Below are 128,321 nucleotides of genomic sequence, written 5' to 3' on the forward strand. Positions count from 1 at the left end.
TTCATATACTACATTTCTTCTCTAAAACATTGCCCTTAGTCTTACTTATTTCTGTGTGAAAACTGCTTGCGGTCTCCTAACAGCACCCCAAAATTTCCTACCCTAATTGAAAGTGTGCTCTGGAAAGAAGCACTGCCACAGCAAATGTGAAAAGGGTCAAGGCAGAGCTGAAAAGCAAAAGCGACATACCTAATCAAAAGGGAGACCTCTCTGGTCATAAGCTGTTTGTGGAGCCTCTGCCAAATCCAAGAGCAGTGTCTGATTTGACCTCTTATGTTAATAGCCTTAGCATTTCCAGCCTTTTTCTGACACTTGTCTCTGTTACATCTGCTGTAAGTGGTTATCTATTTAAATGAGCATTTTTTACTTGGAGTGGATTTGGTTTCGTTCTTATATTTAAAAAGTAGCTCTTTCAAAACAACCAGGAAAAAACTCGGGAAAAAAAACCTCTGTGTGGCAGGAGTCCCAAAATTCATCTCTGAAAACACACAGAGCTGCACTCTTTTGAAAGGGCCAGTTCTGTGAAATCCTTGGCAGCTCCTGCAGGGCACCAAGTGCCCTCAGTTCTCGGGATAGTACTTGCAATTTAAAGCTGCTCAGGAGGCTGCAGGATGAAGCTACTAGTGCTAAAAAATATGCCCCACTTCTTGCCCATACACATATCCAACATGTCAGTGCTGCAGTCATTAAAAAACTACAGGCTCCCACAGAAGGCATGATTTTATATCGTTGGGATTAAATCTGGTGCTTAGCCTTATTTTTGAAACAGAAAGATAAAACACAACCATAATAAAACAGATTAGTGGAGCAAATATGGGCTTTCTAAAATAAGTGACAATGTGAAAAAAACCAGCAATAAAGCAATGCAGAGCTCACTGGTGGTTTTTCTGCTTCTACAGTGACTCCAACGAAGAAATTACATCTGGTGATGACATCTTTGTATGTTCAGTCATTATTTATTCCACAGAAGAAAAATTAGCAATGTAGTCATTCTGAAAATACTTTCTTACTGAGCATGAAGATGTTGCCTTGCTTTCTAGGGATGAAGAACTCAATTTTGCAGGGGCTGAGTGACCTCCTTTCTCCACGAGTTTACCTGATGGCAGCTGAGGATGCTTAGCACATCACAGACATGCACTTCACTTCCAAGAAGAGAAATCCTGACTGTTCTGAAGTTGATGAGAGGTCTGCCATCAATCTGGCTAAGATTTTTCCATGATCTGTAAAACAGATCTGTCTGGATGTGTATTCTTAGACACTCTCCTGGCCTTGGCCACTGTTATGGTGTGTATGAAACCACAGGTCATCTCTTGAACATTACCATATTTTACAATGGTTAAAAAGAACTCTTTTTTTCCTAGGACCTCCAACAAAATACAAGCATCCAACAAGCCTAAGCTCGTCTTCCATTCACAATCCCCTATGAAGTGTGAAAAAGGAGGAGGAGAATGTTTGTGATGATTGAGGTATCTGCCGGCCAACTCTGAGGTGCCTTGCAGAAGGACTGGCCCAGTTGTAGAAAGGATTACATTCATCTGAATATGTATAAATATAAATAGTGCTTCAGAAGCTACTGCCCAGTTTCATATCCTGCCATCTCCCTTCCACATATTGAATTAGTGCATTTATAATGGCATCTCTGTTCATTTAATAAATTTAAATTTCAATTACAGACCACAAACAATTAGTCATACAGACTAGATATGACAGATGGGCCTCATCCATGGTTGATTACACTAAAAAATGTTATGTGAGTCTATTTTTAAAATACTATCATTCTAATATCCTTGCTGCATGCAAATAACTGGAAGTTTGTAATATATTAACGAGAAATTTGGCTTCCTGACAATACTGCAATTTGCACAGAATATGAAGTTTCTATTATAAAGGGGTCCATTATTGTTTCCTTTTATCTGGGGTTCTTTAGTAAAAATTGTGGAAATGTTTGTGCAAAGATATGTAGCACAGTGTGATAATTTGGTTAGTCTCATTTCTCTACATGGGCTTGATTTAAAACATCAAACCAGAAAATGTGTCCAAGATAGACAAATTCTTGTATGGAATATAGCAAGGGCGTGCCTGAATTGTGTGAGAGGTTTTATGTTTGCTTTTGACTTCCTTAGATATCTGATATTTTGAAATTCAGCCTTGAATGAACAGCTATTAAAAACATATATCTGGTGATGAAAACAAAGGCTCCTCCCTCCCTTCCTCCCTCCCAGCATGAAATGAGTAAGTTGTATTTGTTATTGCCTTTGAAATGCTCATGTAGACTCACGTAAACTAAATAAATGGGGGATTCCTTTAGAATGACTTGAACTAAGATTTAGATAGTCAATAATATTTGTTTGCTCTGTTTATATTTTTTAGCCTCTGAGACTTGCATCTAGTCAAACAGAGTGGGGGAAAGTGATCGCAAAAATGTTACATAGAGGAGCACGTTTAAGTGGCATTAGTCTTCCAATTTCTATTCACATGTCTTTTCAACCCTATTCACAAATGCTTCTTTTTGTAGATGGCTAACAAACCGAATTACAATGCCATGCTAGGAGGACTGATTCTCACAGAAAAAAAAAAAAATTCTCTGAAAAGAGAACCTTTTTGATAAAGAGATTTATTTTCTTTTCTTGAAACAACTTTAGAAAAAAAATTCCTGTATTAAAGACAAAAGGGTAGGAGAAAGTCCTATTGAAGAACAGCAATGAGAAAATCAGGAAAAAGCATATCAGATAACATAAAACTACCTGGGAACCACAGACCTTAAAAGATTTAAGTTACAATCAGAAAAATTAAGGAGAAAGGGCAATTTTAATCTGAAATGTAAAAATAAACGAATTCAATCGTACCCTGTGTTTCATATTTATGGCACAAACCTTTGTCCTTTTCATTTATTTGTACCAGTCACACTAAACTTTAGTATCTGGAGAGCCAGTTTGTCATTGATAGTCTCTGATGGCTACTAAAGATGAAATATAGATAGAATACAAATATCAGACCAGAACTTCAATCTTACAATATATAAAGCACTTCTGCAACTCCAGAGTAATAGAAAGGGCCATAAAGCAATTTAAATGATCTCCTGAGGAGGCTTTCCATCCCAGCAGAACCCTGGGTGACAGCTCCCACCACAGAGCAGCTGGGTGAGGAGGAGGCAGCACGGTGTAAATGTTACTCCAGGCCAGTGACCTCTTGCTGCTCAGCACCCCCCTTAGCTGTGACCACAGCTGAGGTTGTTCCAGGGGCCAGTATCTTGATGGCACCCCCTGGGAACCCAAAAGAAAAGAATCAAGAGACAGTGATAAGTCCCTCTCTCTGTTCTCTCGTGCATCTGGTACTGTGCCGAGTGCAGCTTAGCCACAGGGGTGGTGACAGGCCAGTGTGTGTAACCCTATTCAGAAAAAATCATGGTTGGTAATTCTGTTAAATCACTTTATCCCTGGGTAAAGCAAACATCAGAGCAGATTTTTGTATTCTTATTTTTACAGTTTTCTTGCTTGGCTGACAAAATAAATAGAATTTATATGCCTGTCTGTCCATCGGAGTCTATGTGGGTTTTCATGTTTAAGCTGGCTGCATTCCCTGGAGTAAATGCCATGCTGCCATTAATCACTGTGTGATGATGTGCACTAAAAACAGTGTCTGTGTATGTGGCAAGAGAGGAGCTGCATACCACTCTGGAATTATATGCTGAATTCACTCAATTGCATGGCTTGCAAAAACGTCTTTTTCAGGAGGGAAAAAAAGGCAGTGTATGAAGGGAGCTCCAGGAGTGTTCCCAGGGCAATGTTTAACCCATGATTTGCTCAAAATCCCTCAGAAGTCCTTCATTCCGCGTCAGCAGAAGGATCTGTGCTGTTGCACTACTGATTGCACATTTTAACAAGTTGGATCCAGGGCTCCATGGGCGAAGGTTAAGCCCTTGTAACTGCTGAGGCAGCTCCGGGCTGAGCCGGGGCTGACACGCTCCAGTTAGCTGGAGGTCCAGAGCTGTGCTGAGCTCCTGGTAAACAGCTCTCAGCCAGTTCACAGGGCAGAAATCATCACTCTCACTGCAAAGGGCACTAAACACCCAGCTAAAGCTCAGCTGCCCCTGGTTCCTCGGCACCTCTTGGCTAACCCAGGTTCTCAGAAGGGCTCCTTCTTGCAGTCTGAAATGCTGTATTCCATATCCAACCTCAAGAAATACCTGCTTGCTTGCACTCTACTTGATGACACACACATGGACCGGCTGTCCTTGCCTGGAGGGGGCCCTCATGTCCAGGAAGCCAGTAAGCATGGGATGTCCTGTGTGTTGTCATCCTGTCACCCCTGTGGGCACCTGGGCTTCTGTGACACTCTGCAGGTGATCTGAGGAAATCCCAGGGGCTCCACACCACAACTGTTTCTTTCATGTCTTAGTGCAGAAGTTGGAATGATTTCACATTATTCAAGATGTAAAAATTCCTGTTGTGATTCTCCACTGAACAGATTTGTATATGTTGAATTAGCCAATCTACAAAATACTGGTTTGCACCTGAAAAGTAAGATGATAAAATGACTGAGGAGAAAATCATTGTAATGTTCTTAAGCAGTGCTAAACTGGTTATAACAGATAAAATACTTGCTTCGGCTTGCAATTGTAAGAGGGACAGAAGGCTACATACATGTTTGAAGTCTGAAAAAGTGATGAAACACTAAGTTTATTTTCTAGTTTCAATCCAAATACACCAGCATGAAAGATGATACAGAACTCATGCTGCTTTTTGCTTCAGACCATTGTTATTCCTGTGGGCAAGATATGGGAGATATATGACATTTATATAATTTTAAACTATGGACTTTGCCTCAGCTTGTATCCTGTGGGGCTGCAGGATGGATTTTTTAAGGGATTCTCCTTTCACTCTTCTCCTCTGTCTTTCTAGTCTTCCTCACAGTGCAACCCTGTGGGGAGCACACAATCCAACTCAGTTTTTTTTTCTGTGGCAGCTCTGCAGAAGCAAAGAGGAGGCCCTGGGAGAGTTAATTCTGTGTCAAGCAGCATTAGCTGTAGCTCTGATTTGCAGTTGGAAATCCCTGGGGTTGGCTGAGGACAGTGCTACAGCCAAGAGTTGGTCTCCTGATCTCCCTCCCGCCTCACTGATTACCCCAGGCCCACTGAGATACCTTGGGGCATCTTCTTTTTTATCCAGATGATGGAGGGACAATGAAATGGAGGAATGATGGTCCCTGCCATTGCCCCAGATTATGTCAGGCTTCCACCCCTCCCATTCTAAGTCAGAGGGAGCAGTTTAATACTGAAGGCTTGTAGTACAGCATTTCTGGAAAAGAAATCACTTTTTTTTCTTCCACATACTTTTTCTAGCTGTCGTGGTTTAACCCAAGCTGGCAACTAAACATCACACAACCACTCACTCACTCCCCCTTCCCAGTGGGATGGGGCACAGACTCAAAAGAATAAACATGAGGAAACCCTTGGGTTGAGATACAGACAGTTTAATGGGACAGAGTGAAAAAGAATAATAATAATAATGATAATAATGATGATAATGATGATGATCATGATGGTAATTATAATAATAATGATGGTGATGATGATGATAGCAACAATAATAACAACAACATCAGAATAATTAGGCTGTACAAAACAAGTGATGCACAGGGCTATTGCTCACCACCCACAGTCCAATGCCCAGCTAGTTCCTGGGAGAGCAAGAACTGCTGGTCCCTGACCAGCTTTCCCCCACAGTTTGTATGCTGAGCATGTTGTCATATGGTATGGGAATATTCCTTTGGCCAGTTTGGGTTGGGTGTTCCAGCTGTGTCCCCTTCCAACCTCTTGTCACCTCTGAGTGATAGAGTATGAGAAGCTGAAAAGTCCTTGACTTAGTATAAACACCACTTAGCAACAACTGAAACCATCAGTGTGTCATCAACACATTATTTTCATACTAAATTCCAGACACTATACCAGCTACCAGGGAGAAAATTAACTCTATCCCAGCCAAAACCAGAACACTAATATTTCTTTGAGTTTTTTCAACATTATTAAATATATTGATATGTGAGACAAGTGGAACACAAATGTTCCCCTGTATGAAGCTTTGTATCTGATGCTGCATGAGTTGTAAGCTCCCTTCTCCCCCACGAAGATGCACAGCTGCATTAAGGTTTTTTCTCCTGTAGCTCTCTTCTGTTAAAATAGGCACTCCTAAAAGAACTATTCCAGCTGTAAAAAATGGAACAATGTTTGCCACAGAAGCAGACAGGAATACAGACATTTCTCTTCCGTCCACACTGGGGAAGCTGCAGGGCTTTGCAAGCCCTTTCTCTGACCCAGCCTCCGTGGGTTTTACCACTTCGAGAGCCCTGTAGCTCTTGAAGCTCTCACTCGCTGATGACAAAAGACATTTCATGGTCACCTGATAACCTTGTTTTTATATGTACATTGCTTTTTAAAGTGATTGACAGTTCAAGCTCAATCCAGCAGCCTCTTATGATTACTCTAACCACTCTGCTAAATCCTAGGCTTTTCTTAAATCCTGGGAATTGACAGCAATCTAAATACATGAATATTAACCTCGGGTCACTAGGGCTTAAGTTTTTGCAATGCACAAGTCTTCCATTAACACATTGTTAATTTTACTGATAAATGGCAGCAAAACATAATCTGATTCTGTTTCATTGTATTTATTATTCTTCTGGTTGGGTATGGAACTTACACAGTACAAAAACATACAATTTATAACATTAGTTTTGTTAATGCAAAGTGAGGCACCCCTATCTCCTAAAAATATGGTGTCTTGTGAATTTCTCTACAGAAATAATTAATTATTTTCTCAGAAAAGCTGGACACATTCTAGTTATTACACATTGTAATAACTCTGGTAGTGTCATATAGTGAGGAAACTAGTAACATTTTTTTCTTTAAGGTCATTATCCCTCCAGACCACAGAAAGGCAATTTCAGACACTCATTCCTTCTATTGTGCCAAGAATGGGCAATGGTTTTGAACCACAGTGATCACGAGATAAAATTTATGAAATACTCAGAACAGTCTTTAAAGCTCTGAAGTTCTCATTCTATCTGTTTAACAATAAATATTTCTATCTCTGAGGACAGGAATACAAAAAGATTGAAGTAAACATTGCAGTTTTGATTTTAATATCAAATTGATTGGGAAATTGCTATTTTTCATTCTCTCACAGTTATCTTGTTGTGTAGACATGGAAGTTTTCAATGTGATATTGAATTTTATTTCCTCCTATAGTAAAATCTGTTTCTGAGTTCTCAGCAATGACCAATTCTATGGGAAAGGATTGTGATCTACATTGGTGACACAGACAGAGCTCTGTAGTGTTCATTTCTTGCTATCAGCTAGAAATGAACAACTAAGTTGCCCTGACAATACCCAGTGGTTTTTTTTCAGGAGCAGAAGATTGTATTCTTCCCAGGAACTACTCAGTTTACCTTTCATCAAATGAGAAAGATTTTCACTTTCATTCTCTATTTTAAAATTCACATAGGATTTATCCTGCAAATGTCAGCTGCCTGATAACAAAAGCACATATTTACTCTGAAGCCAGAAGCAGCTCATATTTTACATAAGACTTGGAATTTCAAGAAAACTGTGATTCCTGTTTGACTGAACCGTAAGTCAACTGGTTAACAGTGTTTATATTTGTAAATGGTTTGGTATTTCCAGTAAGTTATTTTGATCCTGGCAGTGTGTACATGAGAAGTATCAATGGCAGAATTCAGAGATAATGTATTGAGGTTTTCAGATTTCTTTCTTCTGGGTGATGAGATGAGCATGGCTGGATGTGCCCTTTCGAGCAGCACTTTCAGTTGTGTAGCTTACTCCACTGGCATCATGCCCTACTAGCTGATCATCGGGTCACTTGCTAATGTGCTTATTTGATTTGGCAAATGTAAAAAAAAATCCTGAACAAACACTTAAAGCAAATATTGTCAAAAGCAGCCTCTGACCTTGGGGTTCACTGCAGGTGAATGCAGGTTTGGGAACATGAGTATCTGTCTGGAGAAACTGCTCTTTCGGTGCTGGAGCACAGGCAGCTGGAATCTCCCCACCAACTTCTTGCTAACTTCATAGGTGCAGCTTGAATTAAACAATCCCTCTGTGTACCACAACTGTTGATAAAAATATATTAGTGAGAGTCAAATCAGGACCCCACCACCATCCAGACTTGTTCAGCTGTGGATAGAGATCCCAGAGTCTCAGCCTCAAGCTGATGTTACTCATACGCATGCACTCACACGCTTTCTTATTAATGGAATCTGGGAAAGAATATTCTATATGATTATATATTCAATTGCATATAAGCTGCCATTCATCAGCTGGCTGACTCATTGTCTTTGTTTCAAAATCCTTGCTTGCACTCTGCTACTGCTATTGTCAACAAACTCAATTAAAACTTCAGATTTGGCATACTTACACTTTCATTTCCTCATTAGAATACTTGCCTTGATAGGAATGTAAACTTAAAGGAAATTTCAAAGAGATTTATGAAGTTCTAAGGTTTTATTTAACAGCTTAAACTAATAACTTGTTTATGAATCTCCATTTCTCTTTAGATAATTACAATTGCTTGAATAAAAATAATAAACAGCACACTAATCTACTAGCACCATAATCAATTCATTTGCATGTTTAGTATTTACTGGAAATTTTGGGTTCATTAACAATGAATTATAAAAATACCCTTGCTTGTTAGAGTTAGGTCCATGTTCTTTGAGGTGTTGATCACCTTTTTTGAAGTGCTGCGGGCTCTGACGTTCAGAAATTATTCAGCAGTAGAAGCACACCGCCCACAATGCAGTTAGACTTTTAGTTAAAAAAAATGCTTTTAAAATAAATGTAGAGCCACCCTCAACTTTCTATTTAGAATTTGACTTGGGGCTTTTAATGGGTTTGCACATTGCTGTGAATGTAGCCAAATGACTGTATTAATGAATTCAATTCTATTTATGATTTTTGTATATCTAAACTCTAAATTAAATTATTTACATCTTCATACACTTTTTAGTATAGAATTGTTTTTTGAGGTCCCTGAACTATCACTTCAGGAAATTAGACTACTTCTACCAGCTATACAGTGTGCAACACCAGTCTGATTCAACTGAGAAGCAGATCAGAGAAAGACATTTAGCAGCAAGCTGCGTTGTTCCTTTCTCTAGTGAATCGTGCAGTGAATTGGCATGTTTCTAGGCATGCACTGAAAGAGGCATTTTTTGCACATTGTGATCTGGAGTTGAGAGTGTTAAGGAGTGTGATACTACTTAAATCTATTTGTGATTAGAAAAAAAGTGAAATTTTGATAGGGGTCTCCTGGGTACCTTTTGTTCTGCAAACTTAAATTGTTGCATAAGAGTCCAGAGCTGTGAGCTCTTCTGTTTTACTCAAATCCTGCACAGTGATTTTAGCAGACTTTATACAGATCATCAAACCCCTTCACAAAGATTAATCTGCTCAAAAATGAGACAAATTACAGATATTTGCATGTTATACCCTCACTAGTTGAATAATTTTAAATATACTGCTTTTAATGATTAAATTATTAAATTGTTAAACTTAGTGGTTATCTGGTGTTAAACATTGGGTTATCTGGTGAAAGTCAGTGATGTCCACAAATGGCAAATACATGCAAATACCCATGTTTGGTATGAGAAATGGGGGAATGCTGCAGCAGTCAAATTGAAAGCAGATAACCTCCAGCTATATCACTGGTGAATCCTGATTCCACTGAAGTCAGTAGCAAAACTCCAATTTCTCTCACCAGAGACAGCACTTGAGTGACCCTGCTGTAATAGCAAATTCATGTAGCACAGGGATCAAGCATTTGAAAATAACACAGAGTGTTGGAGCAATCTTCTGCAACAGGCTGATTAAAATCAGGCAGATTCGTATATTTCCTGCCGCTTAAATCAGTCTGATTTTAATCAGCTGCTTTTGGGAGTTGTTCTGAGCATTTTTTTGTACACGTGTAAGTGCTTGCGGACTTCAGCTCCTATACCAAAGATGATGAAACACAGTGAGTTTTATGAAGAGGCAGAAGAATAATACTACTCCTCTGTTGACTTTGGGAGAAGGAGAAATGACAATTTATAGAAAAAAATGTAAGCATCCTTAATAGCCACATAGCATATCAGCTGAAAAATGAGACCCTGGCTGCACTGCATGTTTTTCAGCTTTATTTTACCGCTTATTTCCGTGTAAGAATTAAAACTAATGTGAGTCCATAAACTCCAGCAGCATAAAAATGTAATTTGAATAGAACAGTCTATACTAATAGGACATGTTTATTTGAACTAACAGAAGAGGTACAGGTAGTAGCACATTTACAGAAGCTAAGCCAGCTCCATTCCCCTTACTACTGAGTGGGCATGAATCTCTCAAAGATCAGTGGTAGAGCAAGCACAAACAAGAAAACAAATAGTTGGAAAGAAAACAGACTGAGCATCCAAAATAAAAGGAATGCTATTGTTCTCTATAGGAGTGTTTTTGCTCTTATCTGTGCTACATAACCAACCTAAAACTCTTCAGCTAGCAAATAGTCAGAGCTTTAGAGGGACTTGGATGGCTTAGGGGATTGCTTTTGGGATACAGAAGCTTTCATCTCTACGTCATTGCTTCTGGCTTTCATCCAAAGGGGGTAGTGATCAAAAGCTGCTGTATGATGATGAGCCCTTCCATACTCGGCATGAAACGGGCAGAGGGTGTCGTGCCTGCCAACCTGCACCCACAGTCCCCAGCTGAGATCCCCATCCGCCCTTGCTTGTGACACAGGCTTGGGGTCCCCAGGGACATGGGGTTCCTGTCCCCACCACCTCTCCACTAAGGATTTGCGCACCCCTCCTAAAGAGAGCTGCACCCACAGGGTTCGTGGCACAGGGGTACTAGAGCAGGGTGTGCACCACTACACTGCATCACCCAGACTGGAAAGGGCATGAGGAAAGACATCCAGAAACACACGTGCAGATGGATGGGGCTTCAGGCAGCAGCCTGAAGCTGCTGTAACAAGACTGTCCGTCCTCTCACAAGTGCAAGCAATAGCATCAGTTTTGCTTCTCATTAGGCAGAAATTGCAAAGAGGGAAGAGAAGAAGAGGGAACACAAACCATTCTGGTTAAAGCTGGCACTAGCTACAATTATGACTGAACTCCTGGCAGCCCTCAGTAACGGGTTTCTTGGATGAGATTGTAGGTTTCAGAAGCTATGCAACATTTTCTAAATCAGATACAATATTCTCAGTTTTTTTTTTGTTTTTTTTGGAAACTTTTTTTAAATCGATTAAAAATTTTCATTTTTTTTTTTTTTTTTTTTTTTTTTCCCCTGGTGTCAGAAAAGAGATTTGAAAGAGCAGACCTACCTGCTAGTTTGTTCAGGCTGTGTGGAAACAAAAGGTAGCTTGGGAAGGCAATGCAAAAATTTGAAGTACCAGGCTGGGCTGGACAAGGAAACTGAGTTACTGTAATCAAAAAAATGGTAAAACTCCTGGTGTGATCACCCATAAAACTTACTGCTGGCAACCGTGAAATTGCTGCTATATCAACAGACATCAAAGACACAAATACATGCTTTTAAAAGGGGTTACTATTTTAAGTACCAGACAGTCTTGGAACAAACAAATTAATCTGATTTACTCGGCTTTATATTATAGATTATTATTGGTTAGATTTTGAGAAAACTTAATTTTACAATGAACAGAGCCCTCTGCAAAAAGAAGAGGTGAACGTTTTAGTAATTTATCTTCAAAGCTGTAAATAATCATTGTTTACATGGGTTAAAAAATGGTTCTCAGAATTATGATCTTATGAAATGACAGAAATGTTTGGTATCATACCTCATGAAGCAGATGTAATTTATGCTAATGAAATCTACTAGGTACGAATGCATTTGTTACAGACTGTCACCCACTAATGCTGATGAACAAGAAGTGGAAGAGAAAAATCACCTGAATTTCTGCCACTAAATAGGTACAAGAATTCCATGCAGGCCAATGGTTTTTAAGTCTCACATGGAATTTATATGACTGATGAAATTGATGTATGGGAAGGAGACAGTTCCTTCTTCACTAGAAAAGTATGTGAGGACACACTGCCTCTGAGGATTATGAGACACAGAAAAACAGAGCAAGAGTTAGCCATAAGAGCTGGAAAGGAGTCATGCAAAATAGCAGGCAGTCATGCAAAATAGCAACTTTCAGGTGACAGATGCTTCCCTCTCCCAGTTGGAAAACATGGTGTTGAGGGATGTGCTTGCATCAGACATGGAACTAAAATTATAGCATCCCCAGGGGGTCAGGCAGCTGCACAAACCCAGCCCCTTCATTTGTGTCCTTGCTCCTGGTGTGTGTGCCTCAGAGCCCCAGAAATGTGCTTGCAGTGTGCACCTGGCTTGCAAGACCACATCATCTACTACATTTTACCTTTCAAATAGGGTGTATTGCTTCTCTTCCCATGACATTTTAGCTCTGCTGGAAAGGGCAGAGTGGTGGCAAGAACTTGGCTCTTCACCTTTACAAGCTGATGTGTGTACATAATCACTTGACTCAAGGAGCTGAGACTTTGGGAAAAGCACCAAATGTTTATGTGCCCTGAGATAAAACTGTGAGATTCAGCAGCAATGCTGCTTGGAGTGCCAGGAGCTGATGGGTTGGGCACAAGAAGGTTTCTATTGACGCAGATTAGTGTAATTAAGATGACAAGTCTGATACAACCCCAAATTTAAACTTCTAACCCGGAACTCCCTCAATCCCCTTGTGAAGTTATGCTGAGGAAAGGGGAGTATGGAGCCTCTGGGCTGGCTCCAAGAGGAGTTCTCCTGGGAGACAGATTTGTGGCAGAGCCAATGTACACACAGCAATGTACAGAAGTGAAATCAGCCTCATGGATTTTTTTTATTCGCTTGGTTATCCTCCTGACAGGATGAAAGTGCATCGCTTTTCAGACACCAGTGGCTTTTGGTGCTCCAGTTAAAAATTCTCATATGAAAACAGCAGATGGAAATGTCTGATTGTCATCAAATGGGTGGGAACTAGTCACAGCCTGCAGAGTGGCTTTGGGAAGTGGCTCTGCTCAAGACAAGGCTCTCAGCTGCAGGTCCTGTACAGGCAGCTCAAAGAGCTCTGCTTGAAGTGGAGCTGGATAGCTCTTGAATTATAAATGCATTAAAAATACCAAACATTTTTCAGAATCGTGTTTCAGAATTTTTCAATCTATCAGCAGAGTAGAAGAGGTGAAGAAAGATTTTGCAAGGTGTAGGGTAAAACAGAGCAGAGAGTGATAAAATACTACTTGTAAACGAGCCCAGTAGGAAAGAGAGGCTCTTTATGACAGCTTGCCGAGGCTGTAGTGTTTTGCAAAACTGTGTGATAAACTCCAAATAGCTTCTCTGCAAATCTCTGGAGGCAGAACTGAGCTAAGGCTGGCTGCTGTTGCTGCCACAGCTTTCAATGAATGAGCTCAAAATGGACCCTCTAGTGACAGCTCTGTCAAAGAATAACAATCAGATGCTCTCAAAAACAACAACTTCAACATATATATTTTTGTAAGTATAAATGAACCTTAATGTGCTGGCTTCAAACAAAATGAAATGCTCAAAGTTTTTAAGATGTGTGGTTGGACTGTGAACAAAATAAAAACGTACTGCATTTCCCCTCCCTATTTAGATTGCAAAGCACAATTCTCACTAGATTTGCGATGAGAACAGAATACAAAAATAGTTGGTGTTGGTGGGGAAAAAGACTGGAAAGGTAGCTCTGCCATTACCTTCAGGAGGAAAATGTCAGGGGAATCACCATCACCCGACAGTTCAGGTGAACTGACTCCAGAAGGGAGGGCCTGAATGATTTTGCAAGCTCACAGCTTTGACAAGCAGAACAAAAATCATGTTATCAGGGACACACTTCAAACCTCAAAAACTAATCACCTAGAAATGGGCTTCATCAGAGTCATATTAAGTCCAATTATTACTTCATGATATTATAGATGTCTCTACAAATACCTGATTTCACGGCACCAATAAATTCTGCATTTGGACAATGCATTGTGTCTCCTTTCCCAGCAGAATAAACCAGGAGTGTCTGCCTCTGGAAAGCACGAGAAGCCGTTCAGGAATGGCTTGTGGTGCAGGTGAGGTGAATCTCCTCACTGAGTCATGTTGAGTAGAATAAGGGTTGTACTGCAAGTGACAGCTCTGCCTGTGTGACTGTCCGGAGAACTGCCCCGCCACCAAAGCACTGGCAGCTCTCTCACAGCCACGATGCAGGAGTTAACATTGCTGTGGTGGAGCAAGGTGTCCTTTTTTGGATTCTGCTCAGGTGTAGCTGCTTGTGCTGTCTCAAGGAGCTACCGCTATTGCCAAAGGAAAATTAAAACAAATCTGGCTTGGCTAATAAAAGGCTATGAGTATTAATGGCTTTTTCTCAAATTGCCAGGAAGTTTCAATCTCTGATGTGATAAAGACAGATGATGTACAGACCGGTCTTATCATGCTATTTTTAAATTTTGGTATGCTAGAAATTGCAGTCATTTGCCGTGGTCTTCTGGCAGGGAGTGTAAGAGTCACAGTAAGAACGTGATTGTTATTTTCAAGAGAGGAAAGAACAATTTTTAGGCATTAAGGTTATTAGTTTGGACAGTAATAAAAACAACACCACTTTACAGACCCACGTCTTAGAAGTGCTGAACATTCACAGATCAGTAAAATCAATAGCCTCTACTCAGGATTACTTAAATCTATAACATACCAACATTCAGTGCAATTTAATACTGGTTACCTATTAGCTTTTAAAGATTGTATGTATTTTGACAGAACTGCCAAGATATGTTGTTACAAATAGGAAATTCCTAACAGTGCCACACAGTGAAAAATAATCCACCCATACAAGGAAAATTATATTAACAAATGCTGCTAAGAGCAAACATATTTACAAACTAAAGCTGAGCAACAAACACATATACCAGATGTTACTGAGATATAGATAGTCTGAATTACTCAGCTGAAGTAGCTGAAATTCTGCAGAAGACTTTTTTTAGAACATGTATTTCATGATGGATATCCTAGCTCTTGAGCAAGTTGTCATGGAAGTCGGAGCATGGCAGTTTTGAAGTTGTCTTTAAGATTCACTGGTAAATAAAAGTTCAACACTCCAGATAAATTTTCTCCTTCTTCTTCCACATTTGTAGGTAAGAAAGACTCTTCAGTCATACAGATAATAAAATGGAAATGTTGGAAGGCACTTCACGCTGTCAAATAACCACTTTCATCAAGAGGCAGGATTTTCTGTGAAGTGACAGAGGAAGGCACTTCTTCCCCTTTTTTCAGGCCCAGACTAACTGGCTGTTTCCCTTACCTAAACCCCCTTATCTTTCCCACAGATCCCATGTCTCACAGCAGTTGAGCTCGTTGGAAGGTGCACCCACACAGTCATTTTCATTTATCATTGCTGCACTTTTGCTCCCTGACATTCCCTGCTTACCTACAGCTGTCTGCAATTTTGTCTCATCCTCTGCCTCCAGCTTGGAGGAAGCATCCTGGTTTCCTGGCAGTGAAACCCAAGCACAGAAGCAAGCCCAAGCTTTGCTCTTACAGTTCATCCCCTTCCATCAAGCTCAAGGCATCTGGCTCTGGAGTCTCAGCTCTGAAGTGGCACAGACATTGCATTGTCTGTATCAGGCTTCTACAAATCCTCCTTGCTCAGCTTTTATGCTTAGGGGCTGTTTCTGGGACTGTCTCAATATTTCTTGTTGATGTTTCTTTCAATTCTTTGATAGCAAAAATGACAAATACAGTTTTTTATTAGAAACAGTCAAATCAGGGAAACTGAGTCCCCAGACAATTCCTGTAGCATGTGAAGTTTTTTCCTGAGACAGGAAGTGTTACTTCAGATCGGCATAAATGTCTCACATGGGCTCAGCAGCTGGGAGCCTGCTGATCTGTCCCCTGACATTGTACACCTCAGTGAACATGAGCAACTCTTCCAGGCTTTTCACTTAACCTGAAAACAACTGAAATTGTAACTTTCTATGATTGTGTTCCACATGAGCTGGCAATGAGTCAGCGTCACTTTGTCTAGATCAGCAACAAACCCAGAACCATTGTTTTTTTGTTCTCTGATAGTTTTTACCACACATCAAATGTTGTCTTGTTGTATTTAAAGGTCCTATCAAAGCAAGTAGTCATATTTCTCAGAGAAAAAACCTGGTTTTTATTTATGAGGGAAACATTTTTTATTAGAATGAGTTCACAACTATTTCTACTGTTCTCCTTTGGCAAATCAATGAAATTCAGTACATTTGCAGGATGCTCCTGGCATGAATCAAGCACCACTCCAGCAAGACAAGCATCCCTGGGGATGCCCCTTCCTTGCTGAGCAGAGATTGCCAGCAAAAAGTCACTGTCCCCTGATCACTGGGAGACCCAGCACAGAGATGGGGAAGGTGGAAGGTGAAGCAGGTACTGCAGAGCTGATACAACTTAATCACTGGAGTTACAACAACCTTCGAGAGTGGCCATGAAAAGCTGGATTTAAAAGAGGATCCCAGTAAAAACTGGGACATGGCTGACATGGGGGGACACTGGGACATGTTAACTAAGAACAGAGATGTCAAGGAAGTCAGCTGGCAGATTTCTTCTCTGACCCTCCTGCACAAATACAGAGGTGGTTTTGGATGACTTGCCAGCTAGGCAATAAAAACTGTCACTGTTAAAATACACAAATATTTCTGCTGTAACTTATCATAAGATGTTTCTTCAAGAATTCAGCAGGTGTCAGAACAGAAATGCACGAAAAGAGCAGAGGATCTCAGTGCTGGTGATTTGCCACCCTTGAGCTGCAGAGGTGTTAGGATGGAGAACCAAGGCAGTACCGACATCGTTACCAAATTCTGAAGAAGCTGGGTTGTTTCTTACCCACTTCCCATCTCTACTGCCTGCCAGCCTTAGCAGGGAGAGCAGCTCAGTGGGAGTGACTCAGCCATGCTGCTTGGAGCAGTGAGCACAGGCCCTCAAGTTCACCGTGCCAATTGGCTTCACACAGTTGTGTCCACGCTGCAGTGCCTCGTGGGCTCAGCTTTCTTCAGACCCACATCAGATGTGCAGCTCCCCATGCCCCTTTGCACTACCACAAAGGTATTTGAGATCATTTGTCTCCTGATTTATCTATACCATACACTACTTGTCAGCCTCCAATACGCTCAAGAGTTCTCTGCATTGCATTCACTTTGCAAACACGTTGCATGTTACTGGTAGCCACTGCTGCTGACAGGATATGTGATCCTACAGCCAGGACTCAGGATAGTTCACTCTCTGCCTGACAGTGCCACCAGCAGCTGTTAGAGTCCTGCTCTAAAGGAAAGGGGAGACTGTGGTGTGGAGTATGTCTCTATAGGTCAAGGTTAAAGGGCACTACATGCATACATTGTAGTCTCTCTGTTCTCAAGCTGTGCTCTTTTTCCAGATACCTCAGCCACCTCTTGCCCTGCCTGCTCCTAATTTCTCTTTCAGAGTCAACAATTCCCCTGAGACTGTATCACATGAAATCTGCCTCCTTAAGCAGCTGTCCTGCCTTCCATGCTCCCTTGCCCAGTACAATAAAAATCCTTTAAAATCCTCTATGTGTCCTGTCCTAAACCTTACATTGACATTTCCATGTCATGGAGAGCTACTGCAGTCTGGCAGTTTCCTTCTCCCTGTGCCCTACACCTGGCCAGGCTTTTCTTTCCACTCTGAGGTACCCCTGTAATGTAAGTGCAAGCTCCCTGGTATGGTCCCTGCATGTAGTCATCAGAAAACCAAGAGAAGCAGATTGCAAGACACCCCAGCTGGTGGCTGGGATAAATGATAGGAAAACCTTTAAGAATCCAGAGAGCGTTCAGTTTCAACAGGCCGAATATATTCATTCCCTTAGGAGCATTATAAAATATGGCCAGTCTTGGCTTGCAGTAAGAACACAAGTAATTAGGAAATCTAGTGCCTGTAGGTACATTACATGCCAGCAGAGAAAGTGGCAGCAGCAGCAAGATGTAACCAAGGCAGGCTAACTAGGCTCTCTCAGGAGTCCAGAGAATATAATGAATCACTGCGTGTTTGGAGCCGATATAGATCAGCCCCTGGAACTGGTACAGATCAGCCCTTTCCACCCAGGCATCCAGGAAACACATTTAATTTTTTTAGCTTAATTTAGCACAAAAATATATTCTGGTTTATAGCAGAACGACTTGATTAATAGAATGTAAGTAAGATCTCTTCCTCCTCCCCCCCAACACACCCATGCAGACAGCACTCCAAAATACATTCCTTGAGCTTTCTTATCTGCAAGCAGATGTCATTTTGAAGTGAACACGTCAGGCATCCTCATCCTTCTGAGCAAAGCAAGAGATGGCTGGCTGTCACATTCATATCTCCAGGAGCTCAGTTTACAATTCAAACACTCAAACACTCTCACTACATTACAGCAGCGTTGTTAGTAAGACTGGGAGGACCTATAAGCCCTGTCAAGCTGTACCCACCCCAGAATGGCTTCCCATATCACCACGTGTGCTCTTCCATGCAGTGCCTGACTGAAGAAAAGCTGGGCAAAAACAGATGGGGGGATGCTCTTGTGTTTCTGCACTTGCTGCTTTTACTCCTCAGGGAGGCAGCTGAGGCAGGAGAGCAACCAGCAGGTAAGTGCAGGAGAGAGACAAGGGAATACGGCTGTCAGACTGTGGCTACGGGTGCTCCTGGGAGGCTTCTCACCCAAATGCTAAACTGCCACCTCCATTCCCTGAGGTCTGATGAGCTCAAAACTCACAGCTGTATTCTCATCGCTGTTTTGTGCCTCAGGAAAGCAAGTTGTAATTCTGTGGAAGTATGAGTGATAAATCTGCCCCGTTGCTCCCATTTCCTCTGGTCCTCCTGATGCTTCCCAGCCGGTAGGGCTCAGAAACGTTGTCTCACCAGAGCTCTGCCAGCAGAAGCAGGGAAAGGGAGTGTGAGCACAAGCACCCAGTCTGGCAAAGAGCACGCTCTGTAACAGATGACTACGGGCTCTTTTACTCTGGCAATCATAATAATACATTTTATTTATATAGCACCTATTTGCATGGCAATAGGCGCAATATGTGTGTTTCAGTGAAATGAGACATGACAGCAAACAGATTAAAAACTACGATTCATCTCGAAATGAGGGAAAGCAATCAAATGAATCACAGAGCCAAGCAATGGTAAATCATTCTTAAAACAGCATAATAGCAAAACAAATGAAAAATATAGTGTACAACGCTTTTTCCTTGTCTGATGGCAAATACTGAGTGACATTGCGAAGCTTATTCAGAAACAGAGCCTGGTTTACCATTAAATTTCATGGAAACCCTTAAAGAGAGAATTATGTAAGTGCAACTTCAGTTTTGCATTAGCTATTTGCTAACCCCAGTATACACATGGGTTTGGACCCTTGCAAAAACCATTATCTTCTAATCCCAGCATTGTTCATCATGTCACAAGAATAAATGAAACGTGTTTTCCCAAACTTTAAGCCCCTTCAATTTTAATGGATTTAAAATTGGAAAATAATAGAGAAGAGCCTATTAATATTCAAACTCCATTTTTCTCATATGGAATTCTTCAGCTTCCTCAGCCCTAATTAGTTTTTCTGAGGCTGTCAGTTGCAGGCAATATCAACACTCTAGTCATCTCTTCTGCCTTCTCCTCCCATGTCTTCACCCATATTTGTTATTCCTATCCTCCTCTTGCCAGAGTGTCAAGCGTTCTCCATGTTCATTTCTCCCAATGACTCATCTTCCTGTAAGGAACCAAAAAAATGACACAAGAGTCTACGTACAAATGAAGAAATCTTAACCTCAGGACACGGAAGAATCTGAATTTTTTTCTAGTGGGAGGTTCATGCATCTAATGCCCTATAAGATGCTGGCTGGGTTGCAGGACCAGAGCAAGAGAAACTCTTCATTCATTCAAATTTCTAACAATTTGACTTCAACTGCTCTGTGCTGATCACTTCAGGAGAAAGCAAGACTTTTCCTTAGAATTTACATCTTTAGACTTGTATGTTCCTGTTTATTATGTTTCTCTACTGACAAAGCTCTTCCCAACTTATTATGAGACATAAATATTGCAAATAGGCAGTGGTGTATGGGACTAGAAATCCTTCTGGCATGTGACTGGATCTACCACTATCTATATTAAAGAGCAGTAGACAGAGAAGCATTTCTGTCAATTTAGAAAAGACATATTACAACCCAAATTAGCAAGGCTGTCCTTTCCTGGGCTTGTAAATGTATACATCTGGATGTCATAAAAATGCATTAACACATGGACAGCTTTTTACCCTGTTAGCAGCTGTCCAGCTATGGTTCAATCATGCCGCATAAAGCTGATGGAAAACTCTCCTTGACTTCATGTGTCAAAATGTTTAGTTATGATTTTAATGTATATTCTCCTGTGCCTTACAGAGATGAGAAAATATCAGCATGATTCAGGATATTTTAGGAAAAAAATGCAAGTGCCTTAAGCCCCTGTGTGCCCTCTGTTCCTTGCCACTCCACTACTGTTAAATTAGGTTCTGACATAACAATCAATGGAAAGATGTGGGAGCCAATAAATAATGTGTGTAATTAAGCTGCAGCATTGAAATGTCTGTCTTTCCTGAACTTGGCCCAGAGAGTGGGAGGCTGTGCTCTGTGATAAGCACTGTGCTCTGTGATAAACACCTGAGCTCCTAAAGTCAGTGTGGGGGCAGAGACGGCTTGCTAGGAGAGGATTTGCAGCAGTAAACAGAGAGCAAAAAGGGAAGGCACTGATGGGAACTGCTCGGGCCATGCACCAGTTCTTCTCACCACATGCTCTAATCCCTTGCCCAGGTGTCTCTGGCTGTTTTACAGGGACATGAGCAGCACCTGGTATTTTTCATTACAACAAGACAGAGGCACCAGGAAGAAAACAATTTGTGGAGAGGAAAGTCTCAGTTGAAAGAACCCAGCTAAAAAAGCTCACTGTGAGTTCTCAGACAGGATGGAGGAAGACTTCAATGGTCACTTTCAGCAAAGCTGAATGAAAGCCCAAGCTGGCTGAGCTCAGGGGTGCAATGGTAGAGCTGTCATCTGGTACCTACTCCCTCAGGGGCACAGAATGATGTACATGTCATCTGCAGATGTTTGCATGGATCAAGGACCTGCAAACTGTCGAATGCAAATAGAAGATGTCTGCGGTGCTGCTGCACAAACATGATTGCAGTGCTCCTCCCTCTCCAGCCCTACCAGCACTGTGCTGCTGCCATCTTATCTGAGAAGAATGCCCTGCTCTGGTGCAATCACATTTTTTTCCCAGCATTTTGCAAACCCAATAGACTCATTTCCTGACAATGTTCAGCAGACCCCCAATTTGGAAAATATTTTTGAAGACTCCCGTAAGAAATATGGTGTGACTAAGGTGTAATCTTAGTTTAAGCAGTCTGTTGTGAGATTGTTTTCAAGCATTTTTCAGCACAAAAGCATTCACCATCTGCCTGTAAGCTCCTGCTGAGTCTCAAAGGGTTGTGCTTTGAGATGTCCTTCAGTAAAGAGCTGCCGTGTTAAAGCAAGGGTTAACTGTTCAAAACATCAACTTAAGCAAAACATAATTCAAGCTAACCTAACGATCATGCCTGGGTCAAAACCATCAGATGTAGTAGGGCTGAAGAAGCAAAAGGAAGAGCAGAGTGTATGGAGATATTTATAACTCTTCTTTTTGACTGACATTAATTAACTTGCCAACTGGACTAACTCACAATGAATCAACATCCTGCAGAATTGCAATGTTCCACCCAAAGTGGGAATATACTTTGCTACTGAGCTGTCAAACACATATTTATAAAACACCATGATGCTGGAAAGTGGTTCTGCAGTGTGAAGCAGTGCAGATATGAGCTATACATCTCAGCTGCACTATCTTCTTTTTTTTTACTCATTTGGTTATTTTTACATAAGCCACTTTTGGCCTTTATATTTGTCTTTCAAAAAGTAGTAAGACACAAAAAAAACCACATATTAGAAAAAAATTGGTATATGTTTTTGTCACAGTAATGCTATTTGGTGCTACTGAAATCTATAGAGAATAAGTAATATCACTACTCAAATATGCTGGCTTAGGATACCATACTAGGGAATTAAAAGTTAATGTTTTGACCACAACACTCATTCTACATTTTCCTATTAAAACTACAGAAACATTTTGAAAAATTTTAACAGGCTAATTTGAAAATTAAACATAGGCATTGTTCATTCTGTACTTTGCCCATTTTTTATTACCTACCAGAATCTACATACATAGTTGTTTAATTGGAATGTCTGTCTTAACGACCAGTATTTTGATTCCTGGAAAAGCACAGTCAATTATGTTTTATTAAGATTCAGATTATTTTGGAAGGACCAAGATAATTACAAGTCAGTTCTGCCTTCAGTTCCCTATCATAATTTAAAACTGTTAATTCTGATTTCCACTGATGCAAAGCAGTTTAAAAAGTTTTGGAGAAAATACTTCTTAAATAGGAAAGATTCTTTTAGAGGCAATATATTTTACATAAAATATTTCTGGTGTAAATTAATTTCCTGATCCCGAAAAATGGATGGGGTTTGAATCTCCTACTGAATCTAATGAAAGCTGATGGAAATTTTGTGCCTCTGCGAGTCTGTGACTCCATGGATTAGGCCTCTAGCAGAATTAGAATGGGGAACAGAGGGTGTTGAACCTTTTGGATGCTGTTCATCTTATCTACCTTGAATATTGCCAGTTTTCAAGATTTCATAAGAGGTATGATAAAAACAGAAGGATTAGAACCATGTTTTGGCTGCAAAAGTTATTGGTGAAATTTGATAAAAGACATTTGAAACACAGTAAAAACTATTGCAGGTTATCAATAAAAAAGGCAAGAAACAGATAATGTCCATGTGTCATGTTCTTCATGTCTCAAAAGCTTCTAAGTGCTCTTCTCTCCTTCTTAGGGTAGCTTTCAGTTCTCTAGAGTATAAATGAAGCATTCTCTTGCTGAGAACAGTGTACTATTTTGTCAATTAATAACATCTGTAAACACCCACATTTCATGACAACTGCAATTCATTTTTAACTTCAAAACAGAATTTGTGACTTTCACTGTGAGAACAGTGATAAAAATGTGAAGACGATAAAAAATGCAATCTATTTTGCCCATACATTTTTAATAAATGAAGCACATATTACAGTGAGCTATTTTTAAAGCTTTTTCATCTGTGATGTTATAGTGTGTAGGTACAAAATCCATCAAGATAATACATTAATGTTTAACAGTTAGCACATCAAACTCTGTTCTGAATAAACAGAGATGCTCTTTTACTAACTTGATTCTATTCTCTCCTACATTTCTTTATACTGTCAGAACTTATTTACTTCACTCTATTTTTGAAGCACTAATGTAATCTTTTTTTAATGCACTAGAAAACTCAAAAACCTTGCCATAATTTTAAGTTATCACAGCATACAAGTTTGGGATAATTTATTGTTATATGCTCATTAAGATCTGATAAAGTACTAGACACAAATATAAACATCTAAAAATTCATCTACTAAACAGAAAAAAAAGTGTATTGAGACCAATAGAGTAGCGGGGACATTTAAAACATTTATAAATTAATATGTTCTGGCTTAATAGTTAGTTTTTCCCTTCTTTCCAGTAGCTGTGGAAGTTGTGGCAATGTAATTCTGAACCCTGCTAAGACTGACTGAATCATGACTGGATGAGGAAACCTCAATGCATTGGGTTGAAACTGCTGTCGTGGTTAGATATCCACTGACAGGACACTTGGATACTTGAGAAGATTTCTGAGGTGTTAGTAGGCAGTTCTTCTTAGTTCTGCCCCTTCTGAAGAAAAGCCGAAGAGCTGAGGGAGAAGGCCTTGCAGGAACTAATCTTTGAGGCTGCAGAAGATCCTGGTGAGAAGCTCCTGGCTCAGCTGACTCAACTGCTCTGTTACTTATTTCCTATCATCTGGGAAGAGCAAGAATACCTCAACAGCAAAGCTCCATGGAAAGTTTGGAGAGAGCTTACCTATCCAGCTGTCTATCCATATGTCTCTCTATCCCTAGCTCATGGCTGAAGTATTTATGTGCTAGCTTAACTGGTTTATTATGGGAGGTAGAGGTTGCAACGGCAGTCATTCAGATGCCAACAAGCAGGCATATGAAGTCCACCAGATGACACCAAGTATGTAAGACATCTGTGTAGAAATGACAGTGAAGATGAAGGAAGATCTAGAAGAGGCTGGCACCTTCTGGAGAGACAGCTGGACACCATGCAGGCTGCCTGCAGTGTCAAAAATGTCTTAGTCTAGGCAAGAATCCTACCTCATATGACTCACAACTTTCCATGAAGTTCTGTGTCATCAGGGAGAAATGCCACAATTTGCCAGTTCTCCCAACATGTATGGAACACAGTGTTCTCATCCATTTTTTACGCCAAAAGCAGTCAATATGTTCTCAGTGAAATGCAGCTTGTTTCTCTCCATAATATACTGCAGAAAGACACAAGATGCCATGTTTCAATGGCCTATTAAAATGCACCTACTGAGCTTCAAAAAGCTCCAGGCTGGGAAACTTCAGCTATCCAAAGCTGTACTAATGGTCAAGCAATACATGCCTTATTGTGTGCTATTCCTATAGTCATTTGGTTCTGTAATATTTATCAATAAACATCCATTTTAATTAAATCTATTTCAATGAGTTAATACTCCTATTTATGGAAAAAAATGGATTTCTATAAAAGGAGAGGGCTTCTAGTGCACTCTATAATGATATTTTAAAGCTATCATTTTAAAATAGTACCCTGGAAATGTAAGTGATAATCAGAAATCATATTTGCTGGGCTAAGATTTCTGTTAAATAGAAATCAGACTCAAGTGTTTAGTTTAGATGATTGCAAATTTGCACTTGGTGATTAATACAGCACTAAAAAGGTAGGATTTTCTCAACATTCCTTTTCCCTTATGCAGAGGTAAAAAGGTCATGCCACAGAAGATAAATGTACAAAACCATATGCTCCCTTCTGCTTCTCTGAGTGGAAGAGAGAAGACAGCTGCATATTGTGGCAACAGGGTGGACCCCCAATAGGCACTGACAGCTCTGTGCTGGCTTTTGGTTCCATATAGAAACACTCCTCTTACCCTGGAAGGGCTAATTCATGTCATGCTCCCTATGATGATTTGACGCTCCTTTCTTCCCAAAGTTTTCTTACTCCTGAGGCTGTTGAAGGGCACAGAAAAGAGCTGTGTTTGCTCGAAGTGGCAGAGGTCAGTCTTCACCATTGGGGAAAGAATGTGAACCATGGATGGACTCAAACTTCTAAGAATTTATTTCAATATTTTTTAAGAGCTGATACCTGCATTTGGAGATTGGCATTGTAAGCCTGATTTTGACATTGACTGCTTTGCCTTTAATTAAATGAAATTAATTTCCAGCTTGAGGAACAAGCATTTTAGCTGTCACACAACCTCAGGCACTGGCTTTACCAGTAGTAGTGTTTGTAAACATGAACTCGTGTAAGCAATGGTACTGGTGATTTGAGAATGGATGCATCTGTAGAATGGTTGTACCTGGCCCTGCTATAAGTCACTTTTGTCCTGCCTTTGGGCCTTGTATTGCATTCTTCAGACACAGATAGGAATCTAGATGAGATAAAAATTCAGAAACCTGAAATGACAATCAGATTGTGATTAGAAGAAATCACATGGCCTTGTGACCTGGCAAAATTCTGTGTACACCACCTTCAAAAATTCAGCGTAGAGCTGAATACTTTACTTCTTCTCTTTTTTTTTTCTGAAACAGCTGTGCCCTGTTGCATATCAATGGCATGTCCTCTTTCCTTCTCCCTTCCCCCCTCCAGATTCCAGTGTTTGACTAAGTGACAAATAGACAGTATGGCTGCAAAACACGTATGAGATTTTATAAAGTAATTTGGACCATAGAAGGTGGAAGTCCAATACACTATAAGGTTGCAGGCAGCTACCACTACTACTTACCTTTGTTTTCAATAATCTTATACCTGGGAAACTACTGCGGCCAACTTTCAATCTTGACCGAAGACTTATTTAATTTTTGTTTGCTTTGGGGTTTTTTTCTTTAATGAGTAACCAGATAGGAAAAAGTGCTATTAAAAATCTTAACCAGATTAGAAAAAAAGTGCTGTTAAAGATCTGTGGCAGTCTGTTAATAGAAAAAATAAGGGATTTTTACCCTTATCTGACAGGACTAACTCAGCTGTGTATTCCAGGCATTGCTGCTTCTAAATTTGGATTTAAAAGAGAGTCCTGAACTTCACACCATTAGATTCTTACTAAATTATTAAAGAAGTAGAGAAGAAGCCCCGTGATATGTACACAGCTTTTGAAATGCATAAAAATGCTCTAGAACACCTAGGAGAGGGTCTGCTAAAATCTAAAGTCAAACCAAAAATAGAACTCTGTAGACAACGAACAGAAAATCAACCCTGCCAACAGCCTTTGTCCGGTGAGAAGCATGAAGTAACCAGCCTGTACTTCCCCTTTGGCAGGTGCAGCCCCATCTTAGTCAGCTTGCTCTCATTTGCCTCCTCTGCCAGAAATTTGTCTGATGCAAAAGAAATGAGAGTTTTTTCTGTAGCTCCCACAGATTTGTATTCTACAACTCCATACATCTGTATTCTAACCATCCCCTTTCACCAAAATAAATTGCACAAAGAGATTCAGGAGGCCATATTTTCCCTTGGCTTTCCAAAATCCACTCCACAGCAAAAATGGTGTTTTGACTGGACATAAAACTCAGAACAAAAGGATCCATTAGTCCTACAAGCCAACTTTTCTCAAATGATGAGCAATTTTGTGAAAGAAATTAACTGCAGGAACAAAAAATACAAATTTGGGGTCTGTTTAGACTATGCAGTACAAGTAATTAGTCTTTAAATGGAGATATTGTGTTATATGTGCCTACAGTAAATTATTTTTTTAAAAGCCTGGTTTGCTGTAGTGCCCATAATTATATTTCTTTCAAATACTTTTAGGTCTTCTAGGATTGGCTCAATTCTTAAAATTACATATTATAGTCTTTCTTACAAGCATTTGAAAATTAAAGAGGAAATGGAAGTTATGTGAGATCAATATTGGCAGAACAATTCCTGAATTGCTTTTCCCATGGTATCATATTTGTCATAAGAATTTGATCTACAAATATGGTTCTAAGTAAAATGAGTCCTTTCTAAAAAGAAAATACCTAATCAGCAGTTATTTTCCTCTGTGTTCTCCTTTCCAATCCATGTACCTTTTAAAAGCACCTCATACTTTGTTCTTCAGTACTTGGTCTTTATTCTGTCATTCAGACAGCAAAGTGTCTTCTGATGCTGCTGTCATCTTTGCCAGACTGACCTGTGGGGTCCATGAAATGAATTTGCTATGGCAGATAGCAGGGGACAGGCAGCAGTGCTTCCTACTGACACTGTTTATCTTCTACTACACTTTCACTGAGACATAATCCACTGAGCCGGACACATGAACAGCAGTGTATTTTGTCTTGAGAAGTTTTGCAGCCAAAGAGTTTGGGGAAAGAGTTGTCTTTTGTAGCCAGAGCTACAGGTGCTTTTGTAGCTACAGAGCAACAACAATTTAAGGAAGAGGACCTTTTAGTAGAAGCTGCTAATTTAAAATTAATTTCTCTGTTGTAAGGAATGGTTCTTTCTGTACTCAGCTGACTATTAATTTGGCCTGGAAGCATGAGGATACAGAGCCTCTCTGGCAACACTTTGTGTAAGGAGAACACTGTTAGGAAATGAGCTGAGTCTACTCATGTAGGCTGCTGAGCTGTGGCTTTTCTGATATGGTTAGGTTCACAAATGATTTGATTCCCTGGAGTTTATTTGAAGTTTTTAATTAAAATCCTCTTCATTGGTACTCTGGTTTTATTGAATGTGACAAAAATTTCTTGGGACTTGATTTTTCTTTAAACTACAGTCCCTTTACAGCTATCACATAGTGTAAAAAAATTTTTAAGAGTGTGTAAAATGACATCATTTTAGCAATGTAAAGGAAACCTTTGGGAAAATGAGAATGTCTGTATTCTGTTTTTCTGGGATTTCATCTTTGTGTGCCTGGACTGAAGACAAGATGTTGAAGTGGGAGAATTTCTACATTTCCTTTCAAGAAATTATTTTCAGATATGCGTATCTTATCAAGACATCTCATAAGCATTATTTTCATAATCTTGTCATTTTTCTCTTTCACTTTAGGGGCCCCCTTTTCTGGGAATGAGGCTATGGAAAGGGAAAAAACTAAGACATTTCCTCATGGCCAAAAAAGGCTCCAAGTATGCAAGCTTTCTTCCTAAAGCAGAACAACCAAAAGTGCACAGTTGGTGAGGCCAGGAAGAGAGCAAACAGTAGGGAGTATGGAACTACAGCCAGCTTGTTACTGCACAGCTGGGCAGCTGTGGCTTGGATTCTGGTCCATGCTCCCAGTATAATTTAAGATTTATCACTGTATTGAATAACCCATACATACCAGAACTTTATTAGCTGTAGAACTAGTTTCTGTGAACTCATTGAGTCTTTGTATCATTGAGATGATAGGAAGGGAACCCAGGGGGTCTCCAGCTCAACCTGATGGTCCAAGAAAGCACAACTGTGAGAGCACACCATGTTACTCCAGGCTTTTATCCAGCTGAGTCTTTAAAACCTCCAAGGATGGAGAATGTATAACTTATTTTGGCAAACACTTCTACTGCTTCCTGTTGTGAAACAGGTTTTCTTTGTCTACAGACTGAATTTCCCTTGGTTTCATTTTATCTATTTTTTCTTATCCTTCAGTCATGTACCACTGAGAAGCCTGGCTCCATCTCCCCAGTAAGCTCCTTGCAGGCACTCCCAGACTAGTGTCATGTCCCTCTCAAAGCCATCCCTTCTCCACACTGAACAAGCCCAGTTCACTCAGCTTCTCCTCACTGGCCAAGTGCTCCAGCCTCCAACATCGTGGTAGCCCTCTGCTGAGCTTGATACACTTCATTCAATGTCTTTCCTGTAGTGGGGGCCCCAAAGCCCCCCAAGAAGGTGCAGTATTTAAATGTGGTCTAGCAAAGCTAATGGGGCAATAATATACTGACTTTCCTCCTATATTAATAAAGCCTTGGTTTCTGTTGATCTTTTTTGCTGCCAGAGGACACCGCTGGCTCATGTTCAACTTGTTGTCTACCAACACCCCCTGGGCCTTTTCAGAACAGCTGCTGTCCAACCACGCAGACACATGTTCCCCCAGCCTGAATCAGTGCAAAGAATTGGTCTACCTCTGATGCAGGACTCGGCTTTTGTCCTTGCTGAAGTTCATGAGGTTTGTGCTGGCCCATCCTTCAGCATGCAAAGGTCTTCCTGGAGGGCAGCCCTCCCACTCAGCATTTTAATTGTACCCCAACCTGCTCTCATGTGTAAATCCACTGAGCAACCATGACTGTGACATTTCCTCCAGGTCATTGTTAATGATGTGAAACAGGACATGTTCCAGAACAGAACCTTGTGGTGCTCTACTTGTTGTTCCTGTTACTGCCCTCATGGTCCACTAACCACTGCCCTCTTGGCCTGAGCATCCAATCCATCCGGTTGTCCACTCATCCAGACTGAAACCCCTGAACTTGGTGAAAGGACATTGTCAGAGTCAGTGTCAGAAATCTTGCTGTAGTCTATTAAGGTTTTTTCTACCTTGCTTAGGTCTTGACATCCACAAATCTGGTCATTTAACCATTGAAATTTTTCAGGCTGGTTAAACATAATTTATTCTTTGTAAATCCATGCTGTTTCTGGTCACCTTCTCCACGTGTTTAGAAACGTGTTCTGAGAGGACTTGCTCCAGGACTTTATCAGTTACCTAAATGAGTCCGGCCCTCCAGTAGTTTCCCAAACCTTCCTGTTGGACTTTTCTGAAGATGGGAGCAAATTTGTCTTTTCTTCAGTTGTCAAGGACCTTCTTTGATCTCTATTACTTTTCAAACATTGCAGAGAGCAGCCTTGTACAGACACCAGCCAGCCCACTCAGCTCTTTCAGGTTCAAACCATCTGGGTTGCATGAGCTGAGTTCTTGCAAATCATCCCTGCCATGATTTTCATCTACTGCTAGTACTTCTCTTTTTCCTTACACAGAAGCCTGGGAGACCTTGCTAGTGAGTGAAGGAAGAAAGTCATTGAGCACCTAGAACAGCTGTGTCTGCCACCATTAAATCATCCCAGTTATTCAGTAACAGAACATTGTCATGGTTCAGATTTATGGATTATTTGTGCCTAACTGTATTCAGGAGGATATTGTATACAATAGATCCTTTAGTGAACTTGTTACTGAGACTCAAGGAGGAAATAAATTTATTTTTGATTCAATTTCGTTTAGCTGAGCCTTCTACAGCTCATGGCCACACATTTTAGTGAAAGAAAGGGGTTGGATATTCTTTACATAAGAAAGATAAGCACTTTTGCACCTGTGGAGAAGTCTTGAAATGGTCTTTATGTAAGCTCTTCTTATGTTTTTAGATATTTTTCGTCATTTAGCCCAAATATCAAGATGGGGATGAGGTTGTGTTTTGGTGGATTTTTTCCCTGCTCTGAACAGTGTGTGGGCTGAGAGTTGAGAATGCGTATAGGTTGTGCACAGGGAAAAAGTATAGGTCACCTGAAAATAATTAGCACTTCTGAAATAACACTCTTTGTGTTTGAGGTATAGCTCATAAAAAGAGACTTGTTTTCATAATATGGGTTTTTAAAGAATGTTGTTCTGCTGTCATGCTTCCTCCAACTCGTGAGGAAAAACCCCACCAACTCATAAAGAGTATCACATAAAGAAATAATTTTGCAGAAAAAAAATAGCTAAATATTTGCAATTGCATCTAATATAATTTCTCGGATGCACACACTGATGGGAAATAAAATACAAGTATACACACAGAACACCTACAACAATATGTTCAGGCAATTAAAGATAATGAAGGGTACTTCCCAAACTAAATATTCAAAAAATATGTCATTTTAGCTCCTAGCTAAAAACCCATCATCATTTGGGACTACGTCTTTCTGCCTACACTTCTGCAAAGATGCAAATTCTGTAACGTTACTGACCTAATGAGAGGGAAATGTGCACTTGCAACCTCCAACAGTGTAATCAATGTGATTCTCGTGTCCAGTCAGTGACAACTATTTTTTAATTGGGCAAGCAGTCACAGGTAAAAGAGTTTTTGACAGATTTCAGACAGTAATGCACTTAGGTAATCATGTTCTAGGGATTTTTTTAAAAAAACTCCAAGAATTATAATTATAAAACTCTGTCAGTGTAGAGAAGCAGAAGTGGCACAAGAAAAATAATGTTTTTTTTTCTGTTGGGTCAAGTACAGCCTCTGTTCTCTGATAATGGCAAGAGCTTGTTGCTTTAGAAGGCTGTACCTCTGCTCCCCAATAATAACCTTGCTAATTGTATAGTGTTGTATACAGTGGAAAGATTTTTCCTGACCCCGCAGGGAGCAAGTGCTGTGAAGCATGAGATTTGATTAGCCTTATTATCTTAGCCTGCCCAGTTACCAATGTTGTAAGCTGCCATGAAATTATCCATCCCTTTTAAAAATAAAGCCATACTATTTGTCTTCATTATCTCCTTCTATGGAGTTGAATTCCACATGCATACAGACCTCAGTGATGAAAATAGCACAGGAATTACCCATGTAGCCTTTTAACTCTGTAGGTACTGCTTTCTTTTATTCTTTCATACCACCTTTCCATGTAAATCAACATTATCCTAAATATTGTGGGTTTGATCACCTGCTCCTGAAAGAAAACCGGTTTTATTTTACCATCAGTATTTGTAATTACCTATGTGATCTTTTAATGAGTTACTCTGGAGCAACTCATAGCTTGGAAAATGGTGTAATTTCTTAGAAATTTTGCTTTATTTGCTGGATATTTTTTTTAAATGTTCTATGATGTCTTCCATACAGAAATGAAAACAAACTACACACAAAAAATAAATGAAAATAATAATAATGATAATTTTAAAACCCCTAGCTCTTTTCTTTGGCACAAAAATACTTAGTAAAAAATACTTTGGATGGTGTGTAAATAGATGCATAAACAAGTTATCATCATAATATCTCCAAATAGTGATAAATACAGCAAAGAAACTGACACTTCATTTTCTTAATTTTTTCAGGTTATGAAGGCAGCATATTTTGGTGGTTATCAAATAAAGAAGTAGTCTAAAGTTAGGTCTGTCTTAAGACTGATCATAATAAATGATTATCCAAACTAGACACTGCTTAACGAAAGTGTGTGGAACACTGGACTTGCTGAGTCTGTCAACAATCTCCTTTAAAAAAAATACACCACCCCAAATTCCTTCTTCACTCAACACCAGTTTGCCACAATACGTAAGGAAAGGGGAATGAACTCTCAGAAGCACCTCCTCTGTGGGTACAACTGTTCATTTTGTCATTAAAATAGGCATCAGAACAGTGATAGAAAATTTGGAATTCAAACGCAGAGTTCTGCAGAGAATAAGACAAAATTTTGGCACAGTTGACACCAGCCGGCAGATAACCTCTCCACTATTGTGGCAGTGCTATGGTAATTGCAGGGTTTTGGTTTTGTGTACATCCAGAACTATAATGGGACTGAAAACCACATCCTCCTTTCCACATTCTGTATGCTGGAATGTCTGCTCCTCTAACTCCTCTAACATCAGGGTAAGAGCTCTAGCAAAACCAGAAGACCCTGGAGGAAGACCTCTACCCTGCTGCTTGTAGCATCTGCAGAGAGCAGTCACAATGTTAGCCACCCTAGTCCCTGCAGTTTTACAAAAAGGACCAGAAGATTTCACAGCAAAAGCGCTCAAGTGAGATCTGTATCATCAAAGGCTGAGTTCAAAGCTCTGAGGAGTCATAAACTCCAGCTCTAGTGAATGCAAATCAATCAGCCCAAAGTATCAGGGCTGGGGCTGCCCTACCATACAGTCCTTACGCCGCCTGAATCCTGTGGCTAGACAGAGACTGAGATAATCCCTGGCATAAAGAAACTCGGTTTTGGCACTTTTCTAACCTATGCCTGGCTGACCATGATCACTAGCCAGAAATTGCTGGGACATAAGTCAGCCCCGGCCAGGTCCTGCCTTCTCCGCCACAAACTGGGAACAGGGTGAGGCTTGGCTGAGGTGCAGTAATTGCCCATTAAATGGACAAAAGAGATTTACGGTCGTTTTTGCACTGCGGGAATGGTTCAAAGCTCCCAGATTGAACAGCACCGGAGGGGTCCTAAGGACCATCCTTGTACGAGGGATTTCTGCGATGAGCAGCATGCAAATGTAAGTAGCAAAAAGCCCAAAGGATATGATAATTCCTGACACAGGGTAAACATCAATTTCTAAGTTCTTCTCTAAAACAATACATCTCTATTTCTTCCTTGACCCTAATGGATCAAATGGATTAAATAGTGGGTAAAAAATGGTGTGTGAGCATTTGGGACACATTCCCTAGAGGGCATTAATAGCCAAATAGCAGCTGCAGAGGCCAAAATGGAAGACGCTCAAAAGACTGTGGAGCAGTCAGAGTACTTCGTGTTTAGATATTTCTGTTGCAGCCAAAAATGGGCTCTTGTATTTCACAGGTTTAGATTCAAGCTCTGAGCTGAACTGTAATAAGGAACCTCTAAGTTTTGCAGTGAAGCAATTTTCTTTCATTGGCCACGAAGGTAAAGCCAGAATATCATGAAAGATGTCAGCATAAATTGCTGCAACCCTTTCTCCTTAATAGAATAATGTTCAGTTTCCACAAATGCAGAAGCTGTGAGAGAAGAAGTCAACAAGATGTTGAGTTGTGAAATACAGGATGAGATGGCATTTATGCGTTTTGTGGCTCTGGTTCAATTAGAACATCACCAAAAAAATAAATTACAGGCAAAGGAGAGAAAATTACCTAACGTTATTTTTTGGGGAATGAGGATTTTTTATGCCTGTCAGTTTTTCCATTGTAGCTGCAGGGGTTCAAACACCAAAAGGGTGGTATAGGTCATTATGGTGCCTAGAATCCCTCATGCCATTTTAAGTTTCTTTCCATTTTAACAAGGAAAAGATAACTGTTTGTGAAGCAATTTACCAAAAATATGTTCAATTTGGACTTTTTACTGAGAAATTTCAGGAGGGTTGTAAGCTCTTTCGACCTGGGGATGTATAATTCCACATGCCTATGAAGCTCTCAGCACAGGGTAGCTACTGTAATCTGAAAAGTAAAAATAACTCCTAAAGGAATTTTACACACTGTTTTCCTAAGATGAGGTGCACAGGATCTCATTTACTTGATGCAACTTTATTGGACAATCTGAGAGAGGTTTTTCACCTGCTGGCTGCTATTCCACAGTTTCTGCAATTATGCCCATCATAAATATCAGCTGGGTTTTTTGATGTTGTTGGTGGCATAGAAATCAGTTCAGTCGTTATCTGGTAGGAAAGCAGAATCTGAACCCATTAAGATGAAAATGGGTAAGTAGTGGATTTTCTGTTAGAACTCTGCCCCCTCATAGCTCTGGCTTTCCCTTTTCTCCAATGGGTCCCAAAGAAAAAGGCAGCATGAATTGCAGGCAGCTTGTTATGAAGGTTTACCTTATGTCACACCAAGCTACCAGGTATTCATAAAACAGCATAATTATACAGATTGCAATTAAAGTGTATGCTTGGATTCAAAAATTTCCAGGAAAGTCGGTATGAGGAGGAATAAGTGAATGAAAAGAAGTTGAGGAATGACAGATCGTTTTGGATATGAGCATTTTGTTTCTGGAGCAAATTTTACCCTTAGGTGAAAACCAAAAAGGTCCAGCTTTAGTTAGCGAGAATTCTGCATGCAGGACTGACCATGTGCAACCCAAATTTTCCTAGGTCAGTGAGTATTCAAAGGTGAGAGCCTCCCGTGGAAAAAAAAAAAAAAATAATAAAGCGAGAGCTGCTCTGTAATCATTGCTCAAAACAAACGAAATGTTTAAACAGTGACCAGAAGTGCGGGGGAATCGCTTTCCCAGTGTTATTTCCATTTAAGTGGTCTCGCAGGTTATTGGCATCAGGGGAAACTCCCTACTTTCCCTTTCGCCTCTGAAACGTGTGACTTCTCTGCAAGCATTTCTCGCACTCGGCGACTGAGCAGGCAGCGCCACGTGTCCCCTCCCGGGACTCGGGACCCCGACTGAGGACCGGGTCCCGGACACGAACCGGGGGGAGCCCGAATCCCGTGCGGGAGCACCGGCGGGGACAAGGCGAGGGGACAGGGGTACGCTCGCACACTCGCTCGCTCCCTGCTCACTCGCTCCACACCCACGGCGGCCCTCACACGCGCGTGTCCCCACACGGCCCTGCGCCACCCCCACCGCCGCCTCGCGGGCACGCGCACACGCGCGCTTGCACACGCTGTGACACGCGCAGTCACGCGCACTCCCACACACTCGCGCTCGCCCCTCTCACTCACATTCACTCTCGCACAGACACTCACACGCACTCACGGAGAGGCGGGGGAGGGGGGGGGCGAGGCAAAAGCGCGCGCGCTCCCTCCCTCCGGGCGGGTGCGGGGGAGGCGCTCGCGCGCCACTGCCGCGGAGGCCGCGCGCGCGCGNGTGCTACAGCCACGCCGGCGGCGCGCGCCGAGGCGGGCGCAGAGCGGCGGCGGCACCTCCGGCTCGCGCCGTCCCTCCGGCAGCCCCGCGCGCCCGGGATCGTCCATGGGGCGGAACGGCGCCCGCTGAGGGAGGAGGGGACGGGGAGCAGCGGGAGTCGGTGCCGGCCGGTGAGTTCCCGTACCGGCGGGGAGGTCGCGTGCGCGCGGGGTGGGGGGGAGGGAGGGTCCTCCCGCCCGGCTACTCGCTTCTCCCGTCCCTCCCAGCCGGCGGGGAAATGGTGGTGGGAGGCGGGGTCCCGCAGCCATCCCGGCCGAGCCCCTCGACCCGGCGGCGGGAGCGGAGGCGCCGCGTGTGCGTGTGGCGTGAGGCGGGAAGAGCCGTCCGCAGGTAGCGGGGCCGGGCGGGCCTGCAGGGGAGCGAACATGGCAGCGCCGGAGTCCGGGAAGAGGGATTTTTGCCCCTAGAGCGGGGATTAACCCTCCTCCTCCCGCCTCCGGATACGTCCCCGGGAGACTCGCGCTTCATCTGCCGCTCCGGATTATCCACCCGCCCCCTTTCCCCCACCCCCTTTCCCGGTATTTTCTCTCCTCCTGGAGATTATCAGGTTTCCCGCCCCTCCCTCTCCGGGATCCTCCACCTCCCCCCTCCGAGGGGATTATCTCCCCCCTTCTCTGCCGGATTATCCCCCCAGTTCGCTGTCCCTCCCTCCGCGTTTATGCTCCTCCGCAGCCTCGCCTCTCGGGGATTATCTCCTCTCCCTTTGGGGTGATTCTTCCTCTCCTGATCTCTGCCCCGGCCTTTCCCTGCTTATTTTCTACCTGAGGAAGTCAACCCTCCCCTTCCGTCTGCCTCTGACTGGGGAAAGGGGCGAAAATGTGGTTGTGATCAGGTGGGCAGGAGTTTCCAGCAGTGCTGTCATCTCCTCGGTCGTTGTACGAGTACTACAGGCAAGTGGATGTAGGTGTAGGAGAGGAGGCAGCGGGGATGGACGTGCGGAGCTTGGACCAGAGTTTAGCCTGTGGCGTTGTGCTCCGTATGCAGGAAAATATCTGCACCCTTCCTGCGATGTTACATCTGGTGGAGATGAAGGAGAGCCGACCTGGATCAGTGCTTTAAAAAAACGTGCATGGGTGCTGGGTGGTAGAGGCTGCACGGAAAAAAAGCCAGCAGCCTCTGAGTTTCTTTGCGGAAGGTGCAATGTACAGTAGTAGCATTGTAGGTGGGAAGGTGCTTGGATGACATTGCTGCTGTCCGGGGGTCAAAGCTGGCTTGGATAGCTTCTGTCTTGGCTTGAAAGGCAGCTGGCTTAGGCTGTTGCGTGGTGTTGAGGAGGAAGCAGACTGGTATCTTTTGCTGAAGCTCTGATGCTGATGTGGTTCTTTACTGTCAACTTGCTGGCTGAGGAAAAATGTGTGCGTTTCTGAAACAGAGGGGGAAGGTTTATCCCATGTATTTGGCTCCTGCGTAGGTTTGACCAGTCTCCTCTCCTGACTGCACATGGGTCTCCCTCCACATGGGTTTGCTGGAGGAGAGTTGCAGATTTCCTGGCCATCTTGCGGCACAAGGCCCAGGATTATATCCATTAAACTTCTCTCACTTGATTTTGAGAGAAGAGGCTGCGAGAAATTGTACGGAGACTGGGCACCTATAAATAGATGTCGGACTAGAGGAGGCTTTGAAATCTTAGCATGCTGCTTCTGAACAGATAGTGTCTGTTAAACTGGCTGGGTTGACACTAGCATCATAATGTTTCCTTTTATTTCTGCTGAGGTGGTTGGCTTTTAACACTTTGACCGGACCATACAACATCTGCCAAAAAATTCTTCCTGAAAAGGACATAGAGAAAATTCTCATTTAAATAAAGTGCTGACAATTGGAGTCTAGTTTGAGCTCATTTCAATGGGATTTTTAAATGATGCTTCAGAGAAATCTTTAGTTTCCTCTTCCCTCCCTTGAAATGCTTGGAATTGATGGTCTTATGTCCTTAATTTCTTCTCAAAGTATTGCACTAGGTACATTACCTGAGATCTGTGTTGGTGTGAAAAATCTGCAGTACTGAGCTATGGTGTCACAATGCTGGTAGCACTGCTAGGTTTTTATTTTGTTGTTTAGGTTTTGGAGTTTTTTGTTTATTCATTTTTTTAAAATGGAATCTTTGACATGTAACCAAAAGGGTGTGTATTCAGCTTCCTTGAATTCAGGGTGCTTGCATTTATTTTAGATCTTATGGATCACTGCTCTTTCAGCTTGTCTTGTTGAGAACTAATTAGTATGGAAATTATTGACAAATATACTGTACCAGCTCTGTGGAATGGTATCTGTTCTGCTGCTCTGTTAGTGGGCAAACTGCATAGGCTAAGTCTCTAAAATGATTGAAAAGCTGTTGCAACATATGTGCAGTTGGACCTTTTTTGAACTACCTCTTTCTTGTGCCCTTTTTTCCTTAAAACAATTAGCAGAAGCTATTAAGTCATGATGGTTTATTTTTTCTTCTTTTTATTTTTAATAAAAGGAAAATAAGAAAGGAAGTAATGAAAATGTGCCTGAATAATACGAGTCTTAAATGGTAATAGGAGGAATATCTGCAAGAACCTGACTTTTAAGCCATTTCTTATTTAGAGCATACATTTTTAATCTGATCTTAGTTTTCCTTTTTTTTATTTTGTAAAAAAAAAAAAAGGAAAGGAATGGTTTTGTAAACCTCAGGGAGGCAGAAAGGAACAGAAATTTTGGCAGTATGACTTACTAGTTTTGGTATTTTTAGTTGATAATTAACCATAGTAAAAGCAGGAAAAACAAGCAATTGATCAAATAATTTGGCATTATTGTAAGTTGTTAAGGATGTGATCAGAACATTATCCTCAAACACTGGATATCTTTGGTGAGCATCAAGATCCAGCTTGCTGTTAAGTCCATGTGTTTGGTATTTCTTTGTGCAGAAACAGAGGTCAGTGATCTGCAGAAAACTTCATAATGCCAAAATGACGAGCAAAAGACCCTTTAGTATGAGTCTCTTTGTACAGTGACTTAGTCTCTGAATTCTTGTGTTATTCTAAATCAATTTGTTTGTAGAAATTGTATTTTGAATGCCATTTTCTAGAAGTTCAGTGTCCTGCTTTAAACCCATACTTTCTGCTGAGTGGTTTAAAGTTCTCACTGGGTGTGACTGTCCCAGGCTTAGGAGTGCCCTTTGATCCTCTGTGCAGGACACTGATCAGTGCATCTTTTCTCATGCTGAAGAAGAAGTGGGAGGAATTTCTCTGCTCAAGAGACAGGTATGCACTTGGGATTGTGACAGTCTCCATGCAGATATGGAAGGAATAATACTCTCAAGATCTGAAAAGATGAAAAGCTCACATATGTTAAAATAAAGTGTCCCGTCATGTTCTGTGCTTAAACTAAAATTGGATAAAACCTGGAAGGGTTGCACATGTGGTAAAAACCTGAATTTTTAGAAGCATCCTGCAACTAGAGGGGTACAGACACTATTGGACTTATTTGTGTGGAAATATGACATCGAATATGATGGCAGGATTAAGAGCAAGTCTGTGAGAGGGAAAAGTGGTTTTACTGTCCCCAACAAGAGAAGAAGCTCATAGAGGGTGCTGGAGAAGGAGAGTTTAATTTGGTGTGACATGCAAGAGACAGGCTGGAATACAGATGTGCTGGTCACACATACTGTTACAGGGCCTGTATGATTCCATGGTCACTATAAGCATCTGCAGCTGGATCTCAGGTTATACTACAGAATACTGTAGTGCAACAAAGCATGGTGATGGTAATGTGCTATCCTGTGGCTTAAAATTGCTTTTTTTCAGAATAAAGCATGCCTGAATTATGTAGTTACGGCTGATGTCACTCTTACAAGAATAATAGAGACCAAAAAAAAGATAGAACAAGAGGTTAGGATAGGGGTTCTTCCATATGTACACATTTGCATTCCTATTTTGGGTTAATTAGAGTCTTTGAAGTTACGATAATTTCACAACCTTTGTTAGATAATAACAATCAGAATTGAAAAATGGGATGTTGTCTACTCTTATCATCATGTTTTAATTATTTTTAATGTCTGTGGCTTAAAAGAAAAAGGTGTTTCATACAGTCTTTCGTAACATAACAGTGTTTCATATTAGCAACCATTCCATGGGTTTTGCACATCAGTTATTTAAAGAACTCATTCTAGTGTCCAGGTCTCATGAAACCATGGTGGGAATTAGAAAGATACTGAAATCAGATGACATTTCAGATTTACTAGGAACAAATGTTATTTAATAAATTACCTATACGTGTTTTTTAAGAGTATTGACTAGTTTTACATTCTGACAAGGAACTGTTTGAGAGTAGGCGCTCAGTGAAATCCATGCTTACTGCAGAGAAATTACTATGGTTTCTATAAATCAGTTTTTGGGGGAGAGGGACACAAAACATGATGGCACATACAAATTCTTTGTATCTTACACAAAAACATTGCTCCTCTTGCAGCTTCTGCTTACCCAGATCCCAAAGGATCAAATTACTGTTTCAGTTAAATTCACTTTTCCAGTAGGTGGAGACAATTGTTGATTTGAAATAAGCTTAAGCCTTTACATTTTGATTGCAGACATTTTATCAAGATACTATTGAAATAATGAAAATTAGGATGTAAGAAAAAGTTTAAATTTTTATTTTAAGATAGTTTACTTAAGCCTCTTACTGAAAGAGCTGTGGCATTCAAATATTGCTTCTGTAGCAAGAGCGGCTACTCAAATAGTTTGGGTTTAATTTTCTAATTATCTCCACCCACTGATCAAATATGCATTAATGAAAAGTTTAAGTGATACCTTTTAAAATATCGAAACACAGGATGGAGCAAAGCAGATTAAGGGTAAATAGACTGAGGGTAAAAAGATTGGATAAAGTTTTTTCTTAAGACTAGTTACACAAGGTAGGGGAGCCCTCAAGTAAATCAGCAGGAGAATAAAAGAAAGATGTATCAGCCATTCTGACTGTGCTATTCCATTCCACGCTAAATTTTAAAAAAAATATTTTATTCCATGTTCATTCATTAATTGTTCAGAGATCTGACTGCAGGGATGATGTCAGAGGTTTTGCATGTAAAATATGTCAACAACTTTTTATGTGATGTTGATTTATTTTTTAACAAGTCAGTAGGCCAGTTGGTAAGTCAGCCTTTACATATCTTATTAAAATTCCATCCCATTCCTTTCCTCATCCTCTGTTGAAGTTTACAGAAGTCTTTTTGGCAAGATGAAACTGCTTATGCAGCAGAAGTTCTCAAACTAGGAAGACAGACTATATTCTAGCAAATGAAGTGAGAGAAAAGTTAATTTCTCCTTTCCAAGCTATTCTGGCTTACTGTATTTTGTTGTTGTGCTGTAGCGAAGGACAGGGTTGCTGCACAGAAATTGCTTGAACGTTATTAATTTTGCTGTACTCATACTGCTGCTTACAGCTTCTCACGCATTCTTCAGATCATTAGAAAGAGCTGTAATTAACAACTGAAAGTTCATTTTACGCATTCTTTGGTCAAGAGCATGCAGGCAGGGAAAAGTTGGTAAGTTAAACTTAATGTTCATGGAGTGTGTGACAGTAGGGCATTCAGTCATCTGAATTCAAATCAGGCAGACAGTCTCTTCTCAGATCTACTGCCACAGCTCTGCTGCTTACACTATAGTTGGTACAGAACAGCAAAATGGGATGAGCAGTGCTTGATCAGTCACTTCTGACCAGTGACGCTCCTTTACACAGATTTAATCTTTGTAGTATTTTAACAACTTCCCAGCAACTTGTTGCAGTTGGCATTTGTCTTACATGATCTTCCCTGAGGACAAACTCTGGGTGTACAATGCAATGTGTGGTATTTAAAGCAGTGTTCAACTAAGGCTTATTTATCAAGTGAAACACTTGGTTTCAGTTCTGTGAATTTTGTTTTATTTTTTCGTAGCTTTATGTGGGATGGCCCACTTGCTGCATGGATAAAATTCAACCTTGTTGTAAGCCTGTTGTGTGAGAGGAGTTGTCTGTCCATCATTAGCTCTGCAATAATCTCACCGGTGTCTTGTCGCAAGAGGGATCAAATGGACACACTAGCTTTAAGTCATTGTGCTTTGGGAGGCAAGATAAACTGGTAACTTGTGTTGCTGGGTTTTAATCAGCACTTCTGTAACATTACCTGGTCACAGGGCAGTAATGACTGCTTGAATTGCTCCGACTGATGGTTGAGAGTCCTCACATGTGTTTCATGTTCCTCTTGCTGGAGGGGAGAAACGTTTGGGCAGTTTTGAGGACAGGCCACAAATACACAAAGAGAAGGGGGTATGGGAGCACTGAAGAGTTGAATTGTATCTTGAATTTGACACATAATTTGATAGGAAAAAAAATCCATCCATCCATCATCTGTCTTTGTGTCTGCCACACACGAACCACTGGCCTCCAACGGGTAAGTCTTAGGGATCCAGACATTGCTAGAAATCGTGCTATTGGAGTGGGAGGTTAACTGGGTGTGTGCACTGGTGAGAATGTCAGAGGCTTTGTTAAAAAGGGGCAGAAAAGGGTTTTGTATTTAATGATTTCCAAGTTGGAGTGCGGAGCCCGAGCGCGCCGGGTCGGCTCGCAAAGGTGGCTCAAGAGCGCTCTCCAGTGGCCACGCCGGGACAGCGCGCTGGGATGGGCTCGGGGCCGTCGGGGCCACCGCACCGGCTGAGTGACAGAAGCCAGCTCCTGTCGTGCGGATGGCTGCTTGCCTAGCTGAGAACAGGTTGCTGCTTCTTAACAAATAAGTGGCTAAATTCGTTTAAAAAAAAAAAAATCAATCTGCTGTTGCCAAAAATTTATTCAGTTAGGAATCTTGCTCTTGTAGTTGTGTCAAAAAAGGACTGTCCCATCCAGCAGTCTATTAGATGGGGAGATTGGTGCAGTCTCTGCTGAGACTTTTTGTGCTGTCGCCTGGAAGCAGGCAGGTTTACTGCTGAATGGAATTTATTAGCTATGAATTGAAGCGTGCACATTTAACTGTGTCAAATCTTGGCAAATAGCTCTGCAAACAGCACAGACTAACTAAACAGCAGCAGAAAGAAATGTGTAGTTCTTAACAAGTTTAGCACACAGTTCTTGGTCTTAGATCAGATTCCGTGCTCTTTAGGAAAGCAGCAGGGGCCTTCAGAAGGAAGAACTTCATTGGCACTAATGAATAGGAAATGGAAAAGATGGGTGGACTGTTCAGCAGGTGGACTCATCATAAAGTGGAGGGTCTCAAGGTGCATTGTGGTAATTTCAAATTTCTGAGATAACTGCTTCATAGAGGATTTCAAGTTTCTGGTATTGTTTTACTTTGTCTCTCTTTAACTGTTCAAACCGTGAACTTCTGGCTCCTGGGAGAGTTCTCTTTTGTAGACAAGACGTAAGTTAGACCTTGTTTGACCACACACCTTGTTTCTTCAAAAACCACAAGTGTTTTGAGAGTTTTATATGGCAGTGTGATTGTCAGAATGGTACTGTTATGTCTTGCTATTAACTGGAGTTGTTAAACTAAGACACTTGGAAGTAAGTTTGAGCTCGTAAGAATGTAGTGTTTGGTTGGGTTTTTCAAAGTAATTTTATTTGTTAAGGTACTTGCAAAAAAAACTACAACGAGGAACATTAAGAATCCTTTCTTTAGGATAGTAAGAATTAGTCTAATTACAAATTTGGTAAAAAATGCATGTGTAATAAGTTTCAGAACAGTCTGCTACTTAGCTTAGAATGTATGGGCCCTGTATGGAAAAGTGTGACTGTATGTCTGTATCACACTAGATGTCACATATGAACAGTTGTACCAGTTGTCTGTTTACCACTTCTGATGAGCCCCTTACGCAGAATGTGTACTTTTGTGCACAAAGCACATTTCTCACTATGGATGTCACTATAAAGCTTTTACACATTTCAAATAATAATAAAAAAAATAAAATCCCTTGGGCTTCCCTACCCCAGGCATAAATGATTTTACTTTACAAATATAATTACTGTACTTCCAGGAGGTAATCTCTCTGGACAGCCATAGACTAGTTTGAATTAGATTACTCTGTTTTTCCCTCCAGGGTGAGTTAATACATGGAGTTTTATTTTTCTGTAATTACTTTAAAATTTAGATCACTTTTAATGCTTACTAGTCTTCCTTATAACTAGGCTGGGAAAGTTAAGAATACTTGCATTTGAGAGGATGACATTAACTTTTTTCGCCTATAACTTAGTTTCCTCAGGTAGGTATCTGTTCTGCTCCTCAACTTCATACAGCTCAGGCTGTGTTCAGTTAGTCTCAGTTGTAGAGTTTCTTAATTTGGAAATACTGGAAATATTTACTTAATAAGCAGAGAGTAACCACACTAAATCTTTCAACTGTGACATTTAACCAAGTCTAGCTAGAGCAATGTTTTTGTTAAATCTGTATTTCCAGAGTTCTGGGTTTGAAATCTTTCCAGTAGTTTGGCAGTAAGCTTCATGAATAAATCAAGTTACTACTCTTACCTCTGTTACAAAATTTTTGGACAGAAAGCCAGTCAGTGTGAAATAAACAGAGGAGCAGAGTTAGTCAGGGAAGATAGGAGAATGTTTTTTCCTATTTTTTTCATGAACTTTAGCAGGAAGGGCAAATCTCTGGATAGATGATTGTGAGCCATGATTGGATGCAAATGCATTTATATAAATGACCTGTTTGTATTTGGATTTTACTTACTTTAAGAAGCAGCAGCACACTTAAGCAGTAGATGAGAGAAGACTACAGAGATTAATTTGCAAATTAACCTTCTAATAATACAGTGCTGTTTTGAAATAGAAGGAAATCTTTGGTGTTTTGAGGTCTCAGAATATGACTTCCTGTTTGTGTTGAATACAGGACTAGCCAGGACATCTGTAGAGGCAGTCATTTTAGTTCTGTAGTTGGCATCTGGTATCAAAGTGCAGGAGTATTATGTACTAATGCAAAAGTAATGCAATGTTAAAGGGTAAAACTTGTTACTTGTGTTGTCAGTGAAGTGCTGCAGCCTAGCTAAGTAACATGTAAGTCCATTGCAAACCTGAAAGTGCTTGGGTCCCATTGAATACAGTAGGTTTTCAAATAATAACAACTGTCATTGAGTCAGACTCAAGTTCCATCAAGCTCCTTTTTCTAACATGCAGTGCAGCATCTGAAACCATGCAGAATCTGTCAGGAGCTCCTATTAATGTTTTCTCTGAGCAGATTTTCAAGAAGACAGAAGACATGGATGTGTCTTGATGAGAAGATGCTGGGACCAGAAAAATTAGTGTCTGGATAGCCTTAAATTCAGCTTCCAGGTAGGCATAAAGAAGCATAGCATGGTCCCCAAGTGCCTAGACATCATTATCCAAAAACTGATGAAGAATTCATTGTGCTAATGCACAACAGCAGCGGATTCCAAAATGTAGTGCGTTGTTCATGACTAAAATAACATCTTATGTAATTGCCCTGGGCCTGCAAATTAGCAGCTTCCAAAAAGATCTTATAGCTTTGCAGAGGGGATTGAAATGTAAGACAGCAGAATGATTGATAATGCTAAAGGCGTAAGACTTCAAGGTCTCCAGGAAGTCCATCTCTGAGTAAAGAACAGATTATGCATTTGCCACTCTTTTTCTTTCTCTGCTCTTGTGCAAGTCATTAGGAAGCCAATATAAATGCAAGAGGATGACCTGAAATACCAGGCACACATTAGCAGCTGTGGGTGTGGCTACCTGTAAGAAGAAGATTCCTACTCTCTAATATTGTGCTGAAGAAAGACCCTGCATCAGGAACTTTCTCCTGTTTGATGTGCTCTTCCTCTGTGTTAGGATATTACCCATTTGAGCTGGACTGGGTTGATACCAGTAATGGATTGGAAGTTGCAGTCTGTCTTTTAAAAATATGTATGTTTTATTTTGTTTGTATGCGTGCATGCAACTGCATACATATATGGAAATAGACAGAAAAAGAAGGAATTTTTAATAAAATGTAGTATTTTATATACGTGTGTGGGTGTATATATATGCATACATATGTATCTTAAGAAAAAGAACGCTTGTCTGTAAACAGAAAACCCAACATCCATAAACTGTCTAGGAAAGCATAAATATAAACTAAGCATACATGACATTTTCTCTAGGTAGTCTCCCAGAATCTGGTTAACATTTAACCTAAAGATTTTTTAAATTAAATTAAGTTGTGGATTGTTTATGTAATTTGTGTTGGGTGCTTTTACCATTCAAGATGCTTCAATTTCAAAACTGGTCTCAGCTCCTTAATGGATCAGTATTCATACATAAATTGCTAGTGTGCACTAGAGATCTGTTTGATTAAACATGAGAAACTCTTATCCTTGGATTGGATTACTGTTTAGTTTCTTTAAATAATTAACAATGGATTTTCACTGAAGTGCTTGATAACTGAGATGTGATATGTGCTGCATTGTAGTCTTCTGTGAAGATTGAACCAGTACTAGTTCTTGTTTTGGTAACAGCTGGTGGCAAGTTTGCAGCAGATTAATGATTACCCGTCCTTTAGTTCAGGAAGCATGTCAGACTGACCAGGATACCCATAGGTTGGTCTTTGGTGGGCCATTGCTCCTTTCTGCGTAATGATGTGTCCAGGTGAAACAACAGAAATAGATGTTTAGCCTCCAAACACTGGAGCTTGTAAGACTGTTTCCATATTTACCTGCTCTCTAGAAATCTGACTGCTGCCATGTGATATGTTCCTTCTGATACTGGCTTCCACGCAGGCACCTTGCCTAGCCTTGGCAAATATCTTGGTGTGACTTTAAAGGTTTTCTGCCTTTAGTGTGGGGTTTTAATAAACACAGAAATATAAAGTGTGTTGGGATTAAAGGAAGAACATTCTGATCGTTTGAATTTTGGGTTGTTTGGTCACTGAGTCCTTCAAACTTACATGTGTGTGCTGATAAAAGGTGGTCGTCTGAAGCTAAAGGGAAGACTTCTCAATTAGCAATAGAAATGCTCTTTCAAGATAGTCTTGACAGTATGGTATCCTGTGCCTGGAAGCATGTTCAACTGATCTGTGGAAATGCATAGATGATAAGGAAACATCACTGTCTCAGTTGCTGTGATTAAAAAACTTCCTTCCTAATGTACCCCTTCACGTTGTCCTATATCATTTGGAAGAAGCTGAAGCAGCTGGCTCATCTTTCCCTCACTCACTTCAGTCATTCTACAGGTAGCTAGCAGTTTTTCAGAATTGGTATCACTTGGAAAACACTTCCAGTTTTACAGCAATAAGCAATGGCTTTAAAGCTTCTAGGTTCAGTCTTGTGACATAAGGAAGAGGAATGGAGTCAGGTGTTCTAGATCATCCTGTGTTAGCAGTGAACTGGATATGTGCTTTCAAGTGAAATCAGCTAGATACAAGATCTTAAAATCCAAGCATTGATTTCCATACAGACTAAAGGCTTAGTGTTATAAAAATTTTCTACTATGTGCTGGAAATGTGGTGTCAAGGATTCAGAGAGATGTAAAGAGCTCTTTCCCCTTTATTTTCCAATCTATCATCTCACTTATTGGTAAAAGTCTCAGTTCTCGTGTTTGATCCTTTTGTCATTTAAAGAGGCAATAACAAAGTAATGTCCCAATACAGTTCTCTAGAAAGGCTTTAAAAACACTTTTTCAGGGTGACTTTCTTATTACCTTTTAATAGGAAGTGTAATCATTGACAAACCTCTAGTTTGGTCTGAGTGGAATGTGGAAGCTCTCAGGTTTGACAGAAATTGGGAAGCGTATAAAAGTAAGAACAGTTCCATTACCAAAACTTGATCTAGGCTTTTATAGGTGCTCTTTTGTCTTTGGAGAAGAGATTTTGATAGTGGTAGGTAAAATAAATAATTATGTGAAGTTTTTTTTTATTTAGTTAGTTAAGTAATAATGCAGCAGAAATGGAAAAGATACTACACAACATACATGGAGTTCAGAAAAAATTGACCTTTTTTATCCTGAGTTGCACCAAGAGGGCAGGTCTTCCTCTAATTATTGGTGCATCTTGCTCAGAGAAGTGACAAAGGTTTATCTAACTTCTGCTCTCAAAACCAGCTATAACTTGATCATCTTGATATGTTGAAAGTGAGGCTTGACCAGACTTGTGTTTTCTCTTGCTGAAGAAATAGTTCCTTTGGAGAAAAAAAAAAAAAAAAAAGAGAAACTGCAGCATGAATATGCTTCTCTTATAGAAATAGGAGGAAGAAAGGAATAAAATTTACCAGCTGTACATTGAATATTGTCTTTCCAAGTGATGCCCAAAAATACTCTTGTGCATCTGAAGATGTTGAATGCATCATAAATCTCAGCTAATATTATCTAGAATTGCTCTACTTAGTTATCTGTGACCAAAATTAGAATCTTGCTAAAGCTTCTGTTACGTAGATTTTAGAGTTCATTGGCAGCTTCTGAATGAATTAAAAGGATGAAGAAAGGCTGAAGAAGTGAAGACTTATAAGGAGACTCTTGAGATCTTGGCCATCCTGTTTTAAATTGGAATTTAAAAATGTTAGAAAGATCTCTGAATGTCTTTAGCTCAGGTTGCTTTTATTCAAGCTACTAATTTCTTTTTTTTCAGCTAAGCTGCCATTTTGGTTTTAGTATCTGCTCTGATTCTTAAGTATTGGGTATACTTAGGAAACAGAAGGGGTACTTTCCTGTGTGAGCAGAAATAGGCAGTGAATAGAAAGATAGTGGAAAAATCTTGAGTCTGTATGAACCTAATGGATTAATCAAGAGTTGTGCTGTGTGACATTTCACAGTTTGTACTTAAGGAAATACATGCAAATACCTCTTGTCAGCCTGTTTTGAGGGGATCTGAGCATATAAACCTCTGCATGAGTCTTTCATTCAAGTAGGTCACTTCCTTTTTATTATTTTTTTGTGACATAATTCCCAAACCAACTTTAACTGATGCCTTAACTTGGAAGTCACTGGGGCTGGTTACCTGCTTGCAGCTAAACATACACTTAAATCCTTTTCAGTAATATTTGTGCAAATTCTACTTCTCTGGAATATTGTCTAACAAACTTTAAAAGGCAGCGTTGCTGAAAGAGGGGCACAGTGAGGGACTCAGCATTGGGAACCTCCCTCTCTTTTGCATCAATGAAGAAGCATCGTGTCATCTTCCAGGCAGAAGTGCCAATCTGTGTACATGAAGACAGGTAGAACAGGTGACAGTTCCATTTAAGCACTGCCCCTTCCAGCCTGGTGCAAGCACCATGTGGTAGTGCTAGATACAAAAATGACAGATTGAGGTATGGTTTCCTGGGCCATTAGCTGGAATATCTAAGACATTTCACATTTTTTTTGTTTTTCCTACTGAGCTACTCCTTTTGCTGTATCTAGTTTTTTAAGTTAATCATAATGTGTTGCCTGCTTTCCAGCCATTTTTTCCCTTTCATTAGATATAGTTTCAAATAATTCACTATTAAATAGGTGCTCAGGACTTGTAGCTCTCCAACAAATTTTTTCTTTTATGTCTGTGTTGGAGAGATAACCAGCTTCTCTGTGTATGGTAGGGTATTTGGCTGAATGATTTGAACTCTGATGTCGGGGTATGTGCACCGGCCTGTGCTCTGATGGTTGGTATGATGACTGCAAAAAGCCCATGAGAGATAATTGACACTAAGATGATCTTGAATTTGTGCATCATGGTGGTGATTAAACTCACTGAAATATATTTTCTACCCCTCCTGAAATATAATCCAACAAAAGTCTTCAAAGGATTAAAGTCAGCAAGTTTTTATAGAGAATTATTTGTGCATGATATTGGAAGTGCTGTGTCTGAGAATATGTTTGGGATGCTATTGTGTTATGTGTGTGTCTTTTATAGAATCTTGGAAGTCATAGAACACTGTATATTGTATGGCTTTGCTGTGCTGTTAGCACAGTAGATTTAAATAAAAATGTTTGGTGAAGCAAGAATGACTGGGATGCAGTTGCAGTGATATTTCCATGCTTCAAATTTATGGTGGAGTCTTGCAGCTCTGCTGCATGAAGCAGATTTGTGCTGTGCTATAAACTTCTCATTTCATCAATCTTTGCATTGTTTTTCTGTATCTTTCGTACAGAAAAATCTGTATCCACCTGTTCTTGGAAAGCCTCAGAACTGAAGAGTGAGACTGGTAGAATTACTATACTGATTTAATCATTTTATTAAGTCTTGAACTTAAGACAGTCTTCCTGATAATTTAAAATGAGAGATCTGATGTGTGCACATAAAGCACTGTGTAAGTGTTTCTTTCTCACAAAAAGGTACCTGTTCTCTGGAACAAGAACTGCCTGCAGAGTGATGGACTTTAAGTAAAGAATTAGGAAAACTGATGAACAGTGTAAGTCATTGGTAAAAATCCTTTAGGGGAAGGGTTCTGCAGTATCCTGCTGGTATTTAGCATGGATGAGAATGTTTTTCTGTTCATGTTTAAGTTTCTGGTTGGCACATGAGACCAGGGAAGTTGCAGGTCTTCTTGGAGTCTTCTGTTTTAACTTGTTTGACATGCTAACAATTCATTTATTAAGCAGAGGAAGATCACAGTTTTGAGCACATGTGAAATTTATGTAACTGTATAGTGAATTTCAAGTACTTAGAGTGTATATCAAAAAATTACCATGAGACTATTTAATTCTCTACCCTTTCAGCCATAATTTAATCCTATGTTGAGCCAACGTAATGCATGCCTGATTGAATCTTTATCCTTCATAGCTCTTGATGTCCATTGTTCTGGACAGAGGCATGGTAATTAATTTGTGAAAAGATTTTTTCAATATAGAGACTTGGCTTCTTTTTTGAACTACTGGCAGGAGCTCATTCAAACCAGTCTCTCTGGTATTAAAAAAACAAGTGTTGATTCCTTCTGCATGAAAGTTGGCTTGTCTGGGTCTGAAAACTTACGCTGAGAAGTGATGTGGTATTTAAATCCTGACACTGTCTTTGGAAAAACAGAATATCTGCCAGATTTTCTGCAGCTGAGAAAGCTTCTTTCATGTTTCAAATGCTTCAGTCATTGAACACAAATTCCTTCTTACAGGATCAAATGGGATTGCTGTAACTATGGCAAGTTACTGTAGAGGAATATTCGGTGCCATCAGTAAGCTTGATTTATGGAAATGATATTAATGAAGATAGAAAGGTCCATTTCCAAGTAATATGGTGTTAATACTGCTGAGGTTTGTTACAAACAGTATTCCAAAGGAAGTTTTGACATGATAATCTGATGTTTCTAAAGGATCTCTCAATGTACAAACTAATGCCAGTAGGCTGGATCAGCGATCCAGTAAGTGCTCACCAGGCTGCTGTGCTGGTGCCTTTTTTAGTGTGCCACTGGATCTGTCCAGGGACAGGTGTTTGGGAGTCTACCTGCATGTGGTTTACTTTATTAGATCTATTTCTTCAAGCTGTTTTCCCTTCCTGACTGGACCAAAAAGCAAGCTAAAGTCCAGCATGTGCCATTGCAGTCCAGCAGTCTTTGCAACTTTGCACACATGTGCAGCTGACTCTCAGGATGCATGTAGCTGAGGAATCAGGGTCTGTTGACTTAGGGAAGTGCAAGCCTGGGCTGCTTGAAATTATAAGCTGCTCTTTGAGTAGAGACAGTCAACCAGGTTCTGTCCTGAGTCTAGGACTTTTCTTCTACCACATGACAAGTGGAATGTGTGCAGGTCTTCTGGGGGCTATGTTCATAGACAGGGTTTCTGAGAAGTTGAAACAGAATCAAAGTTCCATTTGGTGTTGGTCATGTCTTCAAGAAAAGTATAGTGATAAGTGAAAGAAATAGAGATGATTATTTGAAAAACATAAGTAAAAAGTGTGATTTTCTTTCTGCAAATAGGAATTTATAATTCTGAAAATGCATTCCTAGACTGTGTTGTTTCAGACCTTTCAAAATCCTGAGGAGGAATGGGGCCATTTCACTTACATGTCAAGTTTGTAGGAGGCAATGACTACTCCATCTATTTCTTGTGTGCTGTATAACCTGTCTGCTGAGATAGGATATGTCAAGTTTGTAGGAGACAATGACTACTCCATCTATTTCTTGCTTCCTTGTGTGCTGTATAACCTGTCTGCTGAGATAGGACTTGTTTTGTTTTTTTTTAAATAACATTCATAAGTATTGGCAACAATGTGGTTTTGACCTTGTAAGACCCAGAAAGTTATGTAAAAAAGACATCTTAGGCCTTTCAAGGTTTCTTGGGATCTTGAAGGTAATTTCATGTTAAATTATTCCACAATCTTAAAACTAGTTGCATCCAAAGAACCAACTGATCCATAGGAGGTTACATTGCTCTCTTTTTATATTCTCAGGCTCAGTACTCTTCAGGGAAAGAGGAATTCAGTGGGGAGAGTAAGATAAGCAGAAACAGCCATGGATGGGACTGACTGCTCTCAGAACTCATTTGGTGTGGTGAGACAGTTCTCTCAGCTGCCACACTGAAGGTGGCTGGCAAAGCAATTACTTTTTTCCAGGTCAGGACCTGGACTTCATAAAACCTTCTTGGAGAAAAGCTGTAACATGGAATTATTATTTATCTATTGCAGTGAAAGTCCAAGGTTGGGGACAGAGATTCATGATCCCTAATCCATTTCTGATTGTACATGGACTTCAATAGGCTATTTTGGGAATCCTCTCCTTTTCTGTGGGTGGCATTAGAGGTGGTTCTGGCTGCAGGTGTCTGGGCCTTAAAATTTGTGCAGCTCTGAGAGATTTTATTGTCAAAACCCAACAAGGGTTGTACTAGTACTTGTTTGTACTAGTACCCTCCTCTCTTCCCCCAACCCCTTTCTCTAAGACCCCTAAGAAGTGTGGGAAACAACAGAATGAAGGACTTGAGTGAAAACTAAGATAATGTGGCTTTTATTGTTTCAGCATAAAGAGGTTTGAAGAGAGCTAGTGTATGAGGCTGTGTATGAACTGCTTTTAAGAAACAGCAATTGCAGCTTGAAGTCAAGAAAGACATTATCTTACAACTTTTTTTTCCCCCTCTCTGTAAGCTTTCTCATGGCTCAGATGCAGTCAAAAAGCCAAGTTCCATCATGATCTTCTTTTTACAAGAGAAGCCATTATAAAAAGGATGATGTCATACCAGTAAAAGTTGTCATTTCAAACCTTTCAGATTTACAGCAATTTGCCTGTCTCAGAAAATGATGAAAAGCCTTGACAGATATTATTCTTCACTGAGTTTTTCAGTGATGTGAGCTGTTCAAGAAGTAAAGTTCAGCTGTCTTTGCATTTGCTAGTGCTTCTTTTGAAAAAAAAACCAACAAAATAAAATCAATCAACCAACCCCCTCCCCCAAAAAAACCTCCAAAAACAAACAAACAAACAAAAAAAACCCCAAACAAAACATTTGAACTGAAAAATATGCAAAATTTACTTAAAAGCTCTCTGGTTTTGCTTCAGTCAGAGTGGTGGGCTATGTGACTGAACATTCCAAGTTCTTAGCAAAACTTAATGAAACCCATCTTGATATTCTGAGGAAATGGAGTAGAAAGTTTCAAACATGTCAGTATGCATCACATACAGTTTTGAAGACACCCTTTGCTGTTTCACTCCCTGTGCCCACCTTATACAACACAGAATACTGTCATTCAGGGTTTACAGCAGTAACTTGGAAATTGACTTTAAAGTGGAGGTGGCAAACATTCAAAGAGAGCATTCAAATTGGCAATTTCCTTAAAAACATGGCATTCTTAATCCAAGCTGCCCCAAGACCAGTAGAAATACATTTTTCCTGATGTTATTGTGCATAGATATTCTTAAATTGAAATTAGATTTCCTACTTTTCATTAAACATTTGCAATCATGAATAAATCCTGGTAACAAGTAGTCCAGGAGGTAAAACACATGACTAAGGGCAGTTTGACTTACTCTGTAAAGTTTTTCAGTTCCCTTCAAAATACAAGTGTCAAGCTGATCTTTTTATTCCTTTTCCAGGGTTCTTGAACATAGCCTGCAAAGGACTAAAGGAACATAACTGTTGAGGATAATGAATAGGCAGTTGTGTAAATCTTGACTGCATTGAATTGAAAGCAAGGTTTAGAATGGAGTGCCTTCACTAGGGGAGTGACAGAGATGAATTTTGATCATTCCTGAAGGTCAAGTAAGCCTTTAACATGCCATATTTTGCCATTTCTTTATTAAAACACAAAGGTTTTTTGTGGTATTTTTCACTATTTAGAAAGATAAGCTATGTTATTTGGCAAACAAATTTAAAAAAAGCAATTTTCTATCCACTACATCACTACTAACATTCCAGCTCTGTTTTGGAAATTTTCTTTGTAGGTAAAGCTTTAGCTGTGTCCTTAAAATAAGCAAGAACTGTGTCATATGACAAAGGTAGTCAAGTAAAAGTGGTTTTTTGTTCTTCCATTGCAAGTCACCCTGAACTAGAACATTATTAATTTAGTGAATTGCTTTTATTGCTTCCTAATAAGTTTGCTTGGGCAGAAATGGGGATGGGTGCATGACAGAGATTAATTTAGTGGAAGTGGGAGCTTTAGAGTTTAGGGATGGACTTGAGGTGAAATGTTTGGAAAATGTACTAGGCGATCATGTAAAATTGAAAACTGAGGTCCTGAGACAGAGATAATTTCATTTAAACGTTAAAAATTTTGCAGATTCACTCCTGTTTGCAGATTTACTCCTGTCCTAAATTTTTTGTCTTCAGTCCAGGATGCAGTAGAAAATTGAGTGAAATTAAGTGAACACTTCCCTATGGAAGCATTTCATGGTGGTTTTTTTCCCTTTCAAGAGAAAAATGGGCTAGATATAATAATAGTGTAATTAAATATCTTTTTTCCTTTTTAATTAAAGAATATGTTGACATAGTCTAAAGATTTTATAAAGTGCTTTAACTTATTTTGTGCTCCAAAAAGCTGTCTTGCATTTCTGTTTTCTGCATATAATTTTATTGAGCGATTTTCAAATGCTTGTGTAGCATCTATAGTGGAACCTCAAAAATATTTTTATACCTGCACTGGTACAGCTCTAATTTAAATACTCCAGTGTATTAGTTTGGAAGGGATGATTAAATAAATACTTCACAGTAGCAGAGGCCTGAAACAGTGCATGCCTGAAATGTTAACATAAGTGTGACTGGTAAAAGGGCAGAGGTATGTTTTTTTAAGTGGCTGCATCATAATGGAGCAATCAGATTTTGAAAGTGCTGGGTTTGGATGCTTTCATTTAAAAAAGCATTCTGCTGTTGTTATAAAATAACTCTGAGAATGTATTATGACACAGCATTATTTCGCTTGATACCAAAACTCTTCATTATAAAATTCTTATTTGTTAGAATTCCTCAGTGTCTGCTATGCTTGAAGCTGTAAAAGGAAGTAGTGTTAAAAGCAACAGTAGTATCTGGATGATATGTGGTTTCTGATGCATTTCCTTGTCTAAGCATTTTCACTAAAGCAAAAGTGGACCAAAAACAAAGTGGACCAAAAACTAACTTGAAACTTAGAGTAATAGCAGCGGGATGAAATATATATGTAGTATTTTCACTGAAGAAAGAGGACATTTTGTTCAGTTACAGTTTTTAATTTTGGAGGAGAGTGACGTTTAAAGTGTACCTTTGTACTGTTTTGTGACAGACCAGTAGATTGAGCTGACAGTATGACGTAACTGTAAGAAGGTCAAAATAGATCTCATTATCTCTCCCTGTCACTAGAGAGGGAAGTATTAATGGTGTCGTGCAGGGCACTCACGAGACTCTCGTCCGATATATTTTCCACACTTCTGACTGCCTATATGGAAAAAAAGGTGCAGACTGGAAGAGGTACAGGGCAGTTATGCCAGGTTTGCTTCTTTCCCAGTTGATATAGGAGAGAAGAAGCCTTCTGAAGGGCAGAAAATTGCCCTCTTTATGTTACAGTAATGAAAAGTGAGACATTTTTTCCTAGATGTAAAAAAAAAATTTGATTAAGAACAGGGAGCAGAAAGAATTGTTTAATCTAGATTTTCTATTAACCAAGATTAAGGAAATGCCAGATATCAGAAGTGTGGATTGTTTTTAACAATATTCTCCTGATACTCTGTTGAGTGATCAGGTTCCTTCAGACACAAGGATGCACACATTCCTGGGATGCAAACTGCAGTGAAACCATCATCTCTGGTAATAAGATCGCAGATCTCTGAAGGTGCAGTGTTGTTACTTTGCTACACAGTGGAGTACCTAATTTTGTTTATTAAAAGTACCTTGTCTTTTTTGTAGACGTGCACAAAGCATGCTACAGAACAGCTCTGTGACTTATGTTCTGAACCGTTTCATTTACACAGACAGTAGCGTACGTTACAAGCCTTGTGAATTTTAGCTTTCTTTGAAAAAATGCCTATCCAGTGTTCTAGATAAAAGTGCAAATGGTTGGAAAAAGATGCTAATGGCCAAGCTTGGGCCAGTTGCTCCTGATGCGCCGGGTCTCATAATGGGACACAACGTGCAGCTTGCCTTATCCACTATGACAGTGTTCATTGGAGACCAGCAACAAGATGAAAGCATGTTCTTGAGTGGAAGTCTGCTATCCCTTTGGAAGGGTGTTCTTTATTTCCTCTTCAGGTTCTAATTTTTTTACTTGTGTAAAGAAGAGATCTAATTGAGGAAGAAATCTTAATTGATTTCCAGCTGCCCTTAGGCTGAATTTGTGAATGGGATAAAACAGTAGATGGTTCTGCGTGGCTTTCCCTCATGTGTTTCACCAAGAAAAGTGGTACAGTAAACTGATTCTTACATTTGTTTGGTTTGTTTGTTTGTTTGTTACACATTACTTCTTCCTTGCTGTATAACTGTCATCTTTACTTATGTTAGCATTTTTTCAGTCCTGCTTTCTTCAGGCTCTGTTGTACTGCAGCAGATAAATAATACTGAGTACCGTGGCAGAAATGCAGATACAAAGCTTTTGATTCATTTGGACGAGTGCGCATTAGAGAAAGCAATACTTCAAAAGCTGTACTTAGGTTGTTGTATCTCTTTTGCTGGCGTTTTAGACTTCATAAAAAACTGTCATTAATTACCATAGGTACTGCAGAGAATGCAAGTTTCTTCATCCAGCCACTGTTGGCAAAATACCAGAGAGAATGATGGATGTGTGCAATAAGTTCAGCCTCTTGTATAACTTGAGTGGAGTGCAGGATACATTCTGAAACTTTGTTGAATTTCTCCTATAGCTTTTGATTGCAAAATAGTATCTTAGACTGCCTAGCCACTGAATGTTTTGCCTTCATTTAAAAATCTGTTCAAATATATTCTACAGTACCTGAAATACTAAGGTAGTTGAAGAGCTAAGGGTAGTACGGTCTTTCTTCACCAAAACTGAAAATTCTCCTGGGGCATGTCCTAGTAGTCATTTAACGTGCAGCAGTCTTTGCGTGACATAAGTGTATACTTTCTTAATATCAGTAGAGAAAAAGTAAAAATACACAAAAAAATTTTTAAATTCAGCCTTTTAAAAAACTTCTAGTTGACTTGCTTGTACATGCTCTGGTTTGTGCTGTATAGTGCTTGAAAATTTTTTTTTCTGTAATCTTGTCTGTTTGTGTGCATGTGTGTCCTTTCTCAGTTAATAATTTCTGTGCCTGAAGCTTACATCATTCTTCCTCTAATTAAAAAAGGTCAGAAAACTTGGTAATACCTAACACTTATATAGGCTTATCTTCAAAGCATCAAGCTTAGTTAGTGAGCATGAAGTTAATTGCTTTTGTACTTTATGATATATTTTTCTTGGTAATCCTTTAAGAAAGAGAAGTCTGACATAATTTCCTTAAAACTAGATTTTAGTATATCTGTCCTCAATATCTTGTTGTTGGTCATGATATATGTATTTAAATAAGACTTAAGCTTTTAATTCTGCTAGTTTTGGAGTTTTGATGTTTTGTTCCTTTTTTATCTTTGCTGAGATTACTTCTAAATAGTGCTTTTATTTTTTCCAAAAGATGCAGCTGTGAGGTCCATCTGTTCGTCAGAAAATTTGTGCTTCGTCTTTTTTTAGACAATCTTCGCAGCCTGAAAGAAGTATGTCTGCAGTGTTCAAGCTGGGAAAGGCTTGTTGGCTCTTCCCTATAGCTTTTGTGACCTTCACAGTCATGAAAAATGGGCATGAAAGATATAGTTGAGCCAGGTTTGATAAGGGTAGGGACTGCTTGAGCTTCTATTTATAGGTATGTTAAAATAGCTCCATCTTGGTTTGCCAGTAGACCTGTAGAAAATGAAGTTAAAAAAATTAAAAAACTTTTCTAAGCACTTATGTTATTTCTTTTCAATGTGCAGAAATTCAGTGGGCAGAATTTGAACATCCAGAGGAACATTAATTCTTATCAATTAGACTTTTCCTTCTTCCTTTAAAAATTCATTGCCATATGTGATTCTGCAGTCAGTAAAGTGTTCGTGCTGCAGACAACAGCTTTCTTCATTAATCATTCTTACTGTCTTTTTAGAGATCTGCTGTGTTTGCTGCCTGAGGAAGGGGTCCTGTTTAGAAGAGGTGCCTGTGTGATGTTACAATGGAATGCTGCCCAGGAATGTCTGAGTTAAGGCGGCTGTCCAGGGCAGCCTGCTTGCCAGTGTCTACCAGATAGGAGGTGCAAGGTGTGTGGGTGGGTGTTTGAAGGAGTGTCACTGCCCCCTGCTGCAGTCAGCAGCGTGTGTGGAGTAGGTGGCTGATTTGTAGAGAGCGCGGGATGGAACTGCAGAGCTCCACCGCTCCTGCAGGGCTCGCTGCTCTGGAGCTGCTGCTGGGAGTGATCCTGCTCCGTGCATGCAGCTGCTGGCTCTGAGAACACAAACATGATGTTGTATGTGCTCGCTGCATAGTGCTTCCCCAGAGACTTTTATCTGAAAATACGGCTTCTGAAACTTACTCTAGCAGTAGTAAGACAGCTTTGTCAGCCTTTCATATATTCTTGCTCAATAGCCTATTTGTGAATGAACTTGTGAAATATTCTCAGAATGTTAACCTCTTCATAGGTTCTAGACTGCTAAAAATGCTATAATTTGTGACTGGGGAGAGAAGTGGCCAAGAAAAAATAACTTTTTTTTTCTCCTTTGCCTTTTATTTAAGCATAATGATCATTATTTAAAAACCTTAAACACAAATGGAAAAAAGTTACAGAGTTGTCATTGGTTAAGGGCTGACAAAGTTAAAAATTATTCTTCTTTTGTCTGAGCTTATTGTGTGTCTTGTGAAACTTCAATATATCCCTCTTGAAAAGGTTTTAAATCACACAAGAAGCTATTTCTGAAGTTTATGTATGTGACAAGATTTTAATCTGACTTTCCAGACTTTGGAGTACCTGCCTCTCCAGTAGTCCTTGAGGTATTTATTATAACTTTCTATCCAGATGAGTAGGCCATGTGGAAATAAATCTGCATGTTTATTTAAATATATTTTACATAATTTTCTTTTCATTCCTGTTATTTTGTAAGCTTGGAGACTAATAAAATGAAGCTGAGCTAAAAAAACTGTGCAAGGTATTCACTCTGAAAAGCTTTAATTTTCCCCAGTGAGTGACACATTTGTCTTCTGTCTGCAAATCTGGAAAATTTATTTAAATGTATGCTTCCTCTTTCCTCTACATAGAATTAATGTAGACAAGAATTAGGCACTGAAAGAAAGATTAAAAATCAAATTTGGTAGAAGAATCACGGCTGCGAGCTTGGTGAAAACCTGTCTTTTTCTTACAATTGCAAGAAGAAAGGAGTTACCAGGGTATCTTTTACGTCTGTTTGATCTGAACTTACAATTGTAAGGTACGATGTGTAGATTAAACCTTTGAAACATCCTTTGGCGCTCTGAAGAACTCTGTGGGAATTAGGAGGATTTAATTCTGGTTAGTAAATTTTGCATTAGGAAGTGGGACTTCTGTATTCCCACACCTTGTTTGCCACAGAGATCAATTAACATCTCTTTGCCCCTTTTCACTTTTTGAAATGAGGTTCAAATGACAAACTAGTTTCCCTGAATGTGGGGTCATATATATAGCAGGAATAAATTGTTCAGTGCATGTACATGGCAGACCAGTATGTTCCTGCTGAGTCTTGCTTGAGGCTTTAAACTTGCTGCAGTTATGAAGATGTTCTTTGAAAACTGACTGTGGAAATTAATTCTATGTGTATTCCCTGTCACGAAAGCCGGGGGCTGGAGTTGTAATCTCATTTTCTCTTAAGAGTCCCAGCTCAGACTCAGTTCTGTTGTCACCTTTCCTAATAATCCCTGTATTTCAGCACCTTGCCTCAACTGAGAGTTTGTTTCTGCTACCTGGCTCCTCCTGTTGTGTCTGGAGTCTGTTATCAGTGGGTTTCTTGTAATATGTGTGTGTTCCTACGTGGTTGTGTTAACCATTGTAGTCAGCCATGCCTGTCTCATGGTGTCCTCATGAAAACAAATCCTTATGTGTTGCGATGAGAGTTTAAAGTTTTCCCCAGATGGGTCTTTGAATATAGAAACAGGCTTGTCTTCAGAGAGAGGGAGGTGAATGGTAGAGCTCTCAAAGTTAGTATATTCTTATTATTTTCCTGTAAAAGATGGGACAAGAGGGGGAAGAGAGACCCAATTAGTTTTCCACTGAAGGAAAAGCATGCATTTCCTCTTTATTGTACACCAAAGTACCCAATAATAAGAAGCACTTCTGACAACCTGGTTTATGCAGTTTGTTCATGTAGTCCTTAGTTCTTCAGTATGCCTGACTTGAATGTAAGTTCTACAGGGCTTTCTATCCCCCTGTGAGTAACTTCAGTCAACATTTCAAGGGCAGATTCACCACAAAAGAGACGTGCGGCTCAAAAGGCAATTCTTGATGGGATATTTAGATTTGGTAGTCTCAAATCTCCTCAGTTCCACCTGTTTCTTGCTTGGTAGGAGATGATCTTTTAAGTAAAACTTTCTTACCTAAGTACTTTCATCTTCAGCTTTCATTCCTGCTGTTCAGGAACAAGATGCGATGCTTTTTTTGAAAGTGCTAAGGTGGCTTTACCCCTGGAAAGAAGAAAGGGAAATTGTTTAAATGAGTGCTACTTGAAATTCTATGTGAATCTACATTATTCTGAAAGATCATTATAATTAAGCCTGGAAACAAAGTATCTCCTGTTGTTTGTTGTTTAATAGATCCTAGAAATGAGTAAACAAAAGCCTCTTGAATAGATACAGAAGAAATCGTTCCATGATACGTTTCCCAAAGTGTCTTCCCTTCCTCCCACCTCTGCCCTTAGTATTTAGATAAACCGAATTTTTTGAAAGTACATGTAGGAATATCTAAGGCATATGTAGTCAGTATATTGCTTAGACTTTCAAAGCTATTTTCACATGTGAACAAATACCAGCTTTTCACATTAAACAGGAACTATATTTGAAAGTGGCCCATGGCTTGTATAATACACGTAAAACACTGAGATTAAAATGCTTTGTCTAGTCCATCAAAAAAAGTATCCATATATTTGTGATCTATTCTTTTTAAATAAACCAGCAGGCATAATTTGTGTTGGAATATGCTCTTGATGGGTTTTTTTGGCAAATAACATTTGATCATGTTCTGAATATTTTACCAGGTGAGTGTAAAGCAGTGAAACTTGGTGAAGCATATAAATATTCCTCTGCCTACCATGTGCTAGGTAACAGGTGCAAAGACTGTTGAAGCTTAACCTTTCTCTCATGCTAAAATTTTTTTGCTTAACATTGTAACTGGTTAAAATAAAGGGGTACTTAAAGGTATTATTTTTTATTCAACTACTTGGAAAGATCTTCCCTTTGAGATGGGGAACTGCTGTCTGCACTGAGGCAATATTGAGCCTCATATTATGCTCAAACACAAACATTACAGCATGAGTAAAGGTGCCTTATCCTGCCTTTTTAGTTTGCTTTCTGTTTGGTTTGCTAATATTGAGACAACGCTATTTATAGCTGAGGAAACTCTTGCCATGATGGCTGTGCCATGAGGCAACCAACAGACAACTGTAGGAAGCTGTTTCTGAGAACAGCTGGTTTTGGTTTTGATGACCTGGAATGCAAGTCCGCCTTTGTGAATTTTTTGAACTCTTCATGTTGATAAAGCTGGTTGCTGTTTTCTAAGAATGATAAAATATACTTAAGTAGTTCTGATGCTAGATGTTTTTGAAACCTTTATTGAATAAAATATTAATTTGAAAATACCCTGAGTACTTGCATGAGGACATTCTTCTGAAGCTTAACATGGCTCTTCACATTTTCTTTTTGATGGTAAGGTTTTTATGTAGGGACTATATTTTTTAATTTGATCTAAGGCAGAATTCTGAAAGGCTTAAGTAAGAAACAGGATAATGTCATGGAGTTAATATGAAGAATGTGTTTATTATAGATGTCTTTGTCACCATCAAGTGCTGGAATTCCAGCTGGTAGTTGAGATGCATACTTTGACTTCAAGGAAGCTTTGCATTTTCTCTGATTATTTGTAGGAGAAAACGTGCTAACCTGAAATCCCTTGAAAAAGAATTTGCAAATTTGTTAAAAATGTAAAGAAAGCTTATTATTCTAACACTTGCATTATTATGCAGCACTTATGATGTAAATTGGCCAGAAACATCTGCCCACTTCTGCAGATAGTACAGCTTGTGTGACTACATTAAAAGTCACGAGTCTGAAATTGGGAATTGAGAAAATGTGAAGAAGGCAGTTTCACCTGCAGTTGAACAAGTCAGAATGTAGGATGTATCTAGTCTGGGGAAGTTGTGAACTGTTTGCATGGTAATTTTGTGACTTTATGTAATGTGGTTGCTGACAGGACTTTGTCTGTTACAAAATAGAAAGAATGCTGCTTCAAAATCTGAAAACATAAAGTGTTATTTTCCCTCCTACTCGTGGTTTCACAGAAAATTCACTTTTTTTGAAAGAAAAAGTGTGGTTAAAATTTTTAACATAATACAGGTCTTTTGACATGCACTGCTGTAGTTAAAATGTCGCACGTGAGTTGATTTGCTTGTTGAAAAGTCAGTTCCACTTAATAGAAAGAATGGTCAGAAAATTTTTTCTTCAGATGGAATTTTCTAGGAAGAATTGGAATCAGAAAGTAGGTGTTGAGAAATGCAGTTTGTTCTGTTACTGTGCAGTTTCATAATAGCTTTCATTATAAAGCAGTGAGGAAATTTAAGGGTAAATTCCTGTGTGGGAGAAGGGGCATATAGGCTTTTCTAATTCTCTTGTTATATACTACTCTGCAACATGCAGAGCATAGCAGAACACGTGGTTATTCCAAGGCTTCTGGGCTTGCTGGGGATCTCAACAGGAGATTTTGTTAGTACACCTGTGTGTGTGTCTATTTGGGCATGCATATATAGCTTGGTAGGAGTTTAAAAGAGTAAAGTTAAGAACAAGAACAAATTCTCTTAACTCACCTCGATGACTTCAGGCGACCAGACAGCTGGAATGGTGGCATTTTCTGACATTTCTTTGGGCAGCATTGTTGACTCTCAGCCAAGAGTGTTTCTCTCAGCAAGTCTGAGGGTACCGGGCAGGCACGATGCATTTCTCATTGCAGGGTGTACTTCCCATTGCAGTGTGTAGTGGGACCAGGCTGGTGTTAGCATCTGCATCGTGTGCACTTAGTGCCAGAGTGCAGTGGGTCAGACTGGCTGTAAAGGACTGCTGCAGTGGACACAAGTGTTCCCACAGTAAGAGCTGCCTTGGAAGCAAATTTTTGGTTTAAAAAAATTATTTGGAACTGCATGTTCATTTTTACAAGAGTGAATCTGCCTCTACAAGCATTGTAAAACTTGTGGGTTGCTCTGTGTATGAGGGCTAAAAACTTCTAAAAAATATGAAATAAAAAGAGTACTGAAGGAGTTGATTTTATTGTATTTGGAAAATTATGCATACCTTATACATAGTTTGTCCTTGTTTGTTTTTTCAATCCTTAGTAGCAAATCTTGGAAGGAATGTGCTGGGCCTGGATTCAATTGGATGCAATCTTTATTTCATTTTTCAGACACACACACACACAAAAAAAGTTCTTTTTCTCTTCTGTCCCCTTGTTCTCAGTAGATGTACTTGACTGCTTAACATCTTTAAAGTTAATGTTGTGGTGTTTTCCAGAGCTTTTGCTCCTTATGGAAGCCTGTTTTGGTCAGTATTTACTTTTTGTTTTTGTTTTGTCAGCAGCCATGCAGCAGGTCTTAGACAACCTTACCGATCTGCCGACATCGACAGGCGCTGAAGAAATAGACCTGATTTTTCTTAAAGGAATTATGGAAAACCCTATCGTAAGATCACTTGCTAAGGTATTTAAATTTGCTGCTTTGAGTAGAATCTGGAAATGTTTTAACTCTTACATTATTGTGTGAACACTGATTGTGGATTGAGGTGTCCACAACATGTTGTTGGTTCATCTTATTAAAAGACTTGAAGGCCAGCTTGAAGGTGAAGAGTTGGTGCAATTTCTGTGCATGCTGGTTAATAGTTATATAGAAAAATCTAGAGGAAGATGAAAACTTTAGAGACTACAGAAATAATGTGGTTACATTATTTATGAAGAAAAAAAATCACAATATTTGAAATTAGAAGCAGTTGATTTTAATGTAGTCTTGTAACCACTGTTGTGTGCACAACCCATATGCCTTCTGACTTTCAGTGGTTTTGCCAGAGATGAAAAGTGAGAGCAGTCACCTTCATTATCCCATGGCATAAAAATGTTCTTTTCAACTTTAGCTCAAAACTACATTCTGATATGCCAGGAAAATATTTTCTCCATGCCCTTTCCTGGATCTCAGACTAATAATTTTATCTTTAATTGTCAGCTCTCTAAAACATGGATTATCCTAAGTTTTTGTTCTTGGATTACAAAAATCTTTTATGTATAGATGGTAGCAATCAATTATAAATATGTAAGGTGATATTTGCAAAAAAAATCGTTGGACTCTTTAATTAAAATGTAGCTGGTCTTACCAGTAGGAAATGCAGTCAAATACTGTACATCACTTATATACATTCTTAATCTTACTTCATAAAAATAAGTGCCTTTCATGAGAAAAACCCAGTTAAATTAAATACAGCTGTCTCTTTAATAGGACTAGACATCTGAAAGCAGTGCCCTCAGGCCAGGTATGAAATCCTCTGTAAAGCTAAAGGATTGTTGTCCAGGGATTTTATTCAGTATAAAAATCTGGAAAGGAAAACTTCTCATGAGAACTCATATAAGAATTTACTTCTGTTTAGCTGTTAAAAAAATTTGTTTTAAGATGAAGACATGGCACAGTAATAAACTTAGAAGTAATGGAAATGTCTTATCTGGTGGTGAGATGACTGCAGAGAGAAAGATTTGTGTATTAAATTTACTAGAGTAAGTAAAAGCATTTTTTTACTGATGATAGGAACAACTTTAAGTACCTGCTGCATAAGTCATGTTTAATATTTATCATGAAGAAAATGATCACTGCAATACCTTTTTTTCTTATAAAGAATTTGTGCTTTAATGGCCAGTAACAATTAGGTGGAATTTAATGACTAGCAGATGTAAAAAAAAGTGCTTGTAATGGAAACAGATTCTTAACTGTACACATGCTTTATCTAGAATGCTTAAAGGTTTTAATTGTGTTCACATGGTGTGACTGCACTCATATTTTCTTTGTAATTATTTTGGAAAAATCCTCAGTCTTAACAAGCAGTGCTAAATAAGGATAAGATCAAAACACATTTGGTGAAGCGTATGTAATTCACATATTTGTCCCTAAAAATACATAAACTTGCTTTTCTATTAGAAGAGCTGTTCTCAGTTCTCAGTCATCTCAGTTCTCTGAGATGGTTACATTATTTAAACATAATGATTTCAAAGCAGGCCAGAAATGCAAAAGCTTTTTCATTTTCCTTTATTAGCCAGTTATTAAGACTAATCATTATGTAAAGTATACAAAAAAGGACAATAAGAAACTTGGGGAAATGTGTCACAAGCTATACAAACTTATTTTCTCCTTTTGGTCCTTAAATAAATGAAGGCGAACAATAAGTATAGTAGTTAGTTTATAGTATTCTGCAGTGCAGTTTGGCTGATCTTTTAAAACTGGGTTACATTCATTTCACACTTTTCCTGTATAGAATAAAAGCAATAAGGTAGAAATTAAAGATTTTTTTTTGGGATAGGGCTCTTTCACTGAATCTTTCCACAAAGGAGAACAGTTATGATTGTAAAATGTTTTTTTCCTGTCACTGATGTTTATAGAATCATAGAGTAGTTTTGGTTGGAAGTGGCCTTTAAAGGTCACCTTGTCTAACCCCCCTTGCAATGAGCAGGGACGTCTTCAACTAGATCAGGTTGTTCAGGGCCCTGTCCAGCCTGACCTTGATTGTTTCCAGGGATGGAGCATTTACAACCTTTCTGGGCAACCTATTGTGTTTAATCACACCCATCCTAAAACTTCTCTTCCTTACATCTAATTTGAATCTGCCCTCTTTTAGTTTAAAATCATTATGCCCTGTCCTGTTGCCAAAGGCCCTACTAAAAGTTTGTTCTCATCTTTCTTGTGAGTCCCCTTTAAGTATTGAAAGACTGCTATAACGTCTTCCCAGAGTCTTTTCTTTTCCAGACTTAACAACCCCAACTCCATGTCATTCTTATGCTGATGTTTGTGTTCAATCCTAACTAGTCTTTAGAATTAATACGCTTTTTGGAAAATAACTGTTGAACTTGGAGCAAGCATTAATTCTCCTCAGTTTTGCTACTGAACTATGGTATCAAAATTCTCTTCTCCCGGATGGTTAACTGTTCTTTCAAATCTCAAAACTTTATCTTCTTTCTGCTGTTACACTACTGCTTTTACCATTGTAGCAAAGCCTACAGGAGACCAGGTGAATGCCCAGCCCAGGCCAAAGAAACATCTTGGGAGTAATCTATAAGCGTTGAGTCCAGTATTTAAAATGTCAGATTGTTGGAGGTAAAAGCTTTACTGTTTGAACATTTGGCAGGTATGATATATACTGTGCACAGAAAGGCTCAATTCACTATCAATATTTCTGAAATGTTCTATTGAAATGAAAAAAAAATTGCAATATCCAAGTTAGGTATTCCTATTTGTTTGTTTGTTTTTTAACTTATTCATACCATTCCATATCCTGTTACTCCTCAACATATTACAGGATCAGAGATTGTTCACTGATAAAACTTTATGTTCATCAGTATATACATGGCCTTGATTTTGGAGTGAAGGGTGAGAATATTTGTATTTAGATTATATCACCCACTGTTAGTGGTTATTTTTTGAAAACAATGAGTGAGAAAAAAGGTAACCCATATTCTGTAATCTTACAAAGGTTTTGCAGTTGGGTTGTGTTTAAAAATCACTAGATTTGTGTTTTTACTTGCTGCAAAAGAACTAAATTTTTAAAAGAAGGATATTGTTTACTGTATGTGTTCTGTACAAAATGGCATTCCTTTATAAAGGAGAATGTGTGTAGGTGCCGAGCTTCCTATAACTTTGTAATCAGAGTCGTTTAGTTTGTGTGTGTTGGTGTTGGAGAATGTTTGAAATGCCTTTCTGTTAAGTTAACCTTTCCAGAGTTTGGCCATCAGGCCAACAGAAATAGCATTTTATAGATATGAAGCACTGAATTTAAGACTCAGATGATTTCAGGAAGCAAAGTTCTCTGCTTTTAGCAAAATTTTATTTTATTGTCTGTTTTAAAGCAGTAATAAGAGGGCAGAAGTGCTCACATACCTTCAAATTATATCTGTGGGAAGTATGTATAGATGACTGAATTATATCTATTATGTATTTGTTTTTTATGTGCCAAAGTAATTGCTCCTTTGTAAATTTCTTGTTGCTATAGTGTTGAAAATAACTTTTAATTGAGAATTTGAGTTATTTTTGGCCTCCTCTTATTTCCTAATTCTATGATAGAGCACTGTCTGTAATAAATAAATTAAGCATTCAGAGATGCTTCTCTTCCTGCTCCAAGCTCCTACCTTTCAATGAATTTCAGTATCTGCAGAGTTCAGGAAATGATTATGTCTGCAGCAATAGCTCTAGAAATACATGAAATGTTATCAAAGAATCACTGGATGGTTGAGGCTGCCAGGGACCTCTGGAGGGGATTTGGTCCAACTTTCCCTACTCAAGCAGGGCTGCCTGGATATGGTTGTCCAGGACCACATCCAGACAGCTTTGGAGTATCTCCAAGGAGGGAAACTCCCATCATCTCTGGGCAACCTGTGCCAGTGCTCAGTCACCCTCACACTGGAAAAAGTGTTTCCTGATGTTCAGACAGAGCTTCCTGATTTTTGTTTTATGCCTGCTGTCTGGTCACCAGTCACCACTGGAAACAGGCTGTCCCTGTCCTCTTTGCATAGTATACCTTTTATACACATTGATGAGATTTCCCTGAGCCTTCTCTTTTCCAGCTTCAAGTCCCAGCTTGATCAGCCTTTCCTCAAATGTGAGGTGCTCCAGACCCTTCATTATATTTGTGGCCCTTCACTGAGCTCTTTCCAGAATGTCCACAGTGTTCCAGATGTGGCCTCACTAGTGCTGAGTAACACTCACTTTTCTAGTAACACTTTTAATGCAGCCCAGGATACTGCTAGCTGCCTTTGACTTCAACTTTTCTTTAGCATTTCCTTCAGTTAGGCAGATTTTAGCAGGTGGAATGTGCTATTCAGGAGGTGTTTGAATGGGAGGAGTCTGAGGTAAATGTTTTTCTTGCAGACTCTGAAAAGATCCCATAGTTCCTTTTCTGCCCTTCTTCTAGAAGGTGTACTTGTCTAGGATTCCAAAGCAGGAAAGGTCCTGAGGTGCTGTTCTGTTGACAGGGCAGTGCTTGGTGTGTGTAGCATAGAGGAGATAAGCACTTACAAGCCTCTCTGGTATGTGCTGCTTATAAAGTTTATTGGGTACTGTAGTTGAGCATGCAAAATCCTTCAGCAGTTTAATCAGGTTATCCTGTATATATTTTTTCTGGCTTTTCTGCTGAAGATTGCACTGAGAAATTACTTGAAAACTTTATAGATTTGAACCACTCAAAACTTACTTACATTATAGTCTCATGTATTTAATCTTACAGGCTCACGAGCGACTGGAAGATTCTAAACTTGAGGCTGTCAGTGACAACAACCTGGAGCTGGTGAATGAAATTCTTGAAGACATCAGTCCCTTAGTAAATAAGGATGAAAATGTTGCAGAATTGGTTGGAATACTCAAGGAGCCTCATTTTCAGGTGCCACCTTTTTACTGTATGTTACCAAGTTACTGTATCAGTGTCCACATACAGATCTAGGAATAATAATGAAACAAAACCTGAACTATAGCAAACTGTAATATGTAGGATTTTAATCTAAAAAAAAAAAAAAGGCTTTATTTTTTTAACCAGAAGCCATGTTAAAAATAAGCATGGTTTTATTTTTTTATATAATTTCAAGAACACCTTTACTCACTGTATTAAATTGTACTGGAGTTTCTGTTATAAATCTTGGACAAGATTTTACTTCCTGTATGACTGGAGTTTCCATAAAAATTCCCCGAAGGCTTGCTTGATCTGTAACATTTCCAGGTGATCATCGTTCCTGATCACGAGCATTGTGCATTTCAGTTCAGCTGTTTGCACTCACACTCGTGTGTTAGATGTATGGTTTGCAGAGTGAATGAGCGTGATTCTTCTGTGATCCGATCTGCACTGCAGCTGAAGCTGAGACTCTGCAGCCCTCTCACTGTTGCTCTGCTTAAGTGAAGTGTTGACATATGCTTGTCAAAAGCAGATGTTTTTCCATTTTGCTGTTTCTATGACCAGCTTCTGTATTGAGCCTCAAAGATCAAGGTTTGAAAATCCTTTTTAGATTCTGGCCTTTCTAGGTAGGGTTCAGTGGACTTTGCTGCTTCAGTGGACTGCTACTAAGCTAAAGGTATTCTGTAGAAGAACATAAACAACTTTTTGCCATAGTATAAGTGGGTTTCTTTTGGTAGACAGGTATGAAGTCATAGGCATTTTTGGGATAGATGAGTTTAAACACACTTTTTCCCCAGGTTTTTCATTACATGTTTTACAAACATAGCAGTGAGATACATTACTGTTTAACATGGATAAACACTGGTAATGCTTTTAGTTGTATTGTGTCCTATTGGAAAAGGAATCACTTCAAGAACTCAGCTTTTGGGGCAGTAGCTTTTCTGAGTACTCACAATTCCTCTGCCTCTCCTGTGTTGGCCTCCCATGTGCTCTTACTTGTCCAGAAAGGCATCATAGCTGAGTGATGAAAAACTATGATTTGGAGACTTACTGGTGCATAAACCTGCAAATCAGTCTTTGATCCCGTAGAAGAAATTGGTACTTGAAGGACTGCATGAATTTGGAAGAATTGATAGTTAAAATGCACAAGCATTAGAACTGAGGGCCAACTGTGCACTGACAGATCTGACAATGATCCATTGTGTTAGACAGAGAAAATAAAGCTGAAAGTCAAAGAGGATGGTGAATCAAAAGATGAAAAGGGCATAACAATTGAAGTGCTGCACTTTGAAAGGCTCAATAGCAATGATCTCTGGAGAGAGATGGCAGACAGAGACAAGCTTGGGAAAAGGATCTTTGGGGTGGAAACTGGAGATGGCCTGTAGAAGACAGATCAAATAAGAATTTTTGGGTGACTAAGAATCAAATAAGAATTACTGGGTGAATAGCCAACACTAAGGCAAACCCAGCATTTATTCGAATTCAGTGGTCAGATCTGCAGAGAGGCAGAATGTGATGTTGGTGTCAGATACTTCATTAGTTCAGGCTTTATCAACTTAAACATGTAATGTAAAAGTTCCAAAATAGCTGGTGAATTGGAATGTCAGTATTTATGCTCTTGTACCTTTTTGTTGCTTGGTATATAAGGAGCAGACGTGAAACTGCATATATGCTATTTTAACTTTACAGTTTTGCTCAGTTTTTTTTAATGCTTCCTAATTGTATGTTAAAGGTCCATTTAGCAAACATTTCTTCTTTTTTCTTTCCCTGTCACAGCAGTAGGTGTCTAGTGAAGACTGTAAGGCTAGAACAAGTCAACAATGATACCTTCCAAAATGTGTTGTGAAGATTTAGTGATTTGTTGATAAGACTTCTGAGTGAGAAGTAGTGTCGTCCACCTGTGGTTCTCTTCCATGAGCTTATTCAGTTGTTTTTTTCAACCCATGTGAAAATCTGTTATTCATGCATCCCCCATCTGAATGGAGACTGTACTCTTTTGGTTTAGAGACTGTCTCCTGTCAATTTCACTTAATATTCTCATCCTCTCGTGTAGGAAGAAAGTGAACAGTTTTTTCTTAATCAGCTTTTTCATGTTACTTGTAGTTTGAGAGACCCCATTGTGTTTCTCTGTGTCAAATAAATAAAATTAAGCAAAGCTGTATACAGCATGAATTTCTAAAGTTGTCTCATAACTTCCATTGCATTTTTCTACTCATGGCGTAAAAGTTACTAGTATTTGGTTTGCCTATTTAACAGCTGATGAATAGAGCAGAAAAGTTCAGTTAGAAAGGACGTACAGTCATCATCTACTCCAGCTGCCTTACCAATTCAGAGCTGACTGAAAATTAAAACCTGTTGTTAAGGGTGTTGTCCAAATGCCTGTTAAACACTGGCAGACATGGGGCATCAACCACCTCTTTAGGAGTCTATTGCAGTGTTTTGACCACCCTGTCAGTAAAGAGGTACCTCTAGGCTCAGGGAAAGTGGAGGTGCATTGCTTGTTAGGCTCAGTTTGGTTTTGTATTGTTTACATTTTTGAGATACCATTTCTGAGTCTGTCACTTAATATGTTAAGCTAGGATTGTGTTTTCCCTTGCAGTCTGTGTTGAATTTAATTTGCCTTGTTCTCAGTCTATTGCTCATGAGGTGCCGGCGGAGGCAGTTACAGTCAGTTGTTTAAGTCCTTGAGTAGTTCATCAGCATCAGGAAACTGTCATTTCACTTCTCATCCCCATTTCCTAGGTCATTTATCTGACATGTCAGTATATTGGCAGGTGTAGAACTGGGCCCAGATGCCTGTGGAAATCACCTGATGACATGAATTCTGAAAACTAAAAGTACTATATTCCTGGCACCAATTTTTCTGTCTTCTAACCAATGTTTTCTTCCATTTGAAAGCCTTACTGCTTATCCTGTTACAGTTTTGTTGTTTTGAAAGACTTCTGCCAAAGGGCTATGGAAATTGTTCTACATTAACAACTCTAACTGCCTTGTTGCCATGCTTGGTGACTCTTCCAAGGACTAGATTTGAGAAGCATAACTTCCTTTATTAAGCAGGTTGATGCTTTCCCGTGATCCATTTTGTCCAGTCATTCTGGGTTTTATGGAAACTTCTGATTTGTTTAGTATCAGTGTCACACTTACTGTTTTGCAGTTTGTTGACTCTTCCTTGGAATCTAGTTTAAATATTCATGTCATGATTATTGCTTATATGCTGCTTCTTTCCTTATAGTGTTGGGTGAGTCATGGGCATGTAAGAAAAATACAGTGCAACTTTGTTTGCTGCAAAACCTGGATTGTACAAAAAGGACAAAAAAGTGTGAAAGGAAGAGAAAATAGATGGCTAAGGTATTTAAATGCTGCCCTGGAGAACTGGCCTATTCATCACTCTGTCAGAATTGCAATTCATTAAAAAAAAAGTCTGAAGAAGTTTTAATTTGTATTTTTAAAATTTATTTTCTGTGTGCCTGTTGAGGCATTCAGTCTCATTTGCAGAAACAATGAGCAGTTTTGGCTGTGTATGGGCAAAAGCACCTATCTGTTTACTTCTTCAAAGTATATCTGCTGTGATTCAATTTGGAAGCCGAAAATTGGGGAGAATTTTCAACCCTTAATTTTGTACTTCCATTACCCATGTGAAGGCAAGCAACAAAATCAGCTGAGGTCAAAGTACAATTTTTTATTTAACTGATATCATAGTTAAGACCACTCTAGAAGAACTTCTAGGACAAATTGCAGACCAAAATGTGGTTATAGTATCTTTTTTAAGGCTTGGGAAAGCTATGTGTCTCCTGCAAAAAGGAAACAGAAAATTACCTAAATACTCAATAAATAAGTGCTATCATTTCTGCTGCATTTAGTGCAAGTAGGCATATTCCAAATTCTGCACAAAGGGAAAGAGGAAAAATACAATGTCAATTGCATTTGTAGAAAAAGTCATTTGCATCTCTTCTCCAGTTCAGTAAAAGTACAAACAACCCAACCGGACTCTTTAAAAGTTCCATGGGCACTACTGTGTAATTGATTTAGAGGCTGACTGTATTTTACAAATGATACAGTTGTAACCTGCCTTGGTATGCAAGTATAAAATGTGATATACAAGGCATCAGTGCAGTAATTTGCTTGGATGTATCATTTAGTGCTAGAAATACCAAATTACAGGACTTCATTTTTTCTACACATTTTTGTAGAAGAGCATTTGGGAAAAACTACCTCTGGAGTACAGGTGCATGCCTGGCTCTATTGTTATTTCCCCTCTTTTCCCCTTTCTCCTTTAATTTCCTTTTTTTTTCATCTCTTCTGCTTTTTACCCTTTTTAGTTTTAACTGAACTTTTCAGAAGTCAAAGTGTGAAAGTTCTAATAAGTTTCACAGATTGACAGCTGGGCAGTAGGTCAGTATGTGTTGGAAAGCCAGCTGGCACATGCTGCACATGGAAAGGCTGTAGCAAATCTCACCAGACAGTAGCTGGAGAGCAGAAGACAGGAGTGATAAGAGAGGTTGCCTTGACGAAAGAAGCAGCAGTTAAAAATTTTTGCACTATTGGAGTGGTTAAACATGCAGAAGAATCACTTCTACTTCCTCTTGGAAGAGCTTGTTCTGTTACTTTCACCCTTGAAGAATTAGCTAAACCATTCATCCTAAGTAGATTTTGCTGGCAATAAAATACTTAATCTGAAAAGCAGCCAGTATTGTCTTCTACTAGTTAGGTTTGTAAGGGCTGATCATACCTTTGAAACGTTTCATGTAGAGTGATCTTAAATTACCTCCTAGACAGATATTAATATATAGGGTTATTTTCCCTACAGATTCCTGTGTTCTTACCAGCCCTTCTGATTTTTCTAAGGTCATAAATGATTGCCTCACTTTTCCAGGAGAGCCTTTAAAATGTTCTCTTTTCACATGAACATTAGGAGTCTCTAGTCTATTTATTAAGTTCTTATATTTAAACAAGGTTATCAGGGAAGACTAGCACATATTTAGTGCATAAAAGAGGAAAGGAAATATTTTAGATACTTTTAATCCTAAAGTGTTGGGAAAGGAGTCCTGAATTCAAGACTGTAAAGTCATTCTACTCTTGTCTTCTCTCCCACCACAGCCCCCAGTTCGTAACTTAATTGTTCTTTTGGATCAGAATTGGAGAAATCATTACTATATTATTTAGGGCAGTGCTTCATAATATGTTTAGATTGTGTAGAAATTTTTTTAAATGAAAAAAAAATGTTGAGTTTAAACTTGGCTTCAGCACTGTAGAGAGCCATGCATGTTTAATGGTTCTCTGTTTACTGAATTTTTAATTGCTTTTTAAAATACTTTTTACCTGTCAAATATGTGCAGCCACAGAAAACTACTGTAAAGAGATCAATATCTTCTAAATTTATGGATTGTTTTTTGACAGCGTCTTGCATAAATAGACCATACTGTCTGTCACAGGACTGTGTATCCACAGGACTGTGTGTTACTTCTTGTGGTTTGTAGCAGTTCTTCTAAATGCCTTTTTCTGACAATATTGGCATTTTTTCATGAGAACCTTTCTACAGGTATCCACTCTTGGATAATCAGCTGATCTTGTTTAGAGGAGGAAATTTTGTATGGAGGAAACTTTGAACCGTTTTATGGTTGCTGATCATCCATGTTGTTTTGCAACTTTGGCAGTGGTTTTATAAGTGTTCCAGCACCAGTATGGAAAGGTCAGATTCCAGTGGAGCTCTGGAGATGTAGGAGCGCAGGATATCATTTTTTCAGGTATCACAAGAAAGAAACCAGAGAAGTTCATGTATTTCTCAGTTCCCTCAGCCATGTTCCCAAAATAAGAAAGTAACTTGGCGACATAAAATGTTGGCAAATAGTCCGGCAGTGGTACAGACTCAAGGCCCCCATTGCCAGGTGCCTGTACTAAAGTGTTCTTCAGGACTGTAGGTCATGACCTGGCTGGCTGGAAACATTGAACTCATTGAACTGGTACAGATTCTTGAGTTTCAGAACTGAGAGTTGGGTGTGGGACAGTAATAAGTTAACTGTGCCTTCAGGAAACCAATGAACTACTTATCTTAAAGAAACCACTTTAGAGTTGTGAGCAGTCCCTGACAGTCATTCTGTGACTCAGGCATTGTGTAAATAATAGGAGAAAGATCCTTTGACTGAGAGATGGTTAAGTAGCAGTTGCATTCAGGCATGCTTATCCATAAAACTGAATGGTTAAAAAGAATCAGAATGTGAATTCTGGGATCAGATTTAAGAACTGAAGAATTTTATGGAGCATGTTAATTTGAAAAGGGTGACACAGACTGTTATTTTAGTAGGCTTCTTGGACTGTGGATCAGATTATAATCTATAAATGGCATTACCGTTAAAGAGCAGAGACCTGTCCAGGCAGCTGTGTGAGGCTTTATGAGAAGTATAGTGGGTTATGGTCAGAAACTTCAGGGATAATTTGTTCTAGCATGTGACCAGAAGAAAACTGGAAGTTTCATACCACTGTATCTACCTGGTTTTATGAGTGCTAGTCTGTAAAAATGTGTAGCTGATGCAAATTAGTTTCATTTTGGAAATGTTGAAATATCCAAAAATATGTTGCTTGCAAACATTGGCAGAGAGATCTGTTCTCCTGGTTTCTGGATTGGATGTGTCTTGGATAGTGAAGAATTAAAAATTGCTACCATCTGACAGCTGCTTCATTTAAATAAATGATTGTTTTTCCTATTTAATTTGATTTGGTTTGTGTCCACAGTATCAGAGCAGCCACAATAAGCAGCTGTCTTTACAGTCTTAATGGAAGGGGCAAAATCGGTGAACTAATACTTCCTTCTAACCTCAAGTTGAAATATCAGCAGGTTCATCGTGTAATGGGCAGATTAAAATGACTGTTCAGGTTTGTGACACTTTGAGGGCTTGCATGCTGAGCTTAGCACTAACCTAATGTGGTTGCACAGCCTTTAGCTTAGAGGTGGCTTACAGAAGGATGGAGCAGACTGCATAGCAAATCATTACTCTTACCTGCTCACCTGCTCTGCTTTCTGGTAGTTTGCTGTCTTCCTCTGGCATGTGCATGCCAGTATCAGTGATAGTCCCATGGTGTCTTCTTTTTTTAGCTACTCCTGTGACACAGTCAGTAACCTGCCTTAAGATCATATCTGACCAGTCACTGTAGGAAACAAAGCTGTGTAGTTGGAGGCCCAGTAGGCATCTCTTCTGCTTGCTGCTTCTCTCTGTGTATCTGTCAGTGTGACCTCCCTGTGCTGTAGGATGCTTTACCTTGGACTACTGTGTATGATGCCTTTGGGTTGGAAGGGTCCTTAAAGATCATCTTGTTCCAGATCCCCCACCACGGGCAGGGTCACCTTGGTCACCTTACACTAGAAGGTGACAGAAAGTCTGAAAGTCTCCACTGTCTTAATGCACAAGTTTGATCTTGGTTTACCTGTATGTATTGTCTTATGCATTTTTCTTTATCCTAAGATATCTTGTATGAAAAAATCATGCTTAAATTACATTGTCTTCCAAACATGATTATATTCATTTGGATCTCCTCCTTCTACCTTGTATTTATGTGTGTGGACTGGAGAAAACACCGTTAACTCTTAAGGTCTGAGCTCCTGTCTTCCAGAAAGTAAACTCTGTAAGCTTGGATTCATTTGTTATTAGAATTCTGCCTTGGCTTTATGCAAGTAGGAAGCACTCATTCTGCAGACAGCTAGAAATCCTTGCATACTTGTCATTATCCAAATTATGTGGAGGAAAATTTCATTGCATTAAAGTTATCTTCATTTTTTTTGTAGTGGGTTGTTCATTTACTGTAACCATTTGCTCAGATACTGTCTCATTGGGTGGAAGACTATTTTAGGTACTCTTTTTTCTGTCTTCTTCCCTTGTAACATCACACATTCCTCCCCAGTTTAGTTACATTTCCCCTGTATTTCCTTAAGAAGCAGCATTTTTATGTACAAGATAGGATATTTGCCAAGGCAATAGGCTTATCAGTTCATGTGAGCACTTATTGTGCCTGTTTTTGCTTTATTTCATGTGAAGTAAGAGTATTATGACCTGATCCCAAAAGGACAGATTCAGTGGTTATTTAGCGCTAAGTCCTTTCACAAACAGTTATTTCATGACTTTAAAAAATACTTTTTTTCTGTTCCTTTGCAGTCACTCTTGGAAGCACACGATATTGTGGCTTCAAAATGTTATGATTCCCCTCCTTCTAGCCCAGAAGTCAATAATTCTTCTGTGAACAACCAGGTTGTTCCAGTAGATGCTATTCGTATCCTTGGAATTCACAAAAGAGCAGGAGAGCCACTGGTAAGTAATTGAGGGTGAGTGTGTCTTTAAAGTGGTAGTGAAAATGTTTGCACGTACCTGGTTTCTTGCATTATGTTTTAATTATTTTCATTATGTTGTGTAATTTAATTGGTGATAAGCTCAGTATTGAGAGGTTGAAATAGGAAGATACTTTACTGTACTCCATCCCATTCTCTCCAAGAGGAAATGGGATAGTGATTAGGCAGTCACTGGGCTGAATGTCTGCTGGCATAACTAACACAACATCTCGATATGAGATGACAGGATTGCATGCAATCAAGAACAGCAGTAATTTTTCAATCATTACTTCTGTGTCACCTGATGCTTCTCTGTATCAGGAGCTCTAACACTGTAATAGCTGTAACTGTTTTCATTGGAGTGGGTGGAATATCCCACAGCTGTGTATTTGTGCTTGAGGTAATGGTAAAATGAAACTGAAATTTAAACAGTGGTAAACTGGGTGTCATGTGTCTCTTTCAGGGAGTCACGTTCAGAGTGGAGAACAATGATCTGGTAATAGCCCGAATTCTTCATGGAGGAATGATAGATCGGCAAGGTCTTCTGCATGTAGGGGACATTATTAAAGAGGTGAATGGCCACGAGGTTGGAAACAATCCAAAAGAATTGCAAGAGCTGCTGAAAAACATCAGTGGAAGTGTCACTTTGAAAATTCTCCCCAGCTACAGAGACACTGTCATTCCTCAACAGGTCAGTAGCACATTTCTGATGATTCTGTGAAAAGAACTTCTGCTCAGTACTTTATTGTGTAAGATTCTGGATTAGACATATTTTGATTATTTTGTGAATATAATGCTAGGAGGAAGAGTAAAATGTAGATACCTGTATTTACCTTTAATTACATTTTAGAAATGAGTTTATTCACCTAATATGCCTGCCTAAAAAACTGGAATTAGTGTCTAAAATTGTTAGGCATTTGTATGCTACATATAAAGCATGTTTCCTTGACCTTAAGTGACCACTGATGACCTGACCATGATCACACTTCATGCAGTGAAGTGTGTGTGTGATTATAATGTGGTTAGTGCCAAGATAATCAGTTTAACAGAATTCAAAAACATATTTAATTCAACAGACAAGCTTGAACTCACTGACTTCAGTGGGTACTTGGATGGTAGCTGTTCTTTATCTTTTTGTTGTTGCTGAAGGCAGTCAATTTCTCCATGGCAGAAGTGACTTCCTGAGCTAAATCAGTGTCTTTGAAACACCCTATGAGATGCTACTTCAAGTAGTGGGTCTTAATGCCTATGACTATAAGAGGCTGTGCTTCCACTGAATAGAGGCTGAGGGAATGTGCTCTGTTGAGGCAGGTGCAGGGCTTCCTTTGCTCCCCAGCCTGGTACAAAGACAGTCAAAGATGTTTTCAGTTCAGTCATGCAACCTACTGTTTCTTCCCCTGCATCAGATTTGAGTCTTAAGCAGCTGCATCTCCTGTTATTTTTGCCATGAACTCAGAGTTTTAAAAGTAATTCTTAAGATTCTACAAGCCTTAAATACAGTGCTCACAATCCAATAATTTGTTTGTGTTTTTAAGTAATTAAAGTCAGAATTCTAATTGACTTGTATACTCTGAAATGCATAAATGAGCATTTTGTAATACCATGTCCAAATGGAACAGATTTTTTTATTTTCATCATGAAGCTACTTCAGCCAAGGTTTGCACCATTGATTATTCTGTCCCAGTTGGTGAATAACTTTTTCCCCCTAGATTGTATTTTGCATGCCAAATGCAGCTTGGATCATGTCAAGGTTTTTATGCTGTAGGTAAAGACATTACTTCAGTGTGACAGATAGATTAGTCAGAATGTATTTTATATTGCTTAAGCTTTGTTACTTTTTACACATTTCAGGTTTTTGTGAAGTGTCATTTTGATTATAATCCATATAATGACAACCTGATCCCATGCAAAGAAGCAGGTTTGAAATTTTCTAAAGGAGAAATTCTTCAGATTGTAAACCGGGAAGATCCAAATTGGTGGCAGGTTGGTAAAAAGATTAAAATAAGTAAAATAAAAACCTGAAAAGCATCAGTAGTTGCCTTAATAATAAATTCTTTAAATTATTATCAATTTCCATTTAACAGTAGATACGTGAAAAAAATATTTACACTGCAATCCAATTTCAAGCTAATATAAAGATAATAAGTTGAAACCCTAAAGGAAAAGGAATGCTTTAAATTGTATATGTAATACCCATTTTACTGTTAGTTGTGTTTATTTGTCTTTGTTCTGGTATCATAAGCCTGGACATTCCCAAATCAATCCAAGGTGGACAATTTCTAGGAAAAAAGTTTTAGTTTGATTATAATTGTGGTAAGCCTTCCCTGACAGCAACTGTGGAAGACATGGACCCCTTTCTGAGTGCTCAGAGATGCGGAGAGAGAAATTAATCTTGTGGATTTGAAGGGGGTGAGAATAGCTGTTTGGAGAGGCTGTATGTTTTATTTCTCCAGTGGTGATCAGTGTCTGTGAGCTGTGTATCATGCATGCTCATAGTCACAGTGTTTGGCACTATTTCAAGTATTAACAGTTCATCCTGGTTTAAGGTGGTATTTCTACATTCAGTCCTTCAGTAATGTAATCCAGTGCTTATGCTATGTTTATTTTTCCAAGACACTGTGCACAGAACTAAACATTATCAGTGCCTCTGAAAATGGGGCAAGTGAACTTTAAGACCCTTTTCTCAACTGAGATCTCAAAACTGGCAAAGAGTATGGCATTATTAATTTCCCTTTTGACCCCTACATTGCTCACCCTTCAAGGCAACAAGCAGAAGAGAGCCAGACTCTACCTGAGAACAAGATATATGACTTCTGTAAAAGCAACAGAAATATTCCAATATACCTAAGCAGCTACTGAATTTTGTTGCTTCTCAGTGACAGTAATAACAGAAAGAAAGACAATAAAAAGTGTGAGGAAAGGCTGAAAATTTATTGCTGCCAACTTAATTAGTTTCAGAAGTAGGCAGTCCAAAACTCTGGAAGAGTTTGATGTTTAGCACTCATGCTGACTTCTGTATTGCCTTTCAAACTCTGCAGTTGTAACTTGTGGGAGTCCAGGAGAAATAAATCTTCAACACTCAATCTGGCAAAATTGAAATGTGTTAAATCAGCATAGTGTATTGCTATGCAGATCATGCTTCAGGAAAAAGAAGTTTAGTTTTTCCTCATGCTTTCTAGAAATGCTAGACTGTTAATGAAAACTTCATACTGTAAAAAATCAGTTAGTCTTAGATAAAAGCTTTCAAGTTGAAAAACAAACATCTCATCTTAGCAAAAGAAGGATTTATTGCTTGCAGAAGATTTATAAAGAATTAAACACTTCATAACTGTGTTTGTGTGTGTTAAGCTTGCTGAGAATTGAGCTTGCCATGAAATTATTTTATAGAGATTTTTAGCCAATTCATTACTGGGAATACTTAAGTTACTGAGATTTTAAATCTGTAGTTGCTTAGTGCAAAAAGCTTGAAGGCGTGATTAGGGATGTGTTACTGGCATTCACTGGGAAATGACAGTTAATAGCTGCACTGAAACCTGTTTGGAGAAGCTTAAAAATATAAAATAAGTATACTGTATACTAGAAAATCTTGAGTTTTGTCACCTGAGACACCCGAGTGTCTGGAGCCAGAGAATTCTACTTGGGAATTTTATGCCAAAGTTTTATGGCTGGAGGAGCTTACTAACGTAATGGGAACCAGTAATGAAACTTGCATCTATTTTATTAAAGCTTTCTGAATTTTAGTACTCAATAGCAAGACACTATTCCTGTAAAGGAGAATTTTAATATTTACATCTGACTCTGAATTTTTAAGTCTCAGAAGTAAACGTATCAACACTCACCTCTGAGAAACTGGCAGTGAGGAAGTCAGTCAACACCATGTTGATGAGAAAAATGCTTCTTGCAAGTTAAATATAATAATTTGTTTGGTTTTTCTTTTTTGTTGTTTTTTTTTCCCCAGGCTAGTCATGTCAAAGAAGGAGGAAGTGCAGGTCTAATTCCTAGCCAGTTCCTGGAAGAGAAGAGAAAGGCTTTTGTTAGGAGGGATTGGGACAACTCAGGTGAGATTTAGTAAATTTCAGGAGTAGATTCTGCTCTGACTCCATTTGTTTTGCTTTTCCTGCCTTTATAAATAATAGAAAAACTGCTGTGTGAGATTACACAGATTATTGTGAAATGCTGAATTTTATATTTTGGCTTTTGCTGAAGGACAAAGGGTGAAGTCTCTGTTTAGTGGTCAAAGATACATGTATCAGTTTTGCCACCTGGTGATGAAAAGCTGAATGAGGTGGGACAGGCAGTGTGCACTTTTAAAAATTTTTTTGTATGGTATGCACTGGAAGTTGATAAGCTAAACATGAATTTTTCAGCTGCTTTCTTTCCTAGAAAAATCATTTTTTCCATGTTCAGTTCTTCCTGTACCATTTGATGGGTTTGTAAATAGATGTAATTTCTTGCCCTAGGATATGTACAATTCTAGAATAGTCCTTATAAATGTATTAATCTAAAATTTCATATTTTCATGTAAATAAGCTTTGGAAATTAACATGAATTGTGAGTTCATATAGTTTTTTTTTTTTATTTTTAGGGCCTTTCTGTGGAACAATAAGCAGCAAAAAAAAGAAAAAGATGATGTATCTCACTACAAGAAATGCAGGTATCTCTTAATACTACATGAAATTCAAAGTTCTTTAGGCATCAAAACTTGCAGAATGTAGTGTATCCATAGCTAAAGATTTGCAGTAAAATATTTGATTATTAGTTTGATAGATCAGATAGTTTTTATGGTTTAAAAGCAATAGTGACCAGTGCAGACATGGCTGTGCTGAGTACATCATTTGATGGGTGGAAATCAGAGAAAAACTGGGTGTTAAGAAAAAAATGTGAAATGTTTGTTGCCAGTGGGCTGAGGGGATGTGATTTTTTGCTTCTGTTCAGCATTGGTGAGGCCACACCTAAAAGTACTGGGCACCTCCCCAGTGCAAGAGAGATGTGGACATACAGAGATGTTCAAGGGACTGGAGCATCTCACCCATGAGAAAAAGTTGTGACAGCATGGAGTGTTCAGTCTGGAAAAGAGGAGGCTCAGGGCAGGTCTCACCAATGCCTACAAATCCCTGAAGGGAGGGTGCAAAGAGGATGGAGCTGGGTGGGCTTTTTGCAGAGTAGCCCAGTGACAGGGCAAGAGCCAACAAGCAACACAGGCTCTGAACATCAGAAAACACCTTTTCCACTGTGAGGGAAAGTCACTGTGTGACTGAGCATGGGCACAGGTTGTCCACAGAGGTTGTGGAGTTGTCCTCCTTGGAGACACTCAACAAGTGTCTGGCTGTGGTCCTGGGCATTAAGGTGGACCAGGTGCCTTCCAGAGGTACCTTCCAGCCTCAACCGTCCCACGATTGCACGGAAGTTCACTAATTGTTAGTCACAGTTTTCCCCTTCTGATCAAACACAGACTTTTCTCTTGGAAGTAAAAGAGAGAACCTGACCTTATGCTGTCCATGGAGGAATAACTATTTTATTCCCAAACCAATTTAAAGCTAGAAGTCTTGTATCAAACTTACTGCCCTCTGAGTACTGTTTATATTCACATGGGGTCTTTTGATAAATAGCAGGACTACTTTATTTTTTTTTTTCTTACAGCCCTGAGTGTGTATTAAAGCTTTTTGTACATTTCTCAATGTAGAATTTGATCGTCATGAAATCCAGATATATGAGGAAGTGGCCAAAATGCCTCCTTTTCAGAGGAAAACCCTGGTCTTGATTGGGGCCCAGGGAGTGGGGCGAAGGAGTTTGAAGAACAGGTTTATTGTGCTGAATCCTACTAGATTTGGAACTACAGTGCCATGTAAGTTGTCAGCATTCCCAAATACCATACTTTGATTAAGTATGATAGTATGATACTTGAAAGTGTGTGATGTTTATCCTAGTGATTCAATGTGACGATGATTTTGTCAGAGCATAAAAATTGTATAGAGTGGGAAAACAAAAGGCTCTTCCTGTTTTCAGAAAACTGAACTAACATGACCATGAAAACATTTGTAACTAGCACTTAAATGTTACTGATGCTGCAGAAAACCAGTGTTTGTCTATGCAGTATTTCAGTCTGGGTTTCCTCAGTGTCAGTCGCCATCCATTACTGAGGTCATTCCGTAATTTCCCAGTAGCCTTCTGTAATGAACGGCCAGTGGAGTTTCTCAGGTCTGCCTTTTAGTTTTCCACCTGTGGACTAGGCATTATAAATGATTGCTTTAGTTTAGAAATGTAAGGAAAAGCAGCAAACTTCCAATAAACTGAAGTAAGTGTTTGTGATCTCCAAGATTTGTATAACTGTCCAATATTTTAATATATCTAGCCTTAAGTACATGATCTTTCATTTTCCCCCCTATAAATAGCAGAAAAAACCCTTATTTTACCTGAAGCATGTTTTCTTGCCTTTCTTTCAGATACTCTGCTCATCAACCTTTTTTTTTTAACTCCTCCCTCCTGTTTGACTGCTGACCAGAGAAGCCTACTCCAGCTACATTATTATTCTCCTGCCATTTGCTTTTCAGAATTTCAAAAACAATCTGTTCCCTTCTGTTTCCAGTGGGCAAGAAATAGATCTGATAATACTAGGAGGAGGGACAGGTCTGAAAGATGAATTGTGCAAGATGAGAGAACCAGTCTCTCTCATTTGCTGAATCTCTAGAATCAAAACTGGCCAGGGCACTTAGAATTGGTTTGTGGACCTGATAACAAGGTTTACTTCTTTTTTTAAAACAAATCTTCTCTTGGGAATTCAATTATTTTATATTGGCAAAAGAGTAAGAGGCTTTTTTATTGCTTCTAAAATTCTTATTCTATTTCAAAAAAGCCTTCAGAATTACTTATTTCTCTAAAATGCTATATAGATGCTTGAATATATGTAAGTAATGCAGCACAGTTGTTGAATGTTCTTCAAAGGCATAAAAGTAAACTTTCCCCAATCTGATAGTCTAATCAATGCACATGCAATACCCAGTTTATTGTATATAGAACCTTTTCTCTACTTCAGATTTTAAGTGTGATAATCACTAAACTTAGTAGGTCTTCGATTAGAAGAAAATTCTCCAGGTTATTCGTAAACATATTTGTGTCAAATGTGTTTTGGGAGGTGGGAAATGGGTGAAATTGATCCACTGCTCTACGGGGAGAGGCATGTTCTTGGTGTTGAGTTCTAATCCAGCACGTGGTGCTGTGGTTTTTCTTCAGTGTGGATAACTGGTCTGTTATATCATCTCCTAGCTGTAAGATGTTAAAGCTTACTCTCCAAAATTAATTGCAAACTGATATATGATTCTTTGTAATGTATTGTGTTAACCACTATAGTTTTAATCTTTCCATAGAATCTTGACTAAAACTAGATGTCTAGTAATATATTTATTCTTAACAGCTTCAGATGATCATTTTTCCTGGCACTTGTGTTTTCTACAAAATTGAAGTGGATAGGAATTACTGGAAGGGAAAGATTGCTTTCCACTTGTCACAACAAGTTGCACCAAGTGATGATAGAAGTATTACCAAAGGAATGCACTGACTGTTAGGTTTAATATGTTCTAGAGTTAAAATCTAATTGAATATAAGTAGCAGGTACTTAATGTGGCGATAGGGCAGCAAAGTCAATAATAATATGTTATATTTTATTTTACTTTTTTAAAATTTTATTTTTACTTTTTTGCTTAAGTAATGTCTGTACTGCACAGTGTAGCCAATACCCAAGACAGCTGATAATGATTTACTCAAATACTGGCTTTAATCTTTCTACAGGCAATTTAACTTGCTTTAAAAGGGAAGCTGTCCTGGAAAGCAGCATTAGCTGGCCTCCTCTAAGATTCTGCTACGGTAGCTGGGCTGCTTCTGATATTTAAGCTAACTTTCTTTATTGATAGCTCAGATAATTCTACCCTGAAAAACAGGGCAAATAGAGAGAGCAAAGGTTTTGAGGGTAGGATGGGGCAGATCTTGTTGTGCTCAGCTATTTTCAGAAGGACATTTGGCATTTGAGAGTTAAACTTCCATTTGATTTCCAAGTCACTTAAAGAAATATTGTATTAAGTGAATACTTAAAAATATGAATGAGTATTGTATAGGGTGTGAAGGAGTAAGACAAAGGAAACAGGCAAATGGGTGGGTAAGCAACATATAGAAAGCAATATAAATAAAGGGAACAGGAGGGGCTGTCCTCAGTTTTGAAATTTATCTAGAATGATGAATAAACCTGTACATGGAGCAATTACAACTGTATAACTATGTATGTTATAGTCTCTCTAACTTAATAAGCAATCCAGTCTCATATTTATATTCCAAATATAAAATGAAAGCATTCAATTTATATTTTAAATTTTTTGTTTAGTTACTTCACGAAAGCCAAGGGATGATGAAAAAGATGGGCAAGCATATAGATTTGTGTCACGAGCTGAAATGGAGACGGATATTAAAGCTGGCAGATACTTAGAGCATGGAGAATATGAAGGAAATCTTTATGGCACTAAAATTGATTCCATCCTTGAAGTTGTTCAGACAGGAAGGACCTGCATTTTGGACGTAAATCCACAGGTATATGATTTATAATGTTATTACTATAACAAGTGTGGGATTATAATGTTGAAGAGGTGGAGAGAGATGCCTTCAAATTTGGAGGCTTCTTATCTGGTTTCAAGGTTACAATTATCAACTGGATTCTTGTGTTTGTGGCACTTACTTGGAATGGGTTAGAAAGATGGAAAAAACCCAACTTAAATTCTGCATGAAAGAGGAGTCTTGCAGAGTAATAAATAATCTTTTTAGCCAAGGCAGAAATGATGCCGAGCGTTTCAAAAGGCAGTGTAGGAATTTCCAAAATAGAAATAAGAATCTTCATTTATGTATTGCTGCCCATTGTAACAGATGAGTTTTGTGGTGTCGTTAAAGTAATGGGGAGACGTGGTGAGTCACTCTCAAACTTTGATGTTTTGTTTTTTTTCTCTTTTTCTTTGCTTCTAGGCTCTAAAAATACTGAGGACTTCAGAATTTATGCCCTATGTGGTGTTCATTGCTGCTCCAGAGCTGGAGACTTTGCGAGCTATGCACAAGGCTGTGGTAGATGCTGGAATTACAACCAAACTTCTCACTGTAAGCAGATCATTTCCTATTTAGTTTTCTTTGAACAAGGTGTTCTTAGATTTTTAAAAGATTCTTTACCATTCATTTTAGGTGGAATTTGTTCTGAAACAAATGTCTCTAAGAAAAGTTAGGCAGGACTTTTGCTGATTACTTAGTAGAAGTTAATCAAATACTATGTATAAGGAAGATTGCTCCTTTCTTAAAAATAGACCTCTTATGGAGAAGTGTTAATTACAAAATTTACTTGTGTACTTTGGGAACTGTCACCTTTGATTATTTGCAACATGATTATTTGCAACAAATGGTAGATATTTCATGGTGGCAATTGTTCTTTTATGCAGATGTCTTTCCTTGACTTTCCCATCTCCCTCCCCACCCAAATTTTTGTTCCTGCTTGTCTTAATATGTATGTGCTTTTAAAAATGGAATCCATAATGCTTGGCAAAGATATTGCAGCTTGTGTCAAAAAAGGAAAAAGCAAAAAACCTCACTAACCAACAAACCGTCAAAAAACCTCCCAAAAAATACAAAGAAACCCCAAGAATGCAGGTTGTCCTTGTTTCCACTGCTGCAGCAGCATGTGCTGCACTGAGAGTGGCTGACAGCTGCCAGAATAAGAAGTGTTGAACAACTTCCCCTGAAGTTCCTTGGATTTGTCATATAAAGCGAAGTGGCATGTTTTGTTCATTAGATCTTCCCTCCTTTTCTGAGACACTGTGTGTAGCAGAGGGAAATAAGATGATTCCTCTGGTGCAGCAAAGTATAAATACTCTGTGTGGGCATGAACTTTCCCAACTTCAGGAGCAAAGGAAAAAAAAAGCCAGATTGAGCAGTTCAACTTCCCCAACAGAAAAGCTATGTTTTGCTGATGGCTCATAATGATAGTGCTGCAGCTTCATAGGAATATCTTGAATAAATGCTGACAGGGCATTCAAAGCTATAAAATGGGGGGGAGGGATGGGTTAGTATTTTCACTAAATGAGCGTATAATTTTTAGTCATGGGTTCTGGTTATTATGCATTCTAGTATGTCTGTGGATGCTCAGTCATCCCTCTTTCCTGACCCAAATGCACCCTGAATTTTATGGTGCATATATGAGAAGGCAATGTTAAAACTGTCCAGACAAGTATAAAAATAATTTCCTGTACTTCCTAATATTTGATTCCCTGAGGGGCATCTTTGCCTCTGTATTACTTCTTACGAATAATAAAGAGGGTTGTTAAATTTCAAATATGCATTTATGTGTCTTTACGGATTCTACATTGCATCCCTGCACATGTATATGGAGTATGATTTGCTATTTCATATTCTTGTGCTTCCTGAACAAATGAAAAACAAATGTCATTTAAAGTATTACAGTTTGCTTGTTAGTGGACCTGGCTGTATTATTGGTAGCATCCTAACCCATTCCATTACAAAAAGTCTGGCTCTTGGGGTCATACATTTTACTTGTTTCCTTCATTCACTGTGAAGGCAAGGCTATTGACAAACTTAGTTTTTCATTTTGGCTTTATATTGACAGCTGTATCAGGACTTGAATATATTGAAATAATTACTGTAAAGGGGGACAAATTTCATAACTACTTCAAAAAAAATTGCTGTTGTGCAAAAATTGAGAGGAATTTTTAAAGAATGTAGCACAAGCAAAATACGAAAATGTGCTCAGATGCACTTTATAAAGGCTTCCTAATGTAGGAATACAAATTTCCTGCATATTTTGCAGCTCATGTCAGGACTACAATAATGTAGCAGTAGTTTACAAATGAGGGACTGATGTCAGGTGAGCTAGGCTGAAATGTTGTGTCTAAGAGCCATAAGGTATTCTGGAGCTTTATTCTGCTAGAAATTGCTTTCGTTTCATACTAATTTAAAATCTTGGATTTTTGGTGTCTTCTGTGGAAATAAAAGGGACACAAATGTTTTTACAAAACTGATTGACTCGGTCATTCCTAAAGCATTAATTTTATTCTGGTTGGATCATCAGTTGCCCATACAAAGTGATTAACTGCTCTGTGCACACCAGCCCAAGTTCACGTGCTTCTGTTGATTCTCTTCAAAATTGCAAGATGGACAAACATTTGCTTGCCATATTTAACATTACTGACACCGCTCAGAACTTTTTCAGCCCTTTCAATGTATTTTAGCTCAATTTCTGTGTGAATGTATTATAAATGAAAACTTCCCTTATTTGTAAAATGTATGTGGTATCTAGCTTTAAATAGTCAGTTGCAGTATGTACTTCTGCATCTGTAAGGATTTGCCAAGTCTTATCTTTAAATCTTTAGTAAGATTTAGATTCACTAATCCTTAAAAATCTCTCACATAGGACACTGATCTGAAGAAAACAGTGGATGAGAGCGCCCGGATCCAGCGAGCCTACAACCACTACTTTGACCTGACCATTGTAAATGACAACCTGGACAAAGCCTTCGAGAAGCTGCAGACGGCCATCGAGAGACTGAGGCTGGAGCCCCAGTGGGTGCCCATCAGCTGGGTCTATTGAGCTGTTCCAGCTGGAGCTTAAGTAACAAATAAAGTCAGCAGCAGCAGCAGTGATGTGTAGATACTGATGATAACCTACAGCACCTGTGCATTTTTACTCTGTGTATATTCAAAAGTACACTGTTCTGAATTTTTATAAAAATGTTGAAGAGAAAGTGTACTTAAATATGTAATTTATTTTAATTTTTCTAACTTTTTACAGATAACCTTTCTATTCATATCACATGAAGGAAATGCGTTTAAGCATTTTTCTATGTTTTGATTTAGTATCTTTGCCTTTTTCATCTAAGAAACTTTCATTCACTTCAACATTTACATCTTGGTCTTACATTTTCACTGTGATTAAAAAAGGATACTTGAAACAATTTTTGTAAAATTTGTTAATGTCAGTGTTTAACTGATCAAAAGTCTATAGCTCTTATTAGGAAAGAACACTAATTTCTTTGAGGTTTTTTTCTTCTTCAAAAAATAATAATTTCATGGGAGCAGAATTTTAAATATTAAAAGCAGTAGCAAAAAAAAAGATCCATTGCTCCAGCTGCTTTCAGCTTAATGTTGGTGCATTCCTGATGTTTCAAAAGTTCTTTATATCTCTTGATTTAGATAATTTTTGTGTAGATTCCCTTATATCTGTCTCCTAAAATAACATAGAGCAATACCTTGCAAGCTGCTTATTACGCTTTCTTGGGAGCCAACCTGTTAGCCCATTACAGTTGAAGTACTGACATTAGAAAGTCATACGCAAGGTAATTCAGTGCAATTTGAATAATGGTGAAGTAGCTTGAGAGAGAACCTGATAATGTGGAGCCTTGTAGGTGACACTTAATTTGTAGGACTATTTATTCACACTTGTGAAAACACATTGCTTAAAAAAAAAAGAAAAAAAAGGCATTTTCTTTTCTTAGGACATTGTTCTGTATTTGTGTAGTGATCTGTGGCTTCATTTCCTGTGATGTCTAGCTGGGTTCTAAATTATCTTTTAAATATTTGTGTGTGATCAACTGCTGTATTTTGAGTGTTGTATAATGGCATTTCTGTGCTTTTTCTTACATTGTTTTTAATTCCATTTTTCATTAGATAGTTTGTGAATTGGAAGCTTACTGCTGAAAAGCAATGTTGTTTATAGGTTTTTCGTTTACAGTGTATTTCCTTTTTAGTGACAATTCTCCCCTCGGTACGCTCATTGGTATGATTTGTATTAGGTTCAGGTTCATTGATCAAAACTTAAGCTGATGTAAATTTCTGCTTAATGAGAACAGAAGGAAAATACAGCTTGTTGCTCTGATGAGCTCTTTTTGTGACCATGTTTTATATGACACTGTCAGCTGTTGTATATAGTCACATTCACCATCACATACTGAGTTAGGTGTCTAAACTGAAGTCATCTGTTTAATTCCTCTTCCATCTGGTGACAGGCACCTGGCTTCTGGATTCCTTTTCAACACCAAAGTGTGACCCGGAATGCTATCAAAAGGCATCTTCCTCAGAACTATTTCTGGAGGAAGACAGGCTTAGACACTGTAAAACAGCATTGCTTCCAGTGGCTCTCAAAAGACTTATGTGCACAAAGAAAAGAAAAAATTGAGTGGATGCAGTAGAGGAAAACTGTTTGAAAAAACCTCAAAACATCCATATGCAACAGATGGTTTTTACACAGCCTGTGAAGTTGGTTGTTGTGGGGGAAGAGGGACAGAGGAGACTTGAAATCCCAGTGTGTGTGTGGAAAATGTTAGTTAACTTGTGTGTATCACAGGAGATCTTCTTGGCTCTTAATACTGAGATTTCAAAATGTCTTTCAGAGGGAATATGAAATTCTCTAAGAAAAATTTGTACCACTGCTTTTTTATTGTTATGCTTTTCAGGATGTGTTTTCTCTGGTTTGTTTTTTTTTTTTTAAGTTTGGAAGAGCTCTCAGTTGTGGCACCAGCATGGGACTTGTAGTTGTCTTTCCCAGGAGACATATTCTGTGATCCTATTGCTCAGAGGCTGCTTTGAGAAGTGAATGGGGTGTTGTGTGTAGCAGCAAATGATAGCAGGGCTGTTGCTTGGCTGTTTCAGTGGTTTGCTTTTGGCACTCTGTGCTGAACATGACTGAACTGTGTTTGTGTACTGTGTCATGAGAGACCTCCATATGTTGTAAATAAGATATGCTGTCGGGACAGGTAAGATGCCTTTTCATTATGAGTTAGAAATATACCCTTATTTCTGATGCCAGAAGTGGGCTGAGTTCACTCTTCCCCAATGAATGGAATGAGAAGATTCTTCAGTTTACATACCGCAGTACTTCATATTGCAAACATCACTTATTTTCATCTTTTTTTCTGTAAATTTACTGATCCAAACACATGAAACAGCCACCAAGGTGTAGTCAGGAAAGCTTCTCTCTGCTCATTCTGTTTCCATCCCAGGGAGAATACTGTCCAGAGAGTCTCCCTAGTTAGGAGAACAGTCACGTATAGTCTCCAGAATAGTCACATATTTGCTACAGCCTAAAGCTTTAATGTTTGCTACAGGTTCACACTGCGGGTTTAAATCAGGAGGTGGAGTGTTGTGGCTGAGCTTTGGGTGGTGGTGGTGTAGATGGCAGTGAGCAATTCTGCAGTGCAGTTCTGAAGCAGTTAGAGAAGGTGACTTGCTTGGATTGGCACAAAGATCGTGTGGAACTATCTGCAGGTGTGATTTGGTTGTCTGTGTGCCAGGTTGGCGGGGGGAAACAGCCCAAACTCAAACACCACACCCCTTGCATCTGTTTGTTAAATCTTAAGTGTTCACACTGGATTGTTTAATGGTGAGAGGGGGAGAGATATTGCTTTGTTTCTTCGTGGTAGTTTTGGGTTTTGGCACAGTCACATTTTCATCAGATACTTTGCTTAGTTTGTCCTCACCTGGTAGAATGACTGGAATGAGAATAACAGTTACTACTTTTTAAAAAGAATGTTCTTGGAGGTTCTTGAAATGCTGGTGTTGTTTCAGTCACATCCACAGCAGTGACAGTCCCTACCTGCCAGGGTGTGCTGCATCAGCTGTTGGACAGGGGCAATTGTGCCCCTGTACATTGTGCAATTAGGAGAGAAGACACTATGAGAGGCTCATTTTGAGCAAGTCAAAACATTTCATAAAACACTTGTTTGGTGTATTTTGGAGGAGTTAACTGGGATTTCATGTTATCTCGTTCTGTACTAAACATTCATTTTCCAGATACTAACAAGAATACTTTACATTGACTGTTAAAAGAGTACAATAGGTGTGTCTGAGCGAGGTGAAGATGCTGCTAAATGTTTAAGATATGTGGTATGTATCACAAGATAAATATTTAAGTAGTTTAGAAAAGTAAATTATCAAATAGTTGTCTGTGTATATGTATGTGGATGGTAAAACAAAAAATGCTCATGTTGGTTATCACATTACTAAGCTACCACGACTTAATCCAGAAATGTTACCTGCATGTGAGACTTTAGAACTGGTACACTTCTCTACCTGGTTTATTGTGTTTACTAATGTATATTTTTCTAAATATACAGATATTTCAATCTAAAAAAAAAAAAATCTATATTTATCTGTAATTTCTATCTGTTTTGGACAGTGCATGAGGTGCTGTAAAATTCTGTACATATAGAGACTTATAGAAGAAACACTGTAGTTGCCCCGTGAATGAAAAGTTATACATAGAAGTATAGTCAGTATGCCAAGACCTGTAAGTTATTTCCCTGAATTCACCAAAAATTCACTTAAGCTTGCACCAGTCTCAGCTCTCCTGTAAATACTGTGGTGCATTGTGTACCTAGGTGATGACCTTGCTGTCTCTAAGTGTTATAGCAGGTCTGCTTTAGGTTCTGCATCATGTGACAAGATGCAGTCCAAGTTTAGTGGGATAATTATAATGGAATACATCATCTTGCATAGATTTATAAAGGTCTTTCAAAATGTTCTGCAAACCTTTGCAACGAAGGTAAACATGGAGCAGAATCACAGATCTTTGTAGGCAAGGAAAATCAAGCTCATAACCAACACAGTATCTGTGACTTGTGCCGTGTTCTCGGCTCAGGGCAGCTCTGTGTACTTAGTTGTACAAAAGCTTTGTGGAGCAGGATGGCAGATCAGCTCATTGCTTTTGAATTTCTGTTTATATAAACTGTCACATCTTGGCTGAGCTCAAATTGTGATATTTTTTCCTTCATCCTCTCTAGTCACTGCATCTTCTAAAATCATACCTAAGTGACTTGCTTACAAATTGCCTGCAGCTCAGTGCTCAGGAAGTCACCTGGGTTTGGTTTTGTTTTTTGAAGAGGGTGATTCAGCTAAGAAATAGGAAACTTCTTTTTCTTTCAAACACAGAAAATCCCTGGCTAGGTACCCCCTTGAGCCCAGTGGGTCTCTGCTGTGCCCAAGGACCAGTGAAGAGCGATCAAGCAGAGCACTCCAGAGATCAGGAACTGGGTTCTTACCTGCCCTTACACGAGCCAGTCTTGTGAACATCGACTCCCTTCACCTATCCCATCCCATGGTTTCCCATCCAGGCTTCCTGTAGCTTGCTTCTCTGCTCACACTGAACCTGGAGGCCGTGTCCCAGTGCATGGACAGTGCCTCCTGCAGCAGCTGCCCCATTGCCCATTGTGCCTGTGGGCGCAGCTCTGGGATAGCCAACAGCTGGGCACTGTCATGTCCTGCACATCTGCATGGGCTGTTTGCTTCATGCGGGGTTCCCTGCCTCACCCAAATTCCAAAGAGTTCAAGTACCACATGGTTATTGCCAAACTTCATGATGCTACTTTGCAGAAGTGGTGAGATCATTTTATTGGTGTCTGTGTGGTGGGTACTGGATCAAAGACTCGTAGTCTGCTGGGCCTCTTGCCTTAAATATTCCTCAGCTCCCAGCACCCTCTTCTCCCTGCAATAAAATCCTCTCCTGGGCCACTGAAAGGGTTTCTATCCTTAAGGGCACTTTAATTTCCTTTCTCTGGTGGACTGTTGTGACTGACAGTGCTGAAGTGAAGTCTGGCCCTTCCTTTTTTTTCCCTTGCATTTCTTCTTTTTTGGCCTGTACTTTAGTTTTCACATCTGTTTAACAGGCTTGCTGATGGGAATTGTCTGGGATTTTCCACTTGTGTCTTATAGAGGAAATAGTTAACAAGAACATCAGTATTCAGGACTTGTGTAACTTACTGGTTTTAGGCCCAAGACAGATCCTAAAAATAAAAACACTTGTAAAATAATCGGTTTTGGTTATTTTTACAGGCAGCTTTTCCTTCTAATCATATTAAAAGTGTGCTTGTGCCCACACACACTAACACCCATATATATAAATAAAACTTCGGGGTAAACGCTGCAAATATTTCAGGCAGTGTCTGCTAAATTACCTGAATTCTCTGCAGTGGGATACGATTCCAGAGTTACATTGTCAACTGCTGAATCCTCAGTTCATTTGCTGTACTGCAGCTGGGATTTACTGGTACAGGCCTAAAAACAAACCCCAGCTTGGTGAAGGCTGTTACGTAGCTTCATCTACAAATGGAATTTATTCAGCAGGGGTTCAGCAATATTTGTATTTTATAGAATAAATGACACTTGAAGTAAATTAATTTTTTTCTTGGTATTTGGAACTGTTTGTTATGCTCATTGGGTATGGAGTTCCTTTTGCTGCTAGGACAGTGGTCAGGTAACAGATTTAAGTAGTCCTGGAAACACTTTCTCCCATTTAGCCTTTTCCTTTTTATGTCACCAGCTCCATGCTAATGCTTTTCCATGCAATTTTGGTTGTTCCCCTGGCTGAGCCAACTGTTGGTTATTCCACAAGCAGCCAACATTTAACTGAATTCATTAGAGCCTCTTCCAAAAACCTAGTCTCTCTGTTCCCTGACCTCTCACATGATCCATAGCATAAAGCAAAATGAACAGTGCTGCTTTGTACAGGTAAAAAAAGGTTTTTTTGTTGGCTTAGGTCTTGTACACAATTATGTGTGGAGATAACTGTTGATATATATTGTTCCCCCCTAGGACAATGAATGTTGAGCATCCCTTGCCCACCCTCCATGTGTTGCCCATGTGTAACATTTGTGCACTGTGGTGTAGGGAGGGGAACTGCTTCTGTGGGGTTTAAAACACAAGAAAGTTGCTGCTCTCCGCCCCCACACCAGGCTAAGAACTGTAGGATCTTGGTTGTGTTTGGGTTTAAATGTGCATTAGAACTCTGTCACCAGACATTTCCTTACCTTGCTTTTTCTCACAACTGGTTTTGCCAGTTGGAAGCTCTCATGGTTTTCTGTTTTGTAGGTTTTTTTATTTCTACAGTATATTAAATTAACCTGGATTTGAATTTGTAAAACTTTCAAAACTGCTCTCCTGTAAAAAATAGTTTCTTTAGCTGAAAACTTCCTACAAGAAAAATCTTAACCATTAGCTGAATTTTTTTAATATAAACCTGGAAATTATTTAGTACCTAATTGTTTGAATACAGTACTGTAGAGCAGGCCTAGGATATGGGACTTGTTAGCATTGTGACTTAATACTGATAAAGTCAGCTACTATGTGGGATGTTTTTAAATTGTGACTTGTTTTCTAAGACCCCCCCGCCTTGTCTTTTTCACAGCTAATATTTTCACAATAAACACAGCCAAACATAAAATGTTGATGTACAAATGATGAAATTCTGTTAATTCCCAACAAAATATTTTTGTATATAATAAAGATTTAATATTGAAAAAATGTAATTGGGATTTTTTCTAATTTTTTTTTGGTCATAGTCTGCATTTGAGCCACATAATGTATCAAGGACCAGTCTTTGAATCTGCCTTTTATCTTTTATCTGGATTCTCCAACCTTCCTCCTGGGCAAGGCAAAGGGAAGCAGTATTTTGGGGAGGTAAAGTCAGGGTGTGAAATCAAACCTTTAATGAGAAAAGCTTCAGCCTCCTCTGAAGCACCCTATGGGTCTTTTACCACCTCCTTTGCTAGGGAAAAAGCATTGAAAAAGCATTTTCCATGTCAGGCCAGCCTGGAGTCGCTTGTTGTCAAAGATGTAGTCCCCAAAAGAAAAACAATGGAAATTACATGTGTAAGTTATTCTATTGTTTTGACACAGCATTTAATGGGCAGTTTTTGTAAATTCATTACAGAGGCAACTTTAGTAGTGGATAGGCAAAAGACAACTGTCCCACTTACACACTGCTCCCAGAAGCAGAGTTCCATGCTTCCAGCTCCTAAAGGATCTTTCTTTCTACACCAGCACAAAGTTCAGGCAACACCATTGGCTTCACTGAACAGATGAGATGCAGAAACGCCCACGTCCCAGCGTGCAGAGCTATCCTGAGCTCTCACGGACTGGAAAGGCACCGTGGTGCTTTTCTGCAAAGTCCATGTCCTCAAGGAAAGCTGAACTGAAGTGACTTTTTAAAAGCTTCTTAGACAATCTGCTCAAGGGCATGTGGGAATAGAGCAGGAAATGGAGCAGAACTCCTACCCACCAGCTACGCTGCAGGGCCTGGTTACTGATCACCCCCACACAGGTGCCTGCTTGTTTGTCTCTCAGCCATCTCACGATCTCATCTGTAAGCACTGATACTCATCTACTTGGAACATCTTCCCAAGCCCACATTTACAGTGATCTATGCTGCATTTCTGTTCCATCCATGATTATAAAAAATTATGATGAAAAAACAGGCAAAATAGTTCAAGCACACAGTGCTTTACTAATACTTTCCTGTTAGTCAAAGAAACAAGCAAAATATGTGCACTGAAAATGTCATATGGGTAAAATGATCATTTCTGTGGTGTGCAGCAGGGACCCTTCATGTGCACACACCAGAAGGCATTGCCATGCCAAAGTTCAGAATGCAGTTTAAACAGCTGAAACTTGCTAACATGAGTAAAAACATACCAGAAAACAGAAATGCTGTACAGAGGTATAAATCCCTGAAGTGGGTCTGGGTGGTTGAAAAAGAGACTTTGCTATTTCCTGCAGTGTGCAGCTCATATCCATAAAAGTCAAACAATAATTAATAAGAGAATCTAATCGAGTACCTTTTTGAGAGCCCTCCATTGCACTTGCTCCAGAGTGAAGGCATTCTGCACACCCAGGCTTAAGTAGAAAAACAGTTGCTGCATTGCAGAACCCTGGGTTTCCAGGGCCTGCCTGTTTGCTTGCTTACAAAAAGCAGTTTGTACTTTGCTGCCTTCTCCCATGCATATTAATGCAAGCAATCTGGCTTTCACTGCCCTGCAGATCTGACACCTACCAGAGCAGCTATGTTCAGTTTCTCTCCCATGGCTCTCTTTTTTAATTTCTCCCCTTCATCCCTTATTTATGTATTTTCCACTGAAACTGCAGAGTCCCCTGGTCGCCCTAATTCCTGCCTGTGCTGCCCTAAGTACCAACAGAACAGCTCTACTGCTGATCCCAAACACACCAAAATTACAGACAGCTACAAAAGAAGCAACAGGCTACAGCAAAAACTGGATACTCAGTATAGCTCCTATACATTCCCACCTAAAGCATGAAATCCATACAGTGCAACATAAAGAACAAGTGGGAAGAATCTCGGTTCTTTCATAGTTACAGCCTTTACAGAAGACTCTGTCATTTCCAGATTAATGTTTGATGAAGCAAACAGCCTTTGCACGACCTCAAATCTTCCTCTGTCGGTGAGAGTGGCCACCAAAGGACTGCTCAGCGCCACAGTGCCATCGGCTGAAGCGACGTTAGGCTGTATTCATGAGACAGAGCAAAAGACAGAGACATTAAAACATTTTCCAGGCACTGCTGTTCCTGCCATTGCACAGCTCAGTTTCATATAAAACCACCAGAGAGCTGACAAGACAGCAGCAAAAGGTCACGATTCCCTTTACTATTAGCACTGACAAGTACAAGGTACTGATCCAGAACCAAAGCTCCATGGCACGCTCTAAGGGGAAACATCTCTCCTACTGTGTCATTCCCTGAGTTCAGCTTCTCTCACTGCACATCACACTTACCTATCACTCTGAGCAAACAGAAGAACTCCCCTTGCTCCTACATATTTAAAGGATTTTACTATTGTTTTTTAAGTGACTTAAAAAAGCTTAGAAAAATCACAGAATCATAGGTTGTTTGGGGTGGAAGGGACCTTAAAAGATCATTCAGTTCCAATCCCCCTGCTACAGGTAAGGACACTTTTCACTAGACCAGGTTATTCAAAGCCCCATCCAGCCTGGCCTTGAACACTTCCAGCCTGGAGCATCCACAACTTCTCTGGGCAACCTGTTACAGTGCCTCACTATTTTCATAGTAAAGAGTTTCTTCCCATCTAAACCTACCCTCCTTCTACAATTAGGTCACCCTGAAGCATTCTCTTCTCCAGGCTAAACAAATCCAATTCTCTTGTTCTTTCCTCACAGGAGAGGTGCTCCATTACTCTAATGCCCTGCACCATTCCTTCAGCAGTTTCAATAAATGGCCTCAGAGTTTTGAGACTTCAGGGTTTGCCAAGGCTCAAGCACTGTTGCTGTCAAAGCGAAATTTGTTTCCCAAGGAGAGGTGATTACTGTTACTGAGACTTTAAAACAGTGAGACTATTAGAAAAATAAAACCAGAGCTTAAGTCACAATTTTCTTTTGCTCCCAAGCTGTGAAATCTCCCAAATACAGCAATGTTCAGAAGTTAGGTATCCATGCGCAGTAAATTACATGCTGCATTTGCCATGTCAGATTCTGAACTTGGCTAAGCACTGCCTACAGCTGAAATTCCCACTGGAGCTAGACATCTCCTCCTTTATTGGGGAGAAATATGGCTGAGGACACAGCCACTGCTGCTGCTGTGCCCACAAGCACATCTCATCTCCATTACTCACCAAAAAACACAAGGCTGGAACAACGTGAAGATCACAGCAGGCACGCAGCAGGACAAGGGTGTCATCAGGCAGCTCTGTGGAAGACACAGTCACAGGCAAAGGTCATTTCCAGTGAACCCTGCACCAGGCTGACTGCTGGAACAGGAGCTTTATCAGGAAGCTAACAAGGTCCTCCTCAGCTGGATGTTTGGAAGAGGCTGATCCAGCCCCTTCCTGCGTGCAGAATAGAGTGGGATGGGCAGAGGGTCTGACTATTCTCTATCCATGAGAAAAGGCATTTGTAGAAAAGGGGTTTTCCTCCCCTTCGCCTTGCCTCGTCCCTAACTATCTCCTCAGTGTTTAACTTCGAGTCTGGAGGCTGGATGAAGGACTTAGGCCTTGAATCAACCAAGAACCTGTGCTCCCAAAATCCATACATGATGCTAACTTCTGCAAAGCACAGTTTGAGAGGAATGGTCTAGCTGAGATTGCCTCAATGCTGGGAGATGGACTAAATGATCCCTGTGGTGCCCTTCAACTCTAACAAAAATACTGTAATTCCTACCACAAGCAACAAGCATAAAACAGCTTTTGAATCTAGATCCAGCTACACTCATGTCTGGACTTTAGCAGCAGACATTATGTCCAAAGTCAGGTAATAACGCAACACACTCAATTAACTGCCCTGCTGCTAATGACATCTGACAATTGATACCACATCAGCAGGTTTCTGTTTTCTATTTCTCTTCTCTCTCCACAAATGAGTTAAGCTCTCCCACCTGGGTCCTGTGCATATATGGATGCACACTGACATTCTGCTGCATGGTGCCACAATTTATACTGGACTTCCCTTCATTATCTTAATGTCAGGGAATTCTTGATATACAAGAGAGAAGAGAAAAATCCAGGGAAGTCTGTCTTGGACTTTGCAGGTAGCTTTTAATTAACACTGTGGTGCCAACTAGATTGTGAGGATGGCATCTGTTTGACATTTATGTTTAATCTCCTGTTTCAGCAGCTGCAACACAGCCCTCTAATTGCAGCGTCTCTGTGTTAAACTCATTTTTCCTAAATTTAGTTTGCACTTGAACAATATACACTGCTACACAGGAGACAACACCTAATTTGTAATTCTCGGCATTTAGGCGGGAAGGACTCTGGCATGCAGCAAGTACAGAAATTAGCTTGCCAAACTGCAAATGCTCACACTCAGCAGAAGCAAAGTTGAGCAGTCTTGAGGGAATGTGTAATTTACACACAAGATCTGTCAGTGATTGAGGGCTGAATTTAATTCACAGCCAGGAATACTAAGCATAGTATACCAAACTCATAAAAAGGGAACAGAAAAATTTATGTTCATGCAGCTCACCAACTGCTCAAAGAAAGCCATAAAAGCTTTAACATGGAGGGAGCTTCTAAAAGGAAAATAAAAATTTTAAAAGGGCTTTTCACAACATACCAGATATAGCACTGATAAGAAGGTGAGCAGCTGAGAAAAGTTCTTCATCCTGAGGCTGGTATTTCTGCAACAATAGCTCACTCTTCAAACTGCACCCTAAGAGCTGCAAGAAGTCAAGGAGGTCTCTTTGTTGTTCAGGTTTTAACTCCTCCAGATCTGGCTTGTCTCCTGTGCAGATATCATCGAACTGAAAGCAAAAGAAATAAGCAAAAAAAGAAAAGAGAAAAATTCAAGCAAAAGAGAATGCTAGTACTACTCTGAAATTACTTTTAGGAAGCAATTCAAAGGTTCTTCATCTTACCATGTCCCCCAGGGCAGTCACCATTTCTTCATGGAGCAAGAGCTCACACAGGGTTTTATATAAAGCTCTCTGCTTGTCTTCAGCAAGCTTCATAAACGGCTGGAACTGGGTCTTCAACCAGGACAGACCTTTCCCAAGAAAGCAGTGGAAAATAAAACTAAGTATTCCTATAGAAATGCCAGTAAAAACAGATAACATTTTGCTGTGTGTTTCTCAAGCTCATTTATCACCACACCTTGACATCCTTGACATTCTGATTTCCACCAGCACAAGTTATTATGCAAGGTTTGAACAGATCTGATTTTATTTCCTAAGAAGCCAATGAAACCTCAATGCAAACATTAAGAAAGAAGAACAGCTACCAGGAATCAACATTTTGGTGTATTTTTAATACTTTGAAATTCAATACTTTAATGTTAACAAGCTAACTACATGAAGAGTACTCATTAAATACAAGGGAGTGCTCTGCATTCATTTTCTCACAATTCAACTATGATACTGAAATGAAATCTTCTGTGACATAAAATTACCATGTTGCTAAAAAAAAAAAAAAATCAAGCTTTCAAATCAATAATGCCAACTGGAAGGTTGGAAGGGGTTTTTTTTCCACATTCCAAAAATGTGGGCATACAAGTGTTCTCAAATTTGTTTAAAATAAATTTTCCTTCATGTCACTCCAGTCAAGAAACATGCTCTGTTTAAAGACATCCTTTATAACTAAAAAATTACTTCACTGGGGGAAAAAAAAGCCCAGCCACAGGCAGGTATTTTGTTTATCTGGTGCAATGGTATGAATTTGTCTATACAAATAACAGAAAATGAACTGTGCTTCCAAATTCTTTAGTAAAAACAATTTTTTTTTAGCTTTTTAATTTTCCAAGAGACAGTGGAGGTTAAATTATTTAAAGAAATCTCTGAACCTTTTAAGCAAGAAAAACAAATAGGCATGTCAAACTAAAACAAAAATAGAACAGCGGCATACCATTCTTTCACAAGTGTTTTTTACATACTGTTTATTAATCAAGGGGGAAACTTAGAGCCAAGAGGGTGATATTCATCAGGAGAACCAGCTGTAAGAACTCCACCAAGAACTGAGGAAAAGCACAGTGTGTTCTGAGACCTTGACTGGTTTTCCCTTTTTTCATTCCACCAGTAAAATTCCCGCCTCTTCTTCCCACATTCCTACAATAAGAACTTGTACCTGGGCCATTATACCAATTTGCAAATCTCCATTTAAACCACATTTTGATTTTCTCAGTTACAAAGCTTCTCAGAAAATAATGAGGCTAAGTGAAGGCAAGGCAGATGTCTATTTCTGAGACTTAACCTGTAACTGAGAAGCTTAACTGAGACTATTTTTCAAATAATGAGAAACTATTTTCTATTTTTTTAGTGACCCTTTCTGAATGAAAGCATGTATCATCACTACTCTTGCAGAGGTTATCTGGAATGTAAAAGAGCCATCTGACTTTGTAAGATGGTATTTATGACAGATGGATTCAGAATTTTCACAGAAAGAGTCCACTGCATACACTTACTGCAAACTGATTTCTTATATTCTTCCAGTGCATTTCCCCAAGAGTTCTTGATAAGAGCTATTAAAATGAACTAACAAGATTTCTTACTTACTATTGTACCACATTATTTCTGCCTATCAGGTTATTTAATGCACTGTAATATAATCATGCAAAGCATTTCTGGTAATACCTTGTTTCAATATACTTATAGAAGCATCACTGGGAACGAGGTTTTTAGTCCCAGAGTACATCTCATTATCAACAGCATCTGGCTGATAGAGGAACGAAGCATCTCTGAATTGAACTGAATGGGGATAAGCTGAGCCTTCTGTACTTTCTTTTTCAAAACCTCCTTGCTGTTCATCTAGCAGACAGAACTCTGTAATTAGAAATTCAATCAAAAACAATAATTAATAAAATACACGAGCAATTACTGAATGAGATGATAGCTTGTATTTCCCAGTGCTCTCGCATGTCATTTCTCCATGTCTTGTCTCTTCCAGATGGAGAGAATGCCAGCGGTTGCTGTGCATGTGAATTATTGAGCATTCCTGCAGCCCTGATGTTTGGTACAGTGTGTACAGACAAGATCTGTGGTGCAGCTGCCTCCTACAGAACATGACACCAGCTCCTGTGAACTAAATTAATGTAGACAGAAAATAACATGAAAACTTCCCACTGACACTGTAAACCAGAATGCTGCAGACAGGAGATGCAGGTAGTAATTCTTGATGTTTTCACAGAATCACAGAATCAGCTGAGTTGGAAGGGGCCCTCAAGGATCATCACGTCCAACTCCTGGCCCCCCACAGCATCATCCCCAAGAATCATCATGTGCCTGAGAGTGTTGTCCAAATGCTTCTCAAACTCTGTCAGGTTTGTGCTGTGACCACTTCCCTGGGGAGCCCATTCCAGTGCCCAAACACCCTCTGGGTGAAGAACCTTTCCCTGATATCCAACCTAAACCTCCCCTGACACAACTTTGGCCCATTCCTTGTTGCTGGTCATCACAGAGAAGAGATCAGCATCTGCCCCCCTCTTCCCTCACAAGGAAGTTTAACGTTGTAACTGCACTGAGGTCTCCCCTCAGTCTCCTCTTCTCCAGGCTGATCAAGTGCCCTCAGCTGCTCCTCATACGGCTTCCCCACAAGGCCCTGCATCATCTTCACTGCCCTCCTTTGGGTACTCTCTGAGAGTTTTCTTACATTGTGGCACCCAAAACTGCCCCCAGCACTCGAGGTGAGCCTGCCCCAGCTCAGAGCAGGACAATCCTCTCCATTGCCCGGCTGGTGATGCTGTGCCTGATGTATCCAGGACAGGCTTGGCCCTCCTGGCTGCCAGGGCACTGCTGAGTCAGATTCACCTTGACATTGCCCAGGACCCCCAGGTCCCTTTCCACGGCACTGCTCTCCAGCCTCTCATTCCCCAGTCTGTATTTTTTCTACCCTCTAGGAGATGTGCTGTAATGCAGGCAACGGGATCCACTCATGAAGGAGACACATGAAAGTACTCTCTGAGATTTGTAAGAACTCTTGAGAGTCCTTCACAGAGCTTCTGTTGGTCACGGCACTGACAGACTCCACTTTCTCAGCCAAGCCACAGGTCCACTCTCAAGTCCTCCAGGTAAGTGGACAACAGACTTCTGAGAGTTTCTAAAGGACATCACCCAGGAATGTTTCCTAACAGAATCACTCTGCAATACCTGTCTCTCTTCAGTAACATCACAGAGGAAATAACATGCCCTGGCTGGATTACCCTTTCTGCCTCATCTTTGTGACAAGCACTGGCCAAACTCACCCAAACAGGACTGTTCTTGTCCTGCCATCCCAGTGCCACAGCCTGATGAAGTTAAGGCTTCCTGGAAGGTACAGGGAGCCTTTTTAAGAGTTATGCTGAGAAATCTGGAGTATCAAATTCTGTGCTTATCTGTCCAACACTGTGCTCTAAAGATGCAGAATACAGTCAAAGCCCAATGAAGATTCTGATAATCTTTTATTGGCTCAAATGCAAGATTTGAATGTGTACCCATGGCACTCCGCAGTGGGTCTGAGGAGAACACAGGCAGGCTAGCAAGAGAAACTCAATTTTAAAAGTAATACCTGAGAGCGAAGGGGAAAAAAGGTAACTAATCAAGCACAGTGCTCAGATGTACCAGGAACAAAGCCTAAATATAACCTTTCTGCAGTTGTAAGAGTCTGTCTTACTAAATTAAGGACATTCAAAGCAGATGAGAAAGCATGGAGAGCACTCCATCAGCAAAAAGCTTTTTCAAAGGGAAAGCAGACAAAGAAATCCCTGCCATAGAGAAATAAAGATGACAGACCTTTATGCTTGCATAACTCTTCATGGAGAAGAAGGAGCTACAGAGGAGCAGAAAGCGATTAACACAAGCTAAGAACTTCTCAAAGCAACGAGGCTTTGGACAGCAGCTGAGGCACCACAAAGGCCAACACACTCATGTTACTGTCATTGAAAGTAACAAGGCTTTCACATGAACCCTGAGGAGGAAAACTGTGCTAATACACTGCCTCCCCTCCTGAGGCAAAAGGATGCTAATAAGGGCAATAGAACTTTTCAGATGATGTTGTTTAATCTTGTAATAGGACTCAATTCACAGGAAAACACAGGACTCAAAATTCTATACTATGAGGACTGTTAATAAATTCTGTATTGAATTCTATTACATTCATCAATGACAAACTTCCAACAGTGCAGTTACAGCTTGTTAGTTACTCAGAAATGTCAACAAAAATGCAAGAAAACTAGAGATGATCAATGAAAACAATCAAAGAGACTCCTTTATGTGGAAAAGTGGATATATTGGGACTGCTTAAATTAAGAAAAGGCAAACCACACACATATAGCCATGAACAGAACAAAACAAATCAGCTGTGTGCTTTTATAGTTCCTGATTTGTAAAGCAAGAACAAGAGGCATTTCAGTGCAACTTTAGAGACACAAAACTGCAAAGCCTTAAGCAGAAACAGCTTTTACACGGAGCGAAAAACTGGCCTGTAGAAATCAAACAGAATGATTACAGGAAAGCACAACACTAAATGGATCAGAAAAGCTTTAGATCCTTCTTCTTTTCTTAAAAAAATTATTTTATTTATTTATACAAATATCCAAATATGTCCGGTCGCATTAATCAGAACATTTAAAAGAAATATATACCATTCTTCCTAACAGAATAACTTGGGTACTGGCAGTGGAAAAGAAAAAGAAACAATAAAAAGCTTACATGCATCTTACTCATAATTATCTGTGAAGAGAATCCCATTAGGTTACACCTGCTATTGGCCACTTTCAGTCTCACGAGAAAGGACTATATTAGTCCTTGGATTTAACTTCAAAGGCTATTTCTACTTCCATAAACAGACACTGATCCCGGCTGCCCAGACATTAACAAGTTGAAGTTTAGGCTCCACCATACTTACTCGTGCTGGCAAAGCCCTAGTTTTGTTGTCAGTTCCTCCCCTTTACCTTCTCAAAGACAGGAAAGGGAAAATAGCACACATTAAAAAAGAAAAGAGGCAGGACATAGATTGTTTAAGACAAAACACGAAACAAACTGTGCTGGTTTTGAAGCTTAAAAGACAATAATATTAAATATGAAAAAAGTGGAAAAAGAAGCAGAAGTGGAAAAAAAGCAGAGAAATACAGATCATTAACAAGACCCATGTATTCTTAGCTAGCAGGACATCGTAATTTCATGTAGAAATCTCTAAGTAGGCTATCAGTTATATACCTATGTAGTCAGACAGCCTTAATTGCATCTCATTACTCTGAATAACAGTTCTATTATAACCATGACGTCAACATCCTCCTCTACTATCTCTGTGTTCAGTCTACATCAGAGCAATTCCACTTTTCAGAAACTTTTTACAGGTTACATAATATTTATTTATATTCCTGAGCCTACAGACTTTCTTAATATCACAAGTATGATGGAGAGTTAATTTTCTGCATTTCTCCTCCAAGTGAAGTACATCCTGGATTCAAATCTCAACTGTACTCCAATTATTTCTTCTATGTATCTCCTGTTTCTCTCCACATCAGTCCTTCCCAACTTCCAGCTCTACTATCTGATTTAATTCCTACTTGCATAACATCCTCTGAAACCTCCTTTAGGTTCATGAGTTTAAATGAGGATAGGCAAGAAAGAAAAACCCAAGTGATTGTGCAGAGCAGAGATACAACTCCCCCCAAAGCCAATTTCAACATTTTTTTAACCTGAAAAATATTCGACTTGACATAAGTAAAGCATGACCAGACAACACGACAAGGGCATTTCTGCAACCACTCTGAGGGCAATCTTTAAATGAAAGAGTAAGCTAGAAAAGTTTAAATTCCAGTCCTGAATGTACCATTCTGTTCTCAACATGACTGTTGTCTAAAGACTCCTGGTTGATAGCTGATTTACATTCAGGTCACTCTCTGCAACAGGCAAAGGGAATAGCCCAGGCCAAGGGCCAGCTGGATGGAAGCAAAATTGCAGAGAAAGACATGGACGACAAATCCGAGAGGATCAGTAGCTTGCCCTTGCAGTTATTGAAGTTTGCTCCCAAATTTGCTCTAAACCAGAATGGCTGCATACTGGGCTGTACTGACAAGACTGTAGCTGGTGGATTGATGGAACTGAATTTTCAATTTGGGAAAGTGCATTCAGAGTGTGATGTCCAGTTTTGGACTCTTGAGTGCAAGCCCCACATTCACAGGCTGGAGCTATCTAGCAAACAGCAGATATTGAGGAGAATAATTTCACTACCTCAGTGATCAAACATGGTAACAGGCTGCCCAGAGTGATGGAATCTCTGTCTCTGAAGATAAATCAAAACTTTTTAACAGACAAGGATATGAGCAATCTGATCTAACTGAACTTAGATCCAAGTTCAAAAGTTGGCCGTGCCTCAAGCAGAGGCTCAGCTACATGGTCTCCTGTGGTTCCCTGAAACCGAAGTCATTCTGAGTTTACAGTGCATTCAAGCCAGTGAAAAAGCATTACTACATCAAAGTTTTAAAATTACTCAATCTGCATTTCTAGCACAAATAACTATCACGGCAAAGGACACCATACAACATAATCACCTTCATGCACAGGGAAACACAAAAATCATTGTCTGACAAACAGCTTTGTCCACAATTAAACTGTGTGCCACAAAAAAAAGATTTTTACTTACCAAACTGGCCATTGTGCTTTATAAACAGTTCAATTACACCGTACGCAATAGTAGTTGCAGGAGGAATTTCAAGGATCACGCTAGAATCCTTCATCAGACTTCCATTCTCACTTACTGAAACCTACAAGACAGATTTATTCACCATTTATCTGATTAAGCTGCTGCATAGCTTAAACACATAATTAAGGTGAAAAATACAGAGGGAGATTATGCTTTATTCTTCATGATGTCTCATCAAAGTGTTACACCTTACATCTGGCATCTAAGAAAGGAACTAGATGAAGAATGAGGTAGAAACAGTGCCAAGAGCAGCTCTCACGCTCCTAGCTACCCTGTCCTAGCACAAAGCTGAGCTCCAGGTGTAGCTTTTGCCACACATGAAGCCCCATGTCACTAGGAAACGGGAACCCACTTTAGTGTTCTGCCTTGCCCAATTCTACTGTGACATTTCTTTTGCACAGCTGGAGGCTGGTACCAGGAAGGTGGCACTTGCAAAGGGGGTTATTACACTGCAATTCCCAGATTCCTGCAACTGGAGACACACTGCACACAGAAGTGATTACCAGCTTTAAAAAAAAAAAACCCAAACAACTTGCAATGAATGAGCTTGTTTTGACTTTGGTAATTCCTTCTCAATTCACAGGCAATTTTTCAGATAGCTTCATAATGCAGTTAATCTCTACTCCCATGATCGAAAACAAATAGTTTCCCAATAAATATGAAAACTCAGTAGACACTGAAACCATTTGTGATGAAGGATTACTTGGCGTTTCAAATAAATGTGATTCAGCAATGCGTTTTGCTACTCAATTGCAATGAATTGTTTTAGTTTTGCTTCATGTTCTGCTGTAGGCAGGAATATAGAGAGAAATGGAATCACAATTTGATAGTATTGATGGAAACTACATTCCAGGCTCATACAAAAATATGGCACCTTTTGCCAGAAAGGCAATGGAAAAAACATTTTACCACACAGGATTTTCACAAACAAGCACTGCAGTTTGTTCAGCACATTAGGAAAGCATGAAAAATACTCGTAAGTCCATTTGGAGAAATAATTTCTTCTCAGATAATGTGCAAACATTCTATTCCTTCCAGATTTTTAGTAACTTTTACCTTTATTGTTTTTGCAGTGCATCCCATCACACCACTGACTTTTTCTTCTGTCTGGATATGTTCGGATATTGTACATCTCTGAGTTGTGATTATCTTTTCTCTCAAGATGCACAGCACTTCACGTTTTCTTTCTATTACTTGTTGCAGTAAACTACTGTTTAGATCTATTGTTCTGGAAAAGAAAAATCCTCCATCAACAATACTATAATTGTGAAAAAAACCCAAAAAACCAAAACCAACCACATTTTCTTAATTGCTTGAAGAATCTTTTATTGCAAAAATGATAATGGTTTCTGTATGTGCAGCTTCCTCTAAATTATGATGTCCTCTTTTGTTATTTTGCAGCAGTAAATATCTGTTTTCCACAGTAAATCCTCACACATATATTGAATTCTTGATTCCCTACTCTGAGCAAAAATGGAAGTTGTCTGGATACTTTCTAAGCAAATTAAAAAGCAAGAGGGAACCAACTTTAAGTTTCCTGGATAATACAAAACCAACCAGTCCAGCTCTTGGACATTGGACTGAATCCTCCGACTGTGAGCTTGCACTGACATTGCCATGGCCATGGCAGGGGGTGCTGGCTGGGGGACACAATGACAGCAATGCCCCAGTGCCAACCCCCACTGCTTGCTATGGATCTGCTGCAGTGCTCTCCTAAACCCCAAACAGGCTGAGTGGGATCAGCACTGACTGAGCATTTCAAAGGGCTGAATGAGAAAACAGGAGATTTCATTGATTTTGAGACTGGGGATTACTGAAAAACCCCACCTGCTTCAAAGTCCTGTGTTATTCATTGGTATAGACTCAAAATTTAAAATTGATGACCAGGACAGTCACAGTCAAAAGAAAAACTAACTGTGGGGGGGAGCTCAAAACTCTAGCCCAGGTACCAACTTAATAAACCATCCCTACTCCACAGCACAATTCAGCATCTGTTTAAATGCTACTGGAAATAATTCTAGCATTAGGTTCTTCTTAAAATGAGCAGAAGACAGAAAGTGAACTCCCAGAAACAATACAGGAGGTTTATTTTCTAAGAAGTTACAAAATCCACTACCTTGTCTTTTAGGGTGTTAACAGACTTTCTGGTAATAGTTAAAGCAATTTCTTGATTGTATTTAATTGATTAAAATGTGTCAGTTATATTATACTTTTGCAAAATATTCACTGGAGGTCCTCAGATGAGATGTTATATTTTTTATGAACAGGTAATCTAGCAGAACTCTTGGAGGATTAAAGGATTGCTATCCCTGACTCAAATTATTCAGTCTTTTCTCCTCCCTTTGTAAATGGCTATTCATGGAGCTAAATGGCAATTTCCCAAAAATGTGACAGAAAGACATGTCTGACTCCAATTCATTTAAATCTAGATATCTCCACTTTTAATTAAAAAGTTTTAGATTTATTAGATTCTGCAGTTCTGAATTTATGCAGTCTGTTTAAGTCTGAAGTCAGATGGGGTTTTTATTGAATTAAAAATATCCTCAGGCAATTTTTGATCTTTGGAGAGTTACATGCTTATATGAAAGTTCAATCAGTTGGAATGAACTGTCTGAAAACCTTAAAGTTGATTGTTTAGACAAGGGAAAGAAAATACCTCTGAAGCAATGCAGCAGCCCCAAACATTCCTGAGATTATTAATATAACCTTTTTTCATTTGCTGCAAAGTCATGCTTTATGCTTGGAATGCAATGAGCCTTTGGATTAAGCAAAAATTCGAGAAACGTCAAGCAACCACAAACCTCACCATTCTCAGAAGTGTCTGCCAAACCAGAGCCATTAGTTACAGTCTATCAAGCCTATCATATACTTCACAATAATTATTTATGTTTCTAAAGTAGTGTGCTAAGCATCCTGAAAATACAAACGAATGCACTAAGAACTTGCAGTTTTAACATTTGACCTAGGGAGCCACAGGGGAAAAATTACAATGAAGAAGCACAAAAGCAACCTGTCATTTGCTTTTATGTGTATCTTTTGACTGTTTAAGAGGATGACAAACTTGCTGACTATCTCCAACAATTACAGGGAAAAAAACCCTCAAACAAAGGTAGAAAAACACCTATTAAATAAAGATTTGCTATTTCTGAGTAAGTGTTAATTGAAGAAGTGTACAGAATATGACCTAACCCGATGCAAATGAATTACCAAACAAATTCAAGAGACTTTTTCTTCCACCCACTTCCACAGTATTCTGCCTGAGGCAGGACTGGCTCAGACCCTGTCACACTCCTGGCTTTGAGGTCCAGATGCAGAAGAAGCAGCAGAGTGGCAGAGCAGAAGACGTTAACTTGCAGGGAGGGGCAGTGAATAAATCCTGGAGGCAATGCTGCAGGAGCCGCTGCAGCACTGAGGGCAATGGAGTGACAGTGACACACAGGGACACAGAGCTACCTGCTGCAGCAGCACACCCCAGGCAGTGCCCAGAGGTGACCTGGGATCCCCTGCACAGAGCTGAATGTGTGCCAGAGACAGCCACTGTCACAGCCCCAAGGTTCAAATGACTTCAGTGGGATGTGTCCCATTGTAAAGCCATCAGAAATGTTCTCGTCTGCCCAGTAAGTTTAGTGAGTTCCAAATTCAGAGCTTTCAAACACATCATCTAGCTCACAGCTACAGAAACCTTTTCTTTGAGGACAGCACAGTTAAGTGCTCTCCTCTAGACTTCTGGCACTGAACTTTCTATCATAAAACAGAACTCTGGGGTTGCATGTAGGCACATCATGAGTTATTAGTGGAGCACAGCCTGTTGAAGGCAAAATATTCTGCCCTCCTCAGCAACTCAAAAAGGAGATGACACGAGGTAAGCAAGTATCCAGCTTATCTAAATTATCACTGAAAACAGTCATCAAGAGCAATCTACAACAGGGTTAAAGTTTGATAATCAAAGCAGGGCTTTAAGTATTGCAGGGCAATGGCCACTGAGTCTATGACTGTATTTTTGCAAGAACTGAACTTACTCGCCAGCATAACACTGAATATAAGAAAATATCTGAGTAACACAAGATGGCCAAGTTGAGAATACATGCATGCAAGGCACATAAACTGTATTGCATTTTTTTTTTATTTTACAGGTCATGTTTCAGAGCTTTAACTTCTGTTCTACAACCATGGCTCTTACCATCTCTTTCACCCTGTACTGTACAAGAGCCCCCACCAATCCTGTGCCATTTGTACTACATCACCATTACCCATCCCACCCCAAGGAGCTCAGCTGAAGCACTCAAAAATAACACTATTGAAAATATAATGAGGTGTTGGTTTGCCAAGTCCCATTATCAACACAGAGAGTACAAGCCTGTATAAATAAAAATTATTTTAAAGATACAAATTATGGGGTTTTGCTTGATTGCTTGTTCTGCTTCAACAACCTTCCTGAGGTCAATGATTTACTATGCTGGAAGCTTTACAGGTCAAACACGTAAATAAAAGAATTTCTTTGAGTTTTGGTCTCACTCCATATTTAACTAGATTAAACACTTCTATTCTCCTATAACGCAAAGACTTCTTTCACCTCCATTCGGTATTTTTCTTCTCGCATTAGGAAAGCAGTATAGAGGCACAAAGGCAATTTGCTGCAGACTGGAGTCAGAAAAGAAAAGAGAAAGGTAGAAACCAAATAAAGACAAGAAAAACCAGACAGCACCTGGCAACATAGCAGGCTCTCACAGTTAATGAAGAGAGTAGGAGCCTGCTCTAAACCCCAGTGCTGAGACTGAGGGTCTTTCCTTTAGGCACAGAACTTCACCTAATTTCCCACAAAGGAGAGGCTGTAGGACCATTTTTCCATCAAATCCTGTCTAACCATCTCAGTAACCCACCCACAAATCCTCAAACCAAGGTACTTGTCAATTTCCTATGAATACCAAGAAGAATGGGTATTGTTGTGAGTACTCTCTATCCCCACATTGAAATCAGCAGTGTTGCCTGTCTGCAAAAATATTCACTGGCCCAAACTACTTACAAGTAAAAAACCTTTTCAGTCCTGTACTGGGCAATGTCACCTCAATACACCTCCTCTCCCAGCTGCAGAGACACAGGCAGCTCATGCTCACAGCTTCTTCTCCACTTCCTTTATCACATGCAATAGTTTGATGCCTTCCATACAAATACTGCTTGTTGCAACGAGAGCCTACACCCAGCTTTGTTCCTGCTCTAACACACATGAGTGTCAGAGAGTAAAATCTCACTCTGCCATTTTCCACCGAGTACAGATGCGTATTTCTTTTGTTAATCCACTTCAAATATAACCTCTCTGACCTACTTCTTACAGAACACAGCATCTGCAATAGTCAGCTTATTGATAGCATTTCACTATTTTCCCTACAGAATAACCTGACACGTACTTCACAGAACATCTTCCCTAAGAATACCAGAGACTTCTCAGACTGCAAGTGACAGTAGTTTCTCTATTTTCTATTTGACATGCTCCTTATTTTTTAAATCACAGGCACACACAATTGATTTTATTCAATCCTGTCTCACAACACTTTGTGACTTCATATTACCTCATGTAGCAGCTTAGGTAGAAAACTGAACGGTTTTCTCATCATGCTCATAAATGCTCAAGGAGTTTTAAACAGTAAATCACAAAATGGTCTGAATTTCCACTGGACTCAGATTAAGAACAGACATTTATTTTTGTCTCAGTATGGACAATACCATACAGTTTCACTAATAAAACTGACGTATGAAAGTATCTTTGAGCCTGGCCAGAGCATGCTGTGAAAAACACAACTCTTTTCCTAATATGCTAATCACAGAGTTAGGAATCATTCACACAAAATGATGGAAGTATGACAGACAATTTTTTCTGCAGCTTATGTGAAATGACTGACTGCTATCACTGTCCTCACAGAACTTCTCATTCAATCACCTTCCATGACTTTTAGTGAAATGGTAAAAAACAAACAAGCAAATTGATTACTATATGAAAAGTACAGAGATTATAATATCCTCATAATCCTTTTTACTGGAGGGAAGAAGACAGAATGGTTGAGGTTGGACAGTTATCTGGTCTAACCTCCCTGCTTTAGCAGGGACACCTAGAGCAGTCTGCCTAGGATTGTGTCTCCAAGGTGCAGAACTCCACAGCCTCCTCAGGCAACCCGGGCTCAGTGTCACCCTCAGAGAGAAAAAGAGTGTCCTGATGTTCAGACAGAGCCTCTGTGTCTCAGATTGTGTCTACTCCTTTCTGCTCTGTCTCTGGACACCATTGGACACCACTGGAAGTGGCTCATCCAGCCTATACTTACCAACTTCTCTAAGAGGACCTTATGGCAGACAGTACTGAAAGATTTAAAATAGAAGATGGAATATAGTATCTTAAATCCATAGCAAACCAAGCGAGCTAAAGGCACAGGACTCTGCCTCAAATCATGTACGTATCAGTATGTTACAGTGCTCTGTGAACTAGCAAGCACCATGCAATACAAAATCAAAAGTAATGTAAAGGCAAATATGCCAAATTTGTGTACCTAAAACTATTGTTCAACTTTATTTTAGGTATCGCCTATGATGCTAATTATTGTGCTCTGCATTTACAATGTCACTGCTTCTGCAAACCAGGAAGCATCTCATCCCACATCCTTCAGCTGTCACCCTTTTTCAGAAAAAGGAGCTAATGAAGCATTTGGAATCTAATTAAAAGATCAGTAGGATTCTCCTTCAGCAGGTTCACCTAAGAATTGACAGGAAACTAATTTCCTGCCACTGAGGACTTTCAGCTTGCTCAACTCTGAAGACTCACATAACTTATTTTAAAAGGCACATCAGCTTTGACTTTTTAGAGTTTCCTGCTACTAATCTGCAACTTTGACTTAATCGGCCTAATACACGAACATTTTAAAAATACAACTTAATTAGGTTATATATGTAGAAATAATAAATGTAGCAATGATTGATCAAACAAGTAAAAGGACCACACGTTGTTAAATGACATGAAGAACAGTTTGCTGACTCACATTTCACAAGGCCTGAAAGGATAAACATGCTCTTTTAAGTACTGTAATGTTTTGCATTCAAAATCACTAACTTGTAGGTATCAGCACTCCTGAATTCCACACAATACTCATGAACGAGATGAAAGGCTGAAGCTTGGACACAATCAATCATAAATCATAGAATATTTATGAACCAGTAAGTAGAATTTCATCTATAAGGCATTGCCAACAACTTTCAGTGAGCCTCTGCATTACACTAGAGAAAAAAAAAATCTGCTATCTTCATCATTTTCAGAGACCTGGCAGAAGGCAGACTGACTCAGTTTCAATTATACACTGTGCATCATAAGCTTTAATAAGCTCTGAGCATCTTTTTTATGAACTAAGACCTACTGCCTTGCATAAAGTGGCACACACAACAACTCCAGTTAACAGTCAAACATAGATCAGTGTAGAGCTACTGATTTTCAACACTCAAAAGAAGATAATATGTTTTTGAGTATTTGGTTACATAAAGGATTGTAACTCCAAGATGTGCTGATTTGCTGTGGGAGGATTCTTTCTGTGAGCAGAGTAGGTAACTTCAAGTAAAAGCTTACTGATCCTAAATCAAAGTTACTGTAGTTTGTTTCTCCATAGGACTCTACCTAGTGCTAGAAACAAGACTCTAAATCTTGACTGACACTATTTTCTTCATACTAGATGCAGATTAATTTTACAGGCTTGGTACACACATTACCCCAGTATTTTCTGCTTTTAATAAGGCATTTAGTACAAAGAGAGCAAGGTGCCTTATTAGAATAAATTTGTTGACTTGTGAACGCTCACAATAAAAGGAACACCAGCCATTTGTTCCCATGAAAATGGAGAATTGATTATTTCTGGAACATCAGGGTATCTAAAGCAAATTTACATTGCTTCTGACAACTTCTGCACTGATAGCAAAAACCTATCATCTTTACCTTCAGAGCATCAGCAAAAGCTATTTAAATTCATTACAGCCCCTGCCACAGATCTAGAGTACAACGCTGTCACGAACGAAGCACTCTCATCTCCCATTGAGCCTCGACCTGCAATTGAGAGAGCAGACCCCTGACTTGTCAGCTGGCTGCCAAATAGGCTTTGGTCCATGACACCCACATTGCAACATTAAATAGATCCCATTTCAGAGTAGGACAGGAAGTGAGAAAGCGTTGCATATATTGGAAAATAAAGAATATGGCTCCCCTCAGTTAACAGAGTGTATAGCAGGAAGCAACAGATCTATATTTTGTTCAGCTAGTAGAATATGCCCTGACTATGCTTGCTCACCTTTGCTATTCCTTTAACTTTGGATAATCCCACTTTCTAGCATGGTCACTCACACACACAAAATTACAAAGCCTGCTTACAAGAACATTAGCAGTTCTGAATTCAATTTCCACATTCAATGCCCCACTAACACAGAGAACTAATTCTTTTTTTTTTTTCCAGATTGTTACCTCAGTACAGTCCCCCAAAGAAGGGAGGATTTGGCTCTTGTCCCAGGTGGTAATTCATGCAAAAATGTAAAATGAAATAACAGAGAGATGTTTTTAAAACAAGAAAGGGAAAAGTCTGACTAACAAGATTTCAAAATATGGAGAATTCCATTTTTGTATATATGATTTGTCATGAATATGAAAGCTTGCAATAAAAATAATTTTCAAACTGTGGCAACACTACAAAATCAATTGGTTGGTGATCACAGCTGGCCCAAGCCTTTTCAGCTCAGTAATCTCTCCTGGCCACTACAACACCCACAGTAGAAACATACCTGTCCTTGACATCTTTCATAAGCTGCTGCAAGTCAACCTCCTGCTTCCTCAGGTTTCCAAATGAGGATTGGTTTTCCACGTAACCCTTCCCTCCAGCTCCCAGGCTGAACTTCACAAATGATGTTTCAATACTTCCTTGAACAAAATCTTCAAACTTCCCCATATATTTTGCAAAGTCAGACTCCACAATCACTAGGAAAGCAATAACAATAATTTCTGTGAAGCGAAGTGCTGAAACTGTCCTGAAGTGATTGGAGGAACAGATACTTACAGAAAATATGACAAGTTAGCAAAGGCAAGGAACAGTATGAAGAGGTAAATAATGAAATTTACATCTCTGCAACTCTTGCATCTGCTCTCTTCATGTTTTCATCATCTTTTCTCTACTATCTTTAGTATTCTGCCATTTTAGGAAAACATAAGGTGACTGTAGTGCTGAACTCAGACACTATGAAATATTTATAAAGAATGATTGAAAGTTATTTCAGCTACAAAGAAAACTACAAAGCAGACATGCTTGTACAGTAGTGCTAGTATTTTGGCATTATTTTGACACATCACAGGGCTGTCACAAAGCTCACTGAAAACCAGTGGAAAAATCTAACTGGTTTAAAACAATTCTGAATTTTATATATCTAAAAAACAGAGAGCTGACTCAGAATCAGCTATATTTCCAAGCCAGCTATAAATTAACATATTAGGTTAGGGAGTTATCTATTTTCCTGTGTGGAATTATGACATGTCCAGAAACATGGGATTCCATCTCATTAATCTTAAAACATGGGTGGGACTACTATAGTTGGATGAAGAAAAAAGTACAAGGGTCAACCTTCTTTAACAGTCTATGCAAGACAAACAATGGGTGGTAAAACTCACTTGGCCCGGCCTGGAAACGCTCCCTGGGCTACTAACACCAACAAGACACTGTTTATTCACTGCTTTTGACCTGAAGCACAGTACAGTCTCACACTACTATCACTTACAACCCCCTATAATATTCTAGGGATATTCCCATAGCTGCAAGACAGCTACTGTTATTGAACAGTAGGACTACACAGCCTGACAACGTTCAGCACTTAATTTAACACTCTACTCGGGCAAAATTTTCTTCTTATTTTAACCAACACTTATTACTACCAGTTTTAGTTACATAAATGGTCAAGTGAGAAAAGATCCATTAGTCTCCTTCCCATGGATGGAGGATTCCTTCAGAGCATTCCTCTGAAAGGAGCCCTGTAATAACATTAATTGAGAATAATAACAAAACAGATTGGGGATTGTACTGTTTTTATCTGCACTGACAGTGCTGCCCAAGTATGGCTTTACCTGGTTTTATTGGTTTGTCTTCAGTAAGCACATCACTCAGGGTCACTGTCAAGAAGTGATACTTGGGCTTCTGCCAGCACCAGAATTTCCTCCTCTTCGTAACTAAGCTCAAAAGCTGCAGCTTGTCTGAGGCGTTCAAGTGGGAGACAGGGATCAAGTCACCTCCACTGTCAGTTTCTCTCACAAAATTCTTCGTTGCTTTTGCAAACATCGTGGGGAATCAGTTAAAGCCTGAAAGAATGCATGTGTTTTCAGACAACTGCAGTTGGAAAGTATAAATATTTACACTGTCCTTTTAAGAAGTCCTTCACAGAACTGGTATTAACAAAGGAACACCCATGGTGTTTTCACCCCATCTTCTCCACTCCGAGCTGGGAAGGAGTTCAAATCACTTGTCCCAGTGTAAGTTTTCTCAGTAACTAATAAAAGAATTCTAGTTAAGAGGAACATTCACAGGTTGCTAATCTGTTAGGGAGGAAAAACTTGCACAGCTTACCTGAAATTCTATGAAAAAGCATCTACTACTAATGAGCACCCCGTAGAGACCAGCTGTGATGAGGAGAGCACTGGGGCAATGGCAGAGGATTTCTGCCTCCCCACAGGATCCTTCTTTTATTACCTAACATAAAACTTACTCCACATAAGGCAATTAGGTATTACTCACACAAATTATCTTGATCTTTTTAATGGGGAGTGAACACATGGATAGATAATAACAGCTGTTCTATAAAAAGCACCAAATACATGAGCTGGCATCTTTGTTACTAAATTTTGTTTCTGAACTACAACCCTGGAAAGTTCCAATTAATTTTTTTATTTATGAACTCTTTTTTACCTTCAATGTTTTTCTATTTTTTTATTTGCATAACTACAGCTAAATTGAACATACATTATTTGCAACTGTTATTTACAACTGTTATTCATATCCCCTACACAACTACATACTGTTGCTTTGCAATGATTTTAATTAAAAATTACCAGCATCTCTTATAACACGAGGCTTTCCTTATCCCTGGGAATGTATTTTACTGTATTTACAAGGAATGTCTTCCAGTAAGGCAGACTGACTGAATTCACAGAAGAAATGGTAAAAATGACCATTCAAAGGTGCTAAACAAATAATTCTAATAAATTAATATTTGATCTTTTTAAAGAATCTTTCTAGTTTTTCAACTCTGTGTTATCTGAGCTAATGATAGCTCCAGAATTAAATCAGGGTTTTTTTTAAATCCATCAGCATTCCTTTAAGTCCCCCAGCTGACACTGACTGGAAAGTTCAACTAAGATCGTAAGACGTCTCAGCTGGGTATTCACACTTCCATGATTAATTACCTGTCTTGCTCCACACAGATCTTAGATTTCTCATTTACAAACACAGACCACAGTAAAACAGGACAAACAGGACTTCAACCAAAAACTGATACTGCAGTGAGCACTCAGGATGATTGACAATGGAAGATGGAAACCTGAATAAGATTATTAGTGCTTGGACCACAGGCTCTGTATTTTATTATTAGTGAAAAAAGCCTTTTTGCAGACACAAGCTTACCTGTCATTAGTTTTTCCCAAATCCCATTTCAGATATTCCACACAGTATTTAGCAATTTATGAAGAGGTATTTACTTCCTCATCAATCCTCTATGGATTAGCCTGCGTAACAAATAAAGGGTGTTTTCCAACAACACCTGCATCAAAAGGATTTGAGCAATGTCTAAGTCGCATAACATCTTACTGAAGAGTCTTCTGGGGCTTTCACTGCAACTGCAGCAAACCCTGCAGCACAACCTCAGCTGTGGGCACTGGGAGTATTTCCAGTGACTTCCTGCTCTCTGACCTTCTCTTAAACTCAACCCAGATTGATTTTTTGCATTCTTATGTGTCCCCTCCTTAATCTCTCTGGCTTTAATCTCAGTGAGAACATTTTTAACAGAATAAAGCAGTGCAGATCCACTGCAGCAAAAAAGGAAAAAACCCAAATAAAACTACAAACCAAAACTAGTTTCCTTTATCCACAGGACTTCTTTTGCAGGAGTCTGTATTTTGCAAACAGCCAGATGACTGATTTGTTATCAGGAAGATAACGAAGGGGACAAACAAGAAAATTCTCACTGCCTGCATTAGTTGCCTTTGCCCAGCATAACCTTACACAAACATTTTTGTACTTTAGATGACAGCTCACCCACCCTGATCCCCTAACTGCACAGCCAGCTCACACAGGCATGGTCTCTGGGAAAAAATGTTAAAAAGGCCACCAATTTCTGAGTTTATCATAAAACTAATTGCAAAACCAGGTCCTAATATTTAGCATTCTTACAAATTCACTAAATCTCCGGTCTGTGAAACTTCCAATTCACAGTGTTTTGCCTTCATTCCCCAGCACCACTCTTGACTAGCAAAAGGAACATCCAGGGAAGAGGACAGAGTTCTTCTGAGGACTAGCAAGACTCACCACGCAGGAGAGATGGGGCAGTTTTCTGCCTCAAAATGATGGCAGTGTCTCCCACACTTTGTTGTGCTGGTAATGTCTTTGCAGGGAGCATATTTTGCCGGTGTAGAAGTACCTGCAAATCAAGAATATTCTATCCCAATTCCTGCTTATTTATCTTTGGATATAGCACCCTTAACACAAATTTTACAATGCACCCAAATACCTTGCTTCGCTACTTCCCAGAACAAAGACACAGAGCAATTATGCCCCTAGCAAAGATCAGGGGGTTAATACAGCCACAAGGCTCGGCAGCATCCTGAATCAGTGGACAGGGAGTGGTTACAGACCCAGCTTTAAGAAAGCTTTGCCTTGGGAGCTTCTTCCTCTGCAAATTTTAATAGACCTGTGCTTGGTTTGACAGAAATAAAAAGGTATCAAGCAGGTAGGAAATGCCCATCAGAGTGAATTCACTCTTGCAGATTGACAGCTATGCATGGAAGAGAAAAGGAAGGAGGAGTACCTTCCTTGCCTATCAAGAAATCTAAAATTAGCCTGAAACCGGACTACAGGAAGATTATTTAATGGCAAGGATGAGAACAAAAGAAGACAATGAAACTAATTTCACTGTTTACCTAAACAAACAAATCTCATCCCTGCTTCTTTACTTGGTAGCTCCCTAACTCAGTATAGTGGGACATTAAATCCAAAGTGACATTTTATGAGCAACTGGTGTTTGCCTGTGACACTATAAAAGAAACCAAACAGTTGCCTGATATTTCTTACATTCTGTATCTTTCACATAAAATACAATTTTATTTTTTTTAAATTCAGCCTAAGATCCAAGTTGTAAGGAAATACAACGCCTGAAAGCCAAAGAGAAAGCCTTTTAAAGACTAAAGCCTTAGCGCTGGAAGAGCTGTTAGGCATTAACCACAGTGTAGGAGTGGTAATGGCCTTGGAATCCTAAAGGAGTATGAGTCTGTATCCGAAGGGAACTGGAACATGGAAGTGACGACATGCACATTACATGTTTTATTCAAGAACATTACACTTACTTTCACCTCTTCCCTAGATAATTAACATTAAAAACAAAAAAGCACCCATAAGAGCTAATACACAAAGCCCAGCCGGGCTGCCCACACAATGCATTACAGGTTTTGAATGCAGTAGTCCCCAAAGCCACCTCTGAAAGATTTCAGCCCTGGCTGAGCTCTCCGTTTGCGCCTCGAGGACTCTGCAGCACGTGCCTCCACACACCGGTGCCGCAGCCTCGGGCACCCCGGCGAGATGCGGCGCCTTTCCCCGGCCGTGGGCGCCGTCCCGCGGGCTGCGAGGGCGGAGGGAAGGCCCCGCGCTGCCCCGGCGCTGGGTGCGCGGTCCCGCCCGCCTCTCCGGGAGCGGCTCGGGCAGGGGAGCATCGCCCCGCCGCGCCCCCGCTCAGAGCCCCGCACCGCGGCCATTCGCTCCCCGCGGGGCGGGCAGGACAGCGGGGCGCGGAGGCCGCAGCCGCTGATGGTGCGCCGCGGCAGGGCGGAGTGGCAGCGGCGGGGGAGGTGGGCAGGGCCGGGCCGCACCGCCGCCCCGGGCCCGCTCCCGTACTCACGGCATTCCCGGCGCTCCCCGCCGCCTCTACCGGGGATGCGGCGCACTCCGCCCGCGGGGCGTGACGAGTCCGCCGCGCCCCAGGCGAGGGCCCGCGGGCGAAGCTCAGCGAGCAGGTCCCGCAGCAGCGGGGGCTCCGTGCCGGGAGCGGCGCGGCGGGGGCAGCGCAGGCCCCGCCCGGGTGCCCGGGCCTTGCGGGCGGGCGGGATCCGCGCCCGGGGCGCCTCCGCCATGTTGAGGCGCGGGGCCGCCGCCCAGCACAGGGCAGCGGGCGGGGGCCGGGGCGCTGCCCGCCGCCCTGCGAACCCTCGGGGCGGCTTCTCCCTCCCTCGGAATCCCGCCCGTCTGCCCGAGCTCCCTCGGGCGCTGAGCGTCCTGCCGTGAGGGTTGGAACGAAGGGCTGCAAGTGTCCGTGTGCGTGGGGCGGTGGCCCGGCACAAGCCCCCCACGGCAGGTCTGGGTGTGGGGCAGCCCTGTGAGTGGGCTGCTGGAGGATTCCCACTGGGATGGGACAGACGGTTTTGTATGGCTGCACCTTGGCAGATAACACTGGCAGCTGTCTTTCTTTCCATGTAATTGCGTGACAGCGATGTTCTATGACACTTGTGATAAGGACATCTTTGTGACAGGCTCTCAAGCCCGGCTCGGGTCGCCCGTGCTCAGAAGTGCACGGGGCCGGTGCGAAGTCCGCTGAAAACAGCAGCACTGCCACGGTTTTGGCTGCGAGTTTGCAGCTCTGGGTTGGCACTGCGGGCCTTGTGAAGCCGCTGTGGACCGAACGGGAACTCCCAAGTCAGGGTCCCCAGTCCAGGACCTTGAACGGCAGCACTGTGGAAAATGAGAAGTGTGGTCAGCGGGGCCTGGGGCAGGTTGGTGAACCGCAGTGTGAAATACTGAGCGCTGTCACAGTATCTCAGCCGTCTGAAAACACCACAATGAAAAAACTTGGTTGTTTATGATGCCAAAGGAGTGATCCGGTAAGAAACAGATGAGTCTGAAAAACCCCAAAGAGTGTTTTTTTCATGATAATAAATATCAAATAAAACTTTTTCAAGTGAACCATGCCTCAGGCTGGGTACTTCCCTTTTGTTTCGAACATCACCAGACCTTAATAGGCTAACACCCTGACTTCGGAACAAAGGGAAGGGGAAAGCTTAATGTCTTTAAATGAACAGTCCTGGGTGAAAGGTATCAGTAGATGCACATAGGTAGAGTAGACCAATTTCTTCTGTTTAGCTATGTGCAGCATCGAAACCTTCCAATGAATTTCAGCTGATTTTAGTCCATCACTTCTTTCTGATTTCCCCAGGTGACATCCTTATTGATTGAATGATAAAACATCTTCATTCTGGGGTTGCACCTGCTTACAGAAATTTGAACAAATAGTCAGAATTGAACTAAGTACCTGTATTTGTGATAGTTTAAATTTTCTGAACTAATGAAATTTATAAAGCTCCATTCTTACAGCCCCTGCCTGAGAAAAAGTACCCACACATCTTTGGGAGATCTCTTTTTAGGATCAGCACTGAGCTGCAGAATTGCTAGCTCCAGTAGTAATCTGGCCAGTAATAGCACACGTTTCATAAGCCATCATGTGTTTTTCCAGGGAGTGGCAATGTGTGATGTGTTTCAAATGCAAGAGTCTGCTAAAGCATATTTTGAGAAATCAGGGAGGAAGTTGCACTGAACCACATTGCTATGGAAATATCCACTGGGGAGGTAGGACTTAAATAAAACTAGTGAAACTTGCTGGTAATTTTAAGGACACTACTAGCAGTTACATGTACACCAAATAGAGGGTATCCACACCAGGAATATTTAAATGTTTTTTAAGAAAAAGTCTTCAACAGAAATCTTCTATCCATCTGAATAGCACCAGCTGACATAGGGTAATTTTCAGATGCATCTAAATGACTAGAAGAAACAGAAACACAGGTTGTTAGCAAACAGTTTTGGGGCTATGCAGCAATTAACTTTGAGGCTTCAAAGTCTGTCACAGAAACTGGCTTGCAGCTGAGAGACATTTAGGACTGAACACCACCTTGAGCATTCAGTCTTGGTGGAAATGCTCTTCAGCAGGCCCGCAGTGCCAACCCAGAGCTGCAAACTTGCAGCCAAAACCTGTCCATCTTTGCACTGGACAGTCAAAATTCCCAGCCCGTGGTTACTCCATGTTCAGCTGGAATGCCAGCAGGGAGGATGTTGAGTCAGAGAACTACTCAAAGGATGCATGGTCTGTCAGCCACAGACTCCATCTCCTGAGCTGAAGCATGAACTGCATCACTTTGGTGTTAGAAGATCCTTCTACATTGCTCCTGTGTGAGAAGATCATCTTGCAGAAGGAGCAGAGGGAGAAAACCAGAAACTTTTGCCTCTGGACCAAACTGCTCTTAGTATGGGATGAGTTCTGGCTACCTTTTAAATAAGTAAAGTGAGGCAAATGGCTTCACAGCCACAAATAAAAAATGAGTAATGCACATAATAAGTGAGTAATAACACAAAATACAGTAATCTGAAAGGGAAAAAAAGACCCCGGCAAAATAGTTGCAAGCTTTTTGAGTATGGCTGTGTGAAATTCCTTGGGTAAGACATTAAAAAAAATTACTGAGCATGCCACCACAAGATGTCAGCATTGCAGAATGGTTATTCCTGCCAGAAACAGAAAAGGTTTTTGCATCCTATATGCATTTGGTATTAGATTTAATTGTTTTTGTATGATGGCATAATCTGGCCTTATTTTTTTAAAACCATTGACATTATGATGTCAGTCCAAATTTAATTGCAAGGGAGAATTTCTTAAACTGCTTTTTAAAAATTAACTCTATCTTAAAAACTTCTAAAAATGCTTTCACAGCATGAACAGCAGTACTAATGGCAAATAATACCTTGTAGCCATCAATGTGTTGTTTCAGGCTGCATCCAGCCTGGCTAGAAAGCGCTCACTAAAATTGTGCCTGTTTTTGAGGTGTCCAGAGGTCATCCAAAGGTTGCTGCTGCTCCATGCTAGCCCTTTATAAAACCCTCATGCTGGCTGGGGAAGGCTCTGCTGGCCTTAGTTCTGTGGACGAACTAGGAAGAAAATGTGAAGATATTTTGGGTTTCTATTTAGAAGAGAATGGATATTTGGGGTAGCAAGTCTTTTAAAAGGTGTCCAGCAACACAAGCCAAATCACCAGCAAAAGAATTCTTGTTTTTTTCTACACTCCTTTTTGTAAGAATAAAAGATCTGAGCAACAGTTTTTGTTTGTTTCTGCATTTCTTTCAAATCAACTAACCAGCCTCATTTTTCTTCCACATTGAAATTCATGTCCTGTTTTGCTGGGATGCTCTGTACTTTTTGCCTCTTCCATTCTGTCCTCTGAAACATTTCCTGTTGCACACAACAGCTTTCTCCCTCTCCTGCTGTTATGGCTGTCACCAGCCCTGCCACCGTGCCAGCAGCAAGTGACAGGCTTAGCAAGGGACCGTGTCCTGAGAAGGGGAGATGAGTGGGAGGGTGCAGTGAGCCAGGAGGGGCTGTGTGAGTTCAAAACAGCCAAAGAACCCTTCTGCTGTGCTTCCCTACCTGTTCATGCTAGCTTCTGTGCTTCTGCTCTTGACGATGGGAAGGTGACATCTTTAACCATCTGAAGATTTTGCTGTAAGATGAGTTCGGCCACTCTTTAGAGGCTATCTTGTATTGCAAGGTTCAACTCTGCTACCTTTACAGACCAATATGAGGAAAACAGAGTTCACTTCTGGATCTTCTAGTCCCAGGGAAGGACCACTGCAGAGTGCCATGGTGAGATGCAGAAGGAGACCAACGTGTTCAGCACAACCTGTTTGCTGTAACTCAGTCAGAGCTCTGCCTTCAGCACAGATGTTGGCATGGGGGAAAGCAGTGCCACACCTGCTTTCTGTAGTGCACAGGTTGTGTGCTTTGCTCCTCTTTCTGTCCAACCATGCGATGATTCTGTGAGGTCTCCAATAGTAATATGGAGAACAATTTGCAAGAATTTGCATAAACCTGTTGCTTCTGACTTTAAATTGTGGATTAGATGGCAGCCACAGAACTTTATTTCTTTTACAACAGTGATAAATGAAGACTTAGGAATAGATAACATTTCTTGCACATCTCAAAAGCCTTCCATAATAGTTTATTAGAAACCATCTGGTTTCATTAATGTTTTATCAAATACCATCTGGTTGCTATATTGTTCAAGCTATTTAGTAGTAAAACTTGCTCATAAATTAGCCAGAATGAATGGCTATCAAACTATTGTGTAGGAGCCCCAAACAACTTTCATGTAGGTCCTATATAAACAGTTATTTTAAAAGTATTAGACTACACTAAACTTCAACATTAAACTTCAAAAGTCTAGAAAATGTATCAGTAATAAAATCTAAAATTTAGCTCATTCCTCAAGCTTCTTAATTTTTTTTTCCCTCTTTTCTACATGTTTAATTCTTGGCCAGTTGGAACAGGAGTGACAAAGTCAAAATGACACACTGTATTTAAATAAAGATTACTAGAATTTTGTTGTTCAATGATACATTGCAAACAGAATACCTGTCACCATGCCTCCAAAAAGTGAAGCCCTCCATCTTTGTATCTCTGCACATGTACACTTTTCAGACTGTAAGCACTCTGCCAGGGTTTCTGGCACTGCTCTGAAATCTAACTGTACAGCAGCACAGGGCACCATTCAGAGTTGCACAGTGCCTACTACTATGGGCAGGTAGGTTTGATTGTAAATGCTTACCTAATATACATTGTTTTAATAAATTGTACTTCTACTCATAATTATTTTCCTGTTACATTTTCAGATCACTCATAATTATTTTACTGTTACATTTTCAAAAAATGTCACCCTAAAATTAGGGCAGTTCCTTGTGATTTTGTTATTTATAGACAACCTTAAAGTTACTATGAATGGAAGAACTAAGGCAAGCATATCTAAAGAACACATGGAAGATTTAGGACAAAATTGGCAAAGCAACAGGAGGTAGAAGATCCCTGGGAAAGAGCCCACGGCTCAAGCTGCCTGTAGAGAGAAAAGCTGGCTGTAAGTTTTCCTTGATCAGCTCTACAGATTTGTTATACTTCATGCAATTCCTTTTGCATCCTCTGAATGCGTATGCACAAGCATCCTCAAAAAACCTCATTATCCACCTGTGGGAGCAAATGATTTGGGCAGAATTTTCTGAAGAACGGGCAGTATGTGATTGCAGTCCCTCACGGGGCAGCCAGCTGGATGGTGTTTGTGTTGTGCTGCTGCAAAACTGGAGCATGGCCATAGTCAAACCTTGCAAAATGTTCAGAAGCTAACATTACTATTTCATTGAGTAACACCAGGTGCATGTTGTCATGTACTACATTTGTAGAAATAGCTTTATTGTGATTTAAAACAAATTCTCTGTCTCCCTTTTGGTTTTTGTGTCTCCTTTGTTTTCTTTTCTAGTTGTTTTGCAATTCCATAATCCCCCTTCTCATTACCTGTTGTCAGCTCAGTCTCTCTTGCAGAAACTACAGCAGAAATACCTGTTCTGGGACAATCTGAAAGGGGTTTCTCCAGAACAAAAAAGAAAAAAAATAGAAAAGTAGTTTTAAGTGCCCACAAAGATAGAAATTGAGAATTTTGTTAAGTGATCTTTTAAGCAAGCCATAGCCCATAAAAGTGGCAGATGCATTGAGGAGAAGACCACAAACAGCAAAGAAGTCAGTGGCTACAGGGGGTCCTGAGGAGTGGTGAGGCTGCTTTGCTCCTACAAGTGAGTCAGGATTCCTGCAGCTTCCCAGGGGCTCTGCAGCAGGAGCTGCCAGGAGCTGTCTGCATCTTCTGCTGTAGAAACACACACCGCAGAGGAGGACAGAAGTTAAAACCCCATCCAATTTCCCACAGGGGTGACAGCCCCATTGGATACCAAGAGGAAGCCCTCATGTTTCTTCTTAAAGTCACTTCATTTTTCAGCTTGCTATTGCTCCTCCTAATTTCAGCATGTGAAGTGTTTGCTTTTCGGCATCCTACAGGCAGTGGGGTAAGAACAGTGGGTGAGAACTGGGTTTTTCCCACAAAAAGGAACAGGATGAAAAAGGAACACAGTTCTTTTTGAAACAAGGAGCAAGGGCAGGCAAGCAGCTAAAAAGTATGTGGGCTGGTAATTTCATGGGAGCTCTTTTTATATTACGCAACAGTGTTGCCCAAAAGGACAGCAGGTACCATAAAGAGGGTGCTTTGGGTAAAAACAGATTGGTAGATATAAAAGCAAGCAGCTTAAAGACTGAGTCCCAGTCTGGGCTTCTCAGCACAAGAGACACATGGAGCTCCTGGCGCAGGTCCAGCAGAGGGCTACAGAGATCATTAAGGGACTGGAGCATCTCTGTTTCCAGGCTGTGGGAGCTGGGCCTGTTCAGCCTCGAGAAGGGATGACTGAGAGGGAACCTCACCAATGTCTGTCAGTGTCTGAGGGGAGGGAGCCAAGAGGATGGAGCCAGGCTGCTCCCAGGGGTGCTGAGCAATAGGACAAGAGGTGATGGGCAGAAACTGCTGCACAGGAAATTCCACGTGAACACGAGGAAGAACTCCTTTACTGTGTGAGTGACCCCACACTGGAACAAGTTGCCCAGAGGGGATGTGGAGTGTCTCTTGCTGGAGACACTCAAGAACTGTCTGGGTGCAATCCTGTGCCATGTGCCCTAGGATGACTCTGCTTGAGCAGGGAGGTTGGGCCAGATGATCAAATGTGGTCCCTTCCAACCTGACTGATTTTGTGAAAAGGCTGCAGCTGTCCTTCTGAACAGAGTGGAAACTACAGAGCAGTCATTGTCCTGCAAATTTATACTGATGGTGGCCCAGGACAGAGTCACACAACTCCAGGTTATTGACACTCTTTGTTACATTGCAGTTCCACTGCAGACCAGGTCTTCACTATGCTGGAAAAGAACCTTGTGTATGAAATTAAGTGCTGGCCTCTTCTCTGACAATTAAAAATGTAATTTATTTGCTTCATCACAGGACTAAAACTGGTGTCCTTGCTGCTTGTACTGCCCCTGTTTATCTGAATGGGGCAGTGATTTGGGTGAACGGCATCTGTAACAGGTGATACAAGTACCCTTGGGTGGATGGCTTTC

The 128,321-nt window shown here is 39.8% G+C and overlaps 2 protein-coding genes across 6 annotated transcripts; one reads left to right on the forward strand and one right to left on the reverse strand.

The window, feature by feature from the left end:
- The first annotated feature begins 35,681 nt into the window (after positions 1 to 35,681).
- Positions 35,682 to 95,445, forward strand: PALS2 (protein associated with LIN7 2, MAGUK family member). Of its 3 annotated transcripts, none has more exons than XM_041466603.1 (12): positions 35,682 to 35,803; positions 63,760 to 63,878; positions 68,647 to 68,799; positions 76,950 to 77,102; positions 77,583 to 77,810; positions 78,971 to 79,102; positions 81,078 to 81,177; positions 81,705 to 81,773; positions 82,803 to 82,964; positions 85,491 to 85,693; positions 86,120 to 86,248; positions 88,566 to 95,445. In XM_041466603.1, exons 2-12 carry the CDS (start codon positions 63,762 to 63,764, stop codon positions 88,740 to 88,742), a joined length of 1,623 nt encoding a protein of 540 aa, XP_041322537.1. In that variant the 5' UTR covers positions 35,682 to 35,803; positions 63,760 to 63,761; the 3' UTR covers positions 88,743 to 95,445. The 3 variants fall into 3 exon arrangements, with proteins under 3 accessions (XP_041322537.1, XP_041322538.1, XP_041322539.1); XM_041466604.1 differs by having other exon boundaries at positions 35,683 to 35,803; positions 63,757 to 63,878; XM_041466605.1 differs by lacking the exons at positions 35,682 to 35,803; positions 63,760 to 63,878 and having other exon boundaries at positions 68,683 to 68,815.
- Positions 95,446 to 95,804: 359 nt separating this feature from the next.
- GSDME (gasdermin E) lies at positions 95,805 to 121,380 on the reverse strand. 3 transcript variants are annotated; one of them, XM_041466784.1, is made up of 12 exons: positions 121,212 to 121,380; positions 119,630 to 119,741; positions 118,730 to 118,830; positions 117,181 to 117,411; positions 115,854 to 116,046; positions 108,114 to 108,285; positions 106,998 to 107,118; positions 102,008 to 102,196; positions 100,301 to 100,428; positions 100,000 to 100,186; positions 98,562 to 98,635; positions 95,805 to 97,439 (listed from the first exon to the last, which is right to left on the reverse strand). In XM_041466784.1, exons 4-12 carry the CDS (start codon positions 117,389 to 117,391, stop codon positions 97,209 to 97,211), a joined length of 1,506 nt encoding a protein of 501 aa, XP_041322718.1. In that variant the 5' UTR covers positions 117,392 to 117,411; positions 118,730 to 118,830; positions 119,630 to 119,741; positions 121,212 to 121,380; the 3' UTR covers positions 95,805 to 97,208. The 3 variants fall into 3 exon arrangements, with proteins under 3 accessions (XP_041322718.1, XP_041322719.1, XP_041322720.1); XM_041466785.1 differs by lacking the exon at positions 118,730 to 118,830; XM_041466786.1 differs by lacking the exons at positions 118,730 to 118,830; positions 119,630 to 119,741.
- Between the last annotated feature and the right edge of the window lie 6,941 nt (positions 121,381 to 128,321).

The sequence above is a fragment of the Pyrgilauda ruficollis genome, unplaced genomic scaffold (assembly GCF_017590135.1).
Source record: "Pyrgilauda ruficollis isolate IOZ18807 unplaced genomic scaffold, ASM1759013v1 scaffold2, whole genome shotgun sequence".
In the NCBI taxonomy this organism is placed as follows: Eukaryota; Metazoa; Chordata; class Aves; order Passeriformes; family Passeridae; genus Pyrgilauda; species Pyrgilauda ruficollis.

What these genes read in the sequence shown, in the direction of transcription:
- PALS2 (XM_041466603.1), top strand. Translation starts at nt 63,762, where the DNA reads ATGCAGCAGGTCTTAGACAACCTTACCGATCTGCCGACATCGACAGGC. An exon ending in TCGTAAGATCACTTGCTAAG is followed by an intron (nt 63,879 to 68,646) that starts GTATTTAAATTT and finishes TTAATCTTACAG; the next exon opens with GCTCACGAGCGACTGGAAGA. An exon ending in AAAGAGCAGGAGAGCCACTG is followed by an intron (nt 77,103 to 77,582) that starts GTAAGTAATTGA and finishes TGTCTCTTTCAG; the next exon opens with GGAGTCACGTTCAGAGTGGA.
- GSDME (XM_041466786.1), bottom strand. Translation starts at nt 117,391, where the DNA reads ATGTTTGCAAAAGCAACGAAGAATTTTGTGAGAGAAACTGACAGTGGA. An exon ending in GCACTGCAAAAACAATAAAG is followed by an intron (nt 107,119 to 108,113) that starts GTAAAAGTTACT and finishes TCTGTCTTGTAG; the next exon opens with GTTTCAGTAAGTGAGAATGG. An exon ending in TATAAGTATATTGAAACAAG is followed by an intron (nt 100,429 to 102,007) that starts GTATTACCAGAA and finishes TTCTTGGGAAAG; the next exon opens with GTCTGTCCTGGTTGAAGACC.